This window comes from Lepus europaeus, chromosome 13, assembly GCF_033115175.1.
Source record: "Lepus europaeus isolate LE1 chromosome 13, mLepTim1.pri, whole genome shotgun sequence".
In the NCBI taxonomy this organism is placed as follows: Eukaryota; Metazoa; Chordata; class Mammalia; order Lagomorpha; family Leporidae; genus Lepus; species Lepus europaeus.
In genome coordinates, this window is record NC_084839.1 from 80,967,436 (window position 1) to 81,107,766 (window position 140,331).

Genomic DNA, 140,331 nt, shown 5'->3' on the forward strand with positions numbered 1-140,331 from the left:
TGGCTGGGCTCAGCTGGCCGGTTCTTGCTGCCTGGGTGCTCACAAGGCTGGGGCTATGGCACCGGGGCTGGAGGCATCTGAGGGCTCCCTGGGGCACCTGCTTTGCTCTGACCCCATGGTCTGAGCACGACCCTCACGGTGCCCTCCAGGGGCCCCCACTCTTTCCTTGACCTCCCACATGTTGGGCAGGGGGCTGAGACGGCCAGACCAGACCCCGTGAAGCAGAGCGCCACTGCCGCAGGTGTGGGGATAGGCTCCACTCGCCACGCGTGCAGAGAGGGAAGGGGCTGGCATCAGTCTCTAACATATCTCTGGAAAAGAGGCAGTCATGGGGCGGGTTCCAACAGAGAAAGGGCATGCGCCCTTTTAGCTGGATTCTTGGCCAGTTGTGAGCAAACCTGTGATGCCAACGCCTCCTGTTGTTTATGGATCACCCATGTCTCCTTCCCTCCCCTCCTGCGTGGCCTCAAAATCGGGCCTTTGCCCAGCTCCAAAGATGACCTCCCTTTCCCATGTGGACAGAGGCAGGTGGCAGGAAGAGTGGAGAGGGAGTCCGGGTGTCTCATCACGGGGTCCAGTGTCCCAGTGGTTCATGTTGGCAGTGCTGGCACTGTGGCTGGGAGACGGAGGGTGGTTTGGGGCCACCAGGCCGAGGCCAGGCTGCTGTGGGCCCAACTGCAGGTGCGTCAGTCATGCTGTATTCTCTGTCCCCCAGCGCTTCCTCCTGCCAGTCTGTTCCGTACCCTTCTTCCCTTCCATAACAGGTGCCATACCTACTGAGGAACGACCTGCACAGCCTGGTTCAGGAGTGCAGGACATCAGTGTGGCCAGCAGAAGAGGTTCCATCCCATCTGGCCAAGAGGATGGCAGTCATTGGCTGTCACCCGGCAGAGCTGTTCTGCTTTCGCTCAGGGGCGGTGCATGTGCGCCAGGAACTGCTGAGCAGGTTCCACCGGCAATGCAGGCAGGGCCCTGGGGCCTGGATGCTAGCACCTGGGGGTCACGTGCCTGGGACTCCTGACTGTCCAAGGTGGTGCCCCTGCTATCTGACCTTGACCTGGACGGAGCCAGAGGGGCACCGGGGAAGCCAGTGGCTTCAGCTGAGTGTGGGACAGCAGGAAGAGCACCACCCAGGCTGGCAGTACATGCAGGGGAGCCAGCTGTCAAGAAGGGGAGTCCATAGGTGGCCCAGTTACTCATCTCCCTGGATGCTCCTCACTGTGCTTTCAGGAGGCAGTGAAGCACAATGGTCCAAAGCTTGGGTCTGGGGGTTAGCTGGCCTGGTTTTCATTGGCAGGTTTATTTTCCCCCTCTGGGAGCCTTAGTTTTGTTCATTGTCAGAGGGGTTCCGTTCCCTGGGCTGGTGTAAGTATTAACCAGACAGACCCTGCAATAATTCCCTGTGGGGTTGTAGCTATCGCTGCCTGGATTTCTAGCATCCACTCCTGGTGGCCTAAGCCCTAAGCCCTAAGCTCTTCTGTTCCTTTCCCTTCCAGCTTCACCCCTGTTCCCTGGACCAGACACTATTATGTGATGCCAAGGTGTTGAGATCAAACTGACTCAAAGTTCAGTGCGGGATGTTTTTGACAAAGGGCAGAGATTTTCTTGGGGTGTCTCTGTCATCCCATCAAGGGGCAGAGCACCCTGTGAGCTTTTTTATTGACAGCTCTATGGATGTGTGACACCCACTTTACTGTCATCCCAGGGCCATCACTCCAGGGTCCCAAACCAGCATCAAGTTCCTAGCGGGGGAAACTGCACTGTGTGCAGTCCTGGCAGTGTTCTACCACCAGGGGGCGCTGCCTAGCTGGTCTTTGCCCCGCATCTCAAGGAGGCTGAGAGAGGGCAGAGCTAAGATGCCTGCTGGGGAACAGATTTAAAGCCTAGCGCAGGGGGGTGCGGGCCAGCTGGCCAGGGCCTTGAAGGTCTGCGTCCTGCCAGGCTGTGACTGGAGACAGCAGGGACCCTTCATAGCAGCTGGACTTCTTACCGTTTGCCTCACACACAGGTCTGTCTAACATGAACAGGATGTTACGTGGTAATGAACCCAGGCTCAGAGAGGTGACTGGGCTGTGCAAAGCCGCAGCTCCTCCGAGGCCTGCCCGTGCATTCAACCAGGGAGAGAGGCATCGAGGGCGCAGGCGGAGCCTGGAGCCCAGCTCCACCTGCACCCAAGGCAGCTGACTCCCACCCACCCTTCCCCCTCCTCCACCCTCAGGGCTTGGGAAGGGCCTCAGGACCAGTTCGTGTGGGGCTCACTACTGAACCAAGATGAGCGATTCTTCCTGGTCTCTTTAGGACTGACACAGCCCTGCCAGAAACTTCTCACACAGCCCACCTGGCCACAGCAACACCGCCTGCACTTGCACTTGGAGTCTGGGGGCAGATCCTGGGGTCTGTGCTGACACAGGAGGCCCAAGGCCACTCTTATTGCTCCCTGAGGCACGGCGCTAAATGCTGCCTTACACGGCGAGGCGCGCTGTTATGGTCTCGGCCTCATAGAGGAAAGCGAGGTCCAGAAAGAGCCGGAGCCCTGCCTGGCAGGATGCGCTGGGTCTGGGGCTCCAGACAGAGCGACGGAAAGGGCACGAGGGTTGGTGTGCTTCAGCAAACATTTCCTGGGCACCGACCTCGGGGAAGGGAAGAGCGGGCATTTCAGGTGCTCCAGAGAGTGTAGTTGGTTTGCCGGGGCGGCAGAAGCCAGCAGGAGCCACAGCAGGCTGGGGCAATCAGCAAGGGTTTCTGGGAGGAGGGGGAACTGGAGGTGGACATGAGAGGAGGGGCAAAGGCCACGTGTTAGAGACCAGGGCTGGATGAGGAAGCCACAGGGGAAGCAGGGGGCACGCCCTTGGTCTTCAGAACAGAGGTGAGGTGCAGGCAGAGCCAGGTGAGCAGGGAAGGGGGTGTCTGGGGAACCATCTCAGAGGGTTCACTGTAGTCAGCAAATCACGTCTCAGCATGCGCCGTGTGTGTGCGCACTGTGTGTGTGCGTGCGTGTGTGTGTATGTGTCTGTGTTTCAAGCCTACGTCAACGTCATTTTCCATTCATGATCTCTTTTTGTTTTCCCGGAGACGTTGGCTAGCCAGGGATATCATCCTCCAAGGCAGAAACAGGGCTCCCGTGGGACGACAGGCCCTGTTCACCATCGGAGTAGAAAAGCTGAGGCCCAACAGCGCTGGGTGCCTGTCCCTGGATCTTGGGCCCAGACTCTCAGCCCACCTCCCAGACCCCCACATGCTGCAGGTCACTCTCCAGGCTGGGCATGAGCCCTTGCACTTTTACTAGAACTCAAGGCCAGGGTCAAGGGACCATCTTCTGGGCACGCAGGAGGTACAGGCACGGGGAGAGGGTCAGAGGTGAGAGAACTCCCCAGTGTGCCACGGCTCTTAGTCTGACCTCTGTCTGCCAGAGTGGAGTGGCACAGAGGACTGGAGACCTGGGGAGTCCCAGGGGCCAGCACCTGCAGATCTCTCTCTCTGAGCCAGGTTCTGCTCTCCCAACCCTCAGGTGGAAGACAAGACCAGGAGCCCCTGTGCACCAAGAGGGGATGGAGGCACGCTGAGGTTAAGGGATGAGTTCCGGAGATCACCCAGCAAGTGCACCCAGGGATTCTGCCTCGGTTAGTACTTCATTCATACTCATAAACACTTCTCCCACGTGCCTGGTGCCGGGATTCCTCTGGGCATCGCTGGGACTCGGGCGTTGATGTCCCCTGAATTTCTCATTCATAGGGCGCCTGGGGTGAGAGGGACTCTCCCAGGCGCCAGGGCTGTGTGCGAATCCCAACCTTCCATCCTCTGCTGCTGCTCGGGAAAAGCGTGTGCAGCCTCAGTTTCCCTAGGGCCGAAACTCTTTCAAATACTCCTGGCTTCCTTGCTCCAGCAACTGAGAGCGCTGACCGGGTCGCTGACCCTTCTCGGTCCGCCCGAACGGGAGAAGCCGCAGCGGGCGGGGCAGAGGGCAAGGTGGGCGCTGTGTCCCCAAGAAGCTGCAGCAGGGCAGGGCCCGCGGGGCTGTGCGCAAGGGCGCAGCGCAGAGGGCCACGCGCCCAGGCGCAGGGCAGGGAGCAGCGCGCCCCGATCCGAGCAGGGCGGGGCGGGGGTCCCCGAGGAGGCAGGTTCCGCGCCGACGGGAGGGGGCTGGCCGGGAGGTGGAGAGCACGCGGACAAAGGAGGCGGCCGGCGGCCCAGCTGTTTTGAAAAATGCTTCCTGTTTCTTTAAAGGCGCTCGCGGCTCGGGCGGCTGGGGCGGCTGGGGCGGCTGGGGCGGCTGGGGCGGCTGGGGCTGGGGAGGCGACGGCTGCAGGAGCTGCCTCCTCTCCGGGCGGCGGCGCTGACTGATCTCGCGAACCGGGCTTCTGTGTAAACTGAGGCTAAACAAACACAGATGGAGCGCAGCGGGCGTTCTCCAGCAGTGCAGGCGCGGCGGCAGCGACTTCAGATGACACTCTGAGCGCTCCGGGAGCGGACGGCCCCGCGGCCACGCCGAGCCGGCGGCGCAGCTGCCCCGGGCGAGGGGGAGAGGGCGCGCGGGCGGGAGCGCGGGCGGGCGGGCGGAGGGGGAGCGCCCGAGACTCGGCGGCGCTGCGCGCGGCGGCGGCGGCGGCCCGGGCAGAGCCGGCGCGCGGCGTGCAGAGCGGGTGCAGCCGGCGCGCGTCCCGCGTCCCCACGCCCCCCGGCCCGCGCGCCGTCCGCGCCATGAAGCACATCCCGGTCCTCGAGGACGGGCCGTGGAAGACCGTGTGCGTGAAGGAGCTGAACGGCCTCAAGAAGCTCAAGCGCAAGGGCAAGGAGCCGGCGCGGCGCGCGAACGGCTATAAAACTTTCCGATTGGACTTGGAAGCGCCCGAGCCCGCCGCCGCCGCCGCCACCAACGGGCTGCGGGACAGGACCCAGCGGCTGCAGCCCGTCCCCGTCCTGGCCCCGGTGCCAGCCGCCGTGGCGCCGGCCGTTCTCCCAGGTGGGAGCGCGGACACAGCTGGGGAGCGCAGGGGCGCCGGGGCGCCGGAGGTCTCGGACGCACGGAAACGCGGCTTCGCCCTGGGCGCAGTGGGGCCGGGACTCCCCACGCCGCCGCCGCCACCGCCTCCAGCGCCCCTGGGCCAGGCACCTGGAGGTCCCGAGGCACCGTCGTTCCGCGAGCCCGGCCTGCGTCCCCGCATCTTGCTGTGCGCACCGCCCGCACGTCCGGCGCCAACCGCGCCCCCCGCGCCCCCGGAGCCCTCGGTGCGCCCCGCGCTCCCCACGCGCCCGGGGGAAAGTTCCTACTCGTCAATTTCACACGTAATTTACAATAACCACCCGGATTCCTCCGCGTCGCCTAGGAAACGGCCAGGCGAGGCGACCGCCGCCTCCTCGGAGATCAAAGCCCTACAGCAGACCCGGAGGCTCCTGGCGAACGCCAGGGAGCGGACGCGGGTGCACACCATCAGCGCAGCCTTCGAGGCGCTCAGGAAGCAGGTACCTGCGCCCCGCGTCCCGCCCCCCGCGCCCGGGGGCGTGCGGCCGGGTGGGTAGGAGGGTGGCTGGGTGACCGGGCACAGCTGCTGGGCAGGGGTGCGTTTGAGGGACAAGCTGTCGCCGCACGGGCCGACCGCGGGGCCCACACGGGATTGGGCAGTCGTGGGGCCGCGACCTCTGCCGCAGCGCTGGCACGGATCTGAGCTTGCAAAGTGGAGGTGAGGGTTCGAGCTCTCCGGGCTGGGTCCGCGCCGGCACCCCGGGGTATAAGCCTGGCTGCGCGTCAGACTCCAGCCTCGGCGTTCATTTTTATGGTCGCGAATATTTGTCTCCTGGAGTCCCCAGGGCGCCGTGGGGGCGTGGGGAGGGAAATGTGGAACTCTGTACCCGGCGCGAGAGCGGGGAGGGACATTCTTTCCCTTGGGAGTATTTGGTGTGGGTAAAGGATCTTAACGCCCCGTTGGTGCTGGCGAGGCCCAGAACACCGCGAAGGAGCAATCTTGGGGGCTGCTTGAGTGCGAGGGTCTCGACGGGGGCGAACGTAGAGGAAGGGGGAGCCCGTGAGCCCATCTTCAGCCCGGGCTCCCAGAAGGGGTACCGGGCGCACTCAGGCTGCTGCTAGACTCTGCACCCCTCGCCCTGACGTTCTTCAGGTCCCGGCTGCAAGCGCGCCCCCTCCCCAGGGGCGGTGTCAGGCGTTGGCTGGTGGGAATCTGCTGCGGGATTCCCTGGCGGGGGAGGGGGGGGGAATGCAGGATGGGGGGTTCGCTGTGTGGGTTGGTGTGGGCTGCCCCACCAGACAGTGCCCCGTGGTGGGGGTGTGGAGAAACACTTAATCCGAGACTTGCCCATGGTGGGGCGAGGCAGGGCACAACACTACAGCTTGGCTGCACCCTGTGCTTCTGGCTTCCAGAAAGGGACTGGCAAGTGCCCCCACCCCACCCCATCCCACACAGGGAATGGAGATGGGTTAGGGGTAGATGCTTCTGGTTTGAGGAGTGAGGTGTGTTTTTTTTTTTTTTTTTTTTTTTTTTTTTTTTTTTCCTACTGTGTGACTGACTTGCTCTGTGATTCCAGGAAAGTTACTCAACCACTCTGGGCTTTAGCCAGCAACACATTTTGGAATATGTCATCTTTCTGAATCCTACTCTTCTCATTCTCCAGGAGTAGCATGGGGGTAGCGGTGCCTGTGTCCACTGAACCCCTGGGGGAGAGAAACTATGCAGCTTTTGAGCCAAAGTGTGTCTCTTGAGTGGGGAGTGGGGCAGTGCCTGCAGCCACACCAGCTGGGGCCCTGGGCAGGGGGTCCAGTGGAGCAGTCAGCCCAGCCCCGGCCAACAGCTCTGTGTGTGAGTGCCTGGGGAGGGACTGCAGCCCGCGGGGCGTCCTGCAGCCCACTCGGTGAGCCGCAAGGTGACAGAGGGCAGAGAAATACCTGTCCACCTGCTCACCTTGCGCCTAAGGGAGTCCCTTCCAGACGGGGGGCCACGTGCCAGGGCCTCCCAGCTGGTGAGTCATGGGCAGGGCTGGCGCCCAGGTCCTTTTGCTGCCGGTTCAGGGCCCGTCTGCCCCTCCAGCTGCTGCTTTCAGTTCCAAGGGAGAGAATATTCATGGCAGGGGTGCTCGGTTACGGCTCGTGGGTCCGGGGGCTTGTACTTCTGCCCACGAGACATCCCGTCTTCCCTGACCTTAACAATATCCCAGTCAGGGTTGGACTCACCCATTTCACAGAATGGAAACCTGAGGCTGCAGGAGGAGGGAGACTGGTCCAAGAGCACCTGGCAGGTTAGGGAAGATGGCAGTGGTCCCTAGAATGTCTGCTGGCCAACTATCCCACAGTGCCATCTGTGTGTCTAAGAAAGCTCAGAGGGAGACAGGTGCACACTCCCCTGCGTATGCCCACCAGCACACAGAAGTACCCGGTCACAGAGTGCCTGCTCCTGTTTGCTTCCTCCTCGCCTGCTCTTCCTGTCCCTCCCCTGGAAAGGCTGCAAGGCCATAGTGCACACCTGCCTATTGTCTGAGAAGGAAGGAAATAGAGCCAGTGCACGTCTGGTCACACAGCCAAGGCCAAGGCCGTACCCGCTGTGTCTCCACCACGCGGCACCCGTATCGTGGAGGAGAGCCCGTGTCCCGGTGCGGTGCCTGCTTCCCCTGCACCGCAGTCTCCTGTGATGCACAGATGGGCTGCAGCTCTGGAGCTGGACTCAGGCCTGCCAGTTAGAAATGGGCTCTCGGGAAAGGAGGGGAGGTGGGAGGGCGGCTTTGCCTGATCTAGGACCTTGGTGGCCCCGAGGTTGGTGCTGGGGTTGGGTCTGGGGCTTCTGTCTCCTGAGCAGCTTCCTGGTATGGGTGGGGTGGGAAGAGCACTTGCCCGGGCGTTCAAGGACTGGGCTTTGAGTCGTGTTCCCACCACATGCTCCCTGTGTGGCTGTGGACAAGTCACTCTCCCTCTCTGGGCCTCAGGTGCTAAAGCTGTGACATGATGCTACTGCTGTCCTCCTTCCCTGCTTCTTTGCAAAGAGCATGTGGAGGAAGGAACGAGCATCTCTTAAAAGCATCCTAGGGGCCGGCACCGTGGCTTAATAGGCTAATCCTCCGCCTTGCGGCGCCGGCACACCGGGTTCTAGTCCTGGTCGGGGCTCCGGATTCTGTCCCAGTTGTCCCTCTTCCAGGCCAGCTCTCTGCTGTGGCCTGGGAAGGCAGTGGAGGATGGCCCAAGTCCTTGGGCCCTGCACCCGCATGGGAGACCAGGAGAAGTACCTGGCTCCTGGCTTCGGATCAGCGAGATGCGCCGGCCACAGTGGCCATTGGAGGGTGAACCAACGGCAAAAAGGAAGACCTTTCTCTCTGTCTCTCTCTCTCTCTCACTATCCACTCTGCCTGTCCAAAAAAAAAAAAAAAAAAAAAAAGCATCCTAGGGTGCTCAGAGCTGGGCAAGGCTTCAACAGATGTAGCAGTAACACGTCTTTGTTTTCTTCTGAAGATTCATTCATTCTTTTATTTCAAAGGCTAAGCGAGAGGGAGAGACAGAGAAAGACTTTCCATCCGTTGGTTCACTCCCCACATGACTGCAGCACAGGACTGGGCCAGGAGCCAGGCACTGCATCCTGGTCTCCCCCGTGGGTGGCGAGGGTCCATGTATTTGGGCCATCTTCCACTCCTTCCCAGGCACGTTAGCAGGAAGCTAGATCAGAGGCAGAGCGGCCGGGACTCCAATGGCACTCTGATACAGGATGCCAGCGTTGCAGGTGGCGGCTTAACCACAACCACGGCCGCTGTGTGCCAGGCACTGATACAAGCCCGTTATGTGTACTGGGTCATCTGGTGACATAGGCACCGTTTTCCTGTCCCCGTCCCGCCCCATTTCACAGGTGGTGACACTGAGGTCCAGAGAGCTTGTCGACATTGGCTGAGGTCGTGTGGCTCTTTGCCGTGGACATGGCCTCACAGGCCCTGCGCGGTACACTGCTTTGCCGTGCTGTTCACCGGGCTGCAGCGTGGTGGGTTCTCCGTGGCTCTGTCTGGTCGCAGCCTGCGTAGCTGCGCGCCACTGTCGCTGCACAGCCTGGATTTGAATCAGGGCTATTGAGTTGCTTCAGTGCCCGGGCCCTTAACAGCTCTGTGCTTCAGCCTGCCTGAGGCACCAAGCTGTCCACTCTGAGCACGAGGAAGCCAGACAGGCTCCTGTTTGGCCATAATCCACCATCTTCTCCACTGGGAAGAGAGCAAGGGAGGGCGGAGCGAGGCCGCTGCAGGTGGAGGGAGAGGCCCTCTGGTCTAGGGGTAGGGGCCGGCCAGGGCAGATGGTCGGGCTGTAGCACATGCCACCAGCCCAGCTGCACCAGAGCCCCCTCCCTGCCGCCTCAGGGGACGGCCATGTGTGCACAGCTGGGCCTGGCCTGTCTTCGATGCTGCTCCCTGCTGGCTGGGAGGGGTCCAAGGGAAAGGCTAGCCTTGCTGGGGGAGGGGGTGCTGGGAGGGGCTGGGCCTTGGCCTCCAGCAGGGCCTTTTTGCTGGCGAGCTGGGCCCACCTCGGGGTCCCTAGCCAAGCCTTGCCTTGGGGTTGGAGGAATGGCAGCCACGGGAGGCGGCGAGGGGCCCCTAGGACCTGCTGGGGCGTCTTCCCCGTGAAGGCCCAGGCCACCTCCCCTGCTATCCCTGCAGTCTCCTAGGGGTCCTCACTAAGCAAAATCCGGTACCCGGGGGAGGACACGGAGATGGTGCCCCCAGCTCCGCAGCTCCCTCTCTCTCAAATCCTATGTGCAGAAGGGAGACACGGGGGACCTCCTCCAGCGATGGGGGGCAGGCCTGTTGGCACCGGGGGCTCCCCACAGGCAGGGGCGCGTGCCGGAGGGGCCCCTGTTGAGCCTCGTGGTGTCGCTCCCTTTCCTGGGCCTGTTGGGATCTGAGTGCTGTCTCCCCTTTTACAGATGCGAACACTTACAGAAGGTCAAGCTCATCCCACAGAGGTCACAGTGTGGCCAGGCTCTGTCCCCGGGACTGGCTGGCTGGCTCTGAGGCCATAGCTCTTAACTGCCAAGACCCAGACTCCCAGCCTCCAGCCCCGGGGCTGTGCTGGTGGCTTCGAGGTGAAAGGATGCATTTGAATTGACCTCGTGAGGGACCTTGCCCTGCCCTGCCCTGCCCTGCCCAAGCGGCTCAGCCTCCCAGGTGGCTGGATTGGGCTCAGATGGGGGCCAGCGCCCAGCTGGGTGCAGTGGACAGTTGCTGCTGTGGCTGGGCAGACCCAGGGCTCCCGGCGGGCTTCTGGGAGGGTGTCTTGGATGGGATCTGAGGAGCGGGCAGGAGGCGGTGCAGAAGCAGGAGGGCAGAGGGCCTCCAGGCTGCCCCTGCAGGCCCTGGCTGGCTTTTGGCTTTGTCTCTCCCTGGCGTCTCTCTGCCCACTGCGACCCCATGCTGAGCGCCCAGGTGCTCTGTAGGGCTGGGGACCCGCCCCTGGCTACGGGGTTGGCCAACGGGAGAGCCAGGCCCTCAGGCTCCCAGGCCAGCCCCCTTCCTCTGCTTTTCCCTGTGTGCTGGGGTCAGGCGAAGGTCCAGCTCGGGGTGGGTGGGAAGCTCTGTGTGGGGGAGCACCTGGGATGTTTGAAAAATGCCAAAGGCTGCCCCTTTGAAGTTTAGAAATCATTGGGTGAACAGAGGCAGGCCCTTATTCCCTTCTTGGAAGCCGGGTGGTCTGATGGTAGGGAGTGGGGACCAGGTGGTCCTGCCTCCTCCTCTGGCCCGTCTCCTCGGACCTCAGGGGGAACAGGTGGCTATTGGGGGAGGGGCGGGATCTGGGTCTTGCTGGCGATGCTTAAAGAGGTAATGCATAGAGCCTGGGCTCTGCTGGGATCCTTAGCAAGGGGCTCTACCCACAGCTCAGGATAGGCTGGCTGGCTACCCTGGACTACAGAGGATCGAATCCTGAAGCCGCTCCTGCTGGCTAACGGGCAAGAGCCTAGCTCAGGCACGAGTTCAAAACCCACCTGTGTCTCAGCGGCTGGGAGACATGAAATTCCTACATACTGGGGGCGGGAGCAAAGATTCTCTCTGTGCGATAGAAGCGATCGATCCTACTGCACCAGGCTGCCTCGAAGATGGAAGCTGATTCTGTTACTGGCATGTCCACCCTCTGCCCGGGCCCCTCGGGCATGGAGGGCCCAAGCTACACAGGCCCTGTGGCCCAGGATGTCAGCCCTCTGCTTCCCCCTGTGCAGATGGGCGCATGGGTAGGCACCACAGCACGCCATGCATGAGAATGCCACGTGTGGTTTTCTTCTTGGAGACCTGGCGTTTGACAGAAGTCACGAGCAGATGCAGGGACATGTCTGGGATGAAAACGCCCCCAGAACCTGGCGTGGGCACCCATGGGTCACCTTTAGCCTCATCTATTGCTCTGTAGTTGCCCAGTGATGCTGGATCCCAGGACTGCCCCATGCTGAGCCCTCATGAGAGTCCCCTACCCTGCTGGAAGTTTAGCTATTCCAGGGCTCCTTCTGGGGGACAGGGAGGCTCTGGGCTTTGTCACAAGGCTGGGCCCAGGCCCCAGGACCTCCCTGGGGTGAAGAGCAGGCAGAGGCGCTAGGCGGGCCCCTTGTTTGTTTGTTCAGGCTGATAAAGCAGGATTCGCTGGACTGTGCCTGGGATCAAGCAAGGCGCACTGTCCTGCCCACTCTTCTCACAAGGGGTTGGAACTGCGGCCAGGGCTGGGAGTGGGAGGTGGCGGCGGGTGCTTGAAAGGGAGCTGGCGTTCTCTGGGTCGCCTCCTCCCCCTCTCTGGGTCTCTGAGTTTCAGGACCCCTGGGGTCTGTGTCCCGGCTCTGGAACTTGCTGTGGGGACCCTCTGCTACACCGAGGGTGGGGATTCTCTGAGCTCTGGCAGGCCTTGCTTATTCTGTGCAGCACATGGGTCCTCTCGTTGAATCCTCACTGCTCTGTTTGCGGTAGGGCGAGGACACGGAGGCCCAGGAGGACCTTGGGCTGACAGCTAGGCGGGACGAGAGCCAGGAGCTGCACGCGGGTGACAGAAGGGCACATGCACTTGGGCTGTGTGCGGGGCAGCTGGGTCTCCATCCTCGGGGAGAGGGAAGGTGTTTGAACTCAGTTCAGAGCACATGCTGGGGTCACCTGGTGGACGCAGAGGGCGCGTGGGCGCTCATCCTGATTCCCTTGTCCTGTAAACCCTTTTGAGGGCCTGTACAGGCAGCTCCCATATGCTAGTCCACTCCCAAATGCTTGCAACAGCCAGGGGTGGGTCAGGCTGAAGCCAGGAGCCAGGAACTCAATCCAGATCTTCCACATGGGGGACAGGGGCCCAAGCACTTGCGCCCTCACTGCTGCCTCCCAGGGTGCACATTTCTGGCATCAGAAGTGGCCAGGACTTGAACTAGCCACTCGGATATGAGATGGGGGTGTCCATCTACGCCAAACACCTGCCCCCGTTACAACATTATAACAGCACCCGAGTGTGAATTCCCTGAAGGCAGGAATCAAGTTTTTATTTTTTGAAGAGAGACATGGACAGAGGTCGAACTCCCATCTGCTGGTTTGCTCCCCAAGACCAGGTGGTGGTGGGGCAGGGGGCAAAGCCAGGAACTAGGAACTCGGTCCAGGTCTCCTATGTGGGTAGCAGGGACCCAACCTCTTGAGCTTCCTCCCAGGGTCTGTGTTAGCAGGAAGCTGGAGTCAGGAATTGAACCCAGGTACTTGGTGTGGGACGCGGGCAGCTTAACCGGTGTCTCAATTGCTAGGCTAAATGCCCATCCTGGGAATCAGATTTTTAAATCATTGAATCCCCAAGTGCCCAGCAAAGCGAGGGTCACTGAATGAATGGATGAAACATCAGAGATGTTTCTGTGTAAACAGACAGTGCTTAGCACAGGTAATGAAACTAGGTGAAACACCCTAGCCCCGTCCCCGACCTCTGCCGGGCCGAGGGATGCACTGGACAGAAGCCCCTGCAGCCTTGCTAACACCTCCCGTCCTCCGCAGGTGCCGTGCTACTCGTATGGGCAGAAGCTGTCCAAGCTGGCCATCCTGAGGATTGCCTGTAACTACATCCTGTCTCTGGCGCGGCTGGCTGACCTGGACTACAGCGCAGACCACAGCAACCTCAGCTTCTCCGAGTGCGTACAGCGCTGCACCCGTACCCTGCAGGCCGAGGGGCGTGCCAAGAAGCGCAAGGTACTCACCGGCCGCTGGGGCCGCACGGGGGAGGCAGGGCTGGGCACTGGCGGGAGCCCTGCCTGTGCGCAGGATTCCCAGGGGACACAGGTCTCCTCTTCCCTGGGGTTGTCGGTGGGACGCTGCCCTGGTAATGGAGCTGCTGGCTGACCTTGGACAGTCATCAGGGTCTCTGGGCCTGGGTTTGCTCATCACTTAAATGGAACCCTTCCTGGCATTGCATGCTTTAGTGCTGTTTCCTATGTGACCCCTGATAGATGTCCTGTCAGGACAAGATTCCCGTGAGCAGGGTGACAGCCCAGGAAGAGCCCTTCAGCAGGTCGGGGAAGGTGACTTGGCTGAAGTCGCATTCCGAGGCTGCGCACGAAGGCGGGTGATTGTCATCCGTCCAGTCATCCCTTCATGAGGGGTTTTCTAAGCCCTGACTTCACAGAGATGATCTGGACTGGGGCACAGAGAGCACAGGCTTGGTCCTGGGCCCAGTGCTCACAGGGTGCTGAGAGGGAACGTCGCATGAGCAGACAAAGTGGGACGGGGTGGCCTGTGCCGAGGGCAGGGGTGGGCCAAGCAGATTAGGGACACAGTAACACCTGAGTTGAAAAGGGGCATCTTGGTGGAAGTGGTGTCTGAACTGGGACCCGCGTAACAGCTAGGAGGCCACCAGGCGGATGGGGCAGGGAACAGCATCCAAGGCCGAGGAACAGCCTGCACCAAGCCCCGTGTGTTTAGGGAAATTCGTACAGGAGGAAGGGTGTTGGGCGTGGCTGATGCTTTGGGCATTTCCGGTCTGGGCTCACTGTAGCCCTTGCTGGAGAGAAACAGACCCAGTGTGGGTGGGGCCCGTCCGGGACTGGGAGGAGATGCCCGCCCTGGACACTCCCAGGGCCACCTGGAAGCAGGTGATGCTGGCGTCCTCCATGCTGTCCCTGTTCTGCCTTCTTCCTCCCTGGCTTCTCTCCCCCCTCCCCCTGACCTCCCCCTCCCCAAGACGCCCTCAGGCAGGCCTCTCTATGGGCTCTGCAGGCTTCCAGAGGCCCCCCGGAGCCCTGAGCCGGGAGGTCCTCCATGGACCCCAGACCAACGCCAGGGATGGGCCAGGCCCGGCCTCACCAGTAGCCTCTGCCCTGGCGTGGCAGTGGCGGCAGCGGCGGCGGCTGCAGTAATTGCGCTTTGCATTCCTGGGAGTGATTTAACGTGGACCAATTAGACGAAATCCTCATCAAGAGGGTGAGGGAGGAAGTGCCACTGCCTGCGCTCGGGCCGCTTTCCTCTGGGGAGTGACACGGGTAAATTAAGGGTGTGATTGATGGCTCCATGCAGCGCGCTGGGACAGAGGGGGTTCGTAAACTCTCGGTGAACTCCCCCTGGCATTCAGCCGTCCTTGTCAGTCCCGGCTGTGGATGGGCAGCGGGGGCAGGTGCCCGCCCCCTCCCCACCCCCTTCTCTCACCCACTGAAGGCAGACTGCGGAGGCTGCCTCCCTGCCCTGGCTCCTGGATTTGGGGCGGACACTGTCGGGGGCTGGGAGTAGGGGAGAGGAAGGTGGAGCTAAGCTTTGGCTTCCCCTGAAATCCCCTTGCAGACTCCTCTGGGTCTGGTCCAGCCTGCCCATTGCACGGATCGGGAGACTGAGGTGGCAGATTTTGGGTAAGAGCATCAGAAAGCCCAGCCCTGGCTCAGCTGGTCACCTGCCCGTCCTGTTGTCTGGGACCCAGTTTGTAACCCCTTTGAGCCTCCGTTTGCGCCTCTGTAGTGGGGGAGGGGCACACCAGCACACAGCCCCCTGCAGGATGAAGGGCCCCCCACTCTGGGAGTTGCCCACGCAGGGCGTGCATGTGCTCACCCTCAGGCTGAGTGCTGAACTTGCTCCTGCCGTGGAGCCTGCTGAGCTGCGGACATTGCCTGGGAGGGGACTCTCAGGGCGAGATGGACACTGAAAGATGGGAACACAGTTCTTTCCTCTCCATCCTCCCTCCCCACTTCTCATCCTGCCATCCCCTCCTAGCTGGGGCTGGGCCAGGCCTGAGGGTCCCTCCGTGCCCTGATGACCTGTGTAGTTTCACAGACTCCGTCCACAGCACCACACAGCCTCTGTGGGCAGACTTGGGAGCACTGTTCACCCCGCGCGGATCAGTGTCCCTAATGCCATCCCTCCCCAGGCCACGCCCCCCCTCAGGAACTGTATCTGGACCATCAGCATGTGGCCCTACTGCCTTGGCCAGAGTGGCCACGGGGTGCGTTCTGGGCGCTCAGGTTCTGCCTGTATCAGGAGCCCCCATGTCCCCAGAGGCCTGTGCATCTCTCCTTCTGGGTCCCTGGGCTCGAACTGCCAGAGTCCCTCACTGGGAGTTGTCATCCCCTCTCCCTCGGGTGCTGCCTCTCGCAATGTGCTCAGCCATCCCATCCCATGGGAGAGGGTGAGAACAGGAACCTTCCACCTTGGGGCTGCCGTGCCCTCCCTGGGTCAGGAGGGCCTGTTCGTGGCTCTGGACTAGCAGGGGGCTTCTATGCCATTTGCCACTGGTGTTGCCTTTGAGGAGGCCAGGAACAGGTGCTTGGGTCCAGTCCGAGTCTGGATGGCGTGGTGGGAGTGGCACTTTCCCTTTGGTCCCCGCTTCTGACTGCAGGCCACTGCAGCCCCTCCCTGGTCTCCCTTGGAAAATGAGGGGACTGCCAGGGCCTGCTCTATTCTCTGGTCCCTGCTCCCCCCCCCCCCCCCCCCGCCCAGGATGGCCCACGTTGGAGCGCGCTGCCCCTCCACATGTCTGCCGTTGTGAAAGCAGAACCCCGCAGACTGGGAGATGTACAAAGAAGAGAGGTCCGTCTGGCTCATAGCTCTGGCACCGGTGAGGGCCTCCATGCTGATGCTGACACAACAGAGGGCATCCCGCGCCGAGACAGTGCAAGGTGCCAGCTCACGTCCCTCTTCCTCTTCCTATAAAACCATTCATTCCTCTGTGACCATGACCGTGCCTGATGCTAACGGCCCCCAAGTACCATTAACACATGAATGTAGGGACAAAGTTTTCAACACTGAGCACTATCCTGGCAACCCATTGCCTTGACTGGAGATAGAAGGCTGAGGCAGCAGGAGGAGCTCTGGGGATGCACCTGCCAGGCAGCCTTGCAGGAGCCGGGGGAGCCAAGGTCTGCGGCTGAAGGCTGCTGGACCAAGGGCAGATGTCTGTTGTGGCAGCTGTGATGCTCATGGCCACCGCCACTGGGACTCGGGCGACTTGAGTTGCTCACGTGTCCCCAGGAGGCTGGCTGACCCTCCTTCAGCACATTCCTGGGGAGGTGGAGCTCGGCGTCCGATGCACTGCCCTGGCCCTCCAGGCTTGCGTTAGGAACAGAATTGCAGGTGAGAGCAGGTGCATCTTTCTGCCTGTCTAGGTCCTTCCTGGCCAACCAGGGGGTGCTCCTTTCCTGGGCCTCACTCTGTGTGGTTTGGAGGGTTCAGAGCCCCCACTGGAAGCCCCTGGTGTACAGAGCCTGTGTCAGAGGCCACCCAGCCGAGAGCCAGGATGGGCTCTGGGGAGTCGAGCTGTGACTCCGGCTGCAGCCGGAGATAAAGCATGTTAAGCCCCTGGCTCCTGGCCACATTTCTGCAGCTCCTGTTTCTGACTCCTGGGAGCTCCTGAGGAGGAAGGAGGAGGAGTGGAGAGAGGAAGAAGGGAAGGCAGAACAGCTCTTGCACACCTCGGCCGGTGGCCAGCACCAGACATGCAGAATAGTACAGGACCCGCTTCCTACAATGTAGGGCACCTCTTCTGGGGCGTTGGGAGCCATTGAGTAGTAATGACAACAGCAGTGGCTTTGCAGATTGACGGCATACTTTGAACCTTGGTGACAAATAGCTGGCGAGCTCATGGGTACCAGGTTGGGGTGGGCATTGAGTGAAGAGGCCTGGACAGTGAGGGAGGCCCCAGGGAGCAGATGCCTGTAGCCGTCTGTGCATTTCCCACCGATTTGAAAGTCGCTTCTAGAGATTGCGGTGTGCCTGAGAGTCCTCACAGCGCCTGACCTTCACGGAGCAGGGGTCACGTGCCAGGCACTCCCTCAGCGCTCCGATGGCCTCACTAATTCCTCCCACCAACGCTTCCAAGTCAGAACCAGGGCTGTTCCATCGCACAGATAACGGGACAGAGGCTCAGAGAGCCTGGGGAACCTGCCCAAGGTGGCCTGGCCAGTGGGAGAGAGGTGCCTGTCTGCTCCCACTCCCCTGTCCTGTCTCCCACGCGGAAGTGGGGCTGGCGGGTGGGAGGAGGGGTTCTCATTTCCCGATCCTCTGGGCCGCGTTGCTGATTTTAAATGCCATTTGCTTTCAAAGCCCACGGAGGCCATCTATGCTGGGAAAACAAGGCGGGGGTGGGTGGGAAACCACCGTCAGATTCCCCTCTGGTCATAAAAATGGATGCAATTTATTCTTTCTGGCATTCCAGTGACACAGACGTTTGTCGCCAGCTGTTTGTTCTGCCGTGGAGCGGCCGCTCAGCTGCCGTTTCTCCTCTCACATTTGACACTGGAAGGCCCCAGGCTGGCAAGGCCCGGGCTTGGGGGATCATGAGCAGGGAGCCTCGCAGGTGAGCTGAGCCGGCTTTCCCAGAACACAGCCTCTGATGTTCCCGGGTGGTCCTGAGTGGGCGCTCGGGGCTCCCTGCGCCCCCTCCTTTTTCTGATGGCCCCCTCCCACACCCCTGACAGGTGCTCACATGTCTGTATCCTTTCCCACATTGGGTAGCTCCCAACATTCCGGGTCTTGGACCCAGCGAGTACGAGCCAAGTGTTCACGCTCAGAGAGTCACAGAGGCTTGGGCACCCCCTCCTGATGTGCCTGGGAATGCTGAGAAGCCCCCCCTCTTTGCAAACACCTGCAGAGGCTCGGTGGCCCTGGGTCTGTGTAGGGTGAGCGCTGACCCCTCAGGACCCTTCAGTTCTTCGCATTTCCCTGTGGTGTTTCCTTTAAGCCTCGCGAAAGCCCACCTGCAGGTTGTCTGCAAAACTCTGAAGTAGGCGACCTGAGGAGCTGTGGGTCCTGAGACCTGGACTTGGGTCTTGGCACCGGCATTTCTCACCGTGGGCCCTCAGCCATGTGCCTCAGCCTCACCTGCCAGGTGAGCACACACATGCCTTCCTGTAGGCGAAAGAGCTGGCCTTGTCTCAGTGCCTGGGCTGTGGGTCCAGGCAGGCCAGGACCCGGGCTTCCCCCTCGCCCACTCCAGCTCAAACCCTGGCTCCTGTGCCCATCAAGTAGAGCCAGCATGTGGCCAATCCAGAAACTCCTGCTTTCCAAGCGCGTGGATTCCCCGAAACTTGCCTAAGCCTGCGTTGTAAAATGATGCTGCTGAGCGGACCCCCCCAGCTGTCACACCGGCCACATCGCACACCTCATCGCAACCCTTCTTGTACTAGCCCCGCCCAGCAGGACCAGAGGGGAAACAGAGGCTGAGAGCTGGGCAGTAACTTGCCCAGGGCCACGCAGCTAGGAAGTGGCGAGCGCCGTTTCAAACCCGTGTTTTCTGTTTGGTTCCGTCCTGGGGATCTTCCGCTCCTGAGGCCTGTGTGCAGAAGCCCACACACGGCCTGGCACGGTGGCCTCACAGATGCCTAGCCTAGCACGGTGTCCCTGCCCAGAGCGGCGGCTCTTGTGCAAGTAGCACGTGGAGGCTCCATTTAGCTGTGGGGAGCCAGGAGCCTGCTGGTGGTGGCGCTGGTGGTGGCGAGGGCTGGGGGAAGGGGGCGGGGGCGCATCAGCTCCGTGCACCCCCAGGGCAGCGCCGCCAGCGAGGCCTGCCACTGGGTTAAGTCGCCTGGCGGCTTTGGGCTGCAGCTGGGAGCGCGCCTGGTTCCCATTGGGGCGCTGTGGTTTTGATTAGTGGAGTTGCGAGGCAGGCCTGCCGCGAGTCCCTGGGAGCTCCGCGGGAACAGCGGGTCCCCCGCCCCCCTCCTGGCAGCCCCAGACTCCAGATGTTCCGAGCGCTCGCTGGGAAGGCCTGCTGGCGCCACGGAGGGCAGAGGGCAGGGAAAGCACGCGAGCTGGAAGCCCAAGCACTCAGTCACCACAGGCCTTGGCAGCCCGCCCGGCCCTCTGCTGGCACATTCCCCAGCTCTCCCCTGGCCATCTGTTCCCAAAAAACCCTTTCAGAGCCTCATCATCACTCAGGCTACAACAGCGCGAGCAGCTGGTTTGGAGGCAGCGGGGGGAAAGCGTGCAAAAGGCCCTTTGTGCAGGAGGAAACGCGCTTATGAATCACAGGGCCGGCCGCCGTAAAAGCTGGCGGCTGGAATCCGGGTTGCTCGGGCGCCGCCGTGGTCCCTGACTTTTTATCTCTGGTTTGTGTTTTTTCTCCTTTGTTTGCTTTTCATATTGTTTCTTCCTCTTCTTGCACCCTCGGTGACTTTTCTTTCTCCTTTACACTGCCTGCCCGAGGGCCACCTAATTAGTTTCCTGGATGCTGGTGTAGTTTTATTCCTCCTCACCGCCCGCCCCCTTCGAGCTGTTACCACTGGGGGTGGCTGGCAGTGACTGTTTTCTGAGACCTGGACGGCAGGGGGTGGAGGGGCAAGAAGGCGCCTGGTGGCCGGGATGCAGGCCTGCCCACGTTGGGGTCCCCTCCAAGCAGCGCTGCTGTAGAGTCATCCCCTCCTCCATGCCCGCCCCACATGCACCCCCAGCTTGCAGAGGGAGGGGTGGGGCCGAGCAGAGACGCCTCCGAGAGACCCCTGTCGGTGCATCACAGGGCACAGGGAGATGCTTCGGGAGCTCAGCCACATTCATCAGGGCCCCGGTGCCCGGGCCCCGCAGCTGACTGCAGCATGACACGAAGCCTTTTTTAAGAACTGGCTGCCGCCGCTGCTGCCAAGGCTTCTGGGGGACATCTGCCTGGAGTCCGGGCACCTCCTGGGGGCAGTCACCGGGTGGCCTGTGCGGGAGGCTGTGGGCTCCTGGGCTGGGGGTGGCAGCTGGGAGGTGGGCCCTGAGGAGGGAAGGAGAGAAGGGCACAGCCTGGTGGCCTTGCTCGGACCCCTGGGGACCCTTAGGAGGAGCTGCCAAGCGGGCGTGGGGAGGGGGGCACTCCCAGGTGTCAGATGGTGGTGATGGAAGGGGGAGGGGGAACCAGCTCAGGAGCAGGGGACTGGGGTTTCCCCTTCCCCTTCTCAGTCCCCTGCACCCCTTTTCCACTGGCCACCTGCTCCCCACCCCTGGCCTGCCAGCCCCAGCAGCCCCTCACTCCAGCTGTTACGGCCATGTGGGTGGCCAGCCTTTCCCAAGCCTGGGGTCTGGGGCTTTGGAGGGCGTTTTGCCTGCGGTCTGTGCGTTATCCCGGCCCCTGCACTTGGTTCCTCTTGCCTCGCTCCTTGCTTTCCTCCTGGTTCCAGCTGGGGAGCTGGCAGCTCTGGCAGGACCAGTGCCTCGTATTTAGTGCAATTTCAGGGCCACTTGGCTGTCTGTGTGAAGGGCTCAGTGTGGTGGGCAGGGGCCTCCCTCCCGGCCTGGCCTCCAGGGCAGGTGCATCAGTGGGGCCTTTAGGGGCTGGGTGTCCAGGTGGCCTTGCCCCGCACAGGGCCTGTGGAGTCACTTGGAGGTGCTAGGGGGCCTCCTGGGTCTGTCCAGGGATGGGTGGCTCCAAGGAAGAAAAGTGGAGACCTCTGCTCTCCTGCTACCTCCCCAACCGCTGCCCCTGGCCTATGTCTCCTGTCTCTGGAGAAGTCAGATTTTTGGGGGCCCAAGGTGAGAAAAGAGGGGTGGTCACTGCTTCCAGGCCCCTGAGTGGCCAGGAATTGCTTTCTAGGCCTGAGGGGACAGGGGAGCAGCAGGGACAGGGCAGCCCTGCCTGCCACTCAGTGTTGAGCACCTGCACCTTGCACAGTGGAAGGTCAGGGGCAGAGGGGCTCCCACGTGTCCTCGGGGAGATCACCCCCTTTCTGCTTTTGCTCCCGCAGAGCAGGAAGCTGATTCTAGGGAAGCCGGAGACCGCCGCCTTCCTCGAGCGCCCAGGATAAGCGCTCCAGAATGCCAAGCAGGCCTTGCTGCTCGCCGCCCAGAATTTACGGCCGCCTGCAGCCCGTCCCAGCTACCGGCTGCTCTGGGGCTGTCTGTCCCCGCAGAGCCCCTCGCGGCAGCCCTTCTGCCTGCCTCACTCTACCCCTGCTCAGGACTCCAGGTGCACCCCGAAGCCAATGGATGAGGTCAGACTCAACAGGATACCTGACCCCCACCCCCACCCCACCCCCGCCCCCGCCCGGTGACCCGGCCCCAGCTGGTCACTGCCGTGTCCCAGATTACACTCCGGCAGCACAGAGCTCCTTGCTCAAAGGGCCTATTTTGGGCCTGTGTGCTCACGCACATCCCTCTGCCTGCCTGTCTGGCGAACTGCTCATTCTAGAAGGCTCAGCTCCTCCTGGAAGCCCTTCTTGACCCCTGCCCCGGCTTCCTCCTGGGGGGCCCCGTGGCACAGCCACCCCCCTGCCCTCATCACAGGGCGCGCAGGCTCTAATTCAGGACAGCATCATGTGGTAGGCCGTGCAGGATGAGATAAAGCCTTGGAGCGCGCTGGACCCTTTTATGCGATACATGAGCCGTCATTACATTGCGCTATATTGTATTTTTAGGTGGTACGTTATGTGATATAGTATGTGATGTGATACCACATCCATTACTCCGTGTTGCACCGCGTTGGTTTTGTGCCTGCTCCTCTCGCTAGGCTGGGAGTGCTTTCCTGTCCGTCTCCCATAGAGCAGCCACCGGACGATGGTTCAGCCTTTCCTCCCCTGCGGTCCGCGCAGCCGGGGCTGCGTGTCCCTGTGCTCAAGGCAAGGACTCCGGGAAAGCGACACAGCCAGGGAAACACCCTAGGCTCCCCTGGGCTCATATGCTCCTGCCCCCTTGGATCCACAAGGAACGCTTTTAGCCTCAGTTCATGGAAGCCTACCAATACAGCAGCGTAAGCAGACAGGGGCCCGTCTGTCTGAGAGTCCAGAAGTCTGGAGAGAGGCAGCTGCTCCCTGGGCTCTGGGGCTCCAGGTTTCTTTGGGTCTCTGCTACACCAATCGCCACCTCCCAGGCTGCACCCAGAGTCTGGGCGGGGAGCATTTCTTCTCTCTGGGGCGGTCAGCCCTGCCCTCGCATCCTCCACCTTCTCTGGAGACAGGGATGCTCCCCTTGAACCTGAGAAAGCCTGGGGCTCTGTGAGCTGGGAGGGCAGCAGAGTCCATGGCCACGTGGCTCACCTCTGGCAGGTGTGTGTGTGGGGGAGGGTGGCCCTGGTATGTGACAAGGTGGTTTCTTGTCATGGGGCTGACCAGAGTCATAACTTTAGCCACACGTCAGAGCCCTGCTTCTGTGAGCTGGCCCGGTCCTTACCACCTGTCCCAGTGTCACTTGGTGGCATTGAGGTTCCCAGCACTGAGGCCACCGAGCAGGCCAGGTCGCGTGTGATCTTTTACCTCTTTCTGCACAGCACTTTTTGTTGAACCCCACAATAGCCTCCTGGGGTCCACGTGGTTTACCGTGGGAGTGAGAGCAGGTGGAGTCAACAGGGTCACTCGGGCAGGGCTGGGCAGGGTCCAGGTTGGTTCTTCCAGCCCCATGGGACAAGCGCTCCTGCATCCAGGCCGCTGCTGTCCTCTGTCCCTCTCCCAGAGGTGAGCCTGTGAGTAGCAGGGCTGTCTGGTGGTGTGCGGCCTGGGGGACTGGGCGACAGGGGTCTGCGTCTCACCTCAGCCTCGGCACCCAGAGATTGGTGACCCCGGGCTTCTTCCAGAAGCTTCTCTTCCCTCATGGGACATGACACCACTGTCTGTGAGCAGGGAGGCTTCAGGGACACAGTGGCTGTGAGAGGGTTCGTTGGCTGGAGACACTGCTGGTTCCCGAGCGTCCCTCCCCACATCCCACCGCCCTGAGTCTGTCCCCTTGCTGCCTCTGCGCGTGCGTGTCTGTGTACGTGCACCTGCACAGGCACCGTCTGTCGGGATGAGATGGAGGGCGCCCGCCTGGTGGGAGAGGGGTGTATGCTGGAAGGCAGCTGGTGGCCTCCAAGGGTTTTCAAAGTCGCTGTCCCCACCCAGGGATCAGGAGCCCTAAGAAATGGCCTCATCATAGAAGGGCAGGGCAGAGCCGGGAAGCAGCGCCAGTGAGCGAGCTGCTCAGAGCCCCGGTATCCCTCCCCTCCACCACGGTCACACTCGGTGCCTCGCTTTGCTGCCATGACCATTCCCTCATGCACAGGGAGCTCAGTGCACAGCCTGCGTGGGCTCTGGCCCCAGTCACCCCACCCTGCCCCTCCACGTCCACGCACTCTTTGGGTTTGGTTCTTTGGTAGAGAAAGATGAACAAGGCGTGCACATGTGCTTAGGCCTGAGTCACTTTCGGTGTTCTGGTCCTGGGATCGCTTTGTCACAAAACAAAGGGCCTGTTCTTTGGAACTCAGAACTAAAGGACGCAGAGGCCGTGCATAAGAAGCCCTAAGAGGAAAGCCCAGCAGGACCCTCTCCGGAGCCCAGTGCACTTCGCCTGCATCCACTGCTCACAAGGCCAATGCTCAGGTGTCCCAGGTCAGAGTGGCTGACCAGAAACACCTTCCTGAAGCCAGGCCAGCTCCCAGGGGCAGGTGCAGAGACGGCACCCTGATCCCAGCCAGTGGCCTGGTCTCTGGGAAGCAACAGACACAACAAAGAGCAAGGCCAGCGGCTCCAGGAGCCCCCCCCCCCCCAGGGGGTGGAGCTGGGCGTGGGACCTTGGAGTCCTACGTAGATTGATGTTCCTGAACTTGACCTTGAGTTGTCGGGAGGAAGCTGAAGTACATCCAGGAACGACTGAGCACGCCGGGAAGTGCATTGATTACTGGGAACGGATGGTACAGGAAACGCTAGGCTTCCTCACTCATGGCCATGTGGGGCTGGTGCCTTGGGGACGTGGGAGCTGGAAGGCTTGGCTGCTTGTTCCCTGTGAGATTCCCCCAAGCCTCCAGGGGAGCCTGGCTTGGTCTCACCACTGGGTAAACATTTGCTGAATGAATGGAGGAATGGAAGCGTGAGGAAATGCGCTTGTTTTCTGTTGTCTGCCACAGATCTCTAACGGGCAGCTCCTGTGTGTCCATCTCGAGGGAGGCACGGTTCGTGCCTAGAGTCGCTGATGGGGGTGGGTTGGGACTGGCGTGTCACTGCCTATCGCTAGTATGTGGCTTTGCAGCATGGTGGTCTTTTAACCTTTCTGACAGCTACACACAGTAAACACTATGCCATTTTATAGGTAAAGAAACTGAGACGCTCCAGGTCCCCCAGCTGGTGAAATGGGACATCAGGATTCAGCAGAGGCTGTCTGATGCCCTAGCTGGCACGTCTTACCCCTGTGCTGTCCTGCCAGGGAACACGTGTGTGGGGCCCTTCGTGTGTGAGTGCACCTGCACACGTGTGTGGCTGAGAGAATCATTTCTCTTCCCATTCCTGGCCTCTCCCTTGTGCACCTAGAAGGTACTGCCGTGCTGTCACTGGTAGACAGGCTGTTGGTGGGTACAGATGGCCCCCACTGGATCCAGAATCCAGCTGGGGGAGTCGGTAGGGGACAATGGAAGAGAGATGCATTTTCTGGTCTTAAAATTGCATTTACATGGCAAGTGCACTGTTGTTGCTGAAATTGGATTGCATGGGCTGCCCAGAAAGCTCGTGGCCCCTCTCGGCCCCCTCGTCCTGAAATATCCACAGCTCGGCCCCCTCCCAGAGGTCTCCCAGAGACACTCTGTGGTCTTTGCAAAGGCTTGCAGGCCAGCATGTTGGCATGAACTGACTTGTCTGGTGCTGCCCTGTCACCCCCTGCTGTCACTTTGTGGTGAGGACTGGGAGGGCAGATGCAAAGAGGGATGGGGAGGAGGCAGGCCTGCTGGGATCCTTGGCTCTGTGGCTGGACGGGGTGTGCGTCTGTGAGGGTCCCGTGGCAGGGCCCACTGGGAAGGTGGAGAGGAGTAGAGCTTCCCTTGCCTGGTTGAGCCGCTGTGTGCCCAGCTGTCTGCTCCCTTCCAGCCTGGGGGCCTCTTCCAGCTCTGGGGTAAGGTCAGGGGCCCTTGGAACTGCTGGGTCTGGAAGAGCCGTGCGGAGCCAAGTGGGATGGCCGGACAGCCTCCCAGGATGAGAAGCAGATGGGCGGCTGTAGCAGCTGTGTCCCAGGCCTCGCCCCGGGCCAGCTTGCCCCCTCCAGTGCCCTGGACTGTGGGTGGGGTGGGGTAGGGGCCAAGAAAGACAGATAGACTGACAGAGGAGGAGAGACAAACAAAGACGAGGCCAAGAAAGAGTTGGCACAGAGACACACAGGCAGAGCCCAGGGAGAGAAGCAGATCGGAGGCAGACCACGCAGCCTGCAGCCCTAGGAGGCGTCAGCATGGCACAGCCGTGCCCCGCAGGCCATGACGCTGGCCCCCGATGCCAGCCGCCTTCCCGTGGGCCGCGGGGGTCCAAGGCAGCTGGGTGGATGACCTGGGGGTCTGCAAGTTTTGTTTGCCAGTGAAGACACTGCCCTCTCTTGGGGTTGAAGGGTCTGCCTTGCTCTGCCGCATTCTAGCAGCGTGGCCTAGGGTGGGTTCCATTTCCTACAAAGTCGGAGCAACAGTAGGCACTGCCTGGGGCTGGAATCTGACAGAGCCTGCAGAGGAGTGTCGCCAGGTGCCTGCATGCAGCCGCCCCCCAGCTGTGGCAGCCATGGGCACGAACACGCTTGCTCCTGCTGGCAGGTCCTGGGAAGACCAAGGTGAGGATGGCACCCTTAGGAGCTGGCGGAGTGGGTCAAAGATCTGGCAGTCACGCCCATAGGAATTCATGGCACCCAGGGGCAGTGGTGATGTGGGGGGAGTCAAGATAAAGTGCTTGGGAGTTCAGAGGAAGAGCCCATGGCCCCCAGCTCACCATGGGGGTCAGGACTGGTGGGGCTGGGAGGTTGGACTTGAGCTGGCTCTCACTGTGACTCCTGCCAGTGGGTGGAGGGACTCCCCACAAGGCTCAGGAGCAGCACGGGCTGTGTGGGAATGCTCGCCCGGGATACCCGGCTCCCAGCTCCACCACTGATGTGTCGGCACAGAAAGGGGCCCCCTAGCGGTATGGTTGCATCCCCAACATTGCCAGTTGCTCCTTACCAGGAAGAAAGTTCTGTGTGTCACTGACTGGCGGAGGTTCGACCATATCCACTGGCCTCACCAAGTTGGGGATGGGGATGGGGTTTGGCCTGGAGAGCTGAGGCCTTGGGGCAGCTGGAAGTCCCGGGCAGTCTGCTCCTCCTTGGCAATCAGCCTTGAAAAGCACGGAGGGGCCGGCGCCGTGGCTCACTTGGTTAATCCTCCGCCTGTGGTGCCGGCATCCCATGTGGGCGCCAGGTTCTAGTCCCAGTTGCTCCTCTTCCAGTCCAGCTCTCTGCTGTGGCCTGGGAAGGCAGTGGAGGATGGGCCAAGTGCTTGGGTCCTGCACCCGCATGGGAGACCAGGAAGAGGCACCTGGCTCCTGGCTTTGGATCAGCGCAGCGCTGGCTGTGGTGGCCATTTGGGGGGTGAACCAACAGAAGGAAGACCTTTCTCTGTCTCTCTCTCTCTCACTGTCTGTAACTCTACCTGTCAAAAAAATTATATATAAAAAAAAGCACAGAAAAGGACCATGTAGAATGCATGCCCTTGACCCATGGCAGCAGCCTGCCCTGCGTCTTCCTGGGGCAGGGCCTCTAACCCCAGTGCCTGTCACTGAGCTGGCACCTTGTAGTAGCAACTCAATAAATCCTTGCTGAATAAATGAGTTTTTCTGCCCCCCTCCCCAGCAGGCGCTGCTGGCTCCCCACAGCCCTTGGCCGGGGCGCTGAAACTCTTAGACACTGGGAACCTCCGAGGCCCTCCCAGCCCGGACACAGTGTGATCCTTGATTCACGCCATGTTCCCGCCCTCGGCAGCCGGCAGCCAGCTCCGGCTGCTCATAAATTTCCTGCCTGTCACCCGTGGCGCCCGGGCCAGGCGGGGCGGGAGGCGCTGTGGGCTGACTGGCCCCTACCTGCTTCCAGTTCCCTGGGAAGTTTGGAGGCCAGAAGCCCGGGGCCTGTGCTTGTGCCCAAAATAACCCCCTGCGCAGCCTGGTCCTCGGAGAAGCTGTGGAAGCAGACCCGGCCCTGGCAGAGGGTTCGGGCCCGAGGGCGACAGCTCCAGCTGACGCTCCCCCTTCCTTCGAGACCCTGGGTACTTTTCTGAGCATAGGCGTAGCAGGAGGGGGCTTCAGCGAGGGCGTGGGAAAGTGGAATTCAAAGAGAATGCGGATTTTCCACGCCCTTCTAGAAGCCCCCTTGGATATGCAAAAATAATCCTCCACCGTGGAGAGACTGAGGGAGTTTATTGTTTTCCTTCTGCTCACGCCTCTGTATTTCTAAATTTCTCTAAAGTTAACACACTTCCCAGGTAATTTTAAAAAATCTAACAATCTATTTTGATTCAGCGGCTTTTTAGTAAATTCACAAGTAGCTGCAATTTTAGAAGCTGGAGGAACCCAAGTGATAGGTCTTAGCTGTCACTTCCTTCTCCAGGCCCCCCCCCCCCCCCCCCAGTCCAAGGCAGCTAACTAGGACTCTTGCTGTCTCCATAGATTTCCCTGTTCTGGGCGTTTCTGTGAATGGAATCACAGGCCACATGGTTTGGCTTAAGAGACTTGTCGGGTTGGTACCGGCATTTCATTCCTTTTGATGGCCAAATAATACTCCATCATATGACTAACCACGTTTTTCTATCTGTCCCTTTGTTGATGGACACAACCTACACAAATTTCAGAGTTGTGGATTTTACAAGAATTGGCTGAACACAAATAGGTCAAAGATGACAGATGGTTCAAGGTGACTGTTCCTCATTTGAGACGTCGCAGCCCATGTTGCCACTTTACATCTCAGGCCCAGGGAATGAACCCGAGGCTTCAGCACTTGGCATGAGCCCTGTGCTCCAGGCCCTGCCAGGGCTGGGTACTCTCACCTGAGGCTTGGGGCGGTTAGCCAGCCTGCTCTGACTTTGGGACCGAGATGAACCCCAGTTGAATTGAAAGCAGCACTCAGGGCCAGACCCCTCTCTACTGCAAGGTGTCCGGCACATAACAAATCTTCCCAGGCAGACGAATCAATTAATTCACAGGCTTTTATAGGGATTCCGCTCCCGGCTGAGGTTCCCTGGTCCCAACAGAGCCAGGCCAGGGAAGTCGCGCGTCAGAGATTCGGAGTGCTCCTTTTATAGATACAGGGCGTGGGGGTTAAAGGTAGAGGCGGGTCTGATCCTCATTGGTTGACCTTTAGGCACCCACAGGGTCCTTGACAGGGACTTTTCTTCCCTGGAAGTGTGGGAAGGGACTCTCCATTCTTGGAAGTATAGGCCTTCCCTCCTTGCGGATCCTAAAGCTACCATCCACCCTACACATTGGTGCACTCACCGGGAACAGAAAATAATGCCCAGTAGCTCGCTTTTCCTGTGTCCTCCCTGCGTCTCTGCCGTCTTTTTACTTTTAAAATAATGTTTGAGCTCTGATTCCTCTTTTTAGGGCAGACCAATTTAAAGCAACAGCTGTCAAGATGTCAAGCCTGCTGGAGGTTTTTTCCCCTGCATGTAGAAGATGATGTCCTAATTGCTAAAATATAGACCAGTGTATAGTTTGAATATAGTGAAAAGTAGGTAAGGAGGTAAGGTAGGCACCAATGAGTGACAATGACTTGGAAAGGTAAACTAGTTTAGAAGACAGACAAAATCGTTTCTTGAATGCCCCCAAAGAGGTAAAATTACCCAGCTGTGGTACACAGAAGTGGTTTTTTTTATATTTTTTAAAAGATTTTTATTTATTTATTTGACAGGTAGAGTTACAGACAGTGAGAAAGGTCTTCCGTCTGTTGGTTCACTCTCCAAATGGCTGCAATGGCCAGAGATGTGCCGATCCAAAGCCAGGAGCCAGATGCTTCTTCCTGGTCTCTCCATGTGGGTTCAGGGGCTGACTTGGGCCATCTTCTACTGCTTCCCCAGGCCACAGCAGAGAGCTGGATCGGAAGAGGAGCAGCCGGGGCTCGAACCGGTGCCCATATGGGATGCTGGCGCCACAGGTGGAGGATTAACATACTGCACCACGGTGCCAGCCCCCCAGAAGTGTTAAGAAAGGAAGGCAGTGAGCTCTGAAAGCCAGAGAAGGTACCATCAGAAATCAGGAAAACGGGAAGCGAACACAAGCAAAAAACAGTGTGAGGTTGTTCCAGAGTTCACAGCAGTTGCCGCGATTCCCCTAAAGGACTGACAGTTAAAAAGAGGTGTAATGTTAGGTTTCAGTAGGGAACACAGCCCATGGGACGTAACAGCTGCAGCGAATAAAATGCCTGTTTCTGGAAGTGCTCATCAGCTCGATCAGTGACCGAGACGCTGCTGTAGGTAGGTCAGGCGCTGCGCTGGGCCCTGGGGCCCCGGCGGTGAACTGGACAGACTCCCGTCTCTGCCCGCGGGAAGCGGGCATCCTAGCCCCAAACAAGTGGACAGAGAGACGGGTGATGTATGATGGTGTTGAACTCACTCAGCTGGCGGTACCGGCTGCCTCGGTGGGGCTGTGCGTGTCAGGCCCCCTTGTCTGGTCCTTTCCACAGTTCCTGTAGCATCCGACTGTGGTAAGGGCTTTCGTGGCACGAGCTCTGAGGACAGTGAGCCAGGAGCTGCCCGGACCCAGACCTGGCCTGGGCGTGTGGGGACCTGAGTCCTCCTAAGGGTGGTTGGATGCAGGATGTTGTCAGGTGCTACAGAGAAGGGCTGTGGGGCCGTGTCACAGTGGGACCTGTCTGCTGTGCCCACTGTTCACACACACACGCACACACACGCACGCACAGCCCTTAGGAAAGGCTGTCATTGGTATGTTCGTCTCCCATCCCTGAGCCACAGCTGATTGGTCCGGGGGGAGAAAGCTGACCTAGGCTGGACCAGTCGATCAGCTGCCGGGAAGCTGGGCCTCTTGGTAGGCAGGCAGGAAAGCAGCGGCTACCTGCACTGGCCCAGCGCCATCTCGACAGGGCCTGGAGTGTGGGGCCACAGTTCGCTCTTGCTGAGCCCTGCAAGTCCTTTGCTGCCTCTCCTGGGACCCTCCCCCTGGCCTCTGTGCAATGCCCATTCGAAGCCTCAAATAGACTTTCCTTCCGCAGAGGGTTGCAGTGAGCTTCCCACCCCTCATGCTGCAGTCCAGTCTGTTGGGAAAATACTGACAGGCGTCTTTACATCAGGACTTTTAAAAAAAGAGCCTTTAACATGCTAATAGACAAAGCCTGGCTGGTGTTCTGCCAACTGCTGCAGGGGAGATGCCGCCCCCCCCCCCCCCCGCCTCCTGGTGTTCTGCCCATCATGGCCCATGGACAGCGGCTTCCTTGGACGGGATGATGCCTGTGCTATTTTCTGGGCCAGCGTGGCTGGTAAGAATACAGGTCCAGTGTGGACCCTGCCAGGGCTAGGGTTGGGTCAGGAATTGAAGGTCAGGCCCTCAAGAAACCCCATGGCCTTCACTCCCGGGCAGAGCTGACAGCAGGAGGGCTTGGGATGGGTCCCTTCCCTACACGGCAGGCCGGCTGAGCTGGATGGGTCTCTGGGCCTGGTCCACCGGCGGGGCCCGCCCAGGCGGCCGGCCCTGCGATGACGCGGCAGTAAATCAGGCTCCCGGGCCACAGACCCAGTGCCATCCCCACGGGTTTCCCTTCCGCTTCTTAATCCTCCTGCTCAGACTCAGTAACAAAAAGCAGCCTCGTGCTGGGGCCAGCCCTGCACGGAGCAGAGCGCCTGGGACTTACCACATCATCAGCTCCCGCCTGCCCCTCGCTGCTCCCTCCCCAGCTGCTGTTCGCTGCAGAACACTCCCATCCCCTCAACCCCCCAGCGCTCGCCACCCCCTCCCCACCCCTGGCCTTCGTTCCCCACCCCCCACTTCCAGCCTCACCCCGGCTTGTTTTGGACAGGACACCATGGCTGTGGCCTGGAGCGGCTGCCTCAGGCCTGCGAGGCTCCCCAGGGCCTGTGGTTAGCAGGCCCTCCAACCTCGTGGTTTGGCTGTATCCCAGCCCCCTCCCCCGCCCCCCTTCAGCCAGAGCAGCCTCTGGGTGGTAGAATCAACACTGCCGGTCCGGATTCAAATCCTGCTGCTGCCAACTTCTCGCACTTCCTTCTCTGAGCCTGGGTTTCTTCCCACCATACAATGGGGCAGGGTAGGGGGGCAGCCTGCCACGTTGGAGGGGTCTGGCACGCGTCTTGCTTGAGAAGAGTCAGAAGAGAGGGAGGATTTTTGACGGCTTTATCAGGGCTGTGCTGTACCAGGTTAAGGGACTGATACTCTTTTTCCTGTTCCGGGTGGGCTCGGAGCCCTCAGCGCCTCTCAGCCGGCAGCCCCCATGACCAGTCCCCATCTCTTGTCACAATTTCTCAAGTCCAGCTGCCAGAGGGAAGATCCTGCAGGTCAGGGTTGCCGGGAACTTAAAACCGGTCGAATCCAGCAGTTTTCCAACTGTGCTTCCTCTGGGACGCTGCGGCTCCCGCTCTGTCTGTGACCCCTCACCCGGCTTTCCCAGGTAGATCCATGCTTGTCAATTCTGTCTGCTGGGGTTGCACAGGCCACGTTTCATTCCTGTCCTGTGGTGTTCTGCGCCAGCCGTGCCATTTAACAGAAGAGGGAACTGAGGCACAGAGAGGTTAAGTGGTTTGTCTGTGGTCACCCAGCCAGCTGGTGGATGGACTGCAACCAGAGCCGGCCTCTTGGCTCCTGGTTTAGTGCTCTCAGCTGAACAGTGGAGGGGAACAGGAGCCACAGAGCATGGCCATTCCAGTGTATTGGGGGGGGGGGGGTCTCCCAGCCTGCAGAGGGGCCCTGCCAGCCAGCAGTGGGGGCAAGCCTGGCTCGGAGATGTGGTGACAGCACCGGGCTCCGTGTGCCCTCTGTGGTCCTGCCTGCGTCCCCAGACCAACAAGACGAGCAGGGGTAAAACGCGGAGGTGGAGAGGAAGGAGGCACCCGGGGCTTTCGGAGAAAACCAGCCCTGGGTCCAAAGCTGGCTCCGTCATTGGCTGAAGCCGTCCAGGCTCAGATGGGCGTCCCCACTTGGGTCCCAGGAATTGAGAGGAAGTGCTGTGGGAGCCGGCACCTGGTACTGTGGTGGGCCTTTAGGAAACGGGCATCCCGGTGAGTGGTTTCTGCTGCTAACGGCCGCTCATTTCTTCCAGGAGTGACCGGCCCAGTGGGCCTCTTTCCGGGGACAGTGAGCTCGCCACGCCCAGCCTTGCCCACCCGTTGTCTTCTCTGAGATGTTGCTGGACGCTCAGCCCACACACTGCCTCTCAGGGCCAGACAGGAGCCCGCCCGCCTCCCTGTCACCCCCTGCCGTCACCCACCTACTCCACGGGGACTGCGCATCTTGCCCTGTGCCTGGTGAGGAGGGGCGAGGTCGGCCTGGGGCCCATTGTCCGGCGGCAGAGGTCCACTGTCGAAGATTCGCCAGAGCCCCGGGACGGAGCGCGGGACGGAGCCCCAGCAGGCAGCCACAGTGCGGCAACGTCCCTCCTGCTGCCTGAGTCCCATCTCAAGCCAAAGACGAGTCAGCGACTGCACAGGAGCTCGTGGCAGGGTGGACCCTCGGTGACCACGGGTGCAACTTGACCCCTGACCTGGCGCTCGGTCTGCACTGGGTCCTGACTGGCTGAGGACAACATGAGCCTTCTGGGGGCTATGCAGGGAGGCTAGAAAGGCCTGGAAGGGTAGGGGGTGGGGCCCGAGTCCCTGCCCTCTCTCCGCCCTCCTGCTGGCTGCCAAGCCCTCTGACCCCGATTCCCGACGCTCCCTGGACCCAGGCTCCATCTGGGACCCAGGAGCATCCCCAAAAAGGAGGAAGAGGGGAAGAAGCCACATCACTTGTCTCCACCCCAGGGACTTGCCCTGCCTAAGGGTCTTTGCTTCCCCAGCTGGCTGCCCCTCACCCGTGGCCCACCCTCACGGCGGGGCAGACGGGATGGCGCCCTGCTTGGAGGCCCCTGGTCTGTTACCGATTGTGCAGGCCAGGCAGAGGGAGGAAGGGACCAGGGGAACGGGCCAGTGTGTGGGGGAAGGGCACGTTCAAAGCCAAGGCTGGCCCCTCCCTGTGCTCATTCACATCTGTGCCCCACCATCTGCTTCAAATTGAAGTAAAAGCCCCGACGTGTAACGCAGATCCTTGCTGGTGCTGAGTGGGCTCGGTGGGTGACCAGGGCGCAGGCTACCATCAAGTGGGCACCTGTGAGCGAGGGGCCTGGGGGCCTGTGGGGAGCAGTGAGTGTGAGAGTATGCGTGTGTGTGTGACTGTGTCAGTGTGTGCGTGAGTGTGAGAGTGCACGTGTCAGTGTGAGTATGCATGTGTGTAAGAGTGTGCATGTCTGTGTGTGACGGTCAGTGTGTGAGTGTGTGGCTCTGTGTGTGTGGCTGTTATGTGACTAAGTGTCTGCATGAGTTTAAGAGTGTGTGTCAGTGTGTTGTGAGAGTGTCCATGTGTCAGTGTGAGAGTATGCATGTGTGTGACTGTGGCTGTGTGTATAAGTGTGTCAGTGTGTTTGTGTGTGACTGTCAGTGTGTGTGTGTGTCTCCGTGTGTATGTGATTAACTGTGCATAAGTATGAGTGTGTGTCAATGTGTTGTGAGTGTCCATGAGTGTGAGTATGCGTGTGTGTCAGTGTGTGTGACTGTGTCAATGTGTCTGTGTGTGTCTGTGTATAAGAGTATGTGTGTTCATGTGTTAGAGTGTGTGTGTGTGTGTCTGTGACTGAGTCAGTGTGTGAATGTGTGGCTCTGTGTGTGTGTGTGTGTGGCTGTGTGTGATAAAAAAAAATGGGGTGGCGGAGGGGGGTTCCTTCCGTGGCCTCAGCCTGGACTAGCGACCATGAGACCGGTCGGGAGCATGTGAAGAGCCCTTTCCCCCCACCCTGCAGTCCATACCACAAGCTTGGGAGACGGGAGACTGCTGGTGTTAATCCCATTTTATAGACAGGAAGTTGAGGCCCCCAAGGTGGCAGGAATAGTCCGTGGCAGAGCCCACTCTCAGGCTGCTCCTGAGCTCCCAAACCCTCGTCCCATGACCGCGGGTTCCAGCCCCGAGGCACCGTGGGCCTAGCCACCTGGCTTTTCCTTGGCCGGAGACACCAAGGTAAGAAATCAGACAGGTCAGTCAGGGCAGGTGAGGCAGGGAGGAAGGGCAGTGTGTTACCCGTGCATGAGTGATGAAAGCTGAAAAACACAGTCACCATTCAGTTTTTCTCTTCTGTCCAACATCTGATTTGTTCAAGACCCTGAGAGAAAGGGGACCCAGGCCGGCTGAGCTTCCACAAGGCCAAGGAGAGGCCCTGGGGGAGAAGAGGGCAGCTGAGGGCAGCCCAGCCCGGGGCTCTTTGCTCTTGCGGTGCCCGAGCCTTTGAGGACACAAGAGCATGGCTCCAGAGTACATGCTCCCGGCACACAGTGGGTGTGCAGAATGGGTGTGGATGAGTGAGTCCACTAATCCATGGCCGCTCTGTTCCTTCAGGGTCCAAGGTGCTGCCCAATGTCCCCCCTCCATGCTCCAGGCAGACCCCTATCCGGCAGCAGAAGGCATGAGCTCTCTTGGCTACATCGGTCTCAGGGTAGGTTACAGGCAGGAGCACCCCCAGGCTCCCGCCCTGGATGGTGACACTGAGGGTATGTCCACCAGGACAGAACAGCAGCTGGTCTGTCCCCGTCCGATCCTTCCCCTGTCCTGGCTGGTGGTGGCTACATTCCGCAGCCTCCCCCTGGGCCTGTGACCTTCAGACTGCTGCCCTGGATGCCCCGCGGGGCAGTCCCATGGCTCCCCAGCGTCTCTGACATCGCTGTCTCCTCCAAGTCTGGCTGTACCCCACCCTACCCCCACCCCGCCTTGACTGTCCCATCCCGAGCCTTTGTTCACAGCTCCCCTGTCTCAAGGTCATGTCCCCATTTCCTTAGCTCTGGCTGCCCACGACATAGCTTTCTTTCTGCTCCTGTGTGGGCTGTAGTGGAGCTGTTCCTGTTAGGTCTCACTGCTCTCTGCCTGCCTCTCCCTGCCCAGCCCTTGGGTCCCCTGGGCAGTCACAGAGGCGCTGCTTCCCCCAGCAGTGGGACGGAACCTCCTTGGTGCACACCCAGGCCCTGAGGGCTCCTCGACCCTTGTCACATAGAAATAAAAGTGCCTCCACCCCACCCCATCAGCAGGAAGCAGGCCTGGGATCACCCTCAGGGGACCCACAAAAGGCTGGCTCTCGCTGTGGCCTCGTGAGTTCTCTGAATTCCTCATCTCGCAGTTGTCTCCTAGGGCTGCTTGTGTGTCAGCTCAAGGGGCCACAGCCACCTGCCTCAGTTTCCCTACCACATCACTCACACAAGGCAATTATTTTTCTCCTGTTCCTAATAATTAGAAAAAAGGTTTGTGTGCACAATGTAACCCGGACAGGAGCGCTTGCATTGGATGTCCGGCTTCGTGTAGCCGGCTTCGCGCAGTTTGGACAGGTCCGCGCGTTTCCGGTGGTTACGTTCTTCCCTTCCAGCCTTACTCCCTGACGCTTAACATTTCTGGGCCGTGACTCACCCGGAGTTGTCCCACAGCTGGCACTTAAATCCAGGCTTTTTTTTTTTCTCCATTCCGACATCCTGCTCTGCCCACTGTGGCTCCAGGTCACCGTCAAACCCAAGCCTGACAACGTGAGACTGTGAAGTGTGGTGGCCGGAGGGTAGCCGATGAGCAAACAGGGCTGCCGGCTGGAGCCCTCATCCCCCCGGCCCTGGCTGAGCAGGACCCCTGGGTCTTGCCTCAGAGAGGAGTGGTGCTCACCCAGGCATCCCTGTAACCAAGGCTTGTCCGGAGGCAGCAGCCGGACAGCGCAGAGGGGAGGCAGGGACTGGACAGGGACTCCTGCGTCCTGAGGGTGGGGCAGAGCCAAGCACATGCCCCAAACCACCGTCAAAAGCCATCTGGCCCACAGACCACGTGCTTTCATCCTCTGGGATTTCACTTCCAACCCCACACCAGAAGTTTGTAGAGCATTCTCTTGTGTGCACACACATGCAAGACACACACAGAACTTTTTTTTTTTAATAACTAGAAATGCTTCCGAGTCCCAGGAAGGAAATCTCCATTTGATTTTTTAAAGATTTATTTATTTATTTGAAAGGCAGAGTTGCAGAGAGAGAGAGAGAGGGATAGGGATCTTGCATCTTCTGGTTCATTCCCCAAATGGCCACAACAGCTGCAGCTGGGCAAAGCTGCAGCCAGAAGCCTGGAACTCCATCCGGGTCTCCCACATGGGTGACAGGGGTCCATGCACTGGGGCCATCTGCTACTTTCCCAGGCACATTAGCAGGAAGCTGGGTTGGAAGAGGAGCCGCCGGGACTCATACCAGCACTCGTAGGAGATGTTGGTGTAGCTGGCAGTGTCTTAAACTGCTATGCCACAACTAGGGCTGTGCTGGCCCTAGGAGAAGAAAATTTTTAGAAGACCTTGGGGTACCTAGGTTGCCCTTTGTTTTCAAAATAAAGCTCAGGGCAAGGGGTCTGACAAAGATTTGTTGCCTATTCTGGGTGTGAGAAGCAGCCTAGGAAGGCAAGTAGGGTAATCTGGGGACGAGGGCCAGTGATCTTCCCTGGGGAGCACAGCACTGAGTGTTCTTTTCCTAAAGGCTCTGAGAAGTCCTGCAGCAGGAAAAGGCGTTGAACTTTGTGAACTTGGTGTCTCTCAAACTTACTGGGGCACTTATTCTTTAAAACAAACTATTGTGTGGTCTGGCACTGTGGCTCAGCGGGTTAACGCCCTGGTCTGAAGCACCAGCATTCCACATGGGCGCCGGTTCTAGTCCCGGCTGCTCTTCCTATCCAGTTCTCTGCTGTGCTGTGGCCTGGGAAAGCAGTAGAAGATGGCCCAAGTCCTTGGGCCCCTGCCCTGGCGTGGGAGACCTGGAAGAAGCTCCTGGCTCTTGGCTTTGGATCTGCACAGTTCTGGCCAACTGGGGAGTGAACCATCGATGGAAGACCCCCCCCCCCCTCTCTGCATCTCCTCTCTCTGTGTAACTCTGACTTTCAAATAAATAAATAAATCTTTTTTTAAAAAAACAAACATGTGGGAACATGTTTATAAAGTACTGTTTAGCGCTCTAGCCATTTGTAAGTGTACTATTCATCAGTATAAATATGCTCATGGTGCTGTGTAGCCATCACCTTCATCTGTGTTTTGAATTGGTTCATTATCCCCAACAAAAGCTTGGTACCCAGGAAGTAACAAACCCCCTCCCTTCCCCTTCCCCTTATCGCCCATGGCTTCCATTCTCGGCCTCTGGATTTGCCCACTGCAGGTACCCTATAGTCTCAGTGCATTTTCTGTCACTATAGCAAGTACCCAAGAGTGGTTAACTTACAAAGGAAAGAGGCTGGTTTGGGCCCTTGGTTCTGGTAGCCCAAGAGCATGGCATCCCACTAAGACACTGCTTAGGATACGGGCACCCTACCTCGGCATCCGAGTCCCAGCCCCGCTTCCAATTCCAACTTCCTGCTCATGTACACCCTGGAAAGCAGCAGCAGCGACTCCAGCGCCTGGGCCCCTGCCCAGCCCAGCCCTGCTGCTGGCGTTTGGAAAGTGAACCATCCAGGGAGATCTCCTTCTACAGCTGTGTGCCTCTCTCGGCCTTTCAAATAAATAAAGGCTAAAAATCTAAAAACAGTGTACAGTGAAGGTCCAGATGGGTGTGTAGACCGCCACACATCAGAACGCTAACAGCAGTTATCTCTAGGTGGCATGGTTGGGGATGCTTTATATTTTCTCCCTTTTGCTCATTTGTGTTTACCGAGTTTCATACACGTTTCCACTTTGGGGATAGAAATGAAAAAAATAAACATGGCTTTGAATGTTTGCATGAATATCAGCTTGTGGCGAGGGCCACGGGCTATTCCACGGGGTCACGGCGGACAAAGGGAATAGAAGCCAGCACGTGCAGAAGAGAGGCGAGGGGGCCGGACTCCCACCAGAGCTCCCCTATTCCCGCAAGAAAAACACCCACCCATCCCCGGCCCCGGAGCTCTTGAAGGCCTCACCACCTGTCAACACTGCTACACTGGAGACCAATCCATGTTCAGACCGCAGCACTTGTAGTAATGGGATCGGACCACACTGGTTCTCCTCCGGTAGGGGGCTTGCTCCACCAGGCCCCGTGTCCCCAAGGCCCACGTGTTAGGAGTCCGTGCCTTTTCACAGCCAAGTGGTCTGCCGCTGAGCGTGCAGGCTGCGTCCTGCCTATGCGTCCCTCTGTCGGCTACACTCCTTCTTGATTTCTCACACTGACCTCTCACAGGGTGCCAAGAGGGGTCCTGGGATCAGTGTGGGAGCTGCTGGCTTAAGGGGTCATTACAGCGGTGAGAGTTAGGGTGGGCTGGGTTTTCCCACCCCCATGGTCGACCCAGATTCTGACCTAGGACGGTGATCAGCTCCGTCTCTAAACCCAAGGCAGAGCCTGAAGCGCCGGGTAGGGAAGCTGCGCTCAGGAGGTGCCCCAGGATGGGCGGACAGGGTCAGCCCTGGGGGTAAAGCAAGGGGGGCCTGGTCCTCCAAGCCGCACAGGAAGCTTAGTCCTGCTGGGCTGTGGGGACCTGCTGGGAAGAGTGACAGCTCAGTGTTGGTGCCATCTGCTTAGGCTGCCCTCCCTGGCTCTGAGGACAGGGCTGGCCGGGGGCCAGGCTGGAAGGGAGCGGTTGCTCAGGAGGCCCTGGGTCCCTCTGGCAGCCAGACAGATCCTGCTCCTACAAGGAGTGGACAGGCTGTTCTGACAGCCCTGCCCCTCCCTGCCCTTCCCCGGCTATGTCTCCCATGGTGGTGCCTTTCTAAGCGGGCAGACAGGCTGGGGACTAACGGGTGAGGGTTGTGGCCCCTGGGTGGACACCACAGCCCTGGGGTGAGTCTTCAGGGACACAGAGGGCCTGCACTCCAGCCCTGCCGGGGTTTTAGCAGGCAAGACCCCTCCCGAGTACAAGTAGGCTGTGGTCCTGGGACCTCTGAGGTCTCTCATGGCTCGGAAGTCTCCCATCTGGCTCCCAAACTGCCTGGTGCTGCAGGGATGATGGAGTTCAGGGTCAGATTCAAGCTCCACCCGCGGATGCCACCAGGCTCCGAGGGCTGGCCCAGCCTTGCTAGAATGGCTGTGCTTCTCCTGAGAGATCATCTTCTGAGCCGCAGCAGCCTTTGAGAGAACAGAGCTTCCAGAGCGTCCCCAGAGACCTGACAGCGGGGAGCTCCTCCTGGCCATCTCCTTGGACCCCAGACCCCAGCCTCCCCGTGCCACAGGCAGCCCAGGATGCCCCTTCTTCCCCTGCCCTGCCCCTTAGGATTGTGTGCATCTTCCTGGCTGCGTGGTGCACCCTGGGAGACCAGTGTCTGTCCTGTCTCTCCAGGCCTGCCTGTGCTCCGGGCCAGAGCCTGAGCCCCATGAGGCTGCCTCCGGCTCCCACCTGGGCAGGCTCTGTCCTCAGGGCCCCTCCAACCCTCCCCTCCAGCACAGCACACCCCTCTTGGACTCCGGCTTCTTTGTGTTCTTCTTCCTCCACCCCAGCCCATCTGGGTCTGTCCTGGCGCCTCGCCCCGCCCCTCCATTAACCCCTTTGGAAGTCAAGCAGCTGGAAGAACTGGTGGCGGAAGCCTCTTCCAGCTCCGTGGTTCTCCCAGAAAGACACCTGCTCATGCAGCCAGGGCAGACTTAACCATCCCTCCAGTCATCCTCTCAGGCCTGCCCTGCCCCACCCTGGGCACCAGCCACGACGCGCAGGAAGAAACCTCCCGTTCCATCTGCTTTTCTCACGCAGCGCTGGCCTCAGGGCCCCGCCCAGGGCCGTGGCCTTCCTCTGGCCGGGCCTGCTCATCAGGGCCACTTCCTCCTCCAGGCTTGAGCGCTTTCCCAAGGAGCCAGCCCCCGGCCTTGCTGCCCAAATGCTTCCTCCCAGGCAAGGACTTGGCACGCACTCGGCCGGCGCTGATGAGACTTAATTAACGCAAGGAGCCGCTTTCCTCCTGGCCTTTGGGGAGCTCAAGGACACAGGGTCCCCCATTGTTCTTCTGAGACACACAGCTGCCCTCCTGCAGCTGCTGGGCTGGCCCCGTCAGCTGCTGCCCCCTGCCCGCGCTTGCCCGCTGCGGCGGTACTTTCCGCTTCTCGCCCAGTGGCCACCCTCCGGGATCAGGGTCTTCCTCCCTGCTGTGGGTGTGTCTAGGGCTGGGCGCTCAGGTCTGGGGTCCCCCCCACCCCTCACTCAGGATGGCATGCCTTTTGTAGGCTGTGGCCTTGCAAATTCACATCTGTGTCCCAGACACGGCCAGAGCCCACTCAGGGTCAAGCCGAGCCCTGACGTTGACCTCCAAGGCCCCTGGCAGCTCCCCGGCCTCACCACCTGCTGCTGCCTGTGTGTGGTTCTCTGACACATGGGGCCCAGCCTGCCTCCAGGCCTCTGCCCTGGCTGTTCCCCTGCCTGGGATGCTCTTCCCTGAGCAGTCCCACGACTTGTCCCAGCCCGTTCTTCAGTTCTATGACCAAACGCCACTTTCTTGGGAAGCCCTTCTCTGATTGCTCTATTTAATTTATTGGTTTTTAAAGATTTATTTTATCAATTTGAAAGAGTGACAGAGAGAGGAAGAGACAGAGAGAGAAGGAAATCTCCCATCTGCTGGTTCACTCCTCCAGTGGCTGCAACAACTGGGGCTGGGCAGGCTGAAGCCAGGAGCAGGAGCCAGGAGCCAGGAGCTCCGTCTGGTCTCCCAGCCATCTTCTGCTGCCTCCAAGGGTGCCTTAGCAGGGGCTGGATTGGAAGTGGAGCAACCAGCACTCAAACCACACTCCAGAATGGGATGCCAGTAGCATTGCGGCCGCTAAGCCCATCGTGCCACAATGCCAGCTCCTCTATTTTATCATTTAAAAAATCTATATATAGATGCAAAGAAATAGAACCCTCCTCTGTTGGTTCTTCCTTTTTTTTAAGTTTTATTTATTTGAAAGTCAGAATTAGAGAGAGAGAGAGAGAGATTTTTCAGCTGCTGGTTCACTTCCAGAAGGCCTTAATGGTCAGGGCTGGGCCAGAATAAAGCCGGGAGCCAGGAGCTTCTTCCAAGTCTCCCGTGACGGCAGTGGCCCCAACACTTGGACCATCTTCCGCTGCTTTTCCCAGGCCTTTAGTAGGGAGCTGGATTGGAAGTGGAGCAGCTGGGACTTGAACCAGTGCCCCTACAGGATGTTAGTGTTATAGGCGGTGGCTTTACCTTCTATGCCACAAAGCCGGCCCCAATTCATTCCTCAAATGTCCTTGATAACCGAGGCTAGACCTGGCAGAAGCCAGGACCCAGGAACTCCACTCAGGTGGGAGCAGGGATTTTTGTCTGCTCGTTCACTACCATATCCCTAGTGTATGAGAAGTGCCTGGCCCTGGGTAGCTGCTTACCAAATCTTTCCACGTAGCTTTAGGTTCTGGGATGTTCACTTCTGTAGAGTAGACCCTGGAAGTATGAGGAGAGAATGTTTTTCATTTTAATAAACAGCCCGAGATTACGATCCCAAGGGGTGGTAGCAATTGGTGCCCATCTTCCTGCCAGTGCTGGATGTTATCACACTTGAGATTTTGCCAATGGGAAAGGCATCCCATTGTTTAGTTTTTGTTCTGATGGATAGAGAACATTTGTCACATGTATTGACCGTTTGAATTTCTATTTCTGCGAACTGTCTTGTTTATATCCTTCGCCTATTTTTATTGTTTGGGTGGGCGAGGGGGTGGAGGGCTCAGCTTTCCTAACGAGTTTGTAGGAAGAAATCTGCATCTTTAAGAAAAGCAGCCCAGAGAATTCTGACACTTAGGGCAAGTCCCACAGCTGCGACTCCGTGTAAAGACCCTCCGGGTTGTCTACTGGGGTCCCCTGCGGGTTTTGAAATTATAAAAATTCATTCTCCGTATGTTTTAAAAGTCAGTCCTCTGAACGTTCTCCTATAAACTTGTGCTACTTAAAAAAACAAAAAGGATATTAAAAAACAATCATAGGAAAATCCTTGTGCTGTGATGCCAAGTGGAAAAAGCATTTATAATTAGGATGTGCTTTCTGATTACAACTACATGGAAAGGCTCAGAGAAGCAGCCAGAATGGAAAGGGTGGGATTGTGGGTAATCTGTCCTTGCCACAGGAGGCAGACAATGGGAGAGGAGGAGGAGAGGGTAAACTCCTGGTGGAAAAAAAGGATGAGCTGCTGGAATGATGGCACTCAGGCTACAACCCTCTCCTTCCACGCCTTGGCAGACATCACTAATCAATCACTTCAGCAGTTCCTCCTAAGCTCCTCCTCAGCCCCATAGTCCAGGGAGCCACAACTCACAGATCAGAGCTGGCAGACAAGATTAGACCCTGCCCACATGAGCGGAAGGCAAGGCACTTGGCACCAGCCCCGGCAGAGCCCTCTCTTGCTGGCAGGGTGTGGAGGGAAGGAGGGCAGCCCTCATGGTTGCACTGGGGCTGCGGTGCCATTGGCTGCTCCTGCCTAGCAAAGCCATGGGTGCAACGCCTGAGGCCTTTTCAGCCTGCACTGGCTTCCATCACTCACCCTGAGCACTGTGGTCCAGTCTGGGCAGCGAGGGGGCTGGGAAACTGCGGTGCCAACCAGACACTGACCTGCTGGGGGCTGGCCCTTCCCCATCCCAAGCACACTGGGTGTGTTAACAAGGATGAGAGGCGTGGTCATTGGCAGCAGAAGCAGTGTCTGCTACAGGCCTGGCCACAAGGGTTTCCGCCCAGGAGCTTCCGTGGTGCTGCAGGTTTTCAGACATCTGCCTTCCGGACTTGACACGGAAAAGTCCAGTGTCTCCCCCTGCCATTCCATGGTCCCACAAAAAAGACCTTGACCCCCTTGCAAGGCTGGCCTCTGGGCACCGTCTCTTAAAGATCCCGCCTCCCAGCACCACCACACTGAACAAGCTTCCCACACTTGGACCCTTGGCAGACAAGTCACATCCGGGTCACAGCCCTGGGCCATCCTGCAGTAACAAATGGCCCTGAGAGAGCGTAAAATTATATCGATCTGATCTTGGTCCTGTGCCCCAGCAGACAGCTTCCAATACCCTTGAAATCTCCAGAGCCGTGAGCGTGTCTTATATGCCAACGAGATGACTGGTGGCTGGCAGTCCCTCCACGGCTTCAGGATGGGGACTGGCCCCTGCAGAGCCCCCGATGTGACCAGAGGGGCGGGACTTTCATCCTGTCCCCAAGTTCTGAAGCAAGGGGAGGGGCTGAAGGTTGAGTTGATCACCAGTGGCCAATGATGTAATCAATCATGCCTGCATACTGAAGCCTCCGTAAAACCCCAAAGGGATGGGATTCAGAGCTTCCGGGGAGCTGGACAAGCAGTGGTGGAGGTGCCTGGGGGGTGGTGTGCCTGGACTAGGCATGGGAGCTAGCTTCTCCTTCCCTCATGCCTTGTCCTGTGCGTCTCTTCCATTTAGCCATTCACCTGTAAATGTGTGTGTGTAAATACATATGTGTGTGTATATATATATAATTAAAATTTTAAATTTTTACTTATCTGAAATGCAGATAGAGATCTCCCATTCACTGGTTCATTCCCCCAAATGCCTCCAACAGCTGGGAATGGGCCAGGCTGAAGCCAGGATCTGGAAACTCGGTTCAGGTCTCCCACATGGGTGGCAGGGCCCCAGTCACTGAAGCCCTCACCTGCTGCCTCCCAGGGTGCACAGCAACAGGAAGCTGGAACTGGAAGCAGAGCTGGGACTTTAGCCCGGCACTCTGAAACTGGGTGCGGGAGTCCCAGGTGCCACCTTAACTGCTGACCCGCCCAGAGCCTCCCGCACCTGTGTTTTCCAATAGGCAATGGGTAAAGGGGAGGCAGGTGTTGCCCTGAGTTCTCCGAGCTGCTCTAGAAAGGAATCCACCTGAGGAAGGGGTCAAGCCAGCCCCCGCGCCAGTCAGAGACACCTGGGCTCATGGGACGGTGCCCTGAGCCTGGCAGCCCGGCACTGTCTCCAGGATCACAGAATCTGAGGACGCCCAGGTGGTGGCTGCCACAGAATCGCTCGGTTGGCGAGCGGGGGACAGCGCACACATCCAGCCTCAGGAGCGGTGTGTATCCAGTGGCTCGGGAGCTCGGAAAAGCACTTCGGTTTCATAGGCCCTTCCCCCAGGGGTTCTGCTCCGTCTCCCTCCACTCCGGGCCCCAGGCTGGCGAAGTGGCCACCATTTCTGGCTTGCTGGTTGCCGTGAGAGAGAGAAAGAAGAGATCTGGCCCGAAATTGTGACTTTTTTTAAGGAGGGTTAGCAAGGTCATGTTGGGCTCTGGTGTTGATTATGTAAGCTTGTTTCTCTCAGCAGGGCCTGGGGCGGCTCCTGTCATCAATGCATTATTATTAATATTCATTAATGCGAGGGATGAATGTTCCCAGGGAGTGGGATGGACCGAGTGAAGCATCTTGTGCCACTTGAAGCCAAATGCGTTTCACTCAGGTCAGCTTTGCCCCGAATACCACACATGAGTGTGCACACACGAACACGTGTTCGGTTTTGAGCTTTAGAAGTTTGGAATTGTGCCACAGCAGGTTAAGCCACCACTTGCAACACTGGTGTCCCGTGTTGGAGCTCTGGTTGAAGTCCCGGCTGCTCCACTTTAAAAAAAATAATAATTAATTAATTTGAGAGGCAGGGTTACAGAGGGAGAGAGAGAGATCTTCCACCTGCTGGTTCACTTGCCAAGTGGCAATGGCTGCAACAGCAGGAGTTGGGCTGGTCTGAAACCAGGAGCCAGGAGTTTCTGCTGGGTCTCCCACACAGGTGCAGGGGCTCAAGCACTTGGGCCATCTTCTACTGCTTTCCTAGACCACAGCAGAGAGCTGGATCAGAAAAGCAGCAGCTGGGAAAGGAACTGGCGCCCATACGGGATGCTGGCACCACAGGCGAAAGCTTAACCTACTGCGCCACAGCGCCGGCCCCTGCTCCACTTCTGATCCAGTTCCCTCCTAATGCACTTGGGAAGGCAGTGGAAGTTGGCCCAAGTGCTTGGGCCTCTGCCACCCATGAAGGAGACTCCTATAGAGTTCTAGGCTCTTGGCTTGGGTCTGGCCCAGATCAGGCTGTTGTGTCTATTTGAAGAGAGAACCATCAGATAGAAGATCTATCTAACTCTGCTTTCAAATAAATAAATAAATCTTAAAAGAGAAAAAGACATTTGGAATTGCAGGGCAGAGAGTGTGGGGTGCAGCTGAGTGTGTCCACAGTGAGTGCACTGGGTGAGGCCCAGGTCCTGTCTGCCTTAGGCTGGGTGGACAGAGGCCAGGGCTCAGGATGTGAGTGACCCCTGGAAGGCCCAAGACCATCCCAGGAGAGTGAGGCGCTCTGAGTTCCCACAGTGCTCCCCAGTCCCAGCTGCCCCCTGTCCAGCCAGCCTCACCCATGAAGCTCACAGCTCCCCTCGCTGGCTGGTTCTGCCCGAGGAGAGGAGAGGAGAGAAGAGGAGAGGCGAGGCCCCAGCACCTTGCTGGCATCCCAGGCTGCTCCCCATCTTTCCAGACTCCAGCCTGCTGCAGTGGGAGCTGGCAGGGGCCAGGGCTGGAGCCCCACTGCCCCTGACAGGCCCAGGGAGGGTGCGTGCCTCCTGCAGATTCACACAGACCATTGGTTGCAAGGCAAGGAGGGAGGCAGGACCCCCCGGGGGAGACATCTGGACCAGCCCAGCCCTCAGCCACAGGGAGCAGCGTGCCCCCCCCTCCACCCCACCGCAGTGGGACAGGTTCCCAGCGCGGGGCAAGACACCGGTCAGGCAGTCACGCCCTCCCTCTCCCCAGGCGTGCACGGAGCGAGAGTGAAGACAGTTAGCTCAGCGGCAGCGAGGCCAGCGCGGGCGGACAGGCGGCCGCCTGAACGTGGGTGTGGGCGTCCCCGACTCCCCCGGCCCCGGCAGGCGCCCCCGGCCCCCCCAGCCCCAGCCCCTCCAGCCCCGCAGGCGCCCGGGCCCTGTGTGGGCTGCTTTGACTCAGCGCCGGCAGCCGAGCTCAGGCAAACCACGCCGCACTGGACGCCATTCAAGCTTTTACAGGCCCTCAAATTGGGGCTGGAGCCGGAGAGGAAATACTAAAATCCTGTGTACACAACTTCTGTCTGTGCGCGCCGGGGTTCCAGAGGAATCAGGCGCGGCGCGGGACACGGCTGTGCGCTGATGAGGGCGCCTTCCCCCTGCACGCTTTGAGCGGGGGTGGGGAGGTGTTAGTGGGAGTGGGGGCCCATGTCTGTTCTCTGAAACCCAGGCCCCTGGGGGTGGGCGCAGAGCAGGGGAGAGGGGAGAGTGGGAGGCGTTGGATTTCTCTCACTCTGCCTCCTGGTCACAGGCGCCCTCAACACTGAGTTCAGAAAACTCTGACCCATAAACTGCCTGGCACGGACCCCCACCCCCACCCCAAGGTGCTGCTGTTGGACACTGGGTCGTGAGAGCCCAGCTCACCACTTTGCAGCTAAGGGGCTCTGTTTCTTAATCTATAAAATGGGTGCATCAATGCTCAACTACCTCAGAGAGTTCCCTTGGTGATGAAAGAGGTGATGTAGATAGGGAAACAGCCCAGAGCCTGGCACACAGTAGGTGCTCAAGAAATGGTAGCTCTAGCTACTACTGTTACCAAGGAACAATAACGGTGCCATTATGAGCCGGGCCCACACTAAGCACTGCCTGGAATTCAGTTGGGTTCATTCTCATGGCAGCCCCAGGAGGAACTGGAACACGAGGACTGAACGGCTAGCCCCGAGGGCAGAGAGCCGGCGACAGGCGGGACAATCAGAAAATGGAACCCAGGCAGATTCTGCGCCATGCTGAGCTGTACCAGGAGGCACTGGTGGCCAGGGCTGCTGGTCAGCTGTGTGTGGCAGCCTCAGCCTGGCATACTTTGGGCCAACAGGCACCCAAGTTCCCTCCTCCTACCTCTTGGCCTTGGCTCAGCCCCTTCCTGAAGCCCCAAGCATCCTCTCCTGACTCGCTCCCTCTCGGAGTTCCTCCAGCCACCCCCACCCCCAGGGCTGTCAGTGTCCCGTCTCTTGGGTGTTGGGTTTGCCCACACATTCTGGGCCCTCATCAGAACCCCTGCAGGTGCAGCCCAGCCCCAGTGTAGAGCAGGCTCTCCCATGTGGGCGAATGGATTCTCCCAGGGGTGATTGGTGACTGTGTACTTTACTGGTGACCTGGGTGTGAGGAAAGCAGGAGAGGGAGGCAAGAGACTGGTGGGCGTCACCCCACGTTCCTGGCACCTGCTGCCGGCCAGGAGGAGGTCAAGCCAGCGAGTGTGCAGCTGCGCTCCCCTGTGCCCCTCCCCCCACCAGCGCTGCCCAGGGAAGGGCGGACACTTCCCAGGCATCTGCGCTCCCTGTGGCTGGGCTGCCCCAAACCAGCCACCTGCAAGGGTGTTCGTTCCGGAAGAGGGGTTCCGGGTCTGCCCAGGATCCACACGGCAGCCACCTCAGCTTGGGCCGTGCCCAGCTTGACTGTGACCTCCTAGGCTTCTGCTGGGCAGCTGGAGCCCTCTTCCTGCTTCCCCCAGACAGCCCAAAGCCCCAGTGCCCACACCTACAGGTCTCGGCAGTGTCGTGAAATAACACAGCTGTTGAGATCCAGAGATCTGGGTGCGAGCCCTGGTACTGCAGTCCCACGAGGTCTTGGGCAAGTCACTTCATCTCTGTCTTCCCCTTGGGGAGATCTGGTCTACCTCCCTTCCTCGGGAGGGACAGACAGTAGAGTTTGAGAGCCCCTGGCATGTAGTGGGGGCCGCAGTGTTGGTTTTTCTGGGGAAGTCACATTTGGGGTGAGAAGGCCCCTCCGAGGGGGCTGGGAGCTGCAAGTGAGGGGTGCTGGTGTCAGTGTGCTGGGTCACCCAGCAGCGAGGAGGGGGGATGGAGGAAGGGAGGTGGTGCCTCTGCTCTGACCTGTAGTCGAGTCTCCCGCCCTCAGAGTGGGGCGCCTTCTGCCCCGACCACTTCACAGCTGGGATCCTTGTGGGGAGTTCAGTCCAGTGGCTGCTGGGAGTCTGGGGCATCCTGGGCACCATGGGGTGCACACATAGGTGCAGAGCTGCAGGGTTGGTGCATTTGTGAGCCACCGGAGGGCACAATGTAAGTGGGGACTTCGGGTTGTCACCTGTGCCTTCAAACTGGTGAATGGACTAAGGACCTGGGAGTCTGGACAGCTCCATTGGAAAGGGGCCTGACGGATGCTGGACACCTGGTGCTGCTCTGGGCAGCCCAAGAGCTCGGGGCCTGGGAGCAGGACAATCTGCACAGCGTGACAGCGCCCTCTGCTGGCCAGAATGGGCAAGTGCTGGCGGCTCATCAGCACAGGACCCTGGGTGATCCTAACAGCAGGCTTGGGCAGTACCTGCGCAGCCTCCCCATCCACTGGGCCCTCTGGCAGGTGGGGGAAGTTACTCAGCGTCTCACAGCTCTCACAGCTGAGCCAGATCCACTCCTGTGGGACTCTCCCTTCTACCCCACAGAGAATCACTTTACACTAATTATAACAGGACTCGGGAGCTGTAAACAGCATCCTTCTTTATCTCATTACAGCCACTTAGCTCTGACGCCACCACTGCCAAGGCTGCAGGAGAGTTCAGTGCTACCTGCTCTTAGAGGCAGACGTGGAGGTGCCCCTCCCCTCATCCTGGGCAGGAACCCAGGAGCCTAACGGGACACCAGGGAGGCGTGGTCCAGTCTCCATGTGTTGGGGCCACTTTAAGAGCCTTGCTGTGCCTCTTCCCTGCCAAGACCAGCAGCCCAGGGCCTGGGGCCAACCCACTTCCTCCCTGATGCCCACCCAGCCTGTCTGTGCCACCTGTAGCCCTGCCCTTCCCTGGCGGGCACTGCTGCCCTGGCCACTGAATGTTCTCCCAAGCCTCTTTTTCCTCTCCTCACCCCCAGTCTAATCCCCTGAAATTGTTCAAGAGCCTGAAAAATAAAGGCAGGAAAGGTAGGTTGAATAGGAGAAGGAAAATAAGTTCAAGAACAAAAGGCGAATGATTATCTCAGGAAAACTTCCTGCCCCTCTAACCTCTGCGGGGCAGCGACTTATACCTGTGGGAAAATGCGGTGGCCTTGGAGTGACCCCGGAGCCGCCGGCTCAGGCAGGGAGCAGGCTGGCTGAACCCATCTGAAGACCCCAGGGGTGCGAGATGGGCCGCGAGTCTGTGGCCTCCTGCACCCCAACGAGATCAGTGAAAGTTACAGTGGAGCCAGGCGGCCAGTGAGCTTGACTGCAAGCCAGTCCTATGGGAAAGGAATGAACTCGGAGTCCTCTGCCACCATCGCAATCGCAAGTAGGGCCTGACGGGCCCAGGGCCGCTCTCTGGCCTCTGTGGGAACCCCTGTCTCTGCATTCGCACCCCAGGGTGTCCACGCTGTGACTGTAAACCGCCAGCCTGGAGTCCCTGCTTCCTAGAGGGTGGCCGGCTAGAGACAGTCGTCTGCTGCCTTGAGAGCCATTTTCTAACCTGGGAAAGTGCAGGGTCAAATGTGGAAGTGGTGGGGCCGGCGCTGTGATGTAGCAGGTAAAGCTGTTGCCTGTGACACTGTCATCCCATATGGGCGCCGGTTCTAGTCCCGGCTGCTTCACTTCCTGTCCAGCTCCCTACAAATGGCCTGGGAAAGCAATGGAAGATGGCCCAAGTGCTTGGGCCCCTGCACTCATGTGGGAGACCCAGATTGAGTTCCTGGCTCCTGGTTGTTGAGGACATTTGGGGAGTGAACCAGTGGGTGGAAGATCTCTTTCTCTCCCCTCTCCCTTTATAACTCTGCCTTTCAAATAAAGAAATAAATAAATATTTTTAAAAAAACCTGAAGATGGTGAAACAGCCTGGATCAAAACTTTCAGCTAAGTTTAGGAGTGACTGCATATTTGTTGTTGGGAAGTATTGCACACATCAAGAGAACCGAACATGGTAAGGACCCACACACTGGGGCTGGCACTGTGGTGCCGCAGGTTAAGTCACTGCTTGCAGTGCCAGCATTCCACATCAGAGCACTGGTTCAGTCCCAGCTGCTCCGCTTCCAATCCAGCTCCCTGCTAATGTACCTGGGAAGCAGCAGAGGATGGCCCAAGTGCTTGGGCCCCTGCCACTACGTGGGAGACCTGGATGGAGTTCCAAGCCCCTGGTTTTGACCATGTCCAGTCCTGGCCATTACAGCCATTTGGGGAGAGAACCAGATGATAGATCTCTATCATTCTTTCAAATAAATACATGTAATCTTTAAAAAAAGAGAAAGACTGACACATTGACCTGAGGCTTCCCATATATTTAAAATATGTAATAGAACTTAGATTCTAAGTTGGGAAGGGAAAGTTCCCTCCATTTTTGTGAATATTTTGTGATTTTAAAGAAAGCAGGTGCTAAACTAGGAAATTGTGTCTCTTAGGCTTGTGAGAATTTATTACTTAAGATCTTTTGCCTTGTTCAGCATCTTGAAGTGCTTACAAAGGAAATGTAATATATTACGCTTACAATGCACTTCAAAGTGTTTCAGGGAATTTAATTCATTAAATTTGCAAATGATTTTTAGGGAGGTTAGTGTCTTTTAGTTGAGTTAATAGCTCATTAGGCAAAGAATGTTGAAGGTCTCTGTTCTTGCCCCGTTTATAAACAGAATAATGAGATTTGTACACTGAACCTGAGAGCTTAAGGATAACTAGGTTATTTCTGGTTTAATGAAAGAAATATTAATTTAAAACCTACGTAACTGTAAGTAGGCCTTTCTGGACTGTCCCCAGCCATAAACGACAATTCCCAGGGACAGCTGTGAATACTGACAGCCACACTGATCCTCCACTACAGACGAGAGGCATAGGGAGGCCAGGAACCCACTTATGGCTGCATTGAGGAAGTAGATTGTGCTTGGTCCAGAGGCTAGACTGATTATTGATTTGCAGGGAGACAGACAGACAGAGATCTTCTATGTGTTGATTCATTCCCCAAACACCCACAACAGTTGGGGCTAGACAAGGCTAAAGCCAGGAGCCAGGAACTCAGTCTGGGTCTCCCATGCGGCTGGCAGGCACACAATTCCTTGGGCCATCACCTGCTGCCTCCCAGGGTGTGCATTAGCAGGGAGCCGGAATCAGAAGCAGAACCAGAACTGAAATGCAGGCACTCCCATATGGGATGCGGGCATCCCAAGAGGTGTCTTAACCACTTTTTAAATGTACGTTTATTTGAAAGGCAGAGTGACAGAGAGGAGAGGGAGAGGGAAAGGAAGAGGGAGGGAAAGAAGGAGGGAGGGAGGGAATCCTCCACCTGCTGGTTCACTCCCCAGATGGCCTCAATGGCTGGAGCTGGCCAATCTGAAGCCAGGAGCCAGGAGCTTCTTCTGGGTCTCCCACATGGGTGCAGGGGCCCAGACACTTGGGCCATCTTCTGCTGGATGGGAAATGGAGCAGCTGGGACTTGAACCAGCACCCATATGGGATGCTGGCCCTGCAGGCGGCAGCTTCATCCACTGCACCACCGTGCCGGCCCCAGTTCTGGATGCTTAGCAGACTGTCCACGTACTTGCACTAGAACTGGGCAGCAAAAGGCAGCCTGGGGCACCTGGCTCTCTCCCGGCTGCCTGCCCTCTGGCTGCACAAAGATGGTGGTGGCTGGGAGTGCCCTCCCTGGGTTTCCTGATTTCTGCACAGCCCACGTATTCTCCCAGGGCCTGCCCAAGCCCCTGGAGGGCAGTTGAGACTCCATAGCGCCACCATCAGGTCAGGCAGGGGAGTGTCTGTGCAAGGCATCACGACACAGAGGGCCGCACGGATTCCAATCCCTGCCCGGTACTTGCTATGGGGGGATCCTAAGCAAGCGACGCCCCCTCTCGGAACCTCTGTTGCCTCATCTGTAAATGGGGCTGGTACCTGTCTCACGGTGTTGCTAGGAGGGTTTTAGGATGGCAGGTGTGTTTTATTCCATTCAGTCTGCTGCGACGAAACAGCTCGAGAGGCTTAAAAACCATGGGACTGTATTCCTCCTGGTTGGGGGGGGGGGGGGCTGGGAGGTCCAGGGTCAGGGCTCTGGTGGATTCAGTATCGTGACAGCGCACTCCTTCCTGGCTCACACGCGGCGTCTGCTTGCCCTGTCCGCCCACTGGAGAGGGGCAGGGCAGTGCTGCGGGGCCTCTCCCGTAAGGCACTGCTGCCAACTGTGAGGGGTCCAACCCTCGTGACCGCATCACCTCCCGAACATCGCTGTCTTGGGGGTTAGGACCTCAACATCTGAATCTTGGAGGGGCACACACATTCAGACCACAGAAGCAGGTAAAATGGCTGGCCCTGTCCTTGCGCGCAGGAGGTCTTGCATTGCTTCCACTTTCCAGGGACTCACTCACAATCCCGGTCATGTGGGCGGGAGGAGCACTCGCATGCTTCCAAATCCATGTATCCATCTATACTCCCTCCTGCGCCCTCGCTGCCCGGATTCCAGACACACACACGTCTGGTTTGTATAGGTGACTGCCTGCACGGCACTGGCACCAACAGTCTCTCTGGCATTTACAGGCGACTGCCTACACTGCACTGACACCAACAGTCTCTCTGGTTGTATAGGAGACTGCCTGTACCGCGCTGACACCGACAGTCTCTCTGGTCGTATAGGAGACTGCCTGTACCGCGCTGACACCGACAGTCTCTCTGGTCGTATAGGAGACTGCCTGTACCGCGCTGACACCGACAGTCTCTCTGGTCGTATAGGAGACTGCCTGTACCGCGCTGACACCGACAGTCTCTCTGGTCGTATAGGAGACTGCCTGTACCGCGCTGACACCGACAGTCTCTCTGGTCGTATAGGAGACTGCCTGTACCGCGCTGACACCGACAGTCTCTCTGGTCGTATAGGAGACTGCCTGTACCGCGCTGACACCGACAGTCTCTCTGGTCGTATAGGAGACTGCCTGTACCGCGCTGACACCGACAGTCTCTCTGGTCGTATAGGAGACTGCCTGTACTGCGCCGACACCAACAGTCTCTCTGGTCGTATAGGAGACTGCCTGTACCGCGCTGACACCAACAGTCTCTCTGGTCGTATAGGAGACTGCCTGTACCGCACTGACACCAACAGTCTCTTGCACTTCCCACATGTCTGACTTACACTCTACATGACTCCTATTCTCTTACTTCTCTTATTCCTCGTTCTTCTTCTTATTTCTCTTCAGCGACATCACAGTCATCCTTGGGAGACTGGCGGTGCTTACAGGCTTTCTCCGTGTCCATAGTAAGGCGAGGTGACAGAGCCTGGCGGTGGGGTTCTGAGCATCCCCCACCACCTCAGATTGAATCCTGGCTCCCAGCTCAGCGGCAGCGTTCCAGTCTGCTCTCCCTCTGGGAGCCTGGTTTCGTGCCTGGGAAGCGGGTTTGCCACTAATCACCTGAGGACTAGAGGCAGTGCTGGCAAAGTGCCTGGCTCAATGCCTGGTGGTGATTCCCATGGCTCCTGGGCATGGTTTTGATACAGAATGTTCTGTCTGCTTGAGCCTTGGCACCACTGAAATGCCCTGGAGGTTTCCACTGGCGGCCTCCAATCTGCACACAGAAAATAAGATCCCTGGAGCCCCTCATGGTTATGCCCCCAAGTCTGCCTGAGTTTGTAAAACCCTCTTTCTAAGTGCCTTGGGGGAATACGGGCCACGACCAAGGTCTTCTCTTTCTCCTCCTCCATCCTGTCTTTATTTCCCACACCCCCAAAGGCCTCTCTGACACCTGTGGAAGAAGACACTTCACATGTATACATTTCCAAGGGCAGCCCCTAGGGGGCTGCGTACATTCCCACCCCCTCTTCAGATCTCTGCCCCTTTTTCTCTGGCGTGGGAGCCATCGCTTCCATCCTCACAAGGAAAAAGCTGAACAAACGGAACATCAACTACTTTCATAGGCTCATCAGAGAAGGGAGGTCACAAGGCAAGACACCACCCCCCAAAGCATAACCTGATGCATCTTGTCCGATTTCCAACACAAAATGACAAGGCATGCTAAAAGGCAAGGAAAAAACCACTCTGGAGAAACAAAGCAAACACGTGACCCAGGCTCAGCCAGGGCACAGGTTTTGGAATAATCTGGGATTTTAAAACAACCATGATCCATACATAAGGCTCTGTATTAGTCATGGTTTTCCAGAGAAACAGAATGGATAATGTGGATTTGTTATGTGGAATCGGTTCCCGCAGGGCTGACAAATGACACCATCTGCCACCTGCCAGCTGCAGAGCCCGTAAGACCTGGCTTGAGTCCGAAGGAGGTCCAAGGGCCGGAAGAGATGAGATGAGGTGTCCAGCCCCTTTCTCCGTCCAGTGCTGGACCTACTCAGGCTTCCATTGGATGATGCCCAACCACACTGTGGAGGGCACCTACTGTATCAGTGTGAATGCTCATCTCGGACCCCCGGGCCCCGCAGGCTGACACATGCAAGGAACCTTCATCCGCTCTAGTGGGCAATATAGACGAGACCAAAGCAGGCAGGTCGTGTACGCAGAGTGATTTCTGTAAGCAAGAACAAAAAGGGAGTGACAGAAATCAAAAACCCCAACAGGAAGGAAGTGTAGAGTCCTTAGTAGACTGGACGCAGCTGAGTGTGAAGATGTGTCAATAAAAACATCCCAAACTGGAATTCAAAGAGAAAAGAACAGAGCAAACAAACAAACATGGAACAGAATATCCACACATTGTGACTACAGAGGCTGTAACATACATGCAGCGAAACTCCAGACGGAGAGGAGAGAGAGGAAGGAGCGGAGGCAATGTATGAAACAATCATGGCTGAGAATTTTCCAGAATTAATGACAGACAGCAAATGACAGATCTATGAAGCTCAGATGACACCAAACAGGACAAATACCAAAAACTCTACACCAGGGCTTCACATATTCAGACGGCAGAAAACCAAAGGCAGGCAGGAGCTGAGGAGGAGGATGGAGGCAGGGCCAACGCCCCAACTACAGGGCAGGGGTACGGCTTACAGCACTCCCGTGAGACCACCCAAGCAGAAGGCATGAACTGAAACAGGTGTGAAATCAAACTCAGCCATGAGGAGTACTGACTCAGCGAAATCGTTTCCCTCCTGGGGTGAAGGCGAAATAAGATTTTCTCACAGTTAGAGGGTGTTTGTAGCCGGTAGATCTGCCTTGCAGATCTTTTTTTTTTTTTTTTTTTTTTTTTTTGACAGGCAGAGTGGACAGAGAGAGAGAGACAGAGAGAAAGGTCTTCCTTTGCCGTTGGTTCACCTTCCAATGGCCGCTGCGGCCGGCGCACCGCGCTGATCCGAAGGCAGGAGCCAGGTGCTTCTCCTGGTCTCCCATGGGGTGCAGGGCCTAAGCACATGGGCCATCATCCACTGCACTCCCTGGCCACAGCAGAGAGCTGGCCTGGAAGAGGGGCAACCGGGACAGAACCCGGTGTGCCGGCGCCGCAAGGCGGAGGATTAGCCTATTGAGCCGCGGCACCAGCCCTGCCTTGCAGATCTTAAATATTAAAAGAAAAGTTTCAGAGAAAAGAAAAATGATATAGGTGAGAAATTCGGATCAAAATAAAGAAAGGACAGTGCCAGAGAAGGGGAGCAATAAAGGTAAAATAAAATACGTTCCCTTTCTTATTTCTAATTAGTTTGAAGATTATCCTTCGTTCAAAGTAATAACAGCAGGGGCTGGCGTTGTGGCGTAGTGGGTAAAGCCGCCACCTGCGACACCGACATCCCATATGTCAGCCTGTTTGAATCCTGGCTGTTCCACTTCTGATCCAGCTCCCTGCTGATGAGCCTGGGAAAGCAGTGGAGGGTGGCCCCAGTGCTTGGGCCCTTGTACCCACAAGGGAGACCTGGAAGAAGCTCCTGGTTTCTGGCTTTTGCCTGGCCCAGCCTCAGCAGTTGCAATCATTTGGGGAGTGAACCAGCAGATGGAAGACCTCTGTCTCTATGTCTCTCTCTGTAATTCTGCCTTTCAAATAAATTAAATAATTTTTTAAAAAAATATCAACAGTATGTTGAGTGATTATAGAATATGGATAAGTGACAGCAATGATAGAAGGAATGGGAGGGGGGCCGGCACTGTGGCATAGCGGGAGGAGCTCCTGCCTCTAGTGCCCACATCCCATATGGGCGCTGGTTCAATTCCTGACTGCTCCACTTCCAATCCAGCTTTCTGCTATAGCCTGGGAAAGCAGAAGATGGCCCAAGTCCTTGGGCCCCTGTACCTGTGTGGGAGACCTAGAAGAGGCTCCAAGCAGAAGATGGCCCAAGTCCTTGGGCCCCTGCACCTGTGTGGGAGACCTGGAAGAGGCTCCAAGCTCCTGGTTTCAGATTGGCGCATCTCCAGCTGTTGCGGCCAACTGGGGAGTGAACCAGCGGATGGAGGACCTCTCCCTCTGCCCCTATGTAATTCTGCCTTATAAAGGAATGGAGGAAGGGGGGGAGGGAGGGAAGAAGGAAGGAATGGGAGGGAGAAATATGCAACAGTCTGTTGTGAGTGGACTTAGATCAGTTGCATATAGCGCAAATATTAACAAATTTAAAGAAGAAAGGCCACTGATAACTGAAGAGAGGAGAGAAAGCAGAATCCTATCAAGTGCTCCATTAAAACCAGATGAGGCAGAAAAAGAATAATTTAAAAAAGAACAAGTGCAACACATAGAAAACAGTGACAAACATGGTAAATATGAATTCAAATATATCAATAATCACCAAATGTGAAAGGTCAAAGCACACCACCTAAGAGAGTCTGTTAGAGTGCATTAAAAAACAGAGATCTTAACTAACTCTAGTTTATGAGGAATCTACTTTAAAGACAGACAGGTTAAAAGGATGGAGAAAGCCACACTGACACTGACACTGATCAAACAAAGCTAACAGAGCGATATTCATGTCAGACAGATTTCCGAACAAAGGAAGATGGTAGGGGAGCAAGAGGAAAACCTGATAACCCTCCGCACGTAAGCTCCCTGGCGGCAGTGTCGCACTCCGTGAGGGACTGACCATCTCTGCAGTGGTGACGACACTGCTGGGATGCCTGAACGCGACATCACAGTGCCTGGGTTTGAGTCCTGACACTGCTCCTAACACGCCCTTGGGCAGGCAGCAAGTGATGGCTCACGAACCTGGGCTCCTGCCACCCCAAGTGGGAGCTCCAGATTGGGTTCTGGGTTCCTGACTCCAGCTTGGCCCGGCCCTGGCTGTTGCAGGCATTTGGGAAGTGAACCAGCAGGTGGGAACTCTTTCTCTCTGGCCCGTCTCTCTGCTTTTCAAATAAACAAAAATAAAGTTATATAAAAAAAAGCGAACCACAATGTGAGGCCAAAGCAGCAAGGAGAAACAGACACATCCACCCCCGTATCTGAGAAAGCCGGGCCCTCTGAGTAACTTCAGGAACATCAGTGACAACGCAGCTGTCCGGAGCAGTCCCAGGAGGGGCCTGGCTCTGACATTTCTAGAATACTCCATGCATCAAGAGTGGAATATGCAGTCTACTCAAGCTCACATGGAACAGTCACCACCAAGCACTATGGGCTGAGTGTTGGGGTTCCCCTCCCCGGGAGCCCCCGCGTTGAAGTCCTAATGCCCCACGTGGCCCTACCTGGAGCCGGGGGCCTCTGAGGAACGAGCAAAGGTTAAATGAAGTCCTCAGGCTGAGATTAGTGTCCTCGCAGGAGGAGACCCCCGAGAGCCCACTCCCCTTCATGTCCTCTCTCTGGTTCGCTCTCTGCCTTCCCTTGTGTACATGCTGAGAAAGAGGCCCTCTGAACAAAGCCAGAGAGACGTCCTCTGCATTCCACGGGGACAGCCTGCAGGCACGGGCCCTGCTGGCACCTTGGCCTTGGCCTCCGGTCTCCGGAACGGTGAGAAACCAAGCCCTATTGTTGCAGCCACCCCGTCTACGGTATCGTATCACAGCAGCCTGAGCAAAGGTCCTCCCACAGGCTCCATGACACTACAACACAGTGTACCACGTTTGCAAGGACAGAGACGGTGCCAGCGTTGTGGCCGCAGTGGGTTGAGCGCCGCCAGTTCACGTCCCTGCTGCTCTACTTCTGAACCTGGGAAAGCAGCGGATGGGCCTCTGCCACCCATGTGGGAGACCAGGATGGAGTTCCAGGCCTGGCCATTGTGGCCATGTGGGGAGCGAACCAGAGGGAGGAAGATCTCTCTCTCTCTCTCTCTTTATCCCTCCATGTTTGTCATTCTGCCTTTCAAATAGATAAATACATCTTAAAAAAAAAAAAAAGGAACAAAAACCATGCAGCCCACAGTGGAACAGGCAAGAGCCAGGACAAGCCAGGGTCTACCGCTTCTCCAGGGACCCCTCTTCAGGCAGGGTCACTGGACCCCCTGAGCACAGCCGTTCTCTGCAAACTCTCTCTTGCTTGTTCTCAATCTCACTCCCTCTCTGTGGCTGGGCTCTGGGACATGTGAAGATGGGGCCCAGTGAGGCAGCTGGCCCAGCCTGCAGGGACAGCTGGGGCTAGGCGAGAGAGCAAGGGGGTCTGCGGCCTGTGGGACGGCCCTGAAGAGACATCGGAGGCTTCCCTCGGGCCCTGGGCAGGCAGCTGCGTGCAGTTCTTCTCGGCACCAGAAGCTGCTGCTGCCTCCACTGAGCTTCTGGGCTTCCTGGGGCCTGCAGCTGTACTTGCCCGTGCACAGCCCCGTCCGCCCGCCTGCAGGCCCTGCCAGTGCCTTGCACGGATGGCTCTGCTGTGTGGTGCTGCGCCGGCTGCAGGAATGGCCTCTCGGAGGTTCCAGGGTGCTTGGTGGAGGTGAGTCCTGTCCAGGCAGCAGGAAGGCCAGCCGGAGCCACCCTGAGGTTGGGATGGGGTGTGTGGCAGGCTTGGCCACACTGATACAAAGGACGTGGGAAATCACCGATTTTCCAATTTCCCGTCCTCAGCACCCTCCGCTGTCAATCCCAACACCTGCACCACCCCTCACCCTGGGTAACCGGTGATCTCTTTTTGCCCCTATAGTTCAAGACATTCCACGTAAACGGAATCAGACAATGTATGGCCCTTCCTTTTATTTAGCAGAATGTTTTCAAGCTCATCCATGTCGGATCAACACACCAATCCCTTTTACAGCCAAATACTTTTCTATTGTCTGGCTGGCTATACCAGATTTTTTTTTTTTTTTTTGATCCATTCATCAGTTGATGGAAATTTGAGTTGTCCTCCCAGTTTTGGCCCTTGCACACCATGCTGCTGTGAGTAGTCAGGCACAGGGTTTTTTACGGGTCTATGTTTCCTTGCTGAGTCACACAATAGCTCTCCAGGTAATGCAGACTGTTTTCCAAAGTGACTCGCTCTGTCACATCCCACCAGCAGTGCACGGGCATCCCAATTTCTCCACATCCTCCCCAACACTTGTTACCACCTTCTTTTTTTTCAAAGCAGATATGGTATTTCACTGTGGTTTATTTTCTTTTTTAAGACTTATTTATTTATTTGAAAGGGAGAGAGAGAGTGAGAGAGAGGGAGGGAAGGTGAGAGGGAGTGCATCCACCCAGTGGTTTACTACTGGTTTACTCTTCATCAGCAGCGGGCCGTCCACAGGAGCTCCCCCTGGGTCTCCCACACTGGTTGGCAGTGCTCCAAGTATTTGAGCCATCACCTGCCGCGTCCCAAGATCCGCACCCACGGGAAGCTGCTTCAGAAGCCGAGCCGGGGCGCGACCCAGGCAGATGCCTCAACTGCCACACCAGACACCTACCCTTGGTGTCACCGTGAAGAATACAACACCGGATCCAAGGCCAAGGAAATTTACCCCTTGGTTTTCTTTTGTAAGTCTTATAGTTTTAGTTGCTATATAGAGAGCCCTGATTCACTTTTGAGTTAGTTTTGGAGACAAACAGAGAGGGGCTCTTTGGCAGGTGGAAATTCACTGTGTAGGGAATTCACCATTTGTGTAGGAGCCATCATTTCCCCCACGGAATGGACTTGGCAGCCTTGCCATTGCTCAGTAAGCTGTGCTGTGTGGGTTCACAGCTGGACTCCCAGCTCTATTTCGTTGGTGTACACATCTGGCCTTACGCCATTACCACACTGTTGATTACTGTCACCTTGCAGCAGGTTCTGAAATCGGTTCAGTGTGAATCCTTCAACATTTTCACAGTTGCTTTGGCTATTTCTGTTTTTTTGCATTTCCCATAAACATTTTAGGAGCAGCTTGCCCATCACTGCAGAACAGGCAGTCGGAAGGATGGTGCTGGATCTGTCGATTAATTTGGGAGAACTGTGATCTTAGCAAAGCTACGTGTTTTGATCAATAAACCAGGGATGCCTCTCCACTTCTTTTAAAAATTGCAAATGTGTTGCACTTTTCAGGGTCTACACCTGGCGCTTCTTTTGTCAAGTGTATTTACAAGTCTTTTACTCTCTCTGATGCTGCTGTACAAGGAATTGTTTTCTCGGTTTCATTTTTGGTTCTCTCACAGCTGCCGTTTAGCTGTACGTTTGAATTGGTCTTGCGGCCTGCAAATTTGCTGTACACCTTTATTAATTTAATCATTTGAGTGGATTCCTTAGGATCTTCAAAGGACAAACTTATGTGATCTGTAAATTGAGACAGCTGTGCACCCTCCTCGCGGGTCTCATGGTTTGTATGAGCCCTGGCGAGGCCCTCTAGCCGGGTGTTGAAGGGAAGTGGCGAGAGTAGGCGTCATGTTCTTCCTGCGGAGACAACGCCCCAAAGCTGAAGGGGCTCTGGAGACTGAAGGGGAGGCCTCACTCCGCCTGGGGTCGGGATCCGAAAGGTAGTGTACGAGAAAGAACTGGGACGTCCCAGAGTGGAGGACGGATGCTCACCGGGAGAGACCGGACAGACACGGTGCTGCGAGCTGTGCGCACAGCCTCGTGACACTAGGCGGCGCTGCGGACCACCCTAACACCCACCGCGCTTCCCCTTGGCTTCCTTTGTATTCAAGAGAACATGAATGCGAGCAGGGACCCAGCCAGGGCTCAGCAGACTGCAAGGCCCCCGAGGGCTTGTGACTTGCCCCAAAGCTTACAGAGGCGTCGTGGCAGAGGTAGGGCTGTCGCCTCCCCTCCTAGCTCCTGAGCCTGGCGCTCCTTCCCGTCACCCCTAAAACCCAGGCCCGAAGGCGGCCCGCAGTGCGCAGGCCCCCAGCGCCGCTCCTGGTCCACGTCCCTGCAGATGTCTTTGCCCTGACGTGCACGTCCCCAGCCTGGTGTGTCACAGAAGCTGCCGCTGCGGCCGCAGGCTGCTTTGTGCTGGAACACTGTGTCGCGCTGTCGCCTCCGCCCGGGTACCTGCCCTCCCCCGTGGCCCCCATAGCCCCCACAGCCCCTCAGGACGCAGCCTAGACGCTCCCGCGTGCTCTGACCTTTGCCCCTACACCCACCTTGTTGAGGGGGTGGCGGAGTCCCGTGGCGGCGGCGTGGGGTCCAGCCAGGGCTCTCTGGTGAAGGCCGTGTGGACCTCGGGAGGCCCTGCAGGCAGAGCAGGAGGGAGCTGGCGCCAGGAGCACGGGCGGCTCCCCTCGGCCGCTGTTCTCAGCGCGTGGGAGCGGGCGTCAGTCCTGCCCTGGGTCTTGCTTCCGTGTTCCGGGATCCCGTGTATTTTCGTGGGTGCAAAAACCAGGCCCTCATCACGCTCAACTTGAGTTCCCGGGTTCGGGAAACATGCGGTGAACCTGCAGCAGCAGGAAGCTCTCCCACGTGGGCAGGTGAGACCCTTGACCCCAGCCCCGGCCGTGACCCGGAAGGACTCCTGACGCAGCGGCTCGGGGCTGCCCGCCCGCAGGCCCCGTGGCCCGCAGCCCCTCTCTCCCTTCCCCCTGGCCACAGTGGACATTAACAGAGGGCCTGGGTTTCCCCAAGGGACAGGTGGGGCCGCCGCGGGACACAGAGGAAGTCCCCTCTTAATTCACGCGGAGCCGTCAAGAAGGCCAAAAGAATCAAAAGCCGATCTCCCTGGGCTTTTCTTCGTTCTCTTCCATCTCTCTGTGCTGCCGTGTGTAACATCTTAGCGCCCTTTGACAGGAGTTTTCAAAACTGGACAATCCAAAGGGCGGCCCTTTGCCTCTGCAGGAAGCTTTGACGCAGGGGTCCAGGGTGGGGTCCACTGTGTGCCCACGCCCCTCACCAGCGCCCACATTCGCCTTCTTCCGGAAGATGAGGGGTTCTTTCCAGTTGGCAGGGGACTAACCCAATGGACAGAACCGGAAGTGGGCCAGGGTCGGAGAAGGGGCAGGACTTGGGAAGCAGCTTCAGGCAGAGGTGCTGGTGGTCAGGAGAGCCCCTTCGAAAAGTGACTCTGAATGCCTGGGAATGCTTTTTTTTTTTCTTTTTTACGATTTATTTATTTGAAAGGCAGAGTTACAGAGAGGCAGAGAGAGAGAGAGAGGTCTTCCATCCGCTGGTTCACTCCTCAAATGACCACTATAGCCAGAGCTGCACCGATCCAAAGCCAGGAGCCAGGAGCTTCTTCCGGGTCTCCCACATGGGTGCAGGGGCCTAAGCACTTGGGCCATCTTCTACTGCTTTCCCAGGCCATTGGCAAGGGAGCTGGATTGGAAGAGGAGCAGCCAGGACTGAAACCGGCATCCATATGGGATGCTGGTGCTGTAGGCAGAGACTTAACCTGCTACGCCACAGCACCAGCCCCTCTTTCTCTCTTAAATAAATAAAAACTTAACAAACTATTTTGACAGCTTATTTATCTAGTGGGCGCAACAAATGATGAGACCCCAATGATTTGTAGAAACAGAATGGCCAATGCCTTATCTATATGTCCTCGGGAGATGAGAAAAACAGCACAGAGCCCCAGAGGCGCAATGGAGGAAGAAAGCGACCCCAGCTCGGCTGGTGCAGAACCTTGAGACACCTCGTTGGGACGCACTCAATCCAGCCCCTGAGGTAGTTTTCTTTTTTTTTTTTTTTTTTTAAAGATTTTTTATTTATTTATTTGACAGGTAGAGTTACAAACAGTGAGAGAGAGAGAGAGAGACAGAAAGGTCTTCCTTCTGTTGGTTCACTCCACAAATGGCCACAACGGCTGGAGCTACGCCGATCCAAAGCCAGGAGCCAGGAGCTTCCTCCTGGTCTCCCAATGGGTGCAGGGCCCAAGCACTTGGGCCATCCTCCACTGCACTCCCGGGCCACAGCAGAGAGCTGGACTGGAAGAGGAGCAGCTGGGACTAGAACTGGTGCCCATATGGGATGCTGGCGCCACAGGCAGAGGATTAACTTAGTGTGCCACCACGCGGGCCCCTGAGGTAGTTTTCTAAGGCCAACCCCAGTTTCCGGAGAGAGGATGGCTGCTGTGGGAAAACAACAGAACATTGAAACTCGTTAACACTCTGCAGCTCAGAGTTCCAGAAGGACAGAGCACGTCCATGTCCGCCGACATTGCCTCAGGACAACGCCTCCATCAGAGGAAGCGGTGAGGGTGGCCGTGAAACATCCGTGACAAGGGGTCACACTTATGACTCCCAGGGCACCAGAGCAGGTCTGCTCCCAAAAACGCAGGTGGCATGGGAGCCCAAAAACGCAGCTGGCAACTCGGAAGCAAAGACCAAACAAACTGAAGTGGGAAGCGTGCTCCAGGGTGGTCCCTGGCCAACGCCTATTGGCTGGTAGACTCCATGAAGGTCTGAAAAATACACATCTTTTTATTCATGTAGGGCTCCTAATTACTGCCTGCAAGGGAAAACTAGAGCCAGGGGCCAAGCCACACAAAGGAAAAGGGATGTGCAGAGGAGCGTGGGACAAGGCCTGGAGGTTCCACTTGTGGGGGCGCTGTTCTGCCCACTCTTCAGCACCTTTTGGCCAGGCAGGCAGGACTGGGCCCGTGCAGCCAGCGAGAGCGCCCCCAGCAGGAAGAAGCTTGTCGGGGAAGTGTCAGCAAGCTTTGGGAAATAAACATCTGGGCCTCTCTGAGCGGCGAGGGGTGGCGCTGCGTGTACCCCCGTCACAGGGGAGCTGGGGAGCATCCTCCCAAGTCTCAGTTTTCTAAGGGAAGTCATTTGCCACGCGCAAGTGTTCAAGCGTCTTTTTTTTTTTTTTTTTTGACAGGCAGAGTGGACAGTGAGAGAGAGACAGAGAGAAAGGTCTTCCTTTTGCCGTTGGTTCACCCTCCAATGGCCGCCGCGGTAGGCGCGCTGTGGCCGGCGCACCGCGCTGATCCGATGGCAGGAGCCAGGTGCTTCTCCTGGTCTCCCATGGGGTGCAGGGCCCAAGAACTTGGGCCATCCTCCACTGCACTCCCTGGCCACAGCAGAGAGCTGGCCTGGAAGAGGGGCAACCGGGACAGGATCGGTGCCCCGACTGGGACTAGAACCTGGTGTGCCAGCGCTGCAAGGCGGAGGATTAGCCTAGTGAGCCGCAGCGCCGGCTCAAGCGCCTTCTACACAAACAGCATTGTACTGAGCAGAAAGCAAGATCCACACAGAATGTTAGGAAAACAGACAATGCCGGAGAAGTATTGTTTGCTCTGCGGGTCCCTCTGAGCTGAACCCCAGCCCTGGAGATAGAAGGGCCTCTGTTTTGAATGCCAGGACCCAGCTCTTGGCCCTGCCCGTGCTGAGAAGGTGGCCCGGGGCAGAGGTGAGAACTTGCAGGGTGCTGGGGGCTGCACAGGCAGCAGAGGGCAGGGAGGCCCGAGGGTGGCGGCAGGAGCAGCAGCAGCCACAGAGCAGAGCCGCGACGATGCAGAGCTGAGCGCAGGGCCGTCCTAGGGGAGCTCCTGACTCCCAGTCTCTTCACGAGGCTGCACCCGCTGGTGCACACAGCATGCAGGGCAAGGCACCCCAGTCCCGTCCCTGGGTTGTGGCACCCACAGTGAGGGCTCCATTGGGCCACAGCACCCTAGGAGGACATTCTGGTATTTTCTTAAAAAAGTAAATAAATAAGCACTCAAACAAACTAATTATTAGGGTCCTCCAAAGCTTTTATTTCTTTTCCTTCCATTCCTTTCTTATTTATTTATTTAGTTTTTTGACTGACACATTGCCTGGTACACACTGCCAGGCAGACATTTAAAAAAAACACTCACTTAAAAAAAAATGTTTTTAAATAGGCGATTTATAACACTGGGAGAATTTCATTTCAGTGTTTCAGAAAATGTAACTTTTTTATTCCCCTCTGGAAAAGGTTACTTCCTTGCCATGATTCTGGATAATCAAAGTTTTGTCTTAATTTTTATAACCAGATGGACGCTGGAATATCTTAGCTAATACTCAAGTGCTTTAGAAGAGCAGTAGAAAAACTCTCAAGAAATTCCAGAGTTGTCCTAATTGCTGGGAAGATGGTGGCTTCACAGTACTCAGAGGACACAGACTGTCTTTTGTGTCCCTTCACGACCAGCGACCTCGGAGCCAGCTTCCCCGGCTGGTTGCTGGAGTCGGCCAGCAGAGGGCAGAGCCGCGGACAGGGGCCGTGAACTTGTCCAGCCGGCCCAGGCCCCACACAGCTGCCAGGGGTCTAGCTACTGAGCACATCACCCCAACAGAGAGAAGAGTGGTGGGGAAGCAGAACCAGGCATTCAGTGCCGTCACCGAAGGCGGGTCTCCCGCCTCCTTCCACATAATCACGCGAGAGCAGATGTGCGCTGTACGTGGACAGAGTTTTCACAAATTCAGTTACTCTCCTATAATACAATAAAACATCATCACATACAGCCCTGTTTCAAGAGTCTTTTCAGTTCCATTCCTAAAATTAATTTATAAAACGTTGTGCAAAAACAAACACTGACTTCAAATAAATAGAAAAAAATAATGAGAAGAGCTAAATGGTTTTTTTCTTTCTTTGCCTTAATTCAAAGTTAAAAACACCAGCTGCACTTCAAAGCATCCGCACGTTGCAACGCACCCAGAAGGCTGTTCAAAGGCAGGCTGGGTCCGAGCTGCGTCTCCAAGTGAGGTTGTGGGTGCTCAGAATTCACAATGGATGCCCCCGCTGAGGTCCTTCACTACGCCCTCTCTGATCAGCCTGAGGAGGAACTCGGTCTCGGTGCTCACATTGTGCATGGTCTGCCAGTTCATGGCAGCCATGCACTGATTGTCAAAGTAGTGCAGAGGTGTCCGGGGCTGACTGAGGTCATAGCCGAAACCCGCCAGGCTGACTTCGTCGCACAGGTGTGTGGCCAGGACAACGGCGATCACGCCGATCGTGGGGATGTTCTGATAAAGGGGGAGATACGACCATCAAGAAAGGAAAGGGGGAAAGGTGTCTTAGCACGATTCACTGCTTGGCGGGGTCTGTGCACGCTAGGCAGCTATAAAAGCTACATCGGGGGCAGTCATCGTCTACAGAATTTTAACTCCTAACTCCCTACTGGGGTTAGGAATCTAAACCTGCTCTGGGGCACGAATACCTTCGACACGTCCCCACGAGGCAGCCTGCCAGTTCTTATGCCGAGTGTTCCTTTAAAACATCTACCCACCAGCCTGATCCAGGATGGCCAGAGTCACGGAACCAGTGCATCTCCTCAATCCTGCGCCACACGTCCTTGAGGTCTGCTCCGGGAAAAGTGGCCATTGGACCTTCCAGTCCTTCCTGGAGCCCATCCCTGCCTGGGGACACAGCATCCTCAGGTTGGGGACCCCCCTAGTGGCAGCCATGTCCCATGGAAGGCCCCGGTTTGCCTTTTTAGCCAAGAATACCTCCAGGCCATTTCCAGGCGTCCAGCTGCGAGGCCACTTTCCTTCCACATGCTCTGTCGGGGCAAGTTCATCTCTGGTCCAGACACTCAGGACTTTCACATCAGTTTCTTGTAAAATCTGCCCCTTCTGACATTGGCCCTGAATGTGCACTGTCCAAACCACTGTGTATTACAACAGGGTCACCACTACCTCGGCACGCCTGCCATTGTGCCAGACCTCCTTGGCCATGTAAACTTGGCACCCAAGACTGCAAAAACTCTGTCCCAGTTCCTGGGCGCAGGTGGTGCACAGCACGCGGAGGTGTTTGGAAGGCGCTGCAGCTGACGGCCTTCCGGAAGGATGCTGTGGATCTGCTTGCTGACACTCGCTCGCTAATTTTTCACGTGCAGAGGAATCTCCTCTCCGTCCACCTGAGCAGAGCCCGTGGCTTCTGTAAACAATTCTGCCTCGTGTACCCTGGAGCGACAGGGAGCCCTCCAGAGCCTACAGATTCAGGGGGGATCAGGGAGCACCTACTCACTACAAACTGCTTCCTGCCCCTCGGTGTGTCACACCTGCCTCTTGAAGCCAACTGCGTCTGTTAAAAAGGGACTCAACCTCCCCAGTGACGTGGCACAGCGGGTTAAACTGCTGCCTGTGACACAAGCATCCCATACCGGTGCCGGTTCAAGTTCTGGCGACACCACTTCCATTCCAGCTCCCTGCTAATGTGCCTGGGAAAGCAGCAGAGAATGGCCTAAGTGCTTGGGCCCCTGCACCCACGTGGGAGATCTGGATGGAGTTCTAGGCTCCTGGCTTCCCAGCCCTGGCTGTTGTGACCATCTGGAGAGTGAACCAGTGGATAGAAGATATTTCCTTCTTTCTTTTTAAATATTTATTTATTTGAAAGGTAGAATTACAGAAAGAGAGTGAGAAACAGAAAAAAAGAGAGATCTTCCATCTACTAGTCCACTCCCCAAATGGCTGTGACAGCTAGGGCTAGGCCAGGCCAAAGATAGGAGCCAGGAGCTTCTTCCTGGTCTCCCATGAGGATGCAGGGGCCCAAACACTTGGGCCATTCTCTGTTGTTTTCCCAGGTACATTAAAGGAGAGCTGGATAGGAAGTTGAGCAGCTGGGACTTGAACCGGCACCCATATGCGATGGCAGAATTGCAGGCAGGGACTTAACCCACTGCACCACGGTGCTGGCCCCAGTCCTTTGCTACTAATGCTATGGTGAACAGCTCTGAAGATTTCTCTAACTTCTTTATGATACTTAGAGTATAGTCACTGGGTCAGAGACTGTTCATACTTAAAACGGAGTCACGTTTGCCAACCATCCTCCAGAACACATACCAACTTACTGTATCAACATTCCTACCAAACAATCATTGCACTTTTAAATCTGCTAAGAAAGTGGGTAAAAAAGGGAACTGTGGCTTTAATTTGCTTATTCATGAGGTGGAACATTTTTATCATCTATTCTTTGGCTACTTTAATTTCTTGTGAAATGTCTGTTCATACCCTTTGTCCATTTTTTATGGACTCACCTTTTTTTTTTTTTTTTTTTTTGTATTGAGTGTTTAGTCTCACATATGTGATAAATTTTGTTTGAGAAAGATTTCCACACAGGTCTTAAACTTTTGAAGACAAGGTCTGGTTATTCAGATCCTGGAGCCCTATGTAAGGCAGGCATCCCCACACCACCCCCTGCTGGCAGTCCACACTAATAGCAGGTAAAGAATTTTCAACTGCAAGGAACTTCCTGGCACCTAATGTTTTTTTCTAATTAGACAGCAAATTAACATCACCCAGGAAATTTTGAAAATCCTAAACTACAGACCACAGCACAGACCAATTAAATCAGAATGTTTGGGGTATGTTTCAGGCATCAACTGAAAAGCACTGTTCTAGAAGGCTGACGTTATTTAGCAACACCTATTAAAAGACAATGCACATCAATTCTCACCCAAGCTGCCCAGAGTCAAAACGGAAAGAACTTTTCAGGCCACAGGTGTCTGGTGTCCTGCAGTTACACGGAGTCCTGAGGTGAGAATACCTTAAACAATATCTCAGTGGCCTGAGTGTTGATGTGCTGACGGCACTGAAGAGCAGAGGCGTGGGCAGTGAGGAGCCCTGCAGTGGCGGTACAGGTGGGACCCACGCATGGGGCAGCCCGTCTGGGTGTTCCACAGGAGAGGCTTCTGCATACACAGCTGGGCCTACCTGAAATTTGTGCACCTCTCCCCTCCCACCCACGTAGAGAACAACAGTTAGAATTACCTTGTCTCGGCCCCAGAACCTTGACTGAGGCTCTGAGTACTGAAGGATGTCAAAGGCAGTCTCTTTGATAATGACTGGATTCAAAATCCTGAAATGTTTTGGCTGCAGTGGGATTTTTTCTGCCACTTGCTTCCAAAAGAAGATTCGCATCCAGAACGGCTGAGGAAAGCAAGCAAGCAAGCAAGCATTAGGGTTATTTATTCCAGTTATCAGTGAATGGTCAGAAAGTATTCTCTACTATTCAGGCCAAGGTCATGGGCATTGCACCACATGGCCTTGTGCACTGCCGTCTGCAGCAGGATCACTAAGAATCTACGCAAAGCCACGACCTCAGCTCAGGAGAGTAATTCCAAGAGATGCAGGTTACAAAGGTGGTGCTGGACAAGGAGAGAACTGCAGAGCCAGCTCCTGCTGTGGGAGGAAGAAATCCCTAGGGAATGGCCCGAGCTCCCAGGCCTTTTTAGGGCCCTTCCCCTTTTGCTCAGGGAAGACGGCGTGAACAGGTGCGCTCTAAGGGTAGGGAAGTGTTGAGGGAGCCCCAGCCGGCCCTGAGCGAGCAGCCTCTATGTGCCTGCTGTACCGCCCAGTCCTGTGAGGTACTTGCACCTGACCACAAGCCTGTCTTCCTATGAGAACTTCTATCTGAAAGAAAACCCACAAGGCCCTGGCAATGCGAACGGAATCCAACCTTGGACATAAAAGGTCTCCAGCACGTGGAGCTTCTGTGAAAGTCTCCACCTAGCAGACAGCTTGCGTGTGTGCGTATCCAGCGCCCACTCTCACTCCTGGACAGCCGCAGCCAGTGGAACCATCAAGTAACGGGATGGGCTATGGCGAGGACCAGGAGAAACACGAGCACACGAGGGCCGTCTCCTGCATGTCTGCCCCTGTGGAATGTGGAGGACTCACTCTGACGAGGGAGGGCCACTGACAAGGCCTTGTCAGAGAGCTCTGGGATTCTATGTATATTCTTTTGCATTTCCTCCATAATAGTTGACATGTGCCCAGGTAAATTTAATTCCTGCAACAAGCCAAATGCCGGGCAAGTTCAAGTCTAGAGGGGAGGTGAGGGATCAACCTCAGTAACAGCAATTTTGGCCCCAAACTTGACATTCCCATTAAGTAGCCACTACCGTTTTCTCTGGTGACTCAAAAGTCAGGTTTTGAAAGCAACGAAGCAAGGAATTCTCAAAGTTTCCGCAAAGACAGTGGTCACCATTGAAAGACAAGACAGACGTCTTTAAAAATAAACTTCTGCAATTACAGATTCCTTCACTTTTCACTGAGACACGTTTGGTGCAGGAATTCCCAGTGCTTACCAGGGTTTCATTTTTTACCATTGCTTGAAGCCAGTTGAGGTCAACACTCTTAAATAAAACGGCAACAAACAAGTCATTGGAATAATATTCGAGGTCAGACAGCGGAGCGCCCTCTGGGTACGTCATCCTGATAGTAGTTTTGTTCCCAACATGCTCTGAATATCCCTCAACCGGTGCGCTGTTTAACCTAGTCAGATAAAAGGGACAAAGACAGGCTTACCATGCACGCTTCATACCACAGACATGCACACATCATCCCACGCCTCGGCCAGGGTCACCTTCTCCATGTTTCTTTAGGACGAGGAATGAACAGGAGGCTGGGGCTGGGCCAGGCCTCCCAGCAGCCCTGCTGCCCCACACGGCTCTGTCCTTCCCAGGTGTCTGATGAATGCAACCTGCAAGACCGCTGCCCACGTCCAATCAACGTTAGCCAAGCAATCTCGCCTAGGCCTGGTATGTTAAGCCAGTCCTTCCTTATGTATCTGTACCTTTTCGGCATTCTCTGGGTGCCAATCAAGTGGCCTTGAAAACTCCCCATTGTGGTTCTTGCTAGGATTTCAAAACGGCAACCAGGAAGGAAAACTCACACTGGGCATGGCAGACATGGACTGCAGTTACGTGGGGTGGGGACCAAGGAGCGCACTGGGCCCCAGGTCATCCCCTGCTCTGCAAGTACAGATTTGGGGCTCTTACATCTGATAGAGCCAGGCTTTACCAGGAGTTGGTCTGGAGGGGAATTCTAAGAATTCTTCCAAAAGCAACACCACTACCTCGGTCACACAGTTTTAAGGTCCGCCTCCCCTCCCAACCCCATCTGTTGGGTTCTTTATCCGTATCCTCACTCCTATACCTGGCCTTTTTTTTCTATTCCACTGCCACTCACTCTTCTGAAGTCAAACACCTTATTAAAAGATATCTACAGAATGACAATCAAGGACAAAGCATGGTCCTGGAGCAGACCTTTTTTCTTTCTTTCTCCTCACAAAAATATCAGTGTGGGGCCGGTGCTGGGGCGCAGTGGGTTAAAGCCCTGGTCTGAAGCGCCGGCATCCCATATGGGTGCCGGTTCTAGTCCCAGCTGCTCCTCTTCCAATCCAGCTCTCTGCTATGGCCTGGGATAGCAGTAGGAGATGGCCCAAGTCCTTGGGCCCCTGTACCCACGTGGGAGACCCAGAAGAAGCTCCTGGCTCCTGGCTTCGGATCGGTGCAGCTCCGTCCGTTGCAGCCATCAGGGGAGTGAACCAGAGGATGGAAGACCTCTCTGTCTCTACCTCTCTCTGTAACTCTGTCTTTCAAATAAATAAAATAAATCTTAAAAAAATATACGTTAGTGCACTCAGAAGCACATGTGCAGAACAAAAGTGGAGAAAACACAGCAAACAAACAGGGGCTGGCGATTTGTGCTAGAAATGGCTGTCACTTCTTTGTATTTTTTCTGATCTTCAGTCATAAGCGTAATTACTTTCATAATCAGAAAAGCAAATTTTTAAACAGTCAACCAAACAGCATCCAGGACAACTGTCCACTGCCTGGCACAGTAGTTCTTGGTCGTCTGTGAGCTGTGTCCATGCCAGCACCACCTCCTAGGGCTCTGAGTCCCAGGCCCGGCTCCAGACCCCAGCACCCGCCTGGACTCAGTTCTCCTGCGTTCTCCTCTTGTTCCTGTTGAGCTCATCTCCCGCCCTTGCTCCTTCCAAACCTCCCCTCCTCTGAAAAGGTTTTGCCTGTTACTGTAGTCCACTTGCACCTGCTCCTCAAACATAAAGCACAGTGTGTGGGCAACCAGCCTTTTGTACTTTAACTTCTCCAACAGTGACTCCCTTGAGGGCAGGGGCCATGAAGAGCTTCCTGCAAACCTCAGTGTTCCCGGAGCTGTGCTGACCCAGAGACTGATGTTGAAAGCAAGGTACTTACCTTATCACAACATCAAACTGGTTCAGGGCATGGCCGAGCTCTAGCCCGTGCAGTATTCCGCCACTTCCGATTACCACACACCGCCTACAACTCTTGGCTTTCAAGTGTTCAGGAAAGTTGTGCTCAGGCAGTATTTCTAGAAGGCTCTGGACTTTACTGGAGAACTTCCGGAATCCAAAAGGAGGATCGTACTTGTCCTCAGCTTCACTCGCTGTGGGGGCCTTTTGCACAAAAGGTGGCAGGTCCATGCTGTACCTGTGCTCAAATAAGAGTGCCATGGACGTCTTCGCAAACTTGGGGCGACATTCCTTTTGCAAGACTTGCCGAGCGTATTCCTGAGCTCTCTGGAACAGAAGCACACCAAGCTGAGTTTAAAGACTCTCCAGGGTAAGAAGCACACTCACACTGCGGAGGGCGCCCGGCCCGTGATGTGTGCAGCAGCTCCCTCGTTGACGAACGTCTCCAGACACAGAACCTTTGCCTTCTAGAGTTCATTTGTGCTCAGAAACGTCAAGAAACAACCTGGGAGAATTACAGGACAAGGAGACGAGCGTTCCAACAAGGGCACTGCTTTCCCGGCACGAGCAAAGCAGGAAGGCGTCCCCTCTCCTGCCCTAAGCCCCCTTGCCTAACACTGTTCACGTCAACCTGGGACAAAAAAATGTCCTTGGAGGTGTTGGACATTTCACAAAATTCGCACGCATGCTATGCCGTGCGAGGGCTCCAAGGACATTGTGCTCAGGGAAGTAATCCAGTCACAGAGGGAACTGCTGTGGGACTTTGCTCACACGTGGCATCGAGAACAGTCACATTCCCGAAACCGAGAAGTAAATGGGGGTGAGCAGGGGCTGGGCAAAGGGGGAGAGGGATTGGTGTTTAGTGGGTGCAACGTTTCTGTTCTGGGAGATGAGAAAGTTCAGCAAGTGTGTTTTATGCTTAACACAGCTGAGCTGTGCATTTAAAAATGGCTAAGATGGTACATATTGTGTGTAGCCACACACACACACACACACAGTTTCCTATTTCAGGCTCCCGGCCAGTAGCATGAGAGCGGGCTTATTTATCAGTTGGGTTAATAAGCTTCATACATTCCGGAAGGCAAATTACCTTGCCTGTAATTAGGGAACAATGTCCTGTCAACCTACAAATGGCATGTGCTTCACGTGCATTTGCCCAGCACGCTGGTGTTTTGCATGAGCCAGGGACAGCTGGCCAGCGCCGAGCATGCGCGGCTGACTATGGCAGGAGAGGAACGTGGCGCCCACTCGCCCCACGGCCTGCCGCGGTCTGGCTAGGTGCTCCTCAGTGCTGCTCGCCAGGGAGCTCTCCCCAGCCCCTGGGTTTCCTGTCCTGGTCACTGCACTGTGCAGCTTGGCCCTGCCTAGCAAACACCTGTTCCCGTAGAGCTGCTCTGTGCACACACGTGTTTGTGAAGGCCCGTATCCACCGGGACAGTTAGTTGTAGGAATTTCACTTCTTTTGAATCCTATCAGTTTCATTACTATGAGGACTAATGTGTATTTTTTTTTTTTTTAATTTTAGTTATTTGAGAGGCAGAGAGAGAGAATGAGCGAGCACATGAGTGCCTCTCTATCCACTGGTTCACTCCTCAAATGTCCATACTGCCACACTAGGCTGGGCTGGCCCAGGGCTGAAGCCAGGAGTTGGGAGCTGGCAATGCAATCCAGGTCTCCCACAGGGATCAGGAACCCAGCGACTTGAGTCATCATGGTTGCCTCCCAGGATCTGCACTGGCAGGAAGCTGGGAATCGAACCCTGGTCCTACGATGTGGGACACAGGCAGCTTAATCTCCAGGCTGAACGCCCACTCCACAGTGGTACACTTTACTTAAAGCTGTATGTACATATCTGAAGGGCAGAGTGACAGAGAAGAGGGTCTTCCATCTGCTGGTTCACTCCCTGGATGGCCACAGTGTCCAGGACTGGTCCAGGCTGCAGCTGGCAGCCAGGAGCTTCTTCCACGTCTCCCACATGGGCGCCAGGAACTCAAGCACTTGGGCCATCTTCTGCTACTTCCCAGGTGCATTAGCAGGGAGCTGGATCAGAAGTGGAGCAGCTGGGACTCGAACCTGTATTCATACAGGATGCCAGCACCGCCAGTGGCAATTAGCCTGCTGCACCATGACGCCAGCCCCCGTAGTGATACATGTTTAAGTGCTAACCACAGCTGTGTTTTTCCCCAAGGCCTTGTTATTTTTATTGTCTGAGTTTTGTTTCATGTCTATTTTTAGGAGCACATCTGTCTCATTAAAGCAGAAACACTGAAAAAATGGGGCTTTGAAGCTAGCTAGTACCTCCAAGAGCACCCTGTCTGTATCCAAGGAAGTGGCCCTGTTTCTGGAAGGGGGAGGTGGTGTTCGCAAGTCCTCAGGGAGGGTGCTGCAGGCAGTCACCCTGACCACGCCTGTGGCATCTTGTGAGATGGTCACTGGTATCTTGTGGGCTCAGATGCGGCATCCTCAGTGAGAGGGCTGAGCCCACACAGACCGGGCTGGCTGGCTACCGCTCCTGCTCCCAGAACAACAGCCCACAGCCAGCACCATTGGGAACAGCAGCTTGCATGTGGATCGGCGTCTTCCGGAGCCATCAGTAAGAAAACCAGGCAAGGAGCTGGCTGGGACCCTGAGCCCCTGAGTGGAGGAGGGGCTCGCCCCACCCTGCCTGGCAAGCAGCGGTGCTCTGTGCCCAGTGGGGCATGGGGGGGGGCAGGGCCCAGGGGACCGCCCATACTACAGGCACTCGTCTCTAGACGCCAGGGCCCCAGGTCACCCACACACTTTGCAGAGACCGAAGGGCCTGATTCGTCATGGCAGAGCAGCCTGGCAGCCCTCCTAGGACAGAAAGGGCCCTTTGAGACGGGCCAGCAGAGAGCGGCAGAAGCTTCATGACGGACTCGGGGGGCCGTGAGCGAGCCGCAAACCTGGGAATGCCGGAGCTCCTCTTTGGAAGGCTGCATTTGGAAAGGAGTGAAATTTCATTCCAGTGCCACTCTGGTGTGGAGTTCAATGTCAGGCTTCAGACTGAGCAGAGTGCAAGGACTGTAACCTCTCCTCTGGCTCCGGCACAGCTGGTGCACTGGAGACACCTGAGGCCACGCAGCACCTCCTCCTTCTGGGTTTCAGCTCCCGCAGAGGAGGGTGTTGAGCTCTGAGAAAGCGGCTTCTCGGCCTCTCTTCTCTTTCTTCTCCACCCGCCCGAGGGCCAAGCTCGGAGGAGAGAATGGCTGGGCAGGAGGCCCTCACCGTAGGAGCTGTGACACAGAGGACACATGGAATCGCACCCCTTCTCTGCTGCAGATGGCGGCAAGCCAGGGCTGAGACCGGGATGTGAGGCCCCCTGGGAAGCAGGGAACCCGAGACTCCCCCAAGACACAAGAACCTCCATTGGTCTCAAATCCAGGGATGGAAATAAAAGTTTCAGCTTTTAATGGCCTTCCAGGCTGGGCTTGCAGGCTGCTCACAATTAAGAATTAATAGACATCCGGTAGTTCCAATGGTCAATGACATGGCCACTTGCCACGGCAAACCACAACGTGAACATTCACTGGAGGGCATTAAAAATCACGAAAGTCGGTGTCCTCGGCCAGATCTCGACTTTCCTTTTCCACTCCGTGATTTTGAGAAGCATCCTTTCTCAGCAACAGAGGCAAGAGGAACACTTCTCAGTAAAAGGCAAGAGCACAGTCTCTCTTATTTTAATGAAAGGACCCAGATAAGGACAGAGCGTTTGGCGTTAGCTCGCGGTGGCAGGGGCCCAGCTCTGCCACGCCCTGTGTGACGGGGGGTCTCGGCTGCGGTCTCAGTATCTGTCCCCCTGCACTCTGGCCGTGTTAGTCCCCAGTGCTTTGTTAATGGTGCCAAGATGGTGGAGACGTCACCCAATTCTGGTGTTTACAGGTAGGATCCTTGAGAGGGCATCAGGTTGGATGAGGCTGTCGGGCCCGTGATGGATTCTCAGCGGCTTTAAAAGGAGAGAGACTCAGGCAGGTGCACACTCCCCCTCTCTTTCCCAGGGATGTCCTGTGCTATCTCGGGACACTGCCAGCCAGAACACCCCAGAGGCCAAACCAACGTCCTGCCCCACCCCCATCCCGATCTCTGATCTCCAGACCTGGAAATAAATAAACCTCTTTCCTTTACAAAGGAAAGTATGAGGGGTATTCAGACTGTTCATGGAAGTGAAATTGACACTTTGAGATGCTGTGACTTTGAACAACCTTTGACTCACCTGTTGAGGAACAGTTTTTTTTTTTTTTTTAATACCATTTGTTGAACTCTATACTTTGTGTAGGGTTAATACTATGTGTGTAAAGTTAATTGAAAATAGATCTCAGTAAAAAATAAGAATGAGAATAGGAGAGGGAGGAGGAAGAAGGGTGGGAGTACGGGTGGGAGGGAGGGCTGGATGGGAAGAATCACCATGTCCCTAAATTTGTATATATGAAGTGCATGAAGTGTGTATGCCTTAAATGAAAGGTTTCTGGAGGAAAAAAAAATAGTTCATGGAAATGCACACTCAGAAAAAAACACTAGGCGTGGATTTCAAAGTGTTTTTGCATCAAAATAAACTTAACTTTTAAAATTAATTCAATTTGTATTTATTTGAAAGGTAGCCAGAGACAGAATGAGAGCTTCCATTTGCTGGTTCACTCCTCAAATGCCTGCAACAGCCAGGGCTGGGCCAGTCCAAAGCTGGGAAAGCAGAAGTCAATCCAGGTCCCCCGCGAAGGTGCCAGGGACCTAGGTACTTGAGCGATCATTTGCTGCCTCCCAGGGTGTCTATTAGCAGGAAGGTGAGTTGGAACTGAGCTGGGACTCAAACCAGGCACTCCAATTTGGGATGTGGGCAGCGCCTTAACTGCTGTGCCAAACACCTCCCAAAGCCTTTGAATTCCATTTTCCAGGATCTTTTTGAAGTATCCTTGTATTTTGATATAGTAATGAAAAGCTAGGGCTAGCGCTGTGCCGTAGCAGGTAAAGCCACCAGGCATCCCATATGGACACTGGTTCAAGTCCCGGCTGCTCCACTTCCAATCTGGCTACCTGCTAAGGCACCTGGGAAAGCAGTAGAATATGGTCCAAGTCCTTGGGCCCTTGCACCCATGTGAGAGTCCTGGATGAAGCTCCTGGCTTCGGCCTGGCCCAGCCCTGACCGTTGCAGACATTTGGGGAGTGAACCAGCAAATGGAAGATCTCTGTCTCTGTGCCTTTGCCTCTCCTTCTCTGTAACTCTTTCAAATAAAGAAATAAAATGTTTAAAAAAAGAGGACAAGTAACTGCTACATCAACGGTGGACTCCACATTGTGTGGACTCTGGCACTGTGTCCCCCTCAGGGCTGCTGCAGGCCTGGCCCACGTGATCTGCGTGGTACCCCACAAGGACAGCAGCTGGAGGAGAGGCCCTGACCCACGAGGCGCACTTTTGTCTGTTGCTTTCATGTGGTTAAAAGCAGCAGTTCAAAAAACCAGGTCACGGAAAGGACACGGAGTCCCTTCTGGTCCCTGGAGGACACATCGAAAGCCCCCAGGGGAAGCCTGAAGCTGGGAATGGTGCCGAACTCCACGGGTCCTGTGGGTTCCTAGACACCTATGACAACATTTAACTTGTAAGCTACACACAGGAGATGCACAACAACTAATAATAAAATGGGACAATTCTAACAATATGCTCTAATAAAAGTTAATTAAAACTTATGAAAAGCATATTTCTGGAATTTTCCATTTCAGGTTTTCAGAACACTCCTGAATGCCAGTAACTGAAATTGCAGAAAGCAAAACTGTGGTTGGGCAGGAGGGGACCACGGTTCCACTGTGAACACTCAGCCAGTGGCCAGCTGGGGCTGGATGTGGGACCTGACTACAAAGGGCCTGGGGGAGCTAATGTGGGTGATGGAAATGTCCCAGAACTGGACTGGGGTGCAGCACCAGGAGGTGAAGGGACTGGGTTTGGAGGGGCCCTGGCCCGGGGTTCTCTGCAAAACTCGGCCAGGTGGCCCTACTGGCTGCAAAAACGCGAGGGGAGCAGACACGATGGAGACTCTGAGTGAATTTGGCCACTAAGCAGCCTGCACGGGCGGGAGGCAGGTGGTCCCAGGGTGAGGTGTGTCTTGAGCTCTCGGTGGTACCGGAAGGAAGCAGAACCTCCTGGCAGGACTGTGCAGTAACAGAACGAGAGCCACTCTGCCTCCCACCCTGGTTAGGGCAGGCTTCCACTCCTACTGCACTAATCTCTAAGCTACTGCACTGACCCTCCCCCCACGCCTTCCTCTTCCTCCACACAAGAGGATTGCGGGGGGGGGTGGTGCAGAGGGCCTGTCCCGTTTGTTCGCTTCTGTATCGCCTGACTTTTGGGTACTATTGTTACAGGGGTTCAGGCAGAAGGGGTGCTTTTCCCTGTCCACCAGTCAATGCTTCGAGTTCATTTCAAGTTCAATGCAAGCATCAGTGCTACTTCTCCACGGGAGATTAAACCTGACGTCTGTGATGGAAAGTACTCAAAGAACTTCACCGTGGGTTTCCTGTTCAGTCTGGAGCTCAGAGATAATGAGACCACACCGCAACGCAATGCTCGTCTTCCCCTCCCTCTGGAGCTCACTGTACAGAGTGCACGCTAACTAATGAAAACGTCAGCACACACCTCTGTCTCCAAAAGCTTGCCTGGAAGACGAGTGGAGACGACAACAGGCAAAACACTGCAGAGATAAATGTCCGGGTTGACAAAGGACGGGGCTCCCAAACCACAGCTCGGGGGATGATCAGGGAAGACTTCTTGGAGGAGACAGCCCCTGAGCTGCTATGTGATTGACTGAAAAGATGAACAGCAGAGAGGCCCAGGGTGGGGACGCCCCAGGCAGAGGGATGGAAAAGAATACAACCAGCAGAGGGGAAAGTTTTCTCCACAAACAGTGCCTGGGAACGCAGAGAAACACGTGCGCTGGCCTCATGCCACCCACAAACAGGAATTCGCAGTGGCTCAAAGATCCTCACGTAAGAGCTGAAACCACACAACTCTTCGCAGAGAACCAGGAGCAGGCAACGATTCTTAGATTCTTTTTTTTTTTTTTGGACAGGCAGAGTGGATAGTGAGAGAGAGAGAGAGACAGAGAGAAAGGTCTTCCTTTGCCGTTGGTTCACCCTCCAATGGCCGCTGTGGCCGGCGCATCTCGCTGATCCGAAGCCAGGAGCCAGGTGCTTCTCCTGGTCTCCCAGGCGGGTGCAGGGCCCAAGCATCCTCCACTGCCTTCCCGGGCCGTAGCAGAGAGCTGGACTGGAAGCGGAGCAAACGGGACAGAATCCGGCGCCCTGACCGGGACTAGAACCCGGTGTGCCGGCGCCGCAAGGCGGAAGATTAGCCTGTTAAGCCACGGCACCGGCCACGATTCTTAGATTCTTAGATATGACCCCGAAGGAAGGACAGCAGGCCAGGCATCATCAACGTCACAGACGTCTGTGCTGATTCCACCGAGGAAGTGCAAAGTCAGCCCACGGCGTGAGCGCCAGTACCTGCAAACCACGCACATGACACAGGGGCGGCATCCAGACCGCACAACACCGTGACGGAAAGACAAATGACCCCATTTGAAAAATGGGTGAAGGATTTGAATAAACATTTCCCCCGAGAAGATATACAAATGGCCCATGAGCACAGGAAGAGGTGCTCAACGTCAAGGCTCTTGGGAAATGAAGATCAAGGCCACACTGACACACCGCTTCATACCTGCTAGGATGGCCACAATACAATAGGATTGCAGAATGACAAGTGTTGGCGAGAATGTGGAGAAACTGGAACCCTTGTACGCTGCTTGCAGGAATGTAAGATGATAGAACCAATTCAGAAAACAGTCTGGCAGCTCTTCAAAAAGTTAAAACCCAGAGTTCCTCTACGGGCCAGCAATTATACTCCCAGGAATAAACCTACAAGAACTGAAAACAGGTATACGCAAATAACACACACGTGTCTGTAGCAGCGTTATTCGCAACAGCCCAAAGTGGAAACAATCCAAACGTCCATCAGCAGATGAATGGATCGACAACATGTGGTCTGTCTATATGCTGGAATACTTTCCAGAAATAAGGAGTGACAAAGGGGCTGGCATCCTGGCTCAGCGGAGTAAGCTGCTCCCTGCAACCGCAGCATCCCATGAAAGCACAGGTTCTAGTCCCAGCTGTTACACTTCTGATCCAGCTCCCTGCTCATGCGCCTGGGAAAGCAGCACAGGTGGCCCCTGCCACCCACATAGGAGACCCACACGGAATTCCTGGCTCTTGGCTTCAGCCTGGCCAGGATCTGGCCATTGTAGCCATTTGGGGAGTGAACCAGTGGGTGGAAGATCTCTCTCTGTCTCTCTCTCTCTCTGTATAACTCTGCCTTTCAAATAATAAATAAATCTTTAAAAAAAGAAGGAATGGGGGCCAAACCTGTTGGGCAGTAGGTTAATCCTCTGCCTGCAGTGCCGGCATTCCATATGGGTGCCAGTTCTAGTCCAGCCTGCTCTTTTTCCAATCTAGCTCTCTGCTATGGCCGAGGAAAGCAGTGGAAGATGGCCCAAGTCCTTGGCCCCTGCACCCCCATGAGAGACCCAGAAGAAGCATCTGGCTCATGGCGTCAGATTGGCTTAGGTCCAGCCGATGTGGCCATTTGGGGAGTGAACCAGCAGATGAAAGACCTTTCTCCCTGGCTCTCCCTCTCATTGTCTGTAACTCAACCTCTGAAATAAATAGATAAATAAATCTTAAAAAAAAAAAAAAAAAAAAAAAAAGGAGGAGGAGGAGGAGGAATGGGGCCAGCACTGTGGCACAGAAGGTTAAACATCTACCTGCATTGCCAGCATCCCATATGGGTACCAGTTCGAGTCCTGGCTGCTCCATTTCTGATCCAGCTCTCTGCTATGGCCTGGGAAAGCAGCAGAAGATGGCCTAAATGCTTGTGCCCCTGTGCCTGTGTGGGAGACCTGAAGGAGGTTCTTGGCTTTGGATCATTCCAGTTCCAGCTGTTGCAGCTATCTGGGGAGTGAACCAGTAAATAGAAGACCTCTCTCTTTGTCTCCCTCTCTGTCTGTAACTCTGACTCTCAAGTAAATAAATAAATCTTAAAAAAAAAAAAAAAAAGGAATAAAAAGTACTAAGTTGTGCTACAACGTGGCTGAAACTTCCATGCCACATGAAGAAATGCCCTTGTACAATATGGCTCTGTTTGTAGGAATTCTGTCCAGAGCCAGTAAACCTGCAGACAGAAAGTGGATTTGTGGCTGCCTAGGACTTGGAGAAGGGATAGGGACCGAGTACCAGCAGTAAGGGGTTTCTTCTGGGGGTGATGAAAACATTCCTAAATTCAGATCACAGCGACGTGGCTCAGCTCTGTGAGGGCACCGACACCATCACACCACGGCCTCAAGTGGCTGAGCTTTGTGCTGGGAGAACTGTATCTCAAAAGATACGCCCTGAAGGAAGGAGGTGCCACTGAGGACCTGTGTGGGGGCATCAGTGTGCCTGGAGCAGGCAGTGCTGGGATGACACGGGTGGCCAAAGGAGGCTGGAGAGACGGGGAGGAACCAGGACAGGCAGAGGCTCAGAGGCCCGACGAGGGAGTGGGGTGTTCTCCCGAGGGCGCTGGAGAGAAAGCAGAGTTTTAAGCAGGGAAGCCAATCACACTCGGTGTTCCAAAAACACTACCATGGCCGCAGTGGCGCCTGCTGGCCACAGACAGGCCGGAGAGGGGTGGCAAAGGGCGAAGAGGCGACAGCCGAGGATTCCCAAGGGCATCTGTGGCTCACTATTTCTTTTCGCGGAATCCCAGGAACTGCATATATATATATACATATATATATATATATATATATATATATATATTATAAACACAGTCCCTGCTCTCAAGCAATACTTTAGATGGAACGACGAGAAGATTCCATAACTTTTTTTTTTTTTTGGACAGGCAGAGTGGACAGTGAGAGAGAGACAGAGAGAAATGTCTTCCTTTGCCGTTGGTTCACCCTCCAATGGCCGCCGCGGCTGGCTGATCCTATGGCAGGAGCCAGGTGCCTATCCTGGTCTCCCATGGGGTGCAGCGCCCAAGGAGTTGGGCCATCCTCCACTGCCCTCCCGGGCCACAGCAGAGAGCTGGCCTGGAAGAGGGGCAACCGGGACAGAATCCGGTGCCCCGACCAGGACTAGAACCTGGGGTGCCGGTGCCGCAAGGCGGAGGATTAGCCTAGTGAGCCGCGGCGCCGGCTGAAGATTCCATAACTTCTTATCCCACCAGCTGCAGCCTCGCGAGTGTCAGAGGAGCGCGGAGTACCACGGCGGCCTGGTGAGCAGGTGTCCTTCGGAGCTTTCGAGCTGAGACAGCTCCACCCAGAATTCGGAACAGGGAAAGCCCCAGGTTATGAAACTGTTTATGAAACCAGCCTACATTTCCCATTTCCCAGCCAGGCCCTGGCAGACTGCAGAGAGCTGCAGAACTGCACGGTTGGAAGGGAGCCGAGAGGTTGCTAAGCCACCAGCTGGCTGGCGCCCAAACTCTACCCACAGGCCCCTGAGCCCCCGAAGACCTCCCGGGGACACCACAGAGGCAGCTCGCTCACCCACCCTTGCACCCTTCCAACCGTCAAAGCCCTCTCCCTCGGGCTTGGCTGCCTCCTGGATGCACGTCTCTGCCATTAAGGCCCTCTGGGCGGGGCCCTGCTTTCCTCGGCGGGGCTCTGCCTTGCTGACATTGGCCACCACCCGCCCTGGGTCTCATCCTCTATCCTCTGACGACACGGCTGCTCCTGCCCCTTTATGGTTTCTTGAGGATGTGGTCTTGAGTCTCCTCTCTGGTCATTTTCAGAAGTCACTAGTATTCCTTGGGGGAAAGCTTATAGAGTATAATGGCCAGGCTGGCACTGGGGCACAGGAGCCAGTTAAGCTCCTGCCTGCCTGCATCCCCTATGAGAACAGGTTCGAATCTTAGCTGCTCCACTTCCCGATCCAGCTCCCTCCTAATGCATCTGGGAAAGCAGCAGCAGATGACCCAAGTGATGGGGGTCCTGGCACCCATGTAGAAGACCCAGATGGAATTCCAGGCTCCTGGCTTCAGCCTGGCCCTGCCCTAGCTGTTGTGGCTATTTGGGGAGTGAACCAGCGGAGGGAAGATCTCTGTTTTTCTGTAACTCTGCCTTGTAAATAAGTAATTTCTTTTTTAAACGAAAGGGTATAATGGCCAAAATAACCAGAGCACTTGTCTAACCACGGCAGGGACAAGCAGACCATCCCTTGTCTGTTAACACAGACGGACTGCAGGGAGTAAGGGCACAGGAACTGCTGAGCTGGCTTCAGCCAGCAGTCACTCGAACACTTCTCCTTCTGTGTTGGGGACATGGTGTGCTCAGCCCTTGCACAGGAGAGCTCGCCTCCCTCCCCCATTCGCCAGACTGCGGAGCAGTCGGGCGGCCCGCACAGTACTGAACGCACCGGGAGTGGGGACGCGCAGAGTGAACGGAGAGGCGGAGCACAGACACGACGCGGGGAGCTCTCAGCGCATCAGCAGGTCACCCTGAGTGCCACCGTGTTCGGCCTCTCCCAGGAGACAAAAGACACATGGGCGGTCTGCAAGCTTCATCCGAGAGAGCCCTGAGAGCCCTGGGAGCCAGGGCACGTGTGCAGCGCCATACCGGTCAGGAGGAGAAGAAACCCGGGCGGAGGACACGGGACACAAGCAGATGTGTCAACGACGATGAAATGAAACGGGTTCACAAGCTCCGAGGAGAGGGGTCAGCAAGACCCCCGAGGCCCAGTGGTTCTGCGGGCGCCAGGCTGTGTACTCATGACCAAGCTCTGCATTTACTGCTCATTCCCTGTTTCTAGCTGTCTGGGTGCCCCCAGCACCACAGGGATTAAAGCAGAGACAGCATCAAAATCAGCAAGGAGCTCTCTGAGTGATCTTATCCGATCTTTAGGAACACTCTCTCACACGATGCCTCTGTCTACACTTCACAGCTGAGAAACTGGGACTCAAAGCAACAGAGGGGACTGGTCCAGGGTCTCGCTGCCACCCAGCGACAATCAGTTAGGATCTGGGTGCAAGTGTGGAGTCTCTTCTTGCTGTACTGTGCGCTTCAACATCTGGCTTCCCTGTGGAACTCCCTGCCTAGGCGGAGCAGAGCGGCCAGGAGCCCAGACTCTGAAGCCGCGGCACCGAGTCCACGCCCGGGCTGCACCGCTCAGTGTCCTCAGTGGTGAGAAGGGAAGGGTCAGGCCCCCGCAGCCCCGGCACAGCTCGGAGAGCTAAGGGAGGTCTGGTGTTGAGCACAGCAGGGTAAGGCCCTGTCTGCGACGCTGCTGTCCCACATTGGAGTGCTGATTCAGAGCTCTGCTCCGACCCAGCTCCCTGCTAATGCCCCTGGGTAAGCAGCAGAAGGTGGCCCAAGTGCTTGGGCCCCTGACACCCATGTGGGAGACCTGGGTTGAGTTCCTGGTTCCTGGCTTTGGCTTGGCATTTGTGGAATGAACCAGCAGATGGAAGATGTTTCTCTCTCCTTTTGTCAATCTGCCTTTCAAACAAATAGACTTTTTTTTTTTTTTTAAGAGAGAGCTAAATGAGTTGATATTGCTAATGCTTTTTGAGAACAGCTCTTGGCACACAGTAGGCACTAAACCCAATTGACTAAATCCGTTAACCAAACTTGACCAAACATCTCCGTGAGATGGAGATGACCCTGGGATGTCCCACAGTCACGACAACGATTAATGAGATAATACATGGCAAGCATCCACATGTGTCAATCATTTCTACCTCACTATCTTGCTTAAAATCATCTCTTCTTCCATCCTGGGCTGAACATTATTGGACAATGTAACCACCACAGTCATTAGCGCAATCTCTATTTAAGATGTCAACAGAGAAACAAATACAACTGGGGAAGAGAATCTTAAAACGCAACCTGAAATTCAAACCAAAAATAAAACAGACATGACAGGTGATCCTGAAAGAATTTCTTCCTTGACTGTTTTAAGAACACACACACACACACACACAGACGGCATCAGGGAAAATGAACTCTGGGGCAGAACCCTCTCCAGCCCACGCCCTGGCTGCCGCACCACAGGAGGAGACTCCTATGACCCTTCTATGGGAAGGGTCAGCAGGTCGGTCAGGTGGGCTTTTGCAGGGAGGGGTAGGGCTGTGTTTGGTTTTGATTTAGGAGTGTTGAGATTTGGTGCTTACCCAATTTCAGCAACCTTCCTGTGTAACACATGGGCATACCAGTACAGCCTGCATGTACACACAGGGCACGCCTGTACAATGTGCATGTACACAAGGGGCATGGGGGTATAGCCTGTGTGTACACATGGGGCACGTCGGTACAGTCTGGGTGTGCACACTGGGCACAGGGGCTCAGCCTGTGTGTACATGTGAGGCATGCTTGTATAGCCTGTGTGCACACCCAGGGCACACCAGTTCAGCCTGTGTGTATCCTGGGGACGCGTTCACTGACGCCACACCAATGGCAGTTCTAACCTTCACGCGGTCAGGGTCCACATAATGCATCTTTCTCGTGTCACATTCTTCGGTGGTGTAATTTAACTTGAGGATGTAAAGGATCCACACTCCAAACACGAGCAGTGTGCATCTGGAAAAAGACCATCAACGAGGTGAAACGAGGCAGTCATGTGAAAACCAGCAGGCAGAGCACGACCCAGGGGAAAGCTGCACCCCCACGGCGCCCGCCTGACCCGGGGTGAGGGAAGTGTCATTTCCTACCTTCCCCACAAGATGAGCTGGCCAGCAGGCGAGTGCACAAACAACCTCTGCTTTTGGCGAAGGCGTCCTAATAAAATCGGAGCCATTTCAGTCCAGATTACTGGACTGAGAAAAAAATCAAGGGAGCTGAACTACAGAATCTCAGCTTCAATTTTTTTGCTACTATAAAACACTTTCAGTCCTTTGTTTTTTTTTTTAAGAAAAATAAAAAGGAACACGAAAGAGATAACCTGATGATAATGCTTAAGAAGCCTACCCAGACATGAGGCTGATGAGACAGCCCACTACGGACCCTTAACTCCATCTACAAACACTGGTTTTGTAGATCGGATACATCCACACTGACACTGGATCTGGAGAAAAAACTCCGTCTAGTCTTGGTTCTACAGATCTCACTTCCTACAAGCTCTCTAGTCCCACCAAGAAACGAAAACAAGGTTAAAAAAACAAAGTTTAAGAGAACCTGCTTAAAATAATTCACGTTCTTAAAAACAAACAAGGGCCAGTGCTGTGCTGCAGCTGGTTAAGCCACCACCTGTGTGACTCCGGCATCTCATAACGGATGCCAGCTTGGGTTCTTTTTTTTTTTTTTTTACGATTTATTTATTTATTTGAAAGGCAGAGATGGGGAGCGAGAGGGAGAGTCAGAGAGGTCTTCCATCTGCTGGTTCACTCCCCCAATGGCCTCAATGGCCGGAGCCAAGCTGATCCGAAGCTAGAAGCCAGGAGCTTCTTCCAGGTCTCCCACATGGGTGCAGGGACCCAAGGACATCCGCTGCTTTCCCAGGCACATTAGCAGGGAGCTGGATCAGCAGTGGAGCAGCCAGGACTTGAACAAGTGCCCATATGGGATGCTGCCACTGGCTTAACTACTATGCCACAGTGCAGGCCCCTTGAGTTCACTTCTGATCCAGCTCCTTGCTAATGCATGTGGGAAAGCAGCAGAAGATGGCCCAAGTGCTTGGGCCCCTGCCCCCACATGGGAGTCCAAGATGGAGCTCCAGGCACCTGGCTTCAGCCTGGCCCAGTCCTGGCCGTAGAGGTCACTTGGGGAGCGAAGCAGTGGCAGATGGATGATCTCTGTCTCTCCCTCTCTCTAACTCTACCTTTCAAGTAGATAAACAAATAGCTTGAAAAAACTGAATAACTGTGAAGGGAACATAACCTAGTCTCTACAGAAATGGTCAGCTTTTGGAAGGCAGAAGCTGCATCGTTTACTAAGCATCACAGGTGCTAAATATCTCTGCGGATTCGGAAGCATGATGGGGCTGTTTTCAAGACTTCTGCCTTCTCGTTTTAGCCTGCTGTGAAAACCTGAACAAGTGTCTTAATCTTCCCAGGGACTGAGTACACGGTGAAGTGAGCAGGATGCCTCGTTTGTGTGAACATGCAGGCTGGCTGATGTGGGGAGAGCAGCACTGGGCATCTCACGTGGGGACCGGGGCGAGGGGCTGACTCCGAACCTTGCGAGCACACCCATTCCTCTCTCCAGCACTCAGAGGTGCTGCGCGCAGTGCGTGTAACACAACAGACCCCCCCCCCCACCATCTGTGGTTTCGCCTTCCACAGTTTCATTTACTTGTGGTCAGCTACAGTCCAAAAATATTAGCTGAAAGATGCTAGAAAAAAAAAAAAAACGCTACGCTTGAAATAACTTTTATTATGGTATCCTGTTATCATGGTTGTTTTATCATTAGTTGCTGTTCTTCAGCTCCCACTGTGCCTAATTTATACATTAAGGTTTATCAAAGGAGTTTATAGAAAAAAATCCTGGTAGGAGCTGGCCTTGGGGCATAGCGGGTTACGCCACCACCTGTGACACTGGCATCCCACACCGGAGCTCCAGATAGCCCCAGCTGCTCTCCTTCCAATCCAGCTCCCTGCTAATGCACCTGGGAAGGCAGCAGAGGGTGGCCCAAGTGCTTCAGGCCCTGCCACCCCTGTGGGAGCCTCAGAGGGGGCTCCAGGCTCCTGGCTTCGCCTTGGTCTAGCCCTAGCTGTTGTGGGCATCTGAAAGGTCTCTCTGTCCCTCCCTCCGTCTCTTTCCGTCACTCTGCCTTTTTAAACAAAGAAATAAATCTTTAAAGAATAAGAAAAAAACCCCAGTATCTAGTGAGCTTGGTAGTAAGGTTTCACACACTCAAGGAACATCCTGGAATGGTAAGAGGGGACCCCATACTTATTCTGATTATTAACAAAGAAACAGAAAGAGATGAAATAAAAGCAAGGCCAGTCTCCGTAGCATTGACCACACTGTGCTGTAACTCCTGGGCCGGTCCCACCCACACCGCAAGGAGCTCAGCACCGGACCTGCGTGTGTGCAGCCATGCGCCCAGAGCCCAGCACCACCCAGGCTCGGTAAACACTGGCTGAGTTGTAAAAGGAAGCTGCGTGTGATTAACGAGTTCTGTCATCCTCCCTATGGCTTTCCTGTTCTCAACCCTTGCCCTTCCACCCCTTCTGAGTTAATGGAGAGACGGGGGGGCCGGGTCTCACGGTGGGATTCCCAGCTTCTTTCTGCCCAGGACAGGGAGGAACAACGTTCAGCTGGGTTTGGCTGCTGCCAGGGAAACCTGCCAAGCCCCTCCTGTGTTAACTCCCCGGCTCAGCGGGCTCCGAGGGTGACCCGGCTGCAATACTTGTCCTTTTCAGGACTCAGGTGTAATGGTATTCAAGTGCCTTTAGGGAGCTGTAATTAACCATCCTTTAGATTAACTTAAAATAGCTCTGGGGAAAAGCCCTCTTTTGTTAAAACAATGGCACAAAGAGCAGCGCTTGGGTAACTGCACTTTACCAAAACCAGCCTAAATCCCTTCCACCTTTTCTCAGCCCCGCCTCTCAGTGGTGCGTTGGCCAGGGACGCTCCTCCAACGTCAGCCGCCTTTAGGGCTCTCGTGGAATTTTTCTCCCAGCTCCACACCACTGACCCACATCCAGGGGCCCGGGGGTACTCACTTGAGGATGTCTTTTAACAATAAGCTGGGTCTTCTCATCTTGCTCTGGGCTCGAGGGCACCATTGCAGAGGAGGCCTGGAGCAGTCGCTTCTGGGTTTCACACAGCTGTATTCACTTGGCATCGCTGTCACAAGAGGGGAACAGCAGGTGGGGAGAAAAAGAGGGAAGGGTTAGGCGGGTGCTGCTTTTAAAGGGGCTTTACGAGACGGGGCCGTACCACGGATTACCAGGCAGCAATAAGAAGGAAAGAACTATTCAGGGGCACGTGTAGTGGATAAAGCTGCTGCCTGTAGTGCTGGCATCCCATATGGGCGCCAGTTGGAGTCCTGATCCAGCTCTCTGCAATGGCCTGGGAAAGCAGCAGAAGATGGTCCAAGCCCTTGGGCCCCTGCACCCGTGTGGGAGACCCGGAAAAAGCCCCTGCACCCACATGTGAGACCTGGAAGAAGCTCCTGGCTCCTGACTTCATATCACCGTAGCTCTGGCTGTTGCGGCCAATTGGAGAGTGAACCAGTGGATGGAAGACCTCTCTCTCTGCCTCTCCTTCTCTCTCTGTGTAACTCCGACTTTCAAATAAATAAATAAATCTTAAAAAAAAAAAAAACTATTGATATGTGCAATAGCTTGGATGAAGCCACACGGTGGTGATGAGCCAACACCGGAAGGTTACATACTGTACAATTGCTCCCATTCTTGAAACGACAAAATTAGGCAAGAACAGGCCAGGGGGCGTCAGGGACAACGGAGGGAGGCAGAACACGGCGGATGCTTGTGGTGATGGAGATGTGTGGCGCTGCACAGTGTCACTGCCAGGGGAACGGAGTGAAGAGCGTACGGGATCTCTCTGCATTACTTCTGGCAACTGTACGTGAATCTACGATTATCCCAGAATAAAAAAGTTCACTTTTTTTTAAAAAAGACTTTCCCCTTTTAGAGATATGTACAGAAATACTCCTACCTGCAAGGTAGGAACAAGGCCTGTCTGGAAAAAGACCCGGGGAGGGGTGAGTGGGGCCCAGGGGAGGGCAGTGGAGACGAGCCCAGCTTTAACTGGTAATGGTTGACCCGGCAGCAAGGAGCTGGGGTTTGCTGTTACACCATCCTCTTCTGCTGTTGTGTAGGCTTGAAAGTTTCCACAGCGGAGCGGCTGCTCTGAGGTGCTGACAGGCTCGCCCTGGACGGGGCGCACCCACATGAACGGTCTCTGGGACCCCAGTCCGCGGCCCTGCTTGTCTGGGCACTGGGAGGCACGAGGCAGGCTTCCTGTGCGGGGCCATGCTGCCAGGTCCAAGCCGCTTCTATCCGGGGGGAGGGGGCTCCTCTGTGAGGGAGGTTGCTCTGGGGTAGGGGACCTCTGTGGAGGGGGCCGCCTCTTGGGGGACTCCTCTGAGCAAGGCCGCCTCTGGGCAGGGGGGCTCTAAGGGGGGCACCTCTGACAGGGGGATTTTTGTCTGGTGGGGGGGAACCAGCTCTGGGGGGGGGGGTCTCTAAAAGACTAAGAGTCCACAGATAAAGCAGAGCTGGAGATTGCCTCTGTGAAGGAGCCCCACCCCACCCCACCCCAGCCTCATAGAGCCCAACTAACTCCATCCTGCCTCAAAGTGCCTGCGTCAGGATCCACTCCCCCCCACACCATGAATCCAGCAGGTGCACCGAGTACAGAATTTGAGAAATGGTTTACATCTGGCATGAATACATCTTCTTGCACAGATTCCTGCCTTAAACAAAATCAGCTGAAGCAACTCCATCCCATCCAAATCCAAACCCTTTATTTCTAAGACACTTTGATTCTTCAGTTCATTTCTTCATCGCTGTCTATACCCGTGCCCTCTGGGGCTACCCACTGGCTGTGCTGGGGTTTGTGCAGGGCCCACCGGATGAACAGGCCAGTTCTTGTCCACATCACCTCGGGCTCAATCCAGGCAGGCTCGAGGAACAGGGAAGAGCTCTGTGCGTCCGTGCTAACCACCGGGAGGGAGGAACAGGAGATTTAGGCTGTGATCACAGGCCAGGAAAGCCTACCTAGGCTGACTCTTTGGTCTAAAAGGTTATAAATTTTGGCTGGGAGAAAAGGATGGGAAAGGAGAGGAGGAAATAAAAAAAAAAAAAAGAGAGAGAGAGAGAGAGGAGGAAATTTAAAAAAAAAGAAAAAAAAGAAAGTTTCCACAGTGAAACAGTTAAAAAGATAGTGTTGCATTAAAAACAGAAGTGTTACACTAACAAAGAAAAAGAAAGAGAGAGGCCGGTGTGCTGTGGCTGGTAGGCTAAGCCTCCACCTGCAGCACCAGCATCCCATATGGATGCCAGTTCGAGTCCTGGATGCTCCACTTCCAATCCTGCTCTCTGCAATGGCCTAGGAAAGCAGTGGGAGACGGCCCATGTGCCCACGAGGGAGACCCAAAAGGAGATTTTGGTTCCTGGCTTCAGATCAGCTCAGTGCGGCCATTTGGGGAGTGAACCAGAAGATGGAAGACTTTTCTCTGTCTCTGTCTGTAACTCTACCTCTCAAATAAATAAATAAATAAATAAAATCTTAAAAAAAAGAAGACTGCAATTTTATAGGAAATTTTGTAACACTAAATGTCCTTGGGCAGGCTTGCTTCATTGTTTTGAATCGATTTTATTCTCCACTTTTCAAGTCTGGAGTACTTTTCCAGAAATGGGGACATCTCCATTATTCTCCATTTATTCCAGAAATGGGTACATCTCCCCCGTCTTGGTTTTCCTCTCCCTCTCCATAGAACACAACTCTGGAGTCTGAGCTGAGCACAGTGCCTCGGAGAACCTGGACTACATTTCCCAGCTCCCTCGGAGAACCTGGACTACATTTCCCAGCTCCCTCGGAGTAACCAAGGGTCAGACCTGAGCAGAAACACCAGGCGAGACTTCCTGGGCATCCCTTGATGCCCACCCCTTCTCCTGTCTCCCTTCCTGCTGAGCGAAATGCAGACACCTGCTGGGCGCCTGTGGACCACACAGAGAGGATGCTGCCCCAGGGATGGTGGAACCAGGAGAAAGAGAGAGAGACAGACAGAGACAGAGAGCAGTCTTGTTCCAGCCCTGGACTGTCATGGGATGGAGGAACACACTTCCTCTGCATTTATGCAACTGCTAATTAAAAGCAAAGTTTTTACCTCAATCAATAAAGGCACCCATGTCTATCATGCTAAATTAAATATTAATTTAAGAAATGATGTTCTTACTATAATTAGCCTTTCAATCAGGAAGTCTTATCTCATTATTCACTTTATTTCCTCCATTAGGGTTTTGCTATTTTCTTTGAAAAAAAAAAATCTCTTTATTTTAAACTAAATTGACATCCTTTTTTCTTCTGCCGTGAACACTCTCTCCCTCAGTTCCAAGCAGGACCTGTACTGACTTGCGAGCACAAGAACTCTTAACCCTGTGGAGCAATCTCTTTGGGTAGTCTCAAAAAATAGTGCCGAGGACCTTACAAGGAAAGCTTGGCTAGAGAATCTCCTGGATTCTTCGAGGAGCAAGTAGAACAGCTGCGACCCTGGCAGGTGTCTGTGGTTACCTGCTGCGAGGCCGGCCACGTGGTGGGAGCACGCGGGCTCCTTGCAGCCAGGACATGATTCAAAGGGATGTTTCTCAGTGTCTGCACACGACCAGAATGGTGCCCACATCACACCAGAGTGGACCGCCAGAGAACAGAGCCGACCAGGGTGAAGGTACTCAGCACACTGCTCAGGATGCTGGCTCTTGGCTTGACCTCGAGGGCTATACCCTCCCACTCCCATTCATTCTCTTGTAGCTCAGTTTCCTCATCTGTAAAGTGGGTACAGTAATATTACTCCCTGGATATCCGTGATACAGCAAGAGAAGTGCTGAGAACTGTGGCTGTGCATACCCAGCAGGTGGAAGGGCTCGCTGCTGCTCTCCTTATGACACAGAGGGGAGGCACAGGAGCCCAGTCTCTGTACACAACTCACCCGAGCCAGCTTCGTGGCACTTGCTGGCTTCATCACCCCGCTTCTAGCCACGGCTTCGGTCCCAGCACGCTCAGGAATGTGGCACAGTCTGCTCTCCCGTCCCTTTCTGCTCACAGGTCTCCCTGGAGAGGCACCATCCTCCCACCACCCCTCCAGCAGAGCCCTCCATGGCCTTCCTAAACTTGCAGAACCTCTGGGGGCTCAGGCCTCTTGGCCCCCACTGGCACAGCCCCACATGAGGGCTGAGGCCACTCCCTGCTGGAGTCTCCCTTGCTCCAGTAGCCTGGGACCCTCTCCTGCCCCGAGAGCCTCTGCAATCCGAAATTCCCCAGGCACAACTTCTGACTGCAGCCCCCTGGGTCCCACCTCTGCACGACGCACCATGCCCCCAAAGCCGGCTCCGCCCACCCACGCTCAGCTCCATATATAACGGCCGGCTGCCACCTTCCCCGCAGACGGAATTCCTAGAGCACACCGCTTTCCTCTCCTCCCTTCCTTACTTTGCAGCTGCACGGTCTGCCCCGCCACCCAAGCCCAGAACCTGCAGCTCAACCCCAGACAATCCTGGGGCCACTGCTAGAGTACAAGCCACGGACCTTCCCCTCTCTGTCTCAATTCCATCTCCTCAAAGCCATCATTTTCACATGCTTATCTGCTTAATGGTCCCCAGTTCATCTCAAGTTCTGTGATCCCAAAGCGACACACTAGCCTGCCACATGCCACAAAGCAATACTGTCAGAAGCCTGGATGTGCCCGCTTGTTTTTCTTTTTTTTTTTTCTTTTTTTTTTTTTTGTTTGTTTTTTTTTTTTTTTTTTGACAGGCAGAGTGGATAGTGAGAGAGAGAGACAGAGAGAAAGGTCTTCCTTTTTGCCATTGGTTCACCCTCCAATGGCCACTGCGGCTGGCGCATCTCGCTGATCCGAAGCCAGGAGCCAGGTGCTTCTCCTGGTCTCCCATGCAGGTGCAGGGCCCAACCACTTGGGCCATCCTCCACTGCCTTCCCGGGCCATAGCAGAGAGCTGGCCTGGAAGAGGGGCAACCGGGATAGAATCTCCCACGTGGGTTCAGGGGCTCAAGTGTTTGGGCCATCTTCAACTGCTTTCTCAGGCCATAGCAGAGAGCTAGATCAGAAGAGGAGCAGCCAGGACTAGAACCAGCGCCCATATGGGATGCCGGCACCATTCGCAGAGGATTAACCTACTGCGCCACAGCATGGCCCCTGCGCCACTTCTGCCCTTCCCTTCCCTTCTTTTCCTTTTCCTTTCTTTTTTTCTCTTCTCTTTCTTTTCTTTTTCTTTTTAAAGATTTATCTATTTATTTGAAAGGCACAGTTACAGAGAGGCAGAGGCAGACAGAGAGGTCTTCTATCCGCTGGTTCACTCTCCAAATGGCCACAATGGCTGGAGCTTGGAGCCAGGAGCCAGGAGCTTCCTCCAGGTCTCCCACATGGGTGCAGGGGCCCAAGGACTTCGGCCATCTTCCACTGCTTTCCTAGGCGCATTAGCAGGGAGCTGGATTGGAAGTGGAGCAGCTGGGACTGGAACCCACGCCCATATGGGATGCCGACACTGCTGGCCAAGGCTTTAATCCACTGCACCACAGCGCTAGCCCCCAAATAAATAAAATTTAAAAAGAAAAAGAAATGCAGAGCCTCAGGTACCACTCTGGACCTATGGACTTGGAATCTGCATTTATTTTTTTTTATCTTCACAGGAAAGCGAGTGAGCAAGCAAGTGAGAACGAGCTCCCATCCACTAGTTCATTCCCCAAATGCCAACAATACCTGCGGGAGGGAAGGGGGGGGTGCTGAAGCTGGGAGCCAGGGTCTCAATCCAGGTCTCCTGCATGGGTGGCAGGAACCCAACTACTTGAGCCATCATCACTGGCTCCCAGGGTCCATTCAGCAGGAAATTGGAATCAGGAGCAGAGATTAGCATCAAGTTCAGGAGCTCATGGGCCAACGCTGTGGCTAACTAGGCTAATCCTCCGCCTGCGGCACTGGCACTCCGAGTTCTAGTCCCGGTCGGGGCGCCGGATTCTGTCCCGGTTGCTCCTCTTCCAGGCCAGCTCTCTGCTGTGGCCCGGGAGTGCAGTGGAGGATGGCCCAAGTGCTTGGGCCCTGCAGCCGCATGGGAGACCAGGAGGAAGGACCTGGCTCCTGGCTTTGGATCTGCACAGCGCGCCGGCCTTAGCATCCATTTGGGGGGTGAACCAACGGAAGGAAGACCTTTCTCTCTGTCTCGCTCTCTCTCTCACTGTCTAACTCTGCCTGTAAAAAAAAAAAAAAAAAAAAAAAAAAAAAAAAAAAAAAAGTTCAAGAGCTCCAACGTGGGCCAAGGCATCCTAACCACTGGGCCAAATGCCCACCCCAGACCCTGCATCTTAATGAGAGAGGACTCAAATGAACATTAACGTTTGAGAAGCACTAGCTTAATGTACTGGGAACATGTATTTATTGACACAGAAAGATATTCGAGGAAAGAAGCCATCTCGTAAAAACTTGTGTGCATATGAGTCATGTTCTGGGATGGATCCATCCAAGGTACAAGAATTCAACTTCACAAGGAGTTTCTTCAAATCCCCCTGGTTGGGCCCAGCAGGCATTTCGTCCTTCCCATTTATAAGGGGCCATGTGGATTCTGTGTGCCTCAATATGACAGAGAGAAGGCCAGCCTGGGTCACCTTTACCATTCACAACTGGTGAACAACCGACAAACAGCCAGGTGGCCTTAAGGTGCTCCCATGGGGGACTGGTGCTGTGGCACAGAGGGTTACGCTGCCACCTGTGATGCCAGCATCCCATATAGGCTGCTGCAACCATCTGGGGAGTGAACCCCTCTCTCTCATTCTCCCTTTCAAATAAAAAAAAATTAAAAATAAATCTTTTTTAAAAAAGGGGGTATCTTCAAATGTAGAAAAGAAAGAGAACAAAAGAAGCTCTGGTGGAGAACCCGGGGTTTATCAGTTGAAAGCTCTGATCGCTTCTACACCCTCTGCACTGTTTTCATTCTTTGGTCTTTAACATTCTCTTCAGTGGAGGAAGGGCTGCCGTTACAGATTCAATTACACAGACCCTGAATTCAGCACAGGCGGCTTTGTTAACTGTGAGAATATCTGTGCCGTAAGCTCCAATACCGACTTCTCCTGTAGCTAACAAAAATGAGGAGAATGTAGGGGAAGGCTATGCATCCTGAGGTGGGCAGGGGTGCATCTCTCTGTTACCAACAGGTGGTGCAAGTGTGGGTGAGCTAGTTGCCCTTTTAGTCTTCCTATCCATACTGCCCAAATTCTGCACATTCCCAGCTTTGTTTCTAAAACACTGACACTATCTTCAAGGAAAATCTTTAAGCTATGCTTAGAATTTAAGCTATGACAGATATTTGAAAACCATCCAAAGAAAATATCTTCAGGAATCCTGGGTCATCTTTGTTAGGGAATAATTATCTCATAAACCAAGCATTTAGGAGTAAAAATGCAGAAACCAAATTTACAGGTTGAATATCCCTTACTCAAAACATGTGGGACCAAAGTGTTTCCGATTTTGGAATATTTGCATTACACAATGCGATATTTATATATACACAATGAGATGTTTTTGGGATGGAATCCAAGTCTAAACAGGAAGTTCACCTATGTTGCATAAACACTTTACACAGAGAAGCCTGAGGGTAGTTTTAGGAGACATTTTTAACACTTTTGGGCATCAAATTTTGTTTCGTGGTGTGGAATTCCCACCTTGGGTGTCATGTCAACACTCACAAAGTTTCAGATGTAAGCGAGCAGACATTGGGCCTAACGGTTAGGTGAGTCAGGGCCCACATCCCACCTCTGGCTGCCAAATCCAGCTTCCTGCCAATGCAGACCCTGGGAGGCAGTGAGATGGCTCGAATAGCTGGGTTCCTGCCCCGCCATGGGAGACGTGGGTTGCACTGTACTGGCTCTTGGCCTCAGCCACCCAGCCATTGTAGACATTTGGAGTTTGCAGCATTTCACATTTCAGATTAAGGATGCTCAACCTGTCCTAGATTTCAGGGACACCTTCTTTAGGAGAAAACCCTGTAGGGGCTGGCGTTGTGGTACTGGACGTTAAGCTGCCGTCTGCGATGCTGGCATTCCATATGGGCAGTGGTTCAAGTCCCGGCTGCTCCACTTCTGCTTCAGCTCCCTGCTAATGCTCCTGGGAAAGCAGCAGATGACCCAAGTCCTTGGGCCCCTGCATCCACATGGGAGACATGGAAGGAGTTCCTGGCTTCTGGCTTCAGCCAGGCCCAGCCGCAGCAGTTGCGGTCCTTTGGCGAGTGAACCAGTGAATGGAAGACCTCTCTCTCGCTCTGTCTCTCCCTCGCTTTCTGTACCTCTCCCTTTTAACTAAATAAATTTTTTTTTTTAAATCTGTTGAGCTGGAAAAAAATATTTACAGAGAAGCAAAACCAAGGATGCTGACAAAATGAGTCCAGTTTGTCTCAGGAGCAGGGACTGGTCACTTTCCTTCTGTAGAAGCCTCGAGGGGCTTCCAGAGAACTGGTGAGTAAAATCAAAGATGGCAGTGGCTTCCTCCCTCCGGAGGGCGGGCACTCTCCGCTGAGCTCACCTGACACTGAGGGGTCAGCGGCAGAAGCAGGAGTGTCACAAACCTCTCCCCAGCAAGCTGCCCCCAGCCAATGGTGCACACACACGCACATAGCCTGTGATGAGAGAACTAGACCCTCTCCTCCACCCAATTTTTTTTGGTTTACATATGTGAAGAATGCTTGAGCTAGAAGAATAAAAAGACTACGGCTACGCCCCACTCACTTATCTGGGTATTCCCGTATGCATGCTTTGTGTTGTCTTTCTTCACCCTTACCATCTAGCCATGCATCCCTACTTCTAAAATACAATGTGTCTCCCGTCTCCCCCACGAGAGTGTAGGTTCCATCCAGACAGTGGGTCTCAGCTTTGCACACGACGACAGCCACGGCGCCTAGGATGTTAAGAGGCACAAAACGGGCATCGAGTGTCTGTTACTGAACAAACACTCGGTGTGCTCTGCGGGTTTCAGAGGTGACAGCGGTTGCAGGCACTTCTCCAAGGCTTTGCTGGCACTCTTCTGTCTTCTGTGGTCCTGCAGCTCCCTGCTGGGGCCCCGGAGCTCAGCAGCCTGACTCTCTCCTGACTCAGGCTGCAGGGGAAAGGCCTGGCAGGCCACCTTTACCGGAAGAAGCTTCGCTTTGAAGATTAGATTTTCCTACTCACCTACGAAGATGTACTAGCTTCTATGCCTGATGAAGAAATCATTCTTAGTAAGGCTCCGATGAAGAAATGGAAGGGCAAACCAAGGCTTTTGGTTCATCTGCAGATCGCTTAGCTTTCACGGAATTAAGAATGAGCCACTCAAGACAGAAAGTAGCCCAGATGCTGCGAGGCAGTACGTGATGAACGGCCGCATTAACTGTGCACATCACTACTGGAGCACGGGTGGGCAGGGCACTAATGTTTATGGGGGAGGGGTGGGCAACAAGCCTGCAAGCGACCTCACCGAGCCCTAAAAACACCCATTTCATTGGAATGCCACCTGCACTTCATCCAGGTGTGCAGAGGTGCTGGGGGTTCCCGCCCACACCTACCCACCTCTGCAACCAGGCCCTTTACCTGGGGGGAGGGGTGCATAGGAAGGGCAGGGCTTGGACCGACAGGTGGGTACATCTAAAGGTTCATGGGAAATAAAATTAAAAGGTAAGTTTATTTGATGCACATTAAAAAAAAATCCATGAACTCGTGAGCGCCTCAAGATGTTGATGGAAAATGTGTATTTTGAAAACAATCTGCACAGATTTCAAATGTTTTACACCAAAATATGCTTACCTCTTAATCCCCTTTTCCATAAACTTTTTGAAATCTCTTCATAGGTCAATGCAGGTGAGGTTTTGTTTGTTTTTTTAAATAGCAACGTCATGTCAGGGCACAGCTGCTTATAAACAGAGCAGTGACTAAACCAGCGGGGCCGCGCAGACTGTCCAGGAAGCGAGTGGGTGCGGCTCGGCCGCTCACCCAGCAGCCGGCCCAGGCCACATCCTGGGCTCAGAGTCTCTGCCTGCAGAAGGGCTTCAGGGTATAGAGGAGGCTGTGAGGGGATGGCAGGGCACCGTCCCGGGTGTGGCTGCGGGGCTGGCCCAGGTGGGAGGGGCCTGAGGGAGGCACAGAGATGGAGAGCTACTGAGAAACGAAGACAGGAAGCCTGGTGATGAGAAGTGGCACGCAAAGACACGTCTGGAAAAATAGGACTGGAAGCCGGTCTCGGCAGTTGGTGAGGATGACCAATTTGGGACATTAAGTAACAGGATGAAATCGCCCAGGAGGCAGCTGGAAACGTGGACTGGCTCTCAACAGAACGGCCATACCACCAGCCTTTCTCAGCATCCCAAGGAACTAAGGCCTCGGGCACCCACCTCGTGGAACAAATGCTCTGCTCTCTCCTGGGCAGCAGGAAGGCGGCCAGCTACCCGCCGTCCCTGGGAAAGGTGGGAAAAGGGCTGCTGATGCCATTTCAGGAGTTTTGTGTTCTATTTATTGATTTTTTAAAAATTTATTTATCTGAAAGGCAGAATAACACAGAGAAGAGAGATAATGAGATCTTCATCAGTTGGTTCACTTCTCAAGTCCCTAAAATAGCCGGGATCGGGCCAGGCTGAATCCAGGAGCCAAGAGCTCTATCCGGGTCTTCCCCGTGGGTGGCAGAGACTCAAGCACTTGGGCCATCTTTTCCTCCCTCCCAGGCACATTAGTAGGGAGTTGGATCAGAAGCAGAGTAGCTGGGATTGAACTGGCTCTCCCATATGGGATGGCAGTGTACCAAGCGGTGGCTTAATTGGCTGCACCACAACACTGGCACCAAGTTTTGTGTTTTAGAGGGAGAACTGCACCTGACACAGCGAAGAGAAAAGACAGAAGGCCTTAGTCAGCAAGAAGACGGCGCTGGGAGGTGCATGTCAGACTGAGCACGTCTAACAGTGGCCAGCTCCAGCAGAAAAAATGGGCAACAATGAAGCGCTGGGGCACGTGGAAGCGAGGGGCAGAGCACAGAGCTCTGGCCAGGCTGGGGAAGAGTGAATGACGGGGAATGGCAGACACAGCAGGGGCGGGGTGCAGGCAGCAGGTACGGGTGGTCCCTGTGGTCCTGCTGGTGGCTGCTGGGTTACTGGCTGCTAACAGCCACTGCAGGCCCCTTCTCCGCAGATCTGCAAGAGCAAATTCTGTTCCTGTCTCCCATGGGGCTGCGGTGGGGGTGGGGGTGGGGGAGGTGGGGGGGTGTCAGCTGAGATGGCAGCTGGGCTCAGCCCCTCCTCTGCCCCTCCCTTCATCCTGGGGGCTCCCTCTAGGTTTCAGGCTCCTCTGCTAGGGCAGGCAGTTAGGGCAGCAGGGCCAAGGAGTGGAAGAGTGGAGAAGGTCATGGATGACCCTGAGCTGTGAGGACATTATTCAGAGGGGAGACAGGGAACATGCCAGAGGGAGGACAGGCGAGCCCTGCGTGCACAGGTGGTCAGCAGCAGGAAATGCTGTGCCAACGACCAGGTCGGGCTCCAGCGCTGCTGGGTCACCAGGTCAGCGAGGCCCTCGGACAGCAGAAAACCCAGGCTCGCGGCTCTTGGAGGGCCATGAGCCAGGCTGCTCACAGCTGCGTGTTAACAGACACCTGGCTGCCGAGGGCTTCGACCAGGCGGGGATTCATTTTGCTCACAGAACAGGAAGTCTGGGGACGAGCAGGCCAGGTGGCTATGCAATGTTGTGAGTGTCCCCAGCCCCTGTCACCGTCTGCTCTTCCAGCGGCAGCACGTGGCCAACCTGTGCTCCATCTTCCAGGCAGGAAGAAGGAGACAGGAAGGAAGGGGCGGCGCCTTGTCCTGAGTCCCCTGGCAGGCTTCCAGACATCTCTGAGGCCAGGCTCCCTTCCATGGCCACCCCTGCAAGGTTGCCTGGGAGATTTTTATAAGCTGGGCAGGCTGCTTCCCCAGATGAATCAAGGATCCCACCGGCAAGGAAGGCAGAGAGAGGGGCTCCTGCGCAGGCAGTGGTGGGCTCTGCCATGCCTGGAGACCAGGGGCTACCTGGATACAGGCAGTTAAGGCTACTCCAGATGGGTAAGAGTCCCGAGAGCAAGAACAGAGTGCAGGGCTGGGTGTTTGGCACAGGTTAAGATGTGACTTGGGACATCCCATAGCAGAGCGCGTGGGGTCCAGCCCTGGCTGCACTTGCCATTCCAGCTCCCTGCTGACACACCGGGGAGGTGTGCTCCAGTTACTTGGGTCCCTGTGATCCATGCGGGAGACCTGCATTGAACTGCCACTCCTGGCTTCAGCCTGGCCCAGCTCTGGCTGTTGTAGGTATTTAGGGAATGAACCAGCAGATGGAAAAGATCTCACTCTCAAATAAATGGAGGGGAAGGGAAGAGGAGGAACAACAGCTACCAAGTGCAGACTTATCTTCCCCTTGGTGAAAACCCACTGACGGCACTGGGCAGAAAGAAAACATTAAGCGAAATCAGTAGATTTGACACGACCATTGCGAGCCTAGGTTTCAGAACATGCTGAAATTCCAGTCCCTTAAAGCAGCACCTTAATCCAAAAAGAGTAATATGGGCTCCTCCGTTACACAGGCCAGCAAGAGGATGATTTCTGAAAGTCTGTTTCACTGAGTCCTTTAAAACTCTCCGTGAGCATGTAAAAGACCAGAGGACAGACTGGCTGACTCTCAGGTCTCTAGAACGCCAAGTCAGGGAAACGACACGGGACAGTAACTGCAGCCCTCGGCCGGCTGGGTGTTCAGAGGTCTCGCGCCTCCCACCAGGCCGTCTCGCAGATTCCATCCATGGGTGCAATGACGAGAGGCAGGGCGGGCCCCGAGGCTGGGGTGTGATGCCATTTGCTCCAACTCCCACCCAAAAGGACAGCGGCTTGGGAGAGGGTTGGGGACAAGGAAGCCGCCATTGGCTGTGAGATGGAGGGGCACAAAGGGCATAATGCCAAGTGCAGCAGGCCAGCCACCGCATGGTCTCACCTATGGCGGGGGGGAGTCAACGACATGGAGACAGAGAATGGAAGAGTGATTTCCTCATGTTGGGAGGTGGCAGGCTGGACGGGGAGACGTAGCGGAGAGGCTGCAAAATGAACAAGAGCTCCGACATACAATGAGGAGACGTTAACAGAAGCGTATCGCATTAGGGACTCGGGTTAAATACGTGAACGTCAGCTGCTCTTGTGAGATGACAGGTACATGAACAAGCTTCCCCACACCCGCCAGCCCACCAGCTCTGTGCAGCCCATCACACTGTGCTGTGACACAACACACACAGCCACGTACCCAAGGCTGGGCCTCCCTTGACCACCCCCCGGGGAGACTACCACCCCTGTCCAATCAGATAACTGCTAATTGTTTTAGCATTGGCATTGGTTTTCTACACGAAAGTTCACTTTGAGCTCTCACATGCGATAGCACAAACACGAGGCACTCAGCTGATTTTTTTTTTTTTTTTTTTTTTTTTTTTTTTTTTTTGCAGGGCTGCTCAACCTCAGCACTGCTGACATTGGGGCAGGGTAATTTCACTGTGGTGAGACTGTCCCGTGCATGCGTTCTGGGCGCCCCCGGCCTCTGCCCCCTAGACGCCAACAACTTCTCTGGGCTTCCCGTGAGCTCCAGTTGTGCTAACCAAAAACATCTCCAAACATTACAAGAATATCCCTGGGGGTGGACAAGATCATCTCCAGCTTTAACCACTGGCCTCAAGTTACCGTATTTATTAAAATTTCAACCTTGTCTGATTTTCAAGGTCGGTGGGGGGTACTTCTGACTTCATGCCAAAACCGAAACCAAGGACTGCAAGCTGAAGCTTGAGGATATGTGTATCTCAGTAGCTAATTTTTTTTTTCTTTTTGCACTTTTTGGGGAGTTGCACAATCTCAAGAACTCTTGATTCATCAAGATATGTGGTCATGTCCCCACCGGCACAAGGGTACAGGTGCCAACAGACACACACAGGCTCGATTGCACATCCACTGCTGGCTGAGGCAGGTGCACAGGTGTGTGGGGGGGGGGAGGCGGCCATTCACGGGTCCACGTCTCTCAGGCCAACACCATTAGCCGGCTCGCTCCTGTCCACCACCAAGAGGCAAGCTCCCCTCCAGGTGGTGCCTTCCTGAGTCCCCTAGGTGAACTGTGTCTCCTGTGTCTTTCAGAAGTGTGAAATTTCACAAAACCACAGAGAGAGTACTGCTGAGAACACAGGTGCTGAGGCCTCAACCGACTGGCCCCGGAAGAGTTCTGCACATTCGTTCGGTTTAAATTAGAAATGCCTTCACTGCCACCTCCGCCAGGGATTTTCCAACCCGACCACAGTGAGAACCCTGTAGGAGGCTGCACAGCGCGCGGATCCCCACGCCTTCATCCCCAGATGTCCCGCCGTGGGTCCAGGCGAGGAGACGGCGTTTCAACCACGTGTCCCCACCTGCGTGGGTCCAGCACTCTGAGCAACCCCGCTCCCCAGCAAGCTTCTCACAGCTGGAGGAAAGCATGTGTAATCCATAACAGAGCCCGGCCCAGAGGTGTTCAGATTCCCCTACACGCTGAACCAAGTTATGGGAACCCACTTACTACAAGGAGAAACCAAGACACTGGGCTGCGGACGCACAATGCACACTGTACTAACTCTGACCGTCAACCAACACGCAAGCGTTTCCGTTGTTCTGGGGTGCATGTCTTAAATTTTTATTTCCGTTTTTATTTGAAAGGCATAGGAGGCCGGCGCTGTGGCTCACTTGGCTAATCCTCCGCCTGCAGCGCTGGCACCCCAGGTTCTAGTCCCAGTCGGGGCACCGGATTCTGTCCCAGGCCAGCTCTCTGCTGTGGCCCTGGAGTGCAGTGGAGGATGGCCCAAGTGCTTGGGCCCTGCACCAGCATGGGAGACTGGGAAGAAGTACCCGGCTCCTGGCTTTGGCATCGGTGCAGCGCCGGTCGTAGTGGCCATTAGGGGAGTGAACCAACGGAAGGGAGACCTTTCTGTCTCTCTCTCACTCTCTATAACTCTCTCTCTGTCTCTCTCTCTCACTGTCTAACTCTGCCTGGCAAAAAGTTAAAAGAAAGAAAGAAAGAGAGAGAGAGAGAGAGAGAGAGAGAGAGAAAGAAAGAAAGAAAGAAAGAAATAAAGAAAGGCAGAAAGGCAGAAGGAAAAACAGAGATCTCCTATCAGAGAAATGCCTATCCCTAAACTTACTTTTTAATTCCATCTGCTAGTTCACTCCCCAAGTGACTGCAACAGCCAGCACTGGATCAGGCCGAACTCAGGAGGCGGGAACACAAACCAAGTGGGTGGCAGGGACACAGCTTCTTTTGTCATCACCTGCTGCCTCCCATGGTGGGCATTAGCAGGACGTTGAGATTGGGGGCGGAGCCGGGACTTGAACCCAGACACTGCTAAGGATGCGGGCATCCCAACTGATGCTTGAACAGCTAGGCAACTGCCAGTCCTCACCAACTCTGAATCCTCTTTATACACTATTGCTATCATTCAATTGTCTGCTTTTTACAAACTTAAAAATATTCAGGTGGGGCTGGCACCGCGGTACGGCAAGTTAAGCTGCCCCATCGCACAATAGAGCACCAGTTCCAGTCCTGGCTGCTCCATTTCTGATCCAGCTTCCTGCTAATGCATCCCGGGAAGCAGCAGGTGATGGTCCAAGTGCTTGCGCCCCTGCCGCCCACATGGGAGAACTGAATGGAGTTTCTGGCTCCTAGCTTTAGCCTGGTCCAGCTCTGGCTGTTGTGGGCATTCAGGTAGTGAACCAGTGAATGGAAGCCATCTTTCTTCTTCTCTTCCAAGTAGATGAAAGTAAACATTTCAAAAACATTAAAATATGAAGTGACAAATTCTGAGTCCTTGAAATATAGAAACATATCCAAGCCCAGAATATGCCTGGCATCACGGCTGCCTCTTTCTCTGCCGTGTTACAGACGTGGTCAAGATAGCTACACTCCCGGGGCCAGGTCAGAGCCTTCTCCCTCCCCGGCTCCCGGGGCCAGATCAGAGCCTTCTCCCTCCCAGGCTCACTTCCCTCAGCCGAGTGGGCCTCCTGCGGCTCCTCACGCCCAGAGCCCCACGCCGCCACCTCAGGGTCTCCACCTGCCCTCCACCTACCCCTCTCCCCACCATCGCACTGGGCCTTCATGCACAAGTCGCCTTGGTAAGCATCATTTCCCTCCTCAACCCTGATGCTCACCTGCCTGCTTCACCCTCTTTCATAGCACTCATCACTGCAGGTACATACGCATCCGTTCTCTGTTCCTCTCCATAAAATACAAGAGTTCAAGAGCAGAGGTGTCTGTTTGGTCCATCGCCCAGGAAACTAACAAGTACCTAGCAAGTGAAAGCGCTAACAACCACCTGGAGGACGAATGAAGACAGCAATGAATGAATGAATCAATGAGGGAATGAATGCACTGATCAGTGGCCTGCAGCCAGATTCCCACAGAAAAGATGACCTTGGGGCAGGCATTTGGCCTAGGTTCAAGTCCTGGCTCCCCCTCTCATCCCAGCGTCCTGCTAATGTGGACCCTAGGAGGCAGCAGGTGATGGTTCAAGTACGTGGGTCCCAGGTGGGAGACCTGGATTGAGTTCCTGGCTCCTGGCTCCTGGCTTCAGCCTGGCCCAGCCCAGCCCTGGAGAAAGCCCACCGCATCACATCCCACTCCCAGGGGCTGGGGACGTCCAGAGGCCTCCTGTTTGCAAACTCTCATAAGCAGATGGCACCCCCCTCCACCTCCCCACACACCTGCTCAAGGCCCCGACCTACAGGCCCTCCTCCCCTGCCCTGGGGAGGGATCCAGCCAGAAGCACAATAGGCCTCCTGACCTGGATTGAAAAAGTGGGGGTTGGGACTGGACCCCTTTTCTTTTTTTTTTTTTTTAAATTTATTTTTATTTTTTAAATTTTTGACAGGCAGAGTGGACAGTGAGAGAGAGACAGAGAGAAAGGTCTTCCTTTTGCCGTTGGTTCACCCTCCAATGGCCGTCACGGTAGGCGCGCTGCGGCCGGCGCACCGCGCTGATCCGATGGCAGGAGCCAGGTGCTTCTCCTGGTCTCCCTTGCGGGTGCAGGGCCCAAACACGTGGGCCATCCTCCACTGCACTCCCTGGCCACAGCAGAGAGCTGGCCTGGAAGAGGGGCAACCGGGACAGGATCGGTGCCCCGACCGGGACTAGAACCCAGTGTGCCGGCGCCGCAAGGCGGAGGATTAGCCTAGTGAGCCACGGCGCCGGCCAGGACCCCTTTTCTTACACAACATTCTATGGAGGCTCTGTCAGGGCAGGGCAGAGAGGCCCAGCCTCAGCTGGCAAACACTGATGCTTTGGGTGCAACGCAAGTGCTTGGCCAAAGCACCCTGGAGAAGCATGCCAAGCTCCTGAATGTGTGTGACCTAGCTTTGCGCAGTGGCAGGATCATAGCCACTGCTGCCTTCGGCCCGAGAAGCCTCCATCCAGGACAGCTGTGGGTCTAACCAGGGAGTGTGGGTAGGAACTCGCTGACCAGACACCCAAGGACAGGCTTTGAGGTCTCTGGGAATGGGGCAGGTACAGAAAAAAACTTTCTGGTCTGGTGAAGCCACACCACTAGTGGTCTTCTGCCTGGTTTTCTGCAGGTGCCAGAGGTGGCAAAACAAATCCAGAAGAGAGTTCAATGTCATGGAAAGGACTCCAGTGAGAACCACAGGAAGGGCAGGCACCGAGCAACCCTGCCAAGGCTTCTGATGATTGCCTGGACGCGGCCCTGGGGTTTGGAGGCAGAGCTTTTCACCTGTGGTTTCTGAAATCCTTTCAAACCCAGAAAAATCCCAAGAACAGTGCAAAGAGCTCCTGTTACCGTTTACCCAGAATCCCTGGCTGTTAACATTTTACCACAGTTGTGCCATCAATACTATTAGTATATAAGATGCATTCTAGGGGCTGGCACTGTGGTGTGGTGGGTTGGGCCACTGTCTGTGATGCCAACATCCCATATGAGCACCAGTTCAAGTGCTGGCTGCTCCACTTCTAATCCAGCTCCCTGCTAATGTGCCTGGGAAAGCAGTGGATGATAACCCTGGTGCCTGGGCTCCTGGCTTCCACCTGGCCCAACCCCAGCCATTGTGGCCATAGGGAGGGAACCAGCAGATGGAAGATCTCTCTGTGTCTCTGTCTCTCTTTGTGCTTCTTCCTCTCTCTTTCAAATAAATAAATAAAATTTTTTTAAAAAGAAACCATACGTGGACAAACTAATTAAAAAAAAAAACATGCACTTTATTTAACCATTTGAAAGTTCCCCATGAGGACACTTATTTTAATATTAATATTTAAATATTTAAATATTTTAATATTTCCTAGAAACAAAGACACGTCCTCATATAATGATAGTATAATGACAGAAACCAGGAAATTAACGTTGACTGGACGTCAGTACTGAATCTAAGGACCCTATACAAATTTCTCTGGTAGTCCAGTGATGACAAAAACAAAATTATTCTGTTCTGGAGTCCAGCCCCAGGTCACATGTGCATTTACTATTGGAGCCCTTCAGCTGCCTTTAATCTGGAAGAGCTCCTTTATCTTTCGTGACCTCGGCATTTTTGAAAAGTACACGTTGATCATTCTGCAGGACGTCCTTTGGCTGGGGTTTGTCTAATGTTTCTTCATGATTACACTCAAGCCATGCATTTTGGGCCTGCCTATGTGCTCTTCCCACAGCACTCCTCAGGAGGATGTCATGTTGACCTGTCTCAGTCCCGGGATGTTGACCCTGATCAGTTGGTGAAGGGGTGTAAGCCGACTGCTCCATTGTGAGGTCACTGTTTTCCCTTTGTAATGAACGAGAAACTTGATGGGAGATACTCAGAGACTAAGTAAACAGCATGTGTTTCATCAGCTCTACCTGTTCCAGTACAGACTGATGAATTCTTGCTGAGAGCAGGATAAGATGCTGTGTGAGATCACACAATTAGCAATTATGGTGCCTCGCATAAACCTCATTGGCTACGATCCTGCCACTGCACAAAGCTAGGTCACACACATTCAAAGCTCGGGATAAAACCAGGGCTGGGTACAGAAGCAGCTGGAGAGCAAGAAGTAGTAGGTGAGACTCCTCTTAGGCTACGTCCAAAAAGCTCCCATTTAAAGTTCGCTCTTAGCCATAAAGACGAAAAACCCTCAGGATCTGCTTTTGAGGGTATACAAGGATGAGAGGATGCCAGTTTCCTTCCTGGTCCTCCGTGTCTACAGGAAACCTAGCGCTTCAGTTCACAGGTGTGAAAGGCAGCAAGGAGAGAGGCGCAGGTCCAGGGAGCTGGCAGGGACAGTCACACACCAGTGCCTCATGTCACAGGTGCAGTGCTGAGGGGCTTGACTCGGCAACCCCAGGTCTACTGTGGGGCAGTACAGGGAGCTACATTTAAAAGCAAAACCTGGGCAAATATTTAGCCTGGTGGTTAAGATGCCAGTTGATGGGCTGGCATGGTGGCATACTGGGTAAAGCCGCCGCCTGCAGTGCCGGCATCCTATATAGGTGCCAGTTCAAGTCCCGGCTGCTCTACTTCCAGTCTAGCTCTCTGCTATGGCCTGGGAAAGCAGTGGAAGATGGCCCATTTGGGGAATAAACCAGTGGGCAGGAGCAGTCTCTCTCTCTCTCTCTCTCTCTGCCTTTCAAATAAATAAATAAAAACCAAAAACAATCAACTCTCTGCTATTCCATACTCTGGCACGATCAGGTTTAGGAACTCTAACTCACCTTATCCAAGAAACATTTTGAAAGCTTTGCTATCAAAAAGTTGGATTTCTTCAAAAAACATATAGAAGCAGAAAGAACATTTAAAGATCACTGTCATCCTACAAGCCAGTGAGACGCAACGGGAACACCTGCTCCACAGTGCAGCGGCCGCTCCGCCGCTCCTCCAGGTGCCAGGGTGTGCCATCCTGCCAGGGGCAAGGCTCGGCCCCATGGGGAAGGAAGTCCTACAACAAAGGTGTCTATTTTTCTTGATTCTCCCCGGGCTGACTTATAACTAGAATTATTCCAGAAGCGTAGGAGAGAAGCAAACTCATAACATAACAATGGTTGCCTTAGAGCAGGCCAGGGGACCCTTCTTTCTGCCAAGGGCCATGTGGATATTTACCACCAACAACTAAACAATCGGCCTGCTACAGAACTACTGAGTTGACTCCCACCTGCAGCTGCCCCAGCAGGGCCAGACCCAGCAGCCCTGCAGTTCCCAGGCCCTGCCCTCGAGTGTCAGAGCTCAACCAGGCCCTCTAAACTGGCTCTCGCGGAGCCTCAGCTGGGCAGAGCTGGTCTGTGTTATACAATTTGTTCTGGTCACCTGATAATTCTTTACATAAACACTGAATAAGCACCTTCCACATACCAGGCACTGGGAATATAAAAATAAGTAAGACAGCCACTTCCTTTTTTTTTTTTTTTTTTGACAGGCAGAGTGGATAGTGAGAGAGAGAGACAGAGAGAAAGGTCTTCCTTTGCCGTTGGTTCACCCTCCAATGGCCGCTGTGGCCGGTGCATCTCGCTGATCTGAAGGCAGGAGCCAGGTGCTTCTCCTGGTCTCCCATGCAGGTGCAGGGCCCAAGGACTTGGGCCATCCTCCACTGCCTTCCCGGGCCATAGCAGAGAGCTGACCTGGAAGAGGGGCCACCGGGATAGAATCCGGCACCCCAACTGGGACTAGAACCCGGTGTGCCGGCGCCGCAGGCAGAGGATTAGCCTGTTAAGCCACAGCACCGGCCCACTTCCCTTTTTAAATGAGAAATCTAACCAAGAAGATGGAAAATACCCAGACACTCAAAATACAGAATGACCCTGCAACACAGCCACTGCAATGTGCCTGTCCTTCCTGGCCAGGGAACCATGGGCTCCGGCAGAGGAAATCCAGGAGTCTTCCCTGAGGAGGTGATGTGTGAATGGTCCTTGAAGGATGGGTAAGACTTCAGGGGCAGGAGGAAGAGAGGAGTAGGTATTCCAGATGGAAGAAAGGGCTTGCAGGATGTTGAGAGATTGGGGGTGGGGAAGGGCAGGTGAGGTGTGCGCTGAGGCCAGCTCCCTGAGGGCCTAGAGGAGTGCACAGAAGATGCCAAGGAGGAACCAGGCTCTCAAAACTGGCTCCAAAGGAAGGCGGGGCTGAGCCGTTCTTAGGGAGAGTTGGTGAGACCACACCAAATGAATGAGGCCGAGGGAGGGAGTGGTCGGGGACCACTGAGGAATGGCACGCATCAGAGCCAGGAAGGCCAGACGGGGGACACCACAGGGCCCGAGCCAGGAGGGACTGTTCTCATGGTCCTGAGCCCATGGCCTTGAGGTCTGCTTAACAAATCCAGGTCGCGGATGGGGGGAAGAGGGGAAAGGCACACAAGTCTTCAAACGCGGCCCTGTGTCCTTGTGATGATTTCATGGCAGAGGTGGGGGTAGCCCCCAAAGAGAAAGAGGCCAGGGGCCGGCGCTGTAGTGTAGAGGGTAGAGTCACCACCTGCAGTGCTGACATCCCATATGGGCGCTAGTTCAAGTCCTGGCTGCTCCATTTCGGACCCAGCTCTCTGCTATGGCCTGGGAAAGCAGTGGAAGATGGCCCAAGTGCTTGGGCCCCTGCACCCACATGGGAGACCTGGAAGAAGCTCCCGGCTCCTGACTTCGAATTGGTGTAGCTCCTGCCATTGCGGCCATCTGGGGAGTGAACCAGTGGATGGAAGAATTCTCTCTGCCTCTGCCTCTCTGTAACTCTGCCTTTCAAATAAATAAATAAATAAATCTTTGAAGGAGGGAAGGAGGGAGAGAGGGAGGGAGGGAGAGAGGGAGGGAGGAAGGGAGGGAGGGAGGGAAGGAGATGTGCCTCTGAGAAGAAGGGAAGAGGCTGCCCTCCCTGGGGGCCCTCCACTCTTTGACAAAGTACGGTATGTACCAGCCCTCAAGTGGGGACCCCGGGACAGCACATGGCACTGTAGAATCAGCTCTGGGAGGACAGGTCGGGGCAACCCCACAGGTGCCCCAAATACAGCACAGCCTAGAAGCCAGACATTCCACCAAGAGTGCCCTGGTAACTTACAGGAAAGACGAGTAGTTGGGCTGAACAGAGAACACTTAGTGGATAAGGTGAAATCAGTAAAATTGACAGCTAACAAAAGTAATTCTAGATTCTGGTGCAAAGAGCCTCCAACAGGGGGCCTTTCCCTCAACTTCAGCCGAACGGGAAATAGGAGATGAGATGATGGGGAAGTGTGTAGGCAAATTCTTCTTCTTCTTCTTTCTTTTTAAAGATTTATTGATTTATTTGAGAAACTGAGTTACAGAGAGAGGGAGAGACAGAGAGAAAGGTCTTCCAGCCACTGGTTCACTCCTCAAATGGCAATGTCGGTTGGAGCTAGGCAGATCCCAAGCCAGGAGCCAGGAGCTTCTTCCAGATCCCCTATGTGGGCCATCTTCTACTGCCTTCCCAGCACTTGGGCCATCTTTTATTGCCTTCCCAGGAGCATTAGCAGAGAGCCAGATTGGAAGTGGAGCAGCCAGGACTCCAACTGGCACCCATATGGAATGCCAGTGCTGCAGGTGGAGGCTTAGCCCACTATGCCACAACACCAGCTCCAGTAGGCAAATTCTAAAACAGCCAAGACGCTGCCATCCCCGAAAGGCGAAGGCTGACCATTGCTAAGGCTGACGGTTCCTAAGGTTGTGTGGTATGAACGTGACATCCACAAGAAGGGCCTTAGAAAGCCTCCTTGGGGGCCGGCACCGTGGCTCAACAGACTAATCCTCCGCCTAGCGGCGCCGGCACACCAGATTCTAGTCCCGGTCAGGGCGCTGGATTCTGTCCCGGTTGCCCCTCTTCCAGGCCAGCTCTCTGCTATGGCCCGGGAGTGCAGTGGAGGATGGCCCAAGTGCTTGGGCCCTGCACCCCATGGGAGACCAGGAGAAGCACCTGGCTCCTGCCTTTGGATCAGCGCGGTACGCCGGTCGCAGCGGCCATTGGAGGGTGAACCAATGGCAAAGGAAGACCTTTCTCTCTGTCTCTCTCTCTCTCTCTCACTGTCCACTCTGCCTGTCAAAAAAAAAAAAACAAACAAACAAACAAAAAAAAAAAAAACAAGCAAGCAAGCAAGCAAGCAAGCCTCCTTGGGGAGCAGTGGCTGGCGGAAGGGGACAGGACAGCGGGGGATCAGCCAGGCAGCACTGGCTGTAACCCACAGTCCTCAATAATCCAACTGGCCCCATAGGAACGGACTAGTCCCATGTAGCCTGGAGTCAAGGCGGTGAGGACCCCCAGAGAGCAGCGGCAGGGACAATGACCGAGGACAGCCTGGTATCTGACGGCATCTGGCAATTCAGGGTTTGAAGGAAAGGAAGAGATGTACAGGAACCAAGCCGCTTTACAACCAGAACTTGTACACTTGTACAGGAAACAAAAGGCCACTGTACGACCAGAACAAGTCAAACATGCTCAACTGCTAACAGCAGCAATACATATGTAAGTTTGTACGAGGCAGGACTAAAACACACGATTTCCTTTCATACCTCAATCACACATCCCTGTTGCCAGATTTGGGAAGCCAGCATTTGGGGCAGGCTTGCAAAGAGCCATCCCGGTGCTGGATCCTCCGACCCAGTCTCCATCAAACACGGAGTGAATGCTTGGGGATGTGGGAATAAGCAACGCGGACACGACCCCTCGGTCATAAAGCTCTCGCAATCTCAGTGTGAAACAGACAAGTAACTCGAGCCCCGGTGTACGGTATGTGTGGTTTCTCCTTTTAACTTATTGTACGTTAGACATGAGGGAAGTGTGACAAGACGTTTTAGATGATTTGGTGTCTGTGTGTCACAGAAGGGGCTTCCCGGAGGAAGAAATGCTCCCGCTACGAACTGAGTAAGAATCGGAACGCGATGGAGGAGGCAGGTGTCACAGGCTTGGGGAGGGCAGGGACACAGACAGCGACGGCAGAATTCTGAGCACAGGGTGTCTGAAGGGTCCATCCCAGGTGGGAGTGCTGGAAAAGTAAGAATCCCTGGCCTTCGGGAGTTGGGATTTTATCCTAAGAATAAAAAGACGCAACCTGGGGTGGGGGACAGGTTTAAGGCAGAATTGGATTTTGGAGAGACCGCTCTCCAGGCTGGACTGGGGACGGCCAGGTCCTCCCATGAGGCAGGAGCAGTTAGGAGGCTGCCGTGCGGGCCCAGGGGAGCAAGGATGGTGGTGCAGAGCTGGACCCGAGTGCCGCAGCCACTCAGATAATCCTCCTCCATCGTGACAGGGGTGAGAGTGCAAAGACTTGGGTGCCACTGCCTCAGGGACCTCCTCCACGCCAGACTGAATCCTGGCTCGGCCCCACACACTCTATCAGCTTGTCAGTCTCTGTGCCTCAATATCCCCATTGGTAAAATGGGTACAATAATGGTACCAAGCTCCAGGGCTATGGTGAAAATTAAATGGTTATTTATACATATAACATACATACATACACACATATGTATATGTGTATGTATTGGGTAAGGAACACACACACATATATGTACGTACGTATTGAGTAACGTTCTGCCTTAACTATGTTTTATAGCACAAGGGTTCATTTGGGGACAGGAGGGAACAAGCTTCCAAGACTTAGTATAAACAGAAGAATATAAAGTATCTCTAATTTTACATACTTTGAAGCTGTGTTATTAGGTGCATAAGAGTTAAGAAATTTGTGTCTTCCTGGGAAACTTTGATCTACCTATTTCACTTTTTTGAATATAGCTACTAGAAAATTTTAAATTACAGGTGTGGCTCAGGTAGTATTTCCACTGGACAGGGCTGAGCTAGAGGAAGGATATGAAGCCCCAGGGGCCACCCAGTCCTGGGAGACTAAGACTTGAATCCAGAAGGCAACAAGGGAGGAGAGAGTGAAAGGCCGCTGGAATCTACGTGAGAAAGGATGAGATGTTTGGAAAAGCAGAAAGGGGGTGAAGAACAAGACAGAAGATGTAGGAGAGAGGAAGGCCAGGGAAAGAAAAATGTCATGTCCAACAGAAAAATTGCCCCTGCGAGGAACTCAAAGCCCGTAATACCCATTTAATTAGGAAAGCAACACACAGTCTTTAACAGCCCTAATATTCCCAAGTAGACCTTGGTTATTTTTTCAAACCTACCAAATCCCATCACGTGACACTTAACTGCTCATTCTACATGTGAAAAACTGAGGGAAAGAAAGGTGGCGGGGAGAGGCCTGGGTGAAAGAGGCGATGAACGGCCGGCGCTGCGGCTCAATAGGCTAATCCTCCACCTGTGGCGCCAGCACACTGGGTTCTAGTCCTGGTCGGGGCGCTGGATTCTGTCCCGGTTGCCCCTCTTCCAGGCCAGCTCTCTGCTGTGGCCGGGAGGGCAGTGGAGGATGGCCAAAGTCCTTGGGCCCTGCACCCCATGGAAGACCAGGAGAAGCACCTGGCTCCTGGCTTCGGATCAGCGCGGTGCACCGGCCGCAGCGGCCATTGGAGGGTGAACCAACGGCAAAGGAAGACCTTTCTCTCTGTCTCTCTCTCTCTGTCCACTCTGCCTGTCAAAAAAAAAGGGGGGGGGGCAATGAATCATCTAATAACTTAACCCTGGATACTTTTTCTAGCATGAGAGAACAGAAACGTCTTCTACGGCTCGAAAGCCTTTTTGCTGTCTGATATGGGCTTTCCCTCTAGGTCCTAGGGAATTCTGTAGCAGCAGAGGCACGCAGGAGCAGGTCTGAGAAGCAGAGAGGAGGTCTAGAGAGTTCCATGGGATGAAGGCTCAGGGAGGAACGAGGCGAGCAGGGGCTGAGGTCAATCAGGTGGATCGGCCAGAGAAACTCTTCCTCAAAGTCAGAGGCTCAGGGAGCTAAACGGATCCTGACAGCTCAGCCTGCCCTGCCGCCTGACCCAGGGTGGCACCGGGGCCTGCAGGGGACGGTGTTTTCCGAGACCTGACTGTGCACAGCCAGGCAGACACTGGTCCTGACTGTCCCACTGACTCCTGGCGACTGTCACCCTCACGAGCCCGTAGCTGGGAGCTTCCAGTGTAGTTATTGCAAAAGTGGAACAAGGTCGTCTTACCCGTGGCTCCCCAAACTGAGCAATGCACACACCCAGGACCTGGACATCCCGCTCTTCGGTAGAGACCCATCAGACATGCACGCACGTGTAGACAAAGTCCATGCCTCAGTACCAGCACAGCCGCCAGAACTGCCCCGGCGTCCACCGAGAGAGCGCACGGATAAATACCTGCTCGCCCAACGGTTACTACAGGCCATGAGAGCGAACACAGCACAGTCACACATAGAACACACTGTCGTGGCCACAGTCGGCGGCAGCAGGCACTCCCAGAAACCCGACTTAATGGAAGGCAGACGGACACTGTAGGATCGCACTTGCTAAGACATAAGCAGGGGAAGCCAGAAGGGGGTGATCCTGGGGAGGCAGCACCTGGAAGGGGGTGCACAGGGGTTCCCCTGAGGGCCCGGGGTGTGCTGGCTCTTGTTCTGAGCGTGTGAGAATGTTCCCTTTGGAAAATTCACTGCATAGGACACTTGATGGCGTGCCTATTTCCCTAGTAAATGTGGTATCTAAAAAATACCTTTGGAGGGGGCTGGCATTCTGGCGCAGAGGGTTAAAGCCCCAGCCTGCAACATCAGCATCCCATACGAGTGCCAGTTTGAGTCCTGGCTGCTCCACTTCTGACCCAGCTCTCTGCTATGGCCTGGGAAAGCAGTGGAAGATGGCCCAAGTCCCTGGGCCCCTGCATCCGAGTGGGAGACCCGGAAGAAACTCCTGGCTTCGCATCAGCCTAGCTCCAGCCGTTTTGGCCATCTGGAGAGTGAAGCAGTGGATGGAAGACCTCTCTCTCTCTCTACCTCTCTCTCTCTCTCTCTCTCTCTCTCTCTCTCTATATATATATATATATATATATATATATATATATATATATATCTGCCTCTCTAATAAATAAATAAATATTAAAAAAAAAAAAAGCTTTGGCTGGCTGGTGTCCAGGTAAGATAAGCCCTCTAGGCTCATTTTTCTCCTGCACTCACACACCCTCCTCTTGCTCCCGCCCTGCACATATGATCAAGCTGGGTCTCCTCAGGGACAGCTGTGGGTCACTATCTATATTTACGGCTTCCTCCCGCATCAGGCCTGTGATTCACCCCCCACAGTACTTCCCCAGCTTACGCCACCTACTGGGATTCAGCCCTGGCTTCTCCTTCCTGGGCAGTTGGGAAGTTGATGTTATCATTAACGCCTGGATATTCCCAGTTGTTTTACTCTGCCAAAGCTTCCCTACCAGACACCCCCTGGGGGTGACTCCCACAGGAGCTCTGATTAAATCGCTCCCCTTCTCAACACCCAGCTTCGCCCCCAGCACCTGCTATGTCTCCCACAGAGACGCTCCCATTCTTGCCCGCCCACCTGCCAAGAGCCCATCTGTTAGCCAGGCGCCCACCACTCAAGGCTACACACAGAAAAGGGAAGCTGGGAAGACTGGAGGAGGAGGCAAAAGAACAAAGAGTTAGTTCTGATTTTGCCTTGAAGGCAGCCTGAAAATACATCACCCAGCTATCTGGGTAACGTGGAACAATCTGCAATTTGTGCCAAAGTTACAAGTTTTTTTCACAACAGTCATAAATGTGAGCTTTTAGAATGCATGCCTGCCATAAATTCCCCCTCCCCTCTCTTCTATAAGTTTCTACATGCCTTCTTATCTAACCCACTTCTTTTCTTGCCTGGAGGAACAAACACAATCATCTCCACCAAGAATATTCAAGGATCATCTCAACTTACAGCAACAGCAGCACCCATATGACAGACAAACCCGTATGACAGACGAACCAGAGAGGACTCCAGCAGGAGCAGGTGCTAGGCACAGCAGTTCAGACACCACTGGGAAGCCCACGTCCCATATCACAGTGCCCGGGATTGCGTCTCCACTCTGCTCCTGATTCCAGCATCCTGCTAATGCACACCTTGGGAGGCAGCAGGGGCGGCTCAAGTACTAGGGTCCCTGCCACCCACCCGGATGGAATGCTAGGCTCCTGGCTTCAGGCTGGCCCAGCCCCAGCCGTTGTGGGCATTTGGACAGTGAAGCAGCGGATGAAGATCTCTGTTTACCTGCGCACGTGTGTGTGTGTGTGTTACTGTTTTAAAAAAAGAAAACAAAGACTCACAGCATCGATTACCATGCGCTCGCAGTTCCCAGCCTCTCTCCTGATCCAAGCACCGGCTGGAATTCAGGTGATTCCCTGCTCTGCCTCCAGAAATGCTGGACGCCCTTCGGAGCTGGCAAGCCTTCAGGATTGCACAAGCGAAACCACAACCTGTCCTGACTGTGTCTGTGTCTGGACCCTTCCATTCAGCAGAAATGGATTCCTCGCCCAGTTTCAGGACCTAGAAGAGGATTAGCAGCCATAAGCCAGGGGGGAGGGTCAGTCTCCTCCCTCCTCGAGGCCCCAACACCCAGCACAGACCTTGGCACCAGGAGCAGGGAACCCGGGAGTGCCAGACGAAGCCCGCCGGGAAAACCATTTTCCCTTTCAAACGAATGGTACCTGATTAGGCAAAGACCACACCAGGAATTAAAACGAGAGGATATAAAACGTGCCGCCCCGGTCAACCAGCGACGCTGCAGGACCCTCCTCGCTCAGAAACGTATAGTTCAGGGCCAGAACCGTGAACCAGGGGCCCCAGAAGGGACGTCAGCCTGATGTTAGGAGGGGAAGTCTAGGACAGACCAGGGAGTGGATCCCACACCGGCCGACCCGCGTCTGCCAAGGTCACCAGCTGGTGCAGGGCAGGGTCGGCAATCCCCTCTCCCTCTGTTCGCTGGGGCTCTACGGAGATGCTCTCCAACAACCTCGCCAAAAGGCGCCCAGCGACCGCATGCCCGCGTCCAGCCTCTGCTTACAGTGTCCGAGAAACCCAAAGGTCGCCCAAACCCGTCTCCTCCGCAGGGCTGGCCGCAGAGAGGGGGCGGGGAAGGTCACCGGCGGGTTTCCACCGGCAGACACCACACATTCGCCAGGGACGCACAGGAGCCGCCAGTGTCCTGCAGAGGGTCCCCCAAGCCCGTCTCAGAGAAATGAGTTAACGGCGCGGCTGGCTCGGAAGCGTCCAGCAATGAATTAAAGCCCGGGCCGCTGCGGAAAGCGGTGCAGAAAGGGGCCACCGCAGAACGACCTGACAGCGCGGCGGCTCGCCCTGACCCTCCGCCCCAGTCCACACCTGCGCGGGCCGCGGCGCCCCCGACCCGATCCACCCTGCCCCAGGCCACGACCCTCCGCCTGCGCCCCACCAGAAGCGTGTAAGGGGCGCCGTGCCCTGGGCGCTGCCCGCAGAGACCAGGGCGGAGCCGCCGGGCCCAGCCAGGCGAGAGCAGGGACAGGTCGCCGCCGCCGCCGCCGCCCCTAGCCCACGGGCCCCTCGCTACACCGAGGAGGGGGCTGCGCCACGTACCTCGGCCGGCAGGTGCCGCCGCCGCCGCCCGGGTTCGCGGCTGTAGGGCACGCCGCTCCGCGCCTCCCGCCGCCGTCGTGCGCATACGAAGGAGGGGGCGCCGGCTGGCTGCCAGCCCCGGGCCCCGAGCCCCTGCCCGCCCCCGGCGCCGCGCTCTCGCCCATTCAGCCCGGGGCCGAACGCTCCCCCGCGCGGATGCGGAGGCGGGCCGGGGGGGCGGGCCGGGGCGTCACGAGGCCGCAGGCGTCCAATCGGAGCGCGAGAGGGCTCCCGCGGTGGCCCCGCCCCCGAGGCGCTCGGCCCCTGCGCCCGCCGGTGTTGGGGGAGCAGGGCGCCCCCAGCGGGGACGCGAGGTGGCCGCTAGTCGGGCTGGGCCAGGCCGGGCAGAGCCGAGGGTCCCGGGCGCCCCTCGCTGTCTGGAGATCTGTGCGCGGTTAGGTGGGTGAAGGCCCGAAAGGGAACAAAAGATGCATGTGCACGGGTTGTGGGCTTTGCCGCCGCACTCTGGACTGGTAGCTGCAGCGGAGTGGGTGAATGGAGGGACTTCATACAGCCTTATGCTTTCCTCGCCAGCTGGCCCCTGGTCCTAGGCAGATTCTTAGGGCCCGCGAGACATCCACGAGGCTGGGTGTGTCTGGGGACTTGCAAGGCAGCTCTATGTAGTTCCACGTGTAGGAGAAAAAGAGCACCAATGATCCAAGTGACGACGCTGCTTCTACCCACGGAGTAACTGAGGTCCTCAGAGCAGAAGTGACTGTTCGTAGATGGCAGAGCCAGGATCAGAACCTGGACTCGGAGCTCTCACTTCATACCTCCAGAGCCCCTCTTGACTCTGGACGGGCATAGGCATAAATAGTAGCGAATCCGTTCTGCCTTAACCCAGCTCGGGGCCTGTGCCTTCCCTGGGCCTGAGGGCTTGCCTGTTAGCTCTGGTGAAGCCAGTGAGTGGGTCAGGACTTCCTTTGAGACTGACAGACACAGAGATGGGAGCCATGTGCCATGTGTCGTACCCCTCTCATCTGAAAAGGAATGTCCTAGACACCCAGCCAAATAGATTTGCATAAACCAAAGAGCCTGATGGGTCTTCTTTGCAGCAGCTTGCACAAGGCGCAGGTTTGGAGATACCTGCTTTTCTCCTGGTGGGGGCGGGGGCCTGGGGGATCAAGGTTAGGGGCTTTCGGAGAGACAGAGTGAGAGGACTTCACTCTCCCACCTTCGAAATGCTTTTGCCATGAAGTATCTGTGGATCAGTCAGGTGAAGACACTGGACGCACATGTCGAAAATGCTGAAGCACAAGCTCTCACTGGGTGGTTGCCAAGGCCAGCGAGGGAGAGCAGCTGCCTGGGGTGGTGACAGCTGCAAAGGCGACCATGCTGCATGCCTCACCCCCTGTCTCTTGGAGAGCAGCCCGAGGCCTCAGTACTGCTCCTTGCCTCGGCTGCTCCTCCACTTCTCTCCCAGACTTTCCCCGTGTCATACACTCTGCCTGCCAGGGAAGTCAGCAGCACCCTGGCTTGGGAGGCTGAGTGTCAGGTGGGGGTGAGGCAGACAGGGGACATGTGGCCACATCCTGTCCCAGTCTCACGACTGGGACATCTGTTAAGCACCGACTACCTCGCTCACCCCACTCAAATTTGGTGAGAGGAGAGGTTGACCCACTTCGTGGCAAAATGGGTCCTGCTCCCAGAATTCCTTTTTTTATCCATCAGAGCTGTCGTCAGCCATGGCTAGGGGTTAAGACACAGATCCCCAAACACAGGATCAGCCGCCAGGTCTCCGAGGCTTACTGGTCTCTCGCTAGCTCAGTGGCTGCTCCGAGAGAAGCTCCTAGACGCTGCTTTATCTGCACATCTAGGAGAGCAACTGCGAACTCGTAATTCTCTATTTCTATTTCATAAGTTAGTCAATCTGATGGAGGCATCATGCTTGTCCCAACATCTACTCTCACTGTTGGTGACATAACTTGCCCCTTGGGTAAGTTTGTCCCACCGTGTGAGTGGACTTTGCTTGGTCTAAGCCAGCAGTTCTCAACATATGGTCCAGGGAATCTCTGAAGCCGAAATTATCTCATCCTAATCTAAGACTTTCACTTTTTACACTGAGGATGCAAAAATGAAGATGGATGAAACTGCTGGTGCCCTCACTCATGCAGGTCATGGCACCCAAATCATCAAACTCTCAGCTCTCATGTAAGCATTGTTTTAATGTTTTATATGACAAAGTGGAAACTACACATAAAAGTCTTGCTGCACACCGACATGAGATGATTGTCTCACAGGTGAGATCGCTTTCTAGGGAAAGGTGCGTGTGCAATTGAGTCGCAAGCTGAACCGACCGCTTTTCCTCGGGAAAACATCTGACAGCCTATGGGTATTCTAACTTGGGTATCTGGCAGATATTTTAAGATTTATTTATTTTATTTGAGAGGCAGAGTTACAGAGAGAGAGAGAGAGAGAGAGAGAGAGAGAGAGAGAGAGAAAGGCAGAGAGAGGGGTCTTCTACCTGCTGGTTCACTCCACAACAGTCCAGGCTAGGCCCATCCTAAACCAGGAGCCAGGAGCTTCTTCCTGATCTCCCATGCGGGTGCAGGGGCCCAAACACTTGGGCCATCTTCCGCTGCTTTCCCAGGCCATAGCAGAGAGCTGGATCAGAAGAGGAGCAACCGGGACACGAACTGGCACCCATATGGGATGGTGGCGCAGGCGGAGGATTAACGTTCGGTGCCACAGCGCCAGCCCTGGCAGATATTTTCTTGTGAACTATTGAGCCTGTGTCTTCTAGGAAAACCACTGCCTGTTTGCTGACAATGATGAAAACATCCCAACTTTCAAGAAAAATTTAGAAACTTGGAAAACTTCGATTACCTTGAGCTTGACAACTCCTCGGTGCTGAGGACCTTTCTGATGAGATGGACAGTGATATTACTGAGTGTGATTTGGGGATGTTGGGCAATGACTAGCACTTCGACATTTGGAAGACCTCCGTTTACTCCATGAGTCTTGCTTTGTAAGGGATTGCTACACGAGGTTACACAGTCATGCTTGTACCTGGGAGGAGACTCACTGAAAGAACAAGACAGACCATGGATTTTAATAGTATGAGAAATGCATAGATGGGTTTCAATTTCCACAATGCCAATGGCCTTTAAGAAAACACCTCTTGTAGAATTTTGTAGTAAATGTGCAGTTTTTGTAGATGTGTGGCATCAAAGAGGAGACTCTATAAGGATCTTGAAGGGCTGTTTTAAAAAAGCTCCTCCCATTCCAATTACATATCTGTATGAGGCCAGATTTTCTTCCTGTGCTTCAACCAAAACAATTTGCAACAGCTTAAATGCAGAAGCACATATGAAAATCCAGCTGTCTTCTATTAGGCTAGACCTAAAGAGACTTGAAAAAAAATATGTTTTAAGTGCCATTCTTCTCACCAAACTTTTTTTGTTTTGGAAAGCTTTCTTTTTTATCAGGATGTTATCTTAACATGTAATGGGCTTGGTATTTCTTATGAATTAATAAATATTTTAAAGATGTCTCAGTTTTGGCTTCTAATTTGGCAACTATCAAGAGATACAACCTAGATGAGAAAGATTCTTTGGGATCCTCAGTTATTTCTGGGAGTGCAAAGGGTCCTGACACCAGAGTTTGAGACCCACTGGTCTAAGCCTTTCAAACAATGCCACCCTCCAGGGCACAGCCAGCCACAGGAGCCAGCGGACACAATCAAAGGTGATCCCAGGCATGTACTGGATGGTAAGGGAGAGATGTTTCTTTTTTCTGCTAGACAGGAGCCTCAGAGGCCACTGATGGACAGCAATTTTGGACTATGAGGGGAGCTTATGTTGGGACGAAAGTATTGCTGTGGGAAGCCAAGGCGAGAGATGAGGAAGAAGTCATTTCCTTTACGACATTTTGGAATCACTAGTCAAACCTGCCATTTGCCCATCCCGCCTGTCTATGTTCTAGTTATGAGTGATGAATTCCTTTATAGGTTAAACTAGCCAACCTCAGGTGTCCCTGGTGACATGTTGTATCCCTGTTTGTGCAAATGAGGTGATTTACAAAATTTATGGAAAAATGGAATGAAAAGATAAGTTTATTTGGTGCAAAAACATTGAAATCCATGCAGTTTGTTCATGGTACATATCTTTCAGGAACTTTTGGAAGACTCTTTTTATGCATGGATTTCACATTTTTTTTTGGCAGCAAAATAAATTTATCTTTTATTCCATTTCCCAACAACTTTCAAAAGTACCCTTGTAATTTTACCTAAATAGGTACCTAAGGACTTGGGTTCATATGCTTTCTAGGGTTTATGTATTTACCCATCATCAATGAAATAAAAATTAGCTTCTTTTTATTTAATTATTTATTATTTATTTTTTTGACAGGCAGAGTGGACAGTGAGAGAGAGAGACAGAGAGAAAGGTCTTCCTTTACCGTTGGCTCACCCTCCAATGGCCGCTGCAGCCAACGTGCTGCGGCCAGTGCACCGCACTTATCTGAAGCCAGGAGCCAGGTGCTTCTCCTGGTCTCTCATGCGGGTGCAGGGCCCAAGCACTTGGGCCATCCTCCTCTGCGCTCCCTGGCCACAGCAGAGAGCTGGACAGGAAGAGGAGCGTCCGGGACAGAATCCGGTGCCCCGACCAGGACTAGAACCCGGGGTGCCAGCGCCGCAGGTGGAGGATTAGCCTAGTGAGCCGTGGTGCCAGCCTAGCTTCTATTTTTTTTTTTAAGATTTTTTTTCAGCGCTGGCATCATAGCACAGTGGGTAAAGCTGCCGCCTGAGATGCTGGCATCCCTTATCTGCTGGTCCGGTTCCTGGCTGCTCTACTTCTGATCCAGCTCCCTGCTAATGCACCTGGGAAAGCAGCAAAGGATGGCCTAAGTCCTTGGGCCCCTGAAGCCACATGGGAAGAAGTTCCTGGCTCCTGGCTTTGGATCGGCCTAGCCCTGGCCATTGTGGCCATCTGGGGAGTTTAAAGAAAAAAAGATTTATTTTTTCTGAAAAGCAGAGTGACAGAGAGAGAAAGAGATCTTCCATTCTCTGATGTACTCCCCAGTTGGCCACAGTGGCCAGGCCTGAGCCAGGCAGAAGCCAGGAGCCTAGGACCTCATCTGGGTTTCTCACATGGGTGGAAGAGGTCATCCTCCTGTGCTCTCCCAGGTGCATTAGCAGGGAGCTGGCTCAGAAGCAGAGCAGCCAGACTTGAAGTGGCACTCTGATATGGGATGCTGGCATCACAGGTGGTAGCTTTGTTACGTGAAAAATGGGGGAAGAGAAATTATTATTACCTCAGTTCTTTGTCTCACATGGAAGTAGAATTTCCAAGCGGACAGCAGAGATTTAAAAGGATTTATTAGAATCAAAGACCTCCAGCCGGAGCAGCATGGAGGCAACTTCCAAAAGAGGAAAGAACCCAAAAGGCCCCCTAGCATTCAGGTTTTTAAGTACAATCTTGGGAACCAAACTGTCAATCAACAAGGTAGAGATTGATCAAACTGTCAATCAACAAAAGACCTGATTTGCAATTCTCCATCCTGTCTGGCTCACTTATGATCCATAAGAGGGGGGTGGTTATCACTCCTTTGATATTCTCATGGTAAATTTGTAAATTTTGAGATTACTAAGGAAGCAAGACACTTTGTTCTGCTAAAGGTAACCTTCTGGGGGAGCAGGCACCTCGCTATTCCAAATTTCTACCAGGGGCCCACCCTGACTGCCTATTACCCATTTGACTCCTCACAGCTTAACCTCCTATGCCACAATGCCAGCCCCACAAGTTAGCTTCTGGAAATGAAGCCGGAAAGCAGTGCAAGTTCTGGCAGGAAAGGGACCTAGCACAGGAAAAACAGTGGCGTATGAGTTTGAGTAGCAAAATTATAGATTTCAAGTTTCTTTTGCTCTTCTGTATTTCCCAAATTGGACAACTTGAGCATTTATTCCTTTAACATTGAGGAAAAAAATAGAACCTATATTATTACTCTCTTTAATAGCCTGCTGAGTGGGGACACAGTCTTAGCAATCTTAGTAGGGGTTGGGATATGGCAAGAGAACTCATGAGGGGCGGGCCAGCATTGTGGTACAGTGGGTTAAGCCACTTCCTGTGTTGCCAGCATCCCATATGAGCACCAGTTAGAGTCCCAGCTGCTCTGCTTCCAATCCAGTTCCCTGCTGATGTGTCTAGGAAAGCACTGGAAGATGGCCCAAGTGCATGGACCGTTGCCACCCACTTGGGAGACCCGGATGCAGTTCCAAGCTGCTGGCTTCAGCCTGGCCCAGCCTTTGACTGTTGCGCCATTTGAGAAGTAAACCAATGGATGGAGGATCTCTGTGTCTCCCTCTGTAACTCTGCCTTTCAAATAAATTTTTTTTTTTTAACGAGAAACAGAGAAGAGAGACAGTGAGAGAGCTAGAGGGAGTGCTCTTGAGCTAAAACTGCTAGCAAGGAAGAAAGTTCTATAAGGGATGCAGCCCAAAACACAAATGTCTTCCTTTTACAGCTTTGCCAAAACCCAACCTCAAAAATTCAAGAGGGTAAGCAAGAATCCCCCAGGGCTTAAGGAATCATTCATTGGGCTTCAAATTGGTTGGAATGTTGACAGTTATAAAATTAATAAAAAGAGGCCAGTGTGAAGATGGTATGTGGACACTGATAAAAGATTAAGATATGAAGTGATAAAAATAAAAAAAAAGAACACAGATCACATGCAAACTTCAATCCTGTGGCCGTAAACTGGAAGAAAAGTTGGAAAAACAAAACAGTTGTGGTGTGAGGGTGGTGGCATCATGACTAATCTTTTTTGCCTTTTAAAAAATTCCTTTAATGTTGCTAGGATGTTGTTTTTTACACTAAATAAAAATGAGGGGCGTCCCTGGTTCCAATGCCTGCGGTCTCAGCAGCTTCTGGTCTGTTTCTTTTCCCTGGCCACCTGGCCTTCATCCCACACGCGGACAGAAGCTGTGCCTTCCCCACGCTGGGGCACTGTGCTGACAGACTGGATGCGCCAGGAGGAAAGGAGGAAGGCAGCGACCCTGCAGCCCAGAGCCAGGATGTCTGTGGGCCAGATGAGGCAGGACGGCTCCACCTTGCTGTTGGCAGCGGCCGGGAGAGGCATCATCTTTCTCTCTGCTCCTGGGCAGCTGCCACCTTCCGCTGGATGCCCGCCGTCCGGAGCTGCTGGGCCTTCCCCGGGCTCCTGGGGGTCCGGGCACAGCGGCAGCCAACGGAACAGATCCCGTCTGCCGCCCTGAAGCACAAAGGAAGTCGTGCCTTGAGCTTTTTCCAGGAAGGCTTCCTGCGAACAATCACGGGAGAGGCAGGAGTCAAATAAACACAGGAGGGAAGGAGACCCTGCAGAAAGTCCTGGAAGGCGGTTTGTTGGCGGAGGGAGGCGCCGGCTGGGAAGCAGGCCCTTGCAGGCGCAGTCCTCCTGGAAGTGGTAGATGCCGCACGTCTTCTTGTGCTGTCCATCCTAGTCCCTTATATGTATCGTGCCAGCATTTGCTGAGTGCCTGCCAGTTATTTTGTCTTGTCTTCACGGTACCCCCATCTTAATCATCTTAGCTAAGGAAGTTGAGACTTAGAGCAACTTAGGGAGATGGAAGGATGCGCCCAGGTCACGTGACTAGTGAGTAGCAAAGCCAAGATTCAGGTGCGGGCTGTCAGATTCTGGAGCCCACCTAAGACATGCATGCTCCTTACCCCGAAGGACCAAAGAGGCAGGCTGTAACCTAAAACAAACACAATCACAAAGTCAGTAAGGCCACAAGCTAAGAAGGTTCTTCAGAAAGTTCATGGAAGGGTGGGTGTTGGGCGTGACAGTCAGGACACCGTGTCCCATCTCAGAGTGCCAGAGCTCCAGGCCTGGTTCCACTCTCAATTCCAGCTTCCTGCTGATGCGCGCCTTGGAAGGCAGCTGAAATAACGCGGCCCCTGCCATCCAAGTAGGAGACCGAAATGGAAATCCTGGCCCCAGAGTTGAGCCTGGCCCAGCCCTGGTTGCTGTAGGCCTTTGAGGAGTGGACCAGTGAATAGATCTCTGTCCATGTGTTTCTCTATCTTTCAAATAATAAAATAAAGAAATAAAAAAAAATTTTTAAGTGCATAGAAAATGTGTATTATATAAAAACTATGCATGGATTTTGAAACTCTTTGCACTCAAATTAATTTATCTTTTAATTCCTTTTTCATGAACTTTTTGGAGTCCCTTGGTCTGAGAGAAGGGCAATTAACAAGGAGCCATTGGAGCACTGGGGGGCAGGGTGGAATCTGCCTCAGAGCCCATGGGTGCTTCTTGGGGGATAAAACTTGAATCTGACTCTGAAGGATCAGGTAGAAATGTTAGTTTGGAGCTGAGTTCATGTTCTAAGGCTGTGCAATAATGTACCACAAATTTCCATTAAAACAGCACAAACTTGTTACATTCCAGTTTAAGTCTGGGCAAAGGGGGCCTAGCATTGCGGTGTAGTGGGTAAAGCTGCCAGTTGCAGGGTTGCAGTGCCAGCGCCGGTTCGAGTCCCAGCTGCTTCACTTCCGATCCAGCTCTCTGCTAATGGCCTGGGAGAAGCAGCAGAAGATGGGTGGCCCAAGTGCTTGGGCCCCTGCACCAGCGTGGGAGACCTGGAAGGAGCTCCTGGCTTCGATATGGTCAAGCCCTAGCCACTGCAGCCATCTGGGAAGTGAACCAGCAGATGGACATTTCTATCTCTCCCTCTCTTTGTAAATGTGCCTTTCAAATAAATAAAATAAATCCTTAAAAAAAAAAAAAAAAAAAAAAAAAGCCTGGACATAGAGTGACTAGATGCTCTGCCCAAGGTCTCACGTGACTGAAATGAGGATGGTGGCCTGGGCTCAGGATCCTCACTCAAGCTCTGCCACTTGGCAGAATTTATTCCTTGTGGCTGCAGGCTTCAAGTCCTCATCTCATTAGCTGTTGGCCGAGGCCATCCTCAGCTCCCAGGAGCCGCCCGCAGTTCCTTGCCACACGGCCCCACGGAAAGCTCACAGTGCGGATGTTTGTTTTCTTCTGGGGAAGCCAGAGCATGGCTCTACACTTTCTCTTCTGCTGCCAATCAGACAAAACTCTACGTCTTTAAAAAAAAAAATTATTTATTTATTTATTTATCAAAAGGCAGAATGAGAGAGAGATTTTCTTTTTTTTATTTATTTAATAAATGTGAATTTACAAAGTGCAACTTTTGTATTGTTGTGACTCCCCCCCCCCCCCCAGCTTGATTTTCAATCTGCTGGTTCATTTCCCAAATGCCCACAGCGGTCAGGACTGGTCCAGGCTGAAGCCAGGAGGCCAGAGCTCTATCTGGGCCCTCCACAAGGGTGGCAGGGGGCCCAAGCACTGCCTTCCCAGGCACGTTAGCAGGGAGCTGGATCAGAAGCTGAGCAGCCAGGACTCGAACCATCGTTCTGATAAGGGATGCCAGCATCGCAGGCGGGGCAGCTCTCACTGCGCCACAATGCTGGTCCTCAACCCGCTGTATTTGAACACTTCCCAGGACTAGCTCAGACCCTGCCAGATAATCTTCTCTATTGACAATCAAGTAATTTAGAACCTGAGTTACATCTGCAAAATAGCTCCCCAGCAGCATGTAGGTGAGTATTTGAATAACTGGGAGAGGGTGTGTGCACACCAGGAGCAGAAAATATGGCAGGGGGCACGTTAGAATTCCGCCCACCATGGTAGGATTTAGCAAAGGGAGAAGATGAGCAAAAGCAATCCAGGAAAACAAGACGTGGAAAATGAAGACAGGAAAGTGAGCACCGTGTTTCCAGCAACAGGGAGAAATCTGCCAAGCTAAAAGTCCCTGAGATGGTGGGGAAACTCTTCAAAGTGCGTTTGATGGCAAAGCAGAGCCGGCAGCAATGGGAAGAGACCTCTCTGAGGGAGAAACCATGAGAAGGTGTGAATCCAGAGAGGCACATGGGGAGCCGGGGTTTGCTCTCGAACCATCTGCTAGTCCAGACCAAGCAGGCTGGAGGTGGGAGACAGGACCTAGGTGTCAGAATGGGAGGCTGGGTTGGAGCTCCTTATGCATACCCGGAGCCTTCAAAGGGCTCAAATTGCAGTGGGGGTTCCTTGTCTTAAGACACCTGATTTCAGCTCAGACTAGAAGCAAAACAAAGATAAAATGTTTCCCCTGGGAATTCCTTACTGAAAGCTTGTAGGGTTGGGGCTGGAATTGTATAAAGAATTGAATTGTATTCAAGATCAAGGACAAGACAACATCAGATAAGAGGAAGTGGGGATAGCTCGGCCACAGGGCTCTGTCCAAGGGGCGGCTGCTGCCTGGCTTCTGCCGTGCCACCACGTGGGAGTGGACTGCGTGTGCTGCTACAGCTTCAGATTTTTCAAGGCCAGAAATCTGGATTTGGGAGTGAATTTGCTCAGATTTTAAATGTTAACAAACTGAAAAGAACTGTAATTGCTAAAGAGACAAGCACCCTGTGGGTGAAACTAAACTTCTCCATGGCGCACCTGTAGGTCTGAGACTTCTGCACGGAAGGCAATGCAACAGGACCAGGGCAGAGGGCAAGTTCAGCGGGAGGGCTGGGTCCCCACCTCCCTGTCTCTTGGAGCACTAGCTTGTCTGGTCAGGTTTGTTATTTTGTTTTAAATTCAGAGATGCTATCATATTCCCAACTTGATTATCAGGTTCTCACTAGCAAGAACCTTGTGTTTTCTGAACATTCCCACAGGATAGAGCTTATGGCCTGGCTCTTAGTGGGTAGGGCAAACACAAGGATAGAAATCAGATGTCTTAAAAAAAAGGGGGGGGGGAGGTGGGCTGATGTTGTGGCCAGTGAGTTAAGCCACCACCTGCAACTCCAGCACCCTATAAGAGTGTTGGTTGGAGTCCCTGCTGCTCCACTTCCAATCCAGCTCCCTGCTAATGATCCTGGGAAAGCAGAAGATGGCTCAAGTGTTCGGACCCGTGCCACCCATGTGGGAGACCTGGCTGGAGTTTCTGGCTCCTGGCTTCAACCCGGCCCAGCCCCAGCTATTGCAACCAATTGGGGAGTGAACCCAATCTCTCTTTTTCCTTCTCTCACTGTCAGTCTTTCAAATAAATAAATAATTCTTAAAAGGGGGGGGGGTCTTCTTGCCTCTCTCCTAAGTTTCATTGTCTCCCCAGGGGATCTGAACTCTAAGGATTTGGGTTTCCCTTGATTAAAACACAGTGGGATGGAGCAGTCCTGGAGGAGTGGAGGTTCCTAGAGATGCCAAGATCTGTGCCCTGTGCCCCTGCTATGCACGCTAGGAATGGCCATGGAACAACTGCATAGGAAGCCAGAGGCCCTGGGGTCAAGACCGCAGCTGGGTGATGCATGGTGAGGGCACGACTGTAGGCCTCAGGGCATCGGGTATCTAGTACCCAATATAAAGCTAAATGATAACAAAGACACCAACCACAGACCAAGGAGCTAGCCACTCACCGATTTTCCTGGTGTCAGAGAAAGACTAGAGATTCATATCAGTCATCTGGTCAACCAGGTAGAACCAGATTTAGAAAAATCTGATTTAGCAATAAGAGTGCTACAAACATGAAATGTTTGTGGATGGCAGGAGCTCCGTCAAGATTGGCTTGCCTGGCGTCTTCTGGTCACCAGCCTCACCCTCACCTGGCTCCTGTACCAGGAGCCACTTTTCTGATTTCTATCCCAAAGGTTAATTTCTCCTATTCTTAAATCTTTTTATTTTTTTATTATTTTTTAAAAACTTTTATTTAATAAATATAAATTTCCAAAGCACAGCTTATGGATTACAATGGCTCCCCCCCACCATAACTTCCCTCCCACCCGCAACCCTCCCCTTTCCCGCTCCCTCTCCCCTTCCATTCACATCAAGATTCATTTTCAATTCTCTTTATATACAGAAGATCAGTTTAGTATATATTAAGTAAAGATTTCAACAGTTTGCCCCCACATAGGAACACAAAGTGAAAAAATACTGTTGGAGTACTAGTTATAGCATTAAATAACAGTGTACAGCACATTAAAGACAGAGATCCTACATGATATTTTTAAAAAATTAATTTTCTATGCCATTTCCAATTTAACACCAGGTTGTTGTTTTTTTTTCATTTTCAATTATCTTTATATACAGAAGATCAATTCTGTATATACTATGTAAAGATTTCATCAGTTTGCACCCACACAGAAACACAAAGTGTAAAAATACTGTTTTAGTACTAGTTATAGCATCACTTCACATTAGACAACACATTAAGGACAGATCCCACATGAGATGTAAGTACACAGTAACTCCTGTTGTTGACTTAACAATTTGACACTCTTGTTTATCGTCAGTAATCTCCCTAGGCTCTAGTCATGAGTTGCCAAGGCTATGGAAGCCTTTAGGGTTCGCCGACTTTGATCTTATTCTGATAGGGTCATAGTCAAAGTGGAAGTTCTCTCCTCCCTTCAGAGAAAGGTACCTTCTTCTTTGATGGCCCCATTCTTTCCACTGGGATCTCACTCCCAGAGATCTTTCATTTAGGTCTTCTTTTTTTTTTTTTTTTCTTTTCCAGGGTGTCTTGGCTTTCCATGCCTACAATACTCTCATGGGCTCTTCAGCCAGAACCGAATGCCTTAAGGGCTGATTCTGAGGCCAGAGTGCTATTTAGGATATCTGCCATTCTATGAGTCTGCTGTGTCTCCCACTTCCCATGTTGGATCGTTCTCTCCCTTTTTGGTTCTATCAGTTAGTATTAGCAGACACTAGTCTTATTTGTGTGATCCCTTTGACTCTTAGACCTATCAGAGTCATCAATTGTGAACTGAAATTGATCATTTGGACTAGTGAGATGGCATTGGTACATGCCACCTTGATGGGATTGTATTGGAATCCCCTGGCACGTTTCTAACTCCACCATTTGGAGCAAGTCCGATTGAGCATATCCCAAATTGTACATCTCCTCCCTCTCTTTTGGTTGTTCTAGTACTAGTGGTTGAACTCTATAATTAACACACAATTATTCTTAGGTGTTTAAATTTTAACTGAAAAATGATCCCTGTTAAATATAAGAGTGGGAAAAAGAGAGGGAGGAGATGTACAATTTGGGACATGCTCAATCGGACTTGCCCCAAATGGTGGAGTTAGAAATGTTCTTAAATCTTTTTATAAAGGAAACCCTACAGAATGGATTCTCTGTGTCCAGTTCCTTTCCTTCAACGTTGAGTTTGTGGTCATTGTGGATTGAACAGAACCTGGCTCCCCAAACTCTTTTTTTTTTTTTTTTTTTTACAGGCAGAGTGGACAGTGATAGAGAGAGACAGAGAGAAAGGTTTTCCTTTGCCATTGGTTCACCCTCCAATGGCCACTGTGGCCGGTGTACTGCGGCCAGCGCACCGAAGGCATGAGCCAGGTGCTTCTCCTGGTCTCCCATGCGGGTACAGGGCCCAAAGACCTGGGCCACCCTCCACTGCACTCCCGGGCCACAGCAGAGAGCTGGACAGGAAGAGGAGTGACCGGGACAGAATCCGGTGCCCCGATCGGGACTAGAACCTAGGGTGCTGGCACCACAGGTGGAGGATTAGCCTAGTGAGCCGCGGCACCGGCCTCCCCAAACTCTTGCAGATGTTTAAGCTCTGAAGTCTTGTGTTGACAGTTGGGTGGAGACTTGATCCCATTATGGCGTCTGAGAGGTGGGCCTGGGAGGAGGTCTTTGGGTCACGGAGGGGCGGTGCTCCCAGAAGGTGAACAGATTGGTGAGCTAAGCCGAGTGTCACTTAGCTTCATGCTTGCTTTCTGGCTCACCTGTGATCCTTCCTCTGTATCTGTCCCTGTATCTGTTCTGCCATTACCAGCCACCCCCAGCCATCAGACCAATGGACGCCCCCCCACTCCCATCTTGAACTGTGAACTTCCAAAACACAAACCAAATTAACCTTTCCTTCCCAAGAAACGCCTCTCAAGTACGTCAATTAAGGTTGCCAAAAGCTAATACAGTGGGGCTCATCTATGCCACTTAAATTTATTTCCATGCTGCATAGTGTGGATGTATCACAATCCTTTTTCCCCTTGATGGACATTTGAGTTTTTAAACAAATTATGCTGCTGCGAGTGCTCTTGTTTGAGTCTTTTGGTGGCTGTGTGATTGCTTTGCCTTCAAGAAGAGGAAGAGCTAAGATGATCTGAAAGTACATTATAATGGTTCCTGGCATTTTCCGTGTGCCCAGCACAGTTCCATGTAGACACTTAGATCTGTGAAGAGTGGCAGAGCTGGAAGAAATCTTATATATCCTAAGCTTCAGTTTTACAAATGCCACCTTTGTGATGTCTGCCCTACCTTCATCTCACTGTACACTTACTTCATATTTTCCTTTACATCATGTAACTTTTTGTTGTTTAAACACCTGCTTTAGCCTCATCCTAAGCAGAAATGGCTGTGCACTGATAGACATCTGACTAAGAATTCAAAAGCATGTGTCAACCTGCAGCCAGTGAAATGTTCCCCAGTGCCTTCTCTCGACACATTCTCTTTCCTGCTCTGTCTGGGATGAGGACACCTAACAGTCGACCCCGACTGGTTCCTTGGTCCTCTGGATTCTGCAAGTATTCACCTGTGAGGCCCCAGAGGGCAGTTATAGGTTCGGGGGTTTGTTACCCTGGTCTGCGTGCTCCCCTGCCCCAGCTGGCAGTGACTGTACTCCTTAGCAAAGGCCGTAGGCCTGGTCAGGATTCCCACCTCTTGTGGTCAATGGTTTCATCCCTCTGGCCCTTCAAGTCCTAGGAATGATAATGGCTTTCAGCTGTTACAAATTGCAACCATTTTTGCCCATCACTTGCTGTCTCCCTTAACCATGCTGATTGTTTTATAAAGAGTACCTCCGTTAAGTCCTTCTCAACTTTCCCCTTTCACGGGGCAATCTGTTTTCTGCTGGGAGGAACGCAACATCAAACACGTCCAGCTGTAGGCATAGAGTCCTTGCACCAGTTCAGGTGCAGCTGAGAGTCAGGAGGGCATTCACTTATTCAAGATCCTCCAGTCTGTGAGTGCCAGAGCTAGCAATGTTCTCTCTGGTTCAACGTGTTTCTCACTATAGTAGATTCTACTCCGCAGGAAGACACTGGTCGGTGCTGGCAACGCTGCCCAGGTGTTCATTTTGTAAACTCTTCTTTCCAATCTCTCCCCTACACTCCCTTCCCCACCCTAACCCCAGTTCTTTTTTTTTTTTTTTTTTTAAGATTTTTTATTTATTTGAGAGGTAGAGTTACAGACAGTGAGAGGGAAAGACAGAGAGAAAGGTCTTCCTTCCGTTGGTTTACCTCCCAAATGGCCGCTACGGCCGGAGCTATGTCGATCCAAAGCCAGGAGCCAGGTGCTTCTTCCCCGTCTCCCACGAGGGTGCAGGTGCCCAAGCACTTGGGCCATCATCCACTGCCCTCCCGGGCCACAGCAGAGAGCTGGACTGGAAGAGGAGCAACCGGGACTAGAACCCGACGCCCATATGGGATTCCGGCACCGAAGGCGGAGGATTAGTCAAGTGAGCCACGGCGCTGGCCCCCTAACTCCAGTTCTACTGGGCTCCAGATTCAACTTGAGTTCATGGCCAGCTCCCACTTCCTTCCTCTCCCTCTAGTGCTCCTACCTGTCATGCTTCAACCCAAACCTGAGCCTGGCTTTGTCTCAGGCACACCTGCCTTTCATCTCTCTCTTTGATCAGGAATCTTTCTAGCCAAGGTCCAAAACCCAAACCAACCATCTCTTCCTCTTTAAGCCTGCCTCCTAACTCCACCCCTCTATCCAGAAGTAATCACTTCCTCCCCTGTTCTCCCACAACTCAAACCTGGCACTGGCTTGAATGGAAGCCAATTATATGTTGTCTTAACTACATGTGACTTCCTATGTTGCGCTGACTTCCTCACCAGGCCTGACTCCAGCAGACCCTCCATGGTGCTGTGTCAAATGGACTGCACTCATTCTCCCATTAAGAATGCTAAGGCACAAAAGATATCCTCATGGGTCATAGATAGATGCTCATCACAGTGATCTTTAATTTTTATCTACTTATTTTCCTTTTATTTGAGAGGTAGAGAGATCTTCTACCTGCTGCTTCACTCCCCAAATGCTCTCAATAGCTGGGGCTGGACCAGGCTGAAGCCGGGAGCCTAGAACTCAATCCAGGGACGCAGGTACTTGAACCATCATCTGATGCTTCCCAGGGTGCCCACTCACATGAATCTGTATTGGAAGTGGAGGAAACTGAATTCACACCAGGCACCCCAATACAGGATGCAGGTATCCCAAGAGGTAACTTAACCATCGTGCCACATGTGCACCCTGATAATTCTTTTTCAAGATTTATTTATTTGAAAGGTAGAGTTACAAAGAGAGGGGGAATAAGAGAGAGAGAAAGAGAGAGAGAGAGAGAGAGAAAGAGAGAATCTTCCATCTGCTACTTCACTCCCCAAATGGCCACACTGGGTTAGGCCAAAGCCAGGAGTCTGATACTCTACCCAGGTCTCCCGCATGGATGGCAGGAGCCCAGGCACCCGAGCCAACTTCTGCTATTTTCTCAGGCTCATTAGCAGGGAGCTGGATCGGAAGTGGAGCAACTAGGACTCAAACTTATACTTGTATGGGATGTTGGCATCACAGCTGGCAGCTTAACCTACCACGCCACAACATCGGCCCCCACCTGGGTAATTTGTACTGGTTATTTTAACAATTATTTGCTGGCGACATGGTCAGAGCAGGGGTAGGGTTTTCCCCTTATGAGGAAAAGGGTCAGGGAGTGGTCATCCAGTCTCCTGGCTACGAGTCCTCCAGCTGCGGCCCACAGACGAGCGGCACTGAAACGCTGAAGCCGCAGGGATGGTACAGACTGTGCAGTGCATGGAGGACAGGCCAGGGGAGCTGAGAGGGCTCCTGGGAGCCCCAAGGGGGTCTGGCTGCAAACAGCACTTCGGTTTCCCTCCTGAAGGTAAAGGAGGCCTGGCTGGTATCTACATGTGAGGTTAGGGCTAAAGTCCCCTCGAGTCATAAGTCATCGCGTCCCCTGGTGCTTTCCTCTTGCGGGGATCTCCCACGGTGGCCTTGAAGAAAGGTGGCCTTGGCCTCAAGAGAAAGCTTATCTGGGATGTAGGTGTTTGGACCCAGAGTCTCTTTCAGACGTTCCCGTAGCATCTGCCTAGGGCTTTGTGGAAAGTGTCCAGCTCCTACGCCAAAGGCAGCCTCCTGTGACTGGGTCACCCACAGCCAGTCAACGCTGAGCTCAGAGCATCCTGGGGACCTTGGGCTATGAGTTGGAACAGTGACATATCAGGATGGAAGGCTGGATTTGGGGGGGGCGCGTGGTGGCCTGGGGCTATTGTTCACTATTCACTTTTACACTTTATTCCATCTCATGCCAAGCTGAGGGAAGAAGCCTGTAGAGGAGGTAAGATTTGAGAGGGCCTGACTGTGGCTTCAACGCAGCAGGGGGTGCTATGCCCCCTAGGAGCTCCCCAGCTCTTGTCCTCTCAGGCCCTCCAGATATCCACCCCCTTAATGGCACACATAACCTTGGCATACTGGCTCATACCCTCAACCTTGGAAAGGCACCAGTCTAGACTAAGCTGGCGTCCTTAGTTCAAGTTCCAGTTCTGCTACAAGCACCTGTGTGCTCTTGGGCAAGTCACTGAAACTGGGAGTCCTGATTTCCCCAGCTGGAGGAAGAAGACAACAATCCAGAGGCCAGCAAAAGTGGCATAGCAGGTAGAGCTGCCACCTGCAGTGCTGGCATCCCATGTGGGCGCCGATTCCAGTGCTGGCTGCTCCACTTCCGATCCAGCTCTGCTATGGCCTGGGAAAGCAGTAGAGGATGGCCCAAGTCCTTGGGCCTCTGCACCCACATAGGAGACCCGGAAGAAGCTCCTGGCTCCTGGCTTCAGATCCGCCCAGCTCTGGCCATTGCGGCCATCTGGGGAGTGAACCAGTGGATGGAAGATCTCTCTCTCTCTCTCTCTCTCTCTCTGCCTCAGCCTCTCTGTAACTCTGCCTTCTAAATAAAAATAAATAAATCTTTTAAAAAAAAGAAGACAATGATTCTATAAGGTCCTCGGGGTTGCTTTGGTGATTGAGATAGGAATGCAAGAGTCTCCAGTTTACTCCTTTTTATTTTTTCTTAAGATTTATTTATTTGAAAGACAGAGTTACAGAGAGAGAGAGAGGTCTTCCATCCGCTGGTTCACTCCCCTATTGGCTGCAACAGCCGGAGCTATGCCAATCTGAAGCCAGAGGCTTTCTCCAGGTCTCCCACGTGAGTGCAGGGGCCCAAGGACTTGGGCCATCTTCTACTGCCCTCCCAGGCCATAGCAGGGAGCTGGATGGGAAGTGGAGCAGCCGGGTCTCGAACCGGCACCCATAAGGGATGCCAGTGCTTCAGGCCAGGGCGCTAACCTGCTGCGCCACAGCACCAGCCCCTCCAGTTTACTCCTAAAGTGTGATTATGACTTGCTATTATTTCTCCTGGAAACTCTTCCTTCCTTTGAGCCCTGCTAAATGAGCCAAGGTGTGAATGGTTAGTAATGATTTTTTTCCTTCCCTTTCCAGCCAATTATTTGCACTTGGAGCTAAGCTCTTCCTTGGGGGGGGGGGTGGATTGGGGACACATTCCAAGTTCCCAGGCAGCAGGGGGAGAGGCAGCTTGAGCGGAAGGCGCCGCTTCCTTCAGTGGGCAGTTTGCTGGCATGGCTGTCTCTCTCTTCCTAAAAGCCTGGGCGGTGTTGCTGTGTCAGGGAAGTCCTCGCGCGGGGCTGGAGGATGGGAGCAAAAGGATTTTCGAGGGCAAAACAATCGCCAAATCGCAGGCACAGCTGACTTCTCAAACTTCCTTCCTTTGTCGGCCCTGGGCGGCTGCTTCCCGCTGAATCACCACGGCAGTGGCGAAGGGAAATTATTTCCTGCGCTCTAGCGTGAGGCTGGTTCAAGCTGAGAAGCCTGGGAAGAGGCTTGGTGACCTATGAAGCCCTGCCCGTGCCCGTGGAAGGTGCTGGTTTCCATTTGGTCAGGTTGGCAGCTGGCCCCTCGCTCTCTGGCTCAGTCCGCCCAGCCCCAATTCCATTGGCGCCCTTGTCACCGCGCCAAAGGGACCTCATTGATCAATTCCTATTCCCTGGTCTCCCATCTCTTACTCATCCTGTAAACACAGACACAGTGTAAACCCAGTTCGCGGAAAGCGTGTCCCAGTTAACTCTGGAGTGGCCCAGCGTCGCCTTCCAGGGTGTCTGGCTGATAAATTAATTCATTCTCAAATCTAACTCGGTTCCACACATCACTCCCCTGTCTCCATTATCTCCCGAATTGACATCCATCTCGTGAGCCCAGCCTTTGGTCGCCAGGGCAGCAGCCCTGGAAACTCGGAAAGGGGAGTTAGACCTGGGTATTCACCCCATTGTACTCCCCACCCCACTGCCCACTGCTGCTTGTCTTCTGTGGGCTCCCACAGGTGCCAGGCAGCCTTCTCAACCCCATCTGTTTCCCCCTTTCTCTGCCTGGTCTCTGGATGGATGTCCTGCTCATGGTCTCCCTTAAAGGCCTCCCACGTCCTGTCTCTGCACAGCTGTCATAGCATCTCTTCAACACTCAACTTTTTTTTTTTTTTTAAAGGTGGGAGGAGGGAGAGAGAGAGAGAGCGAGAGAGAGAATGAACTTCCATCTGCTACCTCACTCCTCAAATGCCCACAGCAGCCGAGGCTGGGCCAGGCTGAAGTCAGAAGCCAGGAGCCAGAACCCAGTCCAGGTCTTCCACGTGGGTGTTAGGGACCCAACTGCTTGAGCCATCACCACTGCTTTCTAGGGTCTGCATTAGGAGGAAGCTGCTATTGGGAGTGGGGCTGCGGCTCAGACTCAGCCACTCCGTTATGAGATGCAGGCATCTGAACTACCAGGCCAAACTTTGCACTCCACCCCCAACGTGTTAAGTTGCCAACGCTCACCTCAAACGGCACTTCCCCATCCCGTGGGCACGTGTGGGTGCAGCCCGATCACCATCGTGTCATCCGGGCAGGCTGTTACCAGGCAGCCATGCAGCTGCATCTTTTTTTTTTTTTTTTTGACAGGCAGAGTAGACAGTGAGAGAGAGAGACAGAGAGAAAGGTCTTCCTTTGCCGTTGGTTCACCCTCCAATGGCTGCCGCGGCCAGCGCACTGTGGCTAGCGCACCGCGCTGATCCGAAGCCAGGAGCCAGGTGCTTCTCCTGGTCTCCCATGGGGTGCAGGGCCCAAGGACTTGGGCCATCCTCCACTGCACTCCCTGGCCACAGCAGAGAGCTGGCCTGGAAGAGGGGCAACCAGGACAGAATCCGGCGTCCCTACCGGGACTAGAACCCGGGGTGCTGGCGCCACAGGCAGAGGATTAGCCTAGTGAGCCGGGGCACCGGCCAAGGGCTCTTGGTCTCTTAACACCCTCTGCCACCAGCATCCTGAGCCCTGGGCCATCCCAGAAGCCACGCCCACCCTGTATGGGCGCTGAGTCGGCCCTGGGCTGTCCATCCCCTGCTCTGCACCTGTGTAACAAGGTGTCGAAGCTCTCCACTTAGGTCCTGTTCTGGGCTTTCTGCTCCAGCGAGGGATGGCCCTCCGCATGACTTGCCACACCACGAGGTTCTGAACAGTGATAAAGGTGCAGAGGGACCCCACGGAGGCCCCGCAGCCTTGGGAAGACTTAGGACCTGCACAGGGCCACCAGTAGCACTGGCGGCAATTAGGAAAAGGGCAGCTCTTGGTATCTGTGTCACAAACCCATGGAGTTCGAATGTCTCTATGGAGAACAGGCCCTCTCTGACACGGTGCCCCTGGGCAGCGCGCCTCCTGGACAGTTGTACAGGGTAGCCTTGGTCCAAAGCCACAGCAGGCAACTGGAATCTCTCAGCCTTCCTTCTGAGCTCACAGCCAAATCTTTCCATTCTGTGAGGAGAAACTTGGCAGAAGAAGAATCATAACAGGAAGTGAGAAGCTAAAATGAGCGCTTTTCCTAGTAAATGTTGATTATCACTGTTTGAAAATGAACAAACCTTGTTTTACGGGGCACTTTCAGGTTGACAAAAAACAAACAGAAACCAACAGAGCTGAAAATACACAGAATTCCCATCTACGCCTCTCCCCCACCAAGCTTCCCCTCTGATGAACATCTTTGCTAGAGTGGTACGTTGATTCTGATTGGTGAATCAATATTGCCACATTAGCATTAATGGAAGCATTGATTCTGATTGGTGAATCAACACTGCCACATTAGCATTAACAGAAGTCCAAAGCTTACATCAGGATTACTCTTGGCGTTGCACTTTCTACGGGCTTTGAAGACACGTGAAGACACATCTCCGCCAGGACAGCAGCGAACAGGCTACCTGGGGCTGCCCCTTCGGATCCAGGGGAGAGAGGAAGTGAGCATCTGGTTGAGAAGAGCCTGCAGTTGGAACATCAGTCACTTTGTCTTGTGGTGACATGGTGACACGTGTTCACAGAGACACACCTGACTCTTCAACTGGACGTTGGTAGAAAGTACATTTCGGGGCTGGCGCTGTGGCGCAGACGGTTAACACCCTGGCCTGAAGCGCCGGCATCCCATATGGGTGCCGGTTCTAGTCCCGGCTGCTCCTCTTCCAATCCAGCTCTTTGCTAGGTCTGGGAAAGCAGTAGAGGATGGCCCAAGTCCTTGGGCCCCTGCACCCACGTGGAAGACCCAGAAGAAGCTCCTGGCTCCTGGCTTTGGATCAGCGCAGCTCCAGCCGTTGTGGCCATCTGGGAAGTGAACCATTGGATGGAAGACCTCTTTCTCTCTCTGCCTCTCCTCTCTCTGTGTAACTCTGACTTTCAAATAAATAAATTTTTTTTTTTTAAAGTACACTTCATTACCCTGAAACCGGACATCTGTTA

The 140,331-nt window shown here is 54.6% G+C and overlaps 2 protein-coding genes and 1 long non-coding RNA gene across 9 annotated transcripts; 1 reads left to right on the forward strand and 2 right to left on the reverse strand.

The window, feature by feature from the left end:
- Nucleotides 1-4,651: 4,651 nt before the first annotated feature.
- Nucleotides 4,652-38,039, forward strand: ATOH8 (atonal bHLH transcription factor 8). The gene is made up of 3 exons (XM_062209777.1): nt 4,652-5,460; nt 12,955-13,146; nt 32,356-38,039. Exons 1-3 carry the CDS (start codon nt 4,699-4,701, stop codon nt 32,359-32,361), a joined length of 960 nt encoding a protein of 319 aa, XP_062065761.1. The 5' UTR covers nt 4,652-4,698; the 3' UTR covers nt 32,362-38,039.
- LOC133772822 (uncharacterized) lies at nt 28,983-31,167 on the reverse strand. Its single transcript, XR_009867817.1, has 3 exons — nt 31,083-31,167; nt 29,685-29,867; nt 28,983-29,295 (listed from the first exon to the last, which is right to left on the reverse strand). It is a non-coding gene; the product is annotated as an uncharacterized LOC133772822 (long non-coding RNA).
- A 27,024-nt stretch (nt 38,040-65,063) lies between the features above and the next one.
- On the reverse strand, nt 65,064-118,578 carry ST3GAL5 (ST3 beta-galactoside alpha-2,3-sialyltransferase 5). Of its 7 annotated transcripts, none has more exons than XM_062209786.1 (9): nt 118,456-118,535; nt 117,471-117,551; nt 117,183-117,390; nt 89,007-89,130; nt 85,809-85,920; nt 72,294-72,637; nt 70,380-70,566; nt 69,061-69,219; nt 65,064-66,315 (listed from the first exon to the last, which is right to left on the reverse strand). In XM_062209786.1, the coding sequence occupies exons 4-9, from the start codon at nt 89,126-89,128 to the stop codon at nt 66,067-66,069; spliced, it is 1,173 nt and encodes a 390-aa protein (XP_062065770.1). In that variant the 5' UTR covers nt 89,129-89,130; nt 117,183-117,390; nt 117,471-117,551; nt 118,456-118,535; the 3' UTR covers nt 65,064-66,066. The 7 variants fall into 7 exon arrangements, with proteins under 7 accessions (XP_062065770.1, XP_062065768.1, XP_062065769.1 ...); XM_062209784.1 differs by having other exon boundaries at nt 117,171-117,390; XM_062209785.1 differs by lacking the exon at nt 117,471-117,551 and having other exon boundaries at nt 117,171-117,390; nt 118,456-118,531.
- Between the last annotated feature and the right edge of the window lie 21,753 nt (nt 118,579-140,331).

Coding starts and splice junctions, on each gene's coding strand:
- ST3GAL5 (XM_062209780.1), bottom strand. CDS start 118,540: ATGCGCACGACGGCGGCGGGAGGCGCGGAGCGGCGTGCCCTACAGCCG. Junction 72,638..85,808: donor TGGACCCTGACCGCGTGAAG/GTTAGAACTGCC, acceptor CTTCTGTTCCAG/AGAGCTCAGGAATACGCTCG. Junction 70,567..72,293: donor CAGTTTGATGTTGTGATAAG/GTAAGTACCTTG, acceptor TTATCTGACTAG/GTTAAACAGCGCACCGGTTG.
- ATOH8 (XM_062209777.1), top strand. CDS start 4,699: ATGAAGCACATCCCGGTCCTCGAGGACGGGCCGTGGAAGACCGTGTGC. Junction 5,461..12,954: donor TCGAGGCGCTCAGGAAGCAG/GTACCTGCGCCC, acceptor CGTCCTCCGCAG/GTGCCGTGCTACTCGTATGG.